This window comes from Myotis nattereri, assembly GCF_964212035.1.
Source record: "Myotis nattereri genome assembly, chromosome: 6".
Lineage (NCBI taxonomy): Eukaryota > Metazoa > Chordata > Mammalia > Chiroptera > Vespertilionidae > Myotis > Myotis nattereri.
The window spans coordinates 23,381,833-23,492,837 of NC_138081.1; the positions used below are offsets into that span (position 1 = coordinate 23,381,833).

Here is a 111,005-nt window from a genome sequence, read left to right on the forward strand (position 1 = left end):
TTATAACTGCCAGTAAAATATAGAGCTATCAACCTGCATAACCAACTGAGGACTAGCTGAAGACAAGCCTTATAGTCAAGGAGTTACAGAAGCCACATTGAGACTGGCAGGAAGGACAGAGATGCAAAAAGGGCTAGCCCTGTGGTGGGCAAACCATGGCTCATGAGCCACATGCGGCTCTTTGGCCCCTTGAGTGTGGCTCTTCCACAAAATACCACATGCAGGTGCACACGTACAGTGCGATTGAAACTTCGTGGCCCGTGCGCAGAAGTCGGTATTTTGTGGAAGAGCCACACTCAAGGGGCCAAAGAGCCGCATGTGGCTCGTGAGCCGCAGTTTGCCAAGCTACAGTTTGCTGACCACTGGGATAGCCCCTGCCCTGGCTGGTGTGTTCAATGGTTAGACTGTCAGCCCATGCACCAAAGGGCATGTACCTGGGTTGCAGGTTTGATCTCCACTCTCAGTTGGGGTGCGTGCAGGAGGCAACCAATTGATGTGTCTCTCTCACATTGATGTTTCTGTCTCTCCCCCCTCCCTCCTTCACTCTCTTCCACCCTTTCTCTAAAAATTCAATGGAAAAAATATCCTCAGGTGAGGATTAACAAGACAATTTTAAAAGGCTGGCCTCACTCCCACAGATGGAAGCTGATGTTCTGAAGTGATATGTCAGTTGCTAAGGTTCCCCCTGAGGAGCATGGGGTCTAAACCCCACACCAGGCTCTCAGCCCAGAGAGCCAGAGCCTGGAAGAGGCACCCACACAACACCTGGCTGTGAAAGTCAGCGGGGATTCTATCCTCAAGGGAGAGACAGCAGTCTCCTAAAAACACAGGTGCCCTTTTAAAGGGGCAACCCACAAAATCTCCTCTGCAGGCACTCACCCTGGGCTCCAGTGGAGGGAGGGTAGGGTGGACTAGAGTCCTATAAGGAGAGACTGGGGTTTGTGGCTCTGGGGAGAGAGCTGAGGGGACAGCTGCCAGGGTCCCTGTGCTGAGTCCCCCTCCCATACCACAGATGTCGATGTCATCTTTCTTGGGTGGAGCACTCTCCTTCATACAGCATCAGCCTGGGGGAATGCAATAACCCCACCCTCGGGACTCCCTGTTGCCCCACGCTTCAGAGCTCAACCCTGCTGAGGAGTCAGCTGCCTGGAAGGGCTGTAGAGGTCTGAGCAGACTCATGGGGTATCAGTGACTGAGTTTTGTGGCTTTGGGGCAGGGGCCACTCCCCCCGCTTACCCTTGAACCTGACTGGTGCCTCCTTCATGGGAAATCCGCTAGCCTCACTCTTTGGGCTCCCAGCAGCCCCACCTTCCCTATTCCTGATGGCTTCACCCTGCCAAGGTCTGGCAGAATGTGGGACAGACTGAGTTGTGTGGCTCTGGGGAAGGAGTTACCCCTCACTCACACTTTCTCCTAAGCCTGGCTGGCATCTCCCCCTCTCCTGACTCCTTGTGGCCCTGCTCTGCTGAGATTAGGCTCCTGGCAGATTCTGGAACAGATTGAGTTGTGTGGCTCTAGGAGGGGAAAATTTTCCCTTGTAGTCCCAAAAGGTGCAGAGCCCTCCCTTCACAGGGAAAATCTTGGTCTGTTTGGGCCTGATAAACTCTGCTAGTCTCACCCTGGTGACTCCCTGACACCCCTGCCCCACCACAAAGGTATGTAAGCACCCTGCAAGTGGCAGATCAACTGGTATACCCTGGGATATTTACTGAGTGGCCTCAGACCCAGCACTGGCACCAAGTCTGAACCTGTGTTGACCTGGTGAACACCGCTAGCCCCTACCTAGTGACTCACTGAGAACGTACCTCATGCAACTGGAATATTGCCAGAAGCTCTTTCAGTGACTGAGCCTAACAGGCAGCTTGAAGATAGAGGCAGGCAGAGGCAGATCTCAGAGTTTCTTGGGATTTTTGCTAACCTACTCCCATGCTTAGTGCTAATAAAAGCCAGCCTTGGTGCACAGCTTGATCCTTCCTGCACACACCCACACCCAAGGCTGGTCACAGACACAGTGTCTGACAATAGCCTGCACCAGAGTCCCTCCCAAGAGGTCCCAGGACCAACACACTCAATAACAACAGGAGGACCCATGAAACCCACACAAGGGAGCTGGTTCTTTGAAAACTGAAACAAGATTGACAAACCTTTAACCAGACTCATCAAGAAAAGAGAGAGGATGCAAATAAATAAAATCAGAAATGAAAGAGAAGTAACAACTGACACCAAATACACAGGATCTTAATAAAATATTATGAACAACTATAAGCCAACAAATTGTACAATCTGGAAGAAATGGGTAAATTCCTAGAAACATACAATCTTCCAAAGATGAATTAGGAAGAATCAGAGAATTTCAATAGACAGATTACAACCAATGAAACTAAAGCAGTGATTTTTTTAAAAAACCAACTCACAACACACGAAAGTCCTGGACCAGATGGTTTCACAAGAGAATTTTATCAAACCATCAAAGAACTAGAGGCCCGATGCATGAAGATTCGTGCAAGAATAGGCCTTCTTTCCCCTGGCTGCCGGCACCAGCTTCCCTTCGGCACCTGGGACCTGGGCCTTCACTCTGGCTGCTGCCTTTCGCCTTCGCTCTGGCTGGAGCCACCTTCGGCCTTCGCTCCAGCCCTGCTGCCCTCCTGTAGCTCCCTCCACCCCCCTGTAGCCCCCCTCATAGCAGGCATCCTGCCCAGCCCCAGCCGCTCCACGCCTGTGCACACGCGCTGCCCAGAGGCCCAGAGTGGCCGGGGCAGGGCAGAATGCCTGGGTCGTCACCATGGCCATGATGCAAGCATCCCAGCCGCCACCATCTTTGTAACATCAATTTGCATATTCCCTCCTTATTGATTGTGGGCAGCACCATCTTTGTCATGGAGTGACAGTTAATTTGCATATTCTGTCTTTATTAGATAGGATAACGAACACCTATTTTTCTCAAACTATTCCAAAAATTTCAAGAGGAGGAAGGACTCCCAAGTTTATTTTATGAGGCCAGCATTATCCTAATTCCAAAACCAAGTAAAGACACTACAAAGAAAGAACATTATAAGCCAATATCCCCGATGAACATAGATGCTAAAATTCCTCAAAAAAATATTTGCAAACTGGATCCAGCAATACATTAAAAAGATCATACACCATGGTCAAGTGGGATTTATTCTGGGGATGCCAAGTTAGTGCAATATCTCCAAATCAATAAATGTGATACACCCCATTAAGAAAATAAAGAATAAAAATCATTTGATAATGTAAATAGATACAGAAAAAAAAAACATTTGATAAAATCCAGCACCCATTTATTATCAAAGCTCTCAGCAAAGTGGGAGTAGAGGGAACATACCTCAACATAATAAAGGCCATATATGACAAACTCACAGCCAACATCATCTGTATTTAATGGGCAAAAACTATAAGCATCCCTCTTAAGATAGGGAACAAGATAGGGATGTCCACTTTCACAGCTTTTATTCAACATAATACAGGAAGTTCTAGCCACAGCAATCAAATAAGAATAAGAAATAAAAGGCATTCAAACTGGAAAAGAAGAAAAACTTCTTTGGCAGAGACAGATCTCAGAGTTATTTGCATATGACATTATACTGTATACAGAGAACCCTAAAGATTTTACAAAAAAATGTACAAGAACTGATAAATGAATTCATTAAAGTGGTAGGATACAAAATAAATATACAGAAATTAGTTGCATTTCTATACACCAACAATGAACTATCAGAAATGGAAGCTAAGAAAACAACTGCCTCACAAAAATAAAATACCTAGGAATAAATTTAACCATTGATGTAAAAAACTGTACTCAAAAAAATATAATATACTGAAGATACAAATAAATGGAAACATATACCATATTCATGGATATAAAGAATTAACACATTAAAATGTCCAAACTACCCAAAGAAATCTATAGATTCAATGCATTTCCTATCAAAATACCAATAGCATATTTCACATAACTAAAACAAATATTGCAAAAATGTATATGGAACCATAATATACCCCTAATAGCGATAGCAATCTTGAGACAGAAGAAGAAATTTGGGGGAATCATGCTACCTGGTATCTATAGCAATAAAAAAGCATGACACTGGCATAAAAAACAGACATATAAGTCAATGGAACAGAATAGAGGGCCCAGAAATAAACTCACACCTTTAGGGTTAATTAATAATTGACAAAGGGGACAAGAACATGCAATGGATAAAGATAGTCTATTCAATAATGTTGTTGGGGAAGTTAGACAGATATGTGCAAAAAATATGAAACTAGACCAACTTCTTACACCATACACAAGAATAAACTCAAGATAGATTAAAGACTTCAATGATGGACTTGAAAACATAGAAATCCTAGAAGAAGACATAGGGAGTAAAAGCTCAAACATTTCTTATAGCAATATTTTTTCTGATATATCTCCTTGGGCAAGGGAAACAAAGGAAAGAATAAACAAATGAGATTACATCAAATGGAAAAGGTTTTGCACAGCAAAGGAAACCATCAACAAAATAAAAAGACAAACCACTGAATGAGAGAACATGTTCATCAATGATACATCTGATAAGGGGTTAATATCCAAAATTTATTTTAAAACTCAAAAAATTTAAACAATCCAATTAAAATAATAAGCAAAGGACCTGACTAGACACTTCTCCAAAGAGAATATACAGATGGGCAAGAGGCATATGAAAGGATGCTAACCATTACTAGTCATCAAAGGAATGCATATTAAAACCATAATGAGATATCATCTCACACCTGCCTGCCAGAATGGCTACCATCAACAAATCAACAAACAACAAAAGTTAGCGAGGATATGGAGAAAAGGGAACCCTCGTGCACTGTTGGTGGGAATGCAGATTGATGCAGCCACTGTGGAAAGCAGTAAGGAGTTTACTCAAAAATTAAAAATGGAACTGCCATATGACCCAGTGATTTCATTTCTGGGAATATATCCAAAGAAACCTAAAACACCAATTAAAAAGAATATATGCCCCCCTATGTTTATTTGCAGCATTATTTACATTAGCCAAGATTTGGAAGCAGCCCAAGTGCCCATCAGTAGATGAGTGGATAAAAAGTAATGGTACATTTACACAGTGGAATACTACTTGGCCATACAAAGAAGGAAATCTTACCTTTTGTGACAGCATGGATGGACCTGGAAAGTATTATGCTAAGTGAAATATGCCAGTCAGAGAAAAGACAAATACCATACTATTTCACTTATATGTGGAATCTAATGAACAAAATAAACTAACAAACAAAATAGAAACAGGCTCATAGATACAGAGAACAGACTGACAGCTGTCAGAGGGGAGGTGGTTGGGGGGCTGGGTGGAAAGGTGAAGGAATTAAGCAAAAAAACCCTCATAGATATACAACAGAATGGTCATTACTACAGGGAAAGGGGAGGGAGGTAGGAGAGGGTAAAGGAGGGATAAATGGTGATGGGAGGAGACTTGACTTGGAGTGGTGAACACACAATACAATACACAATTGTACACCTGAAACTTACATAATTTTATTAATCAATTCACCCCAAATAAATTCAATTTTTTTAAAAAAGTATACTAAGATTTTAATGTAATATCATGTCTTAAGAAATTAAATTAATTAAAATTAGGAGAACAGATATGAAGCAAAAGGGAGCCTCCTATATAAAGCAGAAGGAGGGAAGGAGAGATGAAAGGAAGAAAGACAGCAGGATTCATTTAAGTTGACAGCACTACGTTATATGGCACAGTATTGCATTGGATCACACTGGACAATATAATGAGGGCTTAGCAGAACCTGCGTTGGCATGGCCCAGCCTGGCATAAGCTTTAAGTTTGTTTAGTAACTCCTTGCATCACATCAATTACAGTAGTTTGCATGAAGAATGTGGGCTTTCGAAACCCAGCTCAACCACTTACCAACTATGCAAGCTTGGGAAGTTTCGTAACATCTTAAAGCCTAATTCTTCATCTGTAGAATAGAGATAGTAATACTTACCTGAATAGATTATTGTGAGGTTGAAATATGTGTAAAATAGTGACATATAATTACTCAAAATAGTCCTTTTCATCATCATCATTATCATCATCATCATCATCATCATCATCATCATCATCATGTGTGTGCAGTTTCGTATGGACAGAGAGAGCTATATGTGCAAGCAGGGCCCCAACTGCAGGAATCTCATCCTTTGGTGGTGGGAAGCTGGTGATAGATGGGGAGTGTTTGAAATATTAGGAGAGACTTTCCAGGTGGAATTTCACAAAAGGAGGGTCTGGGCCAAGACAAAGAGTCAGTTATCAGAAGTGCAATCTAAAGCAAGTTCTGAGCCAAAGGAAACATAAATAAGCACAAAACTAGGGATCATTTAGGCTGATAAACAATGATTCCATTATGGGGAGATCAGTCAATATTGCTAGAGTCAAAAATGCAGCTTCTGGGGCCCGGGCCTTAAAGGGACTGACAGCTGTCAGACACTGGAGGCACTGGTTCAGTAAATACATAGGTTCCAGGTTTTCATAAGAATGTAGTTCTAGAATCTATATTCTAAAGCACATAAATCAGAGCATATTTTCCTCTGGGAGCTGTGTTACATGTGTACGTTTTATTACTCGCCAAGGACTCAGTATGCCAACAAAATGTCATAAAAACAGAGATAAAGCAACTATGAACCTACAAAACAATCTAGTGAGCTTTCAGTTTGTGCAAAATGGAAATCTGCCAGCATTCCTGACTCCTCCTATGACAACTGATATTTTGCTGGAAGAATTTAAGAAGTCAGTGGCTGACTGGCAGTCTTGGGCTTCCCCTATCTTCCTCACTCCCACCCAATTATCCACCAAGTTTGCTGGTTTTCTTCAATGTCTTTGAATCCATCTCCTCTTCTCTGTCTTCACATCTTTCTGCCGTAGTATTGGCCCCATCATCACTCATCTGGGTCCTTACAGAAGCTCCTAACCAGATTCCTTGCCCCCTCTTTCTGTCTACATATTAAAGATGCTTTAAGCTTCAAGCCAGAGAAAATTCAATCAAAAGCATCTTAGTAATAAGTAATACAGCATCTCAGTAAGAAATCTGGAAGCACCTCTAGGGATGATGTGATTAACTTTGCAACACAACAATGTCATCAAGGACTCTGCAGGTAAACTGGCTACTTCATCAGGGCCATGACTTTGGCCGCACAATGACTGCCACAACCTTCGTCTCCTCAGCTCCTCGGCTGACTCCTGTTTTGGGTCCTTAGTCAAGGTTGCATGCCATGCCGATGCATAAACACTTGACCATGATTGTCTTAATCAAAACTCATTGATGGAACTGAGAAGGGGCCAGTTTCCCTAACCCCATGAGAGGGTGATGCCCCAGCAATCACCCTGTTGGAATGCTGTCGAATGGGCAACCAACTGTGCCTGCTATCCCTCACCTTCCTAACCAAGCCCCTTCTGCACAAAATTCATCCCTATAATGCAAATCTGACCTATTTACACTCCGCATTAGAGCCCTTCAGGAGCTCTGCATGACTTAAGCCTCCTACTGCATGAATACAAAACTTCAAAATACTTTGACACATTATCAATCAATCAGCCCAGGACAGCATTCTCACTCCTTTATTCTCATGCTAATACTGACAAGACTCACCTGGAAGAGATACTCTACCCTTCCACCCAAGATTGGGCTAAAAATCCCTCATTAAAGTCCTATTCCAGGCTATATCTATCCAGTACAAAAACCACCTCAGTGGTTGTGTAGGGCTGAGTTCCATTCTGATTATTTGGGTGTTCATTCTAGTTGGTCTCTACCCTTCCTAAAACCCACTGTTAAATGTATTTTCCATCACCTTACTCTTATAACACTATTGCAGACTATCTTAGTAGTTGCCTCTTAATGTAATGAGTCTTCCCTCTACTAAATATAAGCTCATTGAGACCATGTGTATTATCTTATTAATCGATGTAGCTCCCAATGCCTTCCACGATGCTGGCTGGCATAAAGTGAGCTTTCAATAACTTAAAACATTTTGATTGATGAACCAGTTGCATACAAGAGAATAAAAGAGAGGAAGGAGTTCAAGATGATGCTGATAAGTGGAATAATTTTGATAGGAGGAAAGTTGGGCAGAAGAACCAGTTGGGTGGGAATGAAGTTTTATGGGGTTAAGATTTGGTCAAATGGAGTTTTAGACCATGGCAGTACCGCCCTGATAAGATTGTTACCAACCCCAAACGGGGTCTGGCCACTTGGTAGGTGTCAGGCAAAAGAACACTCTAAGTTTATTTTGTTAGTAGGAAATTTATTCCAAGCCAGTGATTAAGCAGTGCACTGGGGATCCTTCCCTGAGCAGTGCCTACCTGAGTACAAAAGACCACATGGTATTATAGGGCTAGTTGCTTACATCATAGCATGTTGAGGTACGTTGGGGATGAGCATGCCCAGTAAACGGACATGGCGATACTTACATCACATGAAAAGGAAATGGCAGATAAACCCCACTTTGGGCAAGATTTTAGAATTATAATGAGAAAAGTTAACACAGAGGCTATCTAAGTGTCTGGTCAGCCTCAACTGGTCCAGCTAGTTTTCTTACCATTCTGGCCCTAAGGGAAAACATCTTAGGCAAGTTTTGTTAGTAATCAGTCAATTTCCCAAGCTTAGCAAATATTTAGGTAATTGGCTAGGCTTTCTCTTAGTTCTTAACCCTTCTATACAGCTAGGTAGGCTACAAGAGGAGATGTTAGCATCTATTTCTGGGGCCAGGAGAAGTTATAATGATGGTACAGTTGTAGGTGTAGAGGGAATAATAAAAAACATTAGAAAAAAAACCTGTTAATCTCTGGTTGAAAACCTGAATATATAAAGCCAAACAGGGCTTAGATCAAGCATGTCAAACTCGCGGCCCGCGGGCCATATGCATCCCACAATGAATATGTTTGCGGCCCAGCCAATATAACGGTATGTAAGAAACCTTTTAATAAAAATTTTAAACTTACTTTTTACAATATCCTGTTATGCATAATTATTAATAATGAACTACAACATTTATTTGGCCCGTGTTAGCCTTTGAGTTTGACATGCTTGGCTTAAATGCTATGACTTCCCGATGCCCTTTGTCTGGGTTGCCAGCTCCAGTTATGAATCCCCACAGAAACCTGTTCTGCCCCCATCATCATCATCATCAATCATTTGACTATCTTCCCTGTTAGACTATAAGCACCATGAGGTCAAGGACCGTGTCTGCGTTGGTCCCCATTGTATCACCAGCCCAGCATTCACCACAATAGCAGCATTTAAAAACTATTTCTTCAATGAATGAATAAATGTTAAAAATATTTATACTAATTAAGACTTATTAAGTAACTAATTTTGTGGCAGGGATGGTGCTAATTGCTTTTTTATGGATCATCCCATTTAATACTTAAAACCCTCCTTTGATGTTGATACCAACCATCCTCCTCCTCACTCTACAGGTGAGAAATCTGGGCTTAGGAAGTTTAGAATTTGAGTCCACACATTAATCTACCTTCCAGTTTTAGTAAAAGGAGATAACAGATAGACTCTTAAGTGGTAATCCATGGGCACACAACTTTCCCAGTCTATTTAACTTGCCCATTATTTTCTGAACATTGAAGCCAACAATGAAAATGGGGTGATTTCACATAAACATCTAGATACCCAGTTTCTTTTGTAAAACTTCAGAGAAACTAGAGCAATTGGGCATGTTCAGACATGTAAACTGTGGGCTGGAGCTGAGCAGTGACCACCATCTGGTAAAGGCCCTGAGCCCTGTCCACTGCCCGTCGTCACTCACACAAACTTCTTGAGCAAAGGCACTTCTGCCCACTGGACCATGTCACTCCTTGGCTCACAGGCACCCCGAAGCTTTGTGACTTTGCAATCCTGGATCTACCAGGAAGTCCCCAGAGTTCTTTTATTATCACTTAATGCACCCCCTCCCCTCTTTACTTATTAGCAGAGTAATCAATCTTTTTGTTTCAGTCTCTTCTTAGTTTTTATTTTTAAGACTCCACTTATTAATCCACACGTTTATTTTAAAATGAATCAGTATTAAGATTGATTTCAAAATCCCCTCAAGAAGACAGCCTCCTCAATTTTCAAATGTACATACAACTTATATAATAAGCCTAATGAAAATAAAGATTAAATGTATACATCAATTTCAGCTCCCACCTCCCACCTCCTTCCCCAATTTGGAAGATAAATACTGCAGAAAAATGCTATGTCCTAACATTTGCATAAAATGTGCCTTTTTGTCTCTGCTGACCTCTAGTGGTGTCTGCAGTAGTGATTAAAAGGAGCAAAGAGGAGGAATGTACATGACATTTACAGTACCCCCAGATATGTTTTAGTTAGCAATGCAATTTAGACTACCTAAATGAGAACTCATTGCTTGGTGATGGTGAAACACCGTTTCCTTTCAAACAAAATGCTGCTAATAGTTGCAAAAATAACCACCATATGTACCATTACCACACTCTGCTTTGAAGCAACTTGAATAAAGGCCCTCATTTTAAATTTGCAACTCAGGAACTGTCTAAATTGGAGGTGAGCTCACGATCAAAAAGTAACAGATGCTATGGCAGGACAGTACTGGCTCGTGTCATTAGTGCTGTTCGGCTCCAGACCTCTGGAGTTGATACTGGGCAAGGATATGAACCCAAGGACAACCAGGCCAGGCCTCCAGGGCTGCCTGAGGATCCAGTTATCAAGAGATAACAAGGGCAGCCAGGTGTGCTCTGTGCCAGGCACTATCTATATGGCTTTGAGAACAGCAGTACCCTTGTTTTACAGATAAGGAGACAGAAACTCAGAAAGACAAAACTTGCCCACTCACCCCACTGGCCAGTCCCCAGGCCAAAGTCTCTGCTGTTTTCACCACCTGCCTCTCACTCACAGCACAAGAGAGAAAGCAAAGTGTGATATGGGGCTTGAAGGAAGCATGAGCCCAAGCCACCACAATGGAAGCAAATAAGTAAGGGTCTTAGACATAAAGCAGGAAGAGATTGGGGGGTGTGGAAAGGGCAGCCCGGGACTTTGGCTCCTGAGTAGCGTGGCCAGATAAAATTCAGGATACATGCAACATTTGGGACCTACTTGTACTAAAAACTATTCATTGCTTATCTGAAATGCAAATTTAACGATGGGGGGTTTTTTTTGTTGTTGTTGTTTTGCTAAATCTAGCAACCCTATTCTTGAGTGCCTTTTGTGTCTGATTGGTTTGAGCTGGAGGCAGGGCCTTGAAGTTGCCCTTAAAGTAAATGTTTGATAGTGTCCTTTGTACAGATAGCAAGTAGGAGATGGAAGGAACTAGAACATTTTCACACATGGGAGGATGGCTTTCTACGCAAAGAGCCACGACTGAGTTTGTTTGAAAAGCTGAAAAACACAAAGCCATGCTGAAAACTTCAACAGGCGCACACGTCGCAGGGGATCTTGTGAAAACGCAGATTCTGACTCAGTAGTTCTGGGGCAGGGCCTGTGGCCTTGCATTTCCAACACACTCCCAGGTGCCGGGCATGAGGCTGGTCTGGGGCCACAGTGAGAGGGACCCAGACGGTCTCTTCCTGTGGGGAGATGTGCCTCTGGGCATGTCATGCGATTCAATTAACTCCAGCATCTCTTCCAGTCTTCTTGTTTGACACTTGACAAGACTTTTTATCACTAACCCCGTGAGAGGGCGATGCCCCAGCATAAAGCTATTCTCTATGTTGCCTTCTGGGAATAACAAATGCAACTCAACTATCATTTTAAATTTGACCACAAAGTCCTAAAAGGAAAAACAATCGAATTAACTAGATTATTAGAGGGTCAAGTCAGGGCATTTAGAATAATGGGAAGTAGCAGCTACTTCTTGGGATACATTATAACCCTGCGAATAGGTAATCCACTGAAAGTAGAACTTGAGAGTTCTCCATCCCTCCAATCTCCACTGTATCAGCTTCTCCTTGTTATGTACCAGCCAATAACAATGCAGGTTCATCCCACCCCTTGACCCTCCTCTGCTATTGAGATGAATAGCAGGGCCAGGCTTAAAAATTATTAAAATCATGCAAGGTTTGGGGGAGGATCCAATAGATACTGGATGGAAATGAGTTTGGGGGGAAAATAAAATATGCTAACTTAGCAATATAATGGCTGCTGAGGGTTATGAAGGGAAACAACCATGTCAAAATCAGCCATCTCTCTCTTTTTTAAAATATATCTTTATTGATTTCAGAGAGGAAGGGAGAGGGAAAGAGAGATCAAAACATCAATGATGAGAGAGAATCATTGATTGGCTGCCTCCTGCACGTCCCCTAGTGGGGATCAAGCCCGCAACCTAGGCATGTGCCCTTGACCAGAATTGAACCTGGGACCCTTCAGTCCGCAGGCTGACGCTCTATCCACTGAGCCAAACCAGCTAGGGCGAACCACCTCTTAACACCAGTGGTTCTCAACCTTCCTAATGCTGTGACCCTTTAATACAGTTCCTCATGTTGTGGTGACCCCCAACCATAAAATTATTTTTGTTGATACTTCATAACTGTAATTTTGCTACTATTATGAATCGTAATGTAAATATCTGATATGCAGGATGTATTTTCATTGTTACAAATTGAACATAATTAAAGCATAGTGATTAATCACAAAAACAATATGTAATTATATATGTGTTTTCCGATGGTCTTAGGCGACCCCTGTGAAAGGATCGTTCGACCCCCAAAAGGGTCGCAACCCATAGGTTGGCGACCCACAGGTTAAGAACTGCTGTCTTAAACAAATAGGATTAGATATCTTTAATCTGCCAAACAGAACATCAGGCTCCTGCCAAATATATTTAAAAGACTGTGGGTCCCAACATCTAGATTGGGCTCGGGTTCAGCCACTCATTAGCTTGTGATCTTAGACAAATTTGCCGCCTCCCCCTGGGCCTAGTTTTCCCCTATCCCTACAACCAGGGATTGTTGCATCCCTGCAATTCCTGTTGGCAGCACAACAGATGCAGGGGTCAGAGGCTGGCTGCACCTCACTTTCCCTATCTGTAAACTGCACAGTGAATACCGGCCCCACTGCTTTGAGGAACCACTCCTGCCTCTTCCACATGGTTCCTCTGTGGCTTCAGCAACCCCTCAGGGCCAACCCCAGAGCCACCAGCAGGGCAAGCCAGTCACCCACTCCCAAGTCAAAAGCCAAAACCAAAACCAAATCCCTCGCTCCTAACTTCACTCAGGGCTGGTGATCAGTGAGAACAAACATCTCTGACCCCTGTCTTCACCTTTCTCCCTTTAGCCTATGCCCAGAAACTCATGCAATCACGTGTTTGGAGTCTAAAGGGAGGATTCATGACGCCCATCAAGTTAGTAGGGGTCATTATGAGGCCACTGCCCAGGTTTTAATTCTTTGTACACACACACACACACACACACACACACACACACACACACACGTGCGTGCGCACACTTTAACTGCCAGGGCCCCACCCTCCATCTCTGTGGATATGTTCAGCTCACTGACTTCATTCACCCTTCTTTTTCTGTCCACATTCAAGGCTCCCTGGTGTTGAGGGAGTGGAAGTGAGGTCTTGAATGTTGCTGGGTGCTGTTGGGTCTCTGAGCCCACTTCCTGGGTACCCACAGTTACACAGTCAGCCCAAAGAGAACCCCATAGAGAACAACAAATGGGTAAGACACCAAGTCGTACTTATGGGATTGTGGGACAATGAACGTGGCCAGATTTGCCTAAGTCACGTGCCTTGGGTGTGCTTGGGGCCAGGCCTAGAGCTTGTGTAGGCCCCCAGGCAAGGAGTGAGAACCTAGAAAATTGTTGTTTTTAGCAACCGTCTGGGGAGTCAGGGGGATGATTTTATTATTCACTATATAAGCCTTCTAAAGTGTTTGAATTATTTACCAAGACCACATGATTATAATAAAAAGAAATTGCCTTAAAATTTGAGTCATTAAAAATAATTTAGCCAGGTTAGTGTGGCTCAGTGGTTGAGCATCATACTATGAACCAGGAAGTCATATTTCAATTCCATTTAGGGCACATGCCTGAGTTGTGAGCTTGATCCCCAGTAGGGGGCATGCAGGAGGCAGCTGATCAGTGATTCTCATCATTGATGTTTCTATCTTTTGCTCCCTCTCCCTTCCTCTCTAAAATCAATTTTAAAAATATATTTAAAAAATAAATAAAATATAATAATAATTTCTTTTTCCACTTAATTTTTCTAAGCTCAGACTCTCTGCTCTGGGGGAAGTCAGAGGAAAAAGTCATCCCTACACCGATGAGGAGCCTTGCCAACCCCTTCTGTCTTATTCATCAGGTGTGAGTTGGCCATGGCTTTGTCCGGGTGGGAATGAGATGGGGTCACTAGCTAAATGGAATCCCAGGCTGGGATCTGGCCACACTGGGAGCAGGAACTAAGGTCACCCATGGGCTGGGGTTGGGATGCTGAAGGGCCCAGCTTGTCATAACTCTGTTGAGCAGCCCATTGTCTGAAAAGGGGCGAGGACTGAATGTCGCAGTGGGCGGTGTAGGAGGCCATGTGCTGTGGCGCCCTGAGGAAATGGCCTGAAGGCTGGTGAGACATTAAGTCATTTCATAAGTAAGGATGTGTATGTGGATACACATTCAGAAACTGATCAAGCCTGGGCAGAAAGTCCAGTGTAGAGCTGGTGGGATTGTGTACCCCAAGCCCTTGGCAGGAGCCCTACTCCCTACCTGCTCCACCCACCGGAAACCACAGCTGTGCCTGTAACATCACCCTGAATAGTCACCCCATCGCCAATTAGCCTTCCACCCCCCACCAGAGCCCCCATGTGCGGCTGAGCTTACAAACTTCGGAACACAATAGTTATCCTTAAAGAAAGTATGTCAAGCCAAGGGAATCTTTGGGCCAATGTGCATATTCATTGGTTATATCTTAATCTCAGTGTTACTTGAAATTATTTCACCAAAACAAACCCAGTCTTGGCAGCAATGTTAGGTAGAATAGGGTTGTCTAATTGTCCAAGTTTGTTTGTTTGTTTTTATCAGGGTCTCAAAATGGTGTTCCCAGGACATTCTCTGTCCCCCACACATCCCCTTAGGACTTACTGCATCATCCAAGCTCTTCCTGACAATTTGTCACTTGCCACTTTTTTTCTATCCCAAGTACTCAGCATCGGATGGGTGTTGGAAAAATATGTCCCCCCTCCCCACCCCCACCCCCCCGCCACACCTCCCCCCTCAAAGCTCTGCTCATCTTTTCCCCAGTGGTTCTGACCTGGATACAGACAAGGACAGGGCCCCATGTAGGCCGCCACCCTAAATATATCAGCCTCCTACTTATATATACGTTGATCTCAAAAAAGTTCTAAGCATCATCCACAATGGACAAGTTTAAAAATGCTCACATAACCAAATGGTCTCATGTTTCATTTAATTGGCATTTGCTGTTGATGGCAGTACTGCTTTGCTCTTTCCAGACATTTTACACCTAGAATCTACAGTGAGCTCCAGCACGTGCGAGGCTGTGGCTGATGGCAGCCGTGCACCATAGCGAGGCCTGCCGCCATTAGAACTGCAGAACGTGCCTGACCACGTCAACGTAGCGGCTATCCGCAGGTGGCTTCCTCTGACTCCCAGGCTGCAGGAACTTCTTAATTGTAGGGATGTTGCTGATTCTTGCTTTAAATGCCTGGAATGAGAAACAGCAAAATCAGGGCCCCAATAGTGGTCACAACCTTTAAGAAAAATCAAAACTTTGTCATGAGTGGAGGTTACTTAGACCAGCGACATATGGAGCCCAGTGTGTTGAATCTGAGTTAATCCCTCAATGCACGTTTGCTGATATTCCTGAGAAGGATAATACAATGGCTGGTGTGTATAGTCTGAGTTACATTATCTTAATTTTAAAAAATCACTGTCATAATTAGGCAGTGCATGTTTTAAAAACTCAAAAAATTATTTAACCTATTAACTCCTGTTCTAGGAATTTATAAGGGAATAAGTAAAGGTGCTAGCAAAGAAATAACTATAAGAATGTTAACACAGTCCAGCTGAGGTGGCTCAGTGGTTGAGTGTCAACCTATGAACCAAGAAATCACCAGTTCTATTCCCAGTCAGGGCACATGGCCAGGTTGTGGGCTCGATCCCTAGAAGGGGGTGTGTAGGAGGTAGCTGATTGATGTTTCTCTCTCATCAATGTCTCATTGAGGGACTTTGTGGAGGCCCTGGAGTCAGGGGGACTATCAGGAAGGAGAGTTGTTTGGTAGGAGATGGGAGGAAAACAACAAAGACAGACTTGTCATCCTTGCTTCATCAGGAAAAACTCAAAGTGCTAAACAAATAAACAAAAAATGGAAAGCACTACAAAAATGAAAAACACACTAAATGTTTATGCCAGAAACCAAAATAATCTATTCTTTTTCCCTTTGTAAAATTTTATTTCCTAATTAGAGGTGCATGAATTTGTGCACAGGTGGGGTCCGGCCAGCCCCTCCCCCGATTGGGGTAGCCGGGCTGATCAGTGGCCAGACCAGCTGTGGGGAGGGGCTGTGGGCAGTTGGCCGGCCAGCCCTGACCACAATCAGGGTGGGGGGTTGCTGATCGGGGGTGGGGGTGGGGCTGGCGGGGGGAGGGGCTATGGGCCAATCGGGTTGGGGGGCCAATTGGGAGCAGGACTGGCTGCAGTGGGCATCATAGTGACTGGTCATTCTAGTCATTCGGCATTCGGCATTCAGGTTGCTGGCTTTTTATATATATATAGAATGATCCTATAGTGTGAGCAGGAGAAAATTACAAAATGATAAAATAATGATTTTTTAAAATAGTCTTCTTGAGTTCCTTCTGAGATTGACCTGGAGGCACACTTTGTTTCATTCTTTGTTTTTATTCATTTCCCCCCTGGGTTTTCTGTAGATGTTAACGCACTACCTTTAGCAGAGGGAAGTCCGAGAGAACAGAAGCATTGAGTTCTTCCACCATTAAAATAGCTTCTAATAGTTGTACATCTGCCCAGCTGAATTTGTTGCCAACAAGGAAATCCTCTCCATGGTCTTTCAAAATCTGCAGAAAGAAAAATAACGAAGAATATCAAATAAAAGTAGAGACTATTTTGCCTGGCTAAACACTTACAAAACATGTACAGATCAAATTTGCTAAAGAATCTTGTTCTTGATAATCCTCAAGAATGCTGGCAAGGGCAGGATGAAACCAATACTCTTACACATCGCTGTAAATTAGCACCATCTTTTGGGAAATTTGTCAGTGATTATTAAGACATCATGGGTAGTGAAGTGCCAGAATGGAGCTCCCTGTTATGAGACTAGAGCTGGTTAAGTAAAAGTGTCCCCACCCACCAGAAGAGGGTGACACAAAGGTCATGATTTGTACCACAAATACAAATAAATCACAAATGGGATGCAAGAAGTCCAAATGTGGTGAATATAAAGAAAGTAGCATTTATCCTACTTTCCTACAAAAACCATGTCCCAGAGTAACCAAATATATTATGAGGGGAAAGAGTCATTTTATAGAAAAGATTCCAGTTAATAAATTAAGAGAAACTGGTAGGATTGGGATGTCAACATTGCATCCACTGATAAATCAGTGGGTCTAGGGCAGGCACTGATCATAAATTACATTGAGTCATGAGAACAGTGACAACCAGATAATATGTGCTTCCTAAGGAACTACACAACACCACCGATGAAGCGGTCTGGCCAAAACACATCAAACTTGAACCTGTCAAGCTTTTAATTCTAACTCCCAATTGACAGAAAATCTAGGGAATGAAAGAGTTATGTTGCAATAGTAAACTCCAGGCTGTAAGAAACCTGGCAAGACAAATCCAAGAGGAAAGAGGAGAGAAAACAAGAGGAAAGAACCTGAAATTAAAGGGAGCTATTTTAAAATATTATGTAATTGACTAATTGTTAGGTTGGAGAGAGCCCACGTTCGGATACATGCAGACATGTGATGAGACAATGGACTTCCCCTGGAATTTCTCACAGATCAACGTGCCCGACACAGATACTGGCTTCTCCATGACCCCCTGCAGCTGAAACTTCCTCAACTGAATACCTCAGCTCATGTCCCCGCCCCTCACCCAACCGCAGTATAAAAAAAGTGCCCCCCTCCCTGTTGGCGTGAATCCACGTGCCCTGTCCTGGGGGTACGTGGGTCTCCCGGGGATGCAGAAATAAACCTTTTCCTTTCCTTTCTTTTCTGATTCACTGGACTCTATTTCTTGCGCCGCCTCCTGAGCCACCTAACCTAACACTAATTACAGTAAATGAAATTGAGTTTCATCCTGATTTGAACAAATGAATTATTTTAAACAGTTTGGGATGTGCTGGGATTAGGCCACACATATTTCAAAATTCATAATATGATAAAGCCCTTTTAACTTTTTTAAAAAGGTTATTAAAAGTCTAATCATAGTAGATACATTACTATTATTTTCATGCTATGCTAGTTATCTCTGCAACCAGTTTGCAAACCCATTAAGGGTTGTGTGTCTTTGTACACCCACTATGTGCTAACCATAACTTAAATAATCATACTAGGTTTTCCCTTTTTCAATGAAAGGTATTTCAACATCACTGCACACTGTCCCCAAATAAACAGGAACTTGCTTGTCTAATACTCTGAGCTTCTGGCAAAACTTTTCATTATAGTTTGGTCAACAATAAATCATTCTTTTTCAAGGCAAAGACTGAATTATTCTGAATTATACCACAGAATTATGTTGTCCTGCAAACCTTTATATACGGAACCCTATATTAACAAGTCTTTATCATGCGGCATGCTGCCCTCCTGGAACTTTAACAGATATACTGAGAAGACATCTGTAATTAGCATTTGCCCCAAAATGATGTCAGAAAAGTTGTAACTTTAAGAGGCTTTGTCTTTTGAGTGAGGCATGATTAGCCAACAGTATTAAAGCCAAAAGAAATATCTGACACAATGAATTGAGATGATGATGCCTTGGGCTGATCGTTTTTTGTTTGTTTGTTTGTTTGTTTGTTTGTTTAAATCAGAACAGAAATACTGTACCCTTTCATTGTATTTGGTCTATTCTAAGTCTGTTTTGTTGCGGGTTCCATAATTAGACATGCCATTTGTTTTGAAATCCTTATTAAAGTTTTAGTCCAGATGCAGGAAGGCTCTAACATGGTTTCTGTCTTTTCGGATACTCACTCTTTTAGTCTTATCAGCAATCGGAAATGTGCAAGGCCTGGATCCCTGCAGCCTGGGAAGGGGAGGTGGGAACTTGCCTTGCCCCGCCCCCCTCCCGCCTTCCCTCCCAGCTTCTTCCTTCCCTTCTCCATTTCCGCTCCGGGACAAGAGGAGGATTGGAGGGTGGTCCCGAGAGGTCAGCTCCTCCCTTGTCTACCCCTTCTCCCCCTTCCCCGCCCCACAGGATCTGAGTACGCAGCTGTCGCTGCAGCATCAGGGCACCCGCCACACCGCTGGGCCCCACAAGGGTTGGATCCCTGCAGCCTACCTTTTCAAAGACCGGGAAGTAACGGGTTTTCGCTTTTGTCACAATTAGAGCGATGTTCTCCTCTTTTTCCTCTGGGGGTTTGAACGGAGCCACCATGATCATCGCCATGAGGTCCAGAGTGCCATCGGCATACATGTTGATCCTGACAAAACACAGTGTGATGCATTCCCAGAGGAAGCCTCCAGTACCAGGTTCCCAACCTGCAACTTCTGTGGTTTAAAAGGAATTGGGGCGAATGACTTGATTCTCCCTCCCTTCGTGTCCATGCTCAGGAATGATTTCTGAAGCCAGAACCAGCCTAGTGATCTCGGTATAGTAGGGTCTCTGGAAATGTTTAGTGAATAAAGGGACGCGAGAAAGAATTAATGAGTGCTTCTAAGTTGAAACCTTCCATAAGCAAGCAATTAGGTTATTATGGATTTAAAGACAGAAATGAATGAAGTTTACCGAAAATACAAAACAATTTAGTACCAGGACCTTTTCACTAGGAAGATATATCATTTATCAGGTCTTCTGTTGACCTGGCATCTGAGAAAGAAGTTTACTTTCCTAGTCAGGTCGGACAAACAACTCATGTTATACTCTTAAAATTTTTCCTTTGAAAAAAGTGGTTCTTTTGGCAAACACTTTTTTAAAAAGGTTATTAAAAGTCTAATCATAGTAGATACATTACTATTATTTTCATGCTATGCTAGTTATCTCTGCAACCAGTTTGCAAACCCATTAAGGGTTGTGTGTCTTTGTACACCCACTATGTGCTAAGCGTCCAACAAACTTAATGGTCTTCTTGGTTTTTGTCTTCTTTTTAACATATATGTAATAATAATGTACTGTCATTGTCCTAGCTGAGTTACAAATGCTTTTCTTCCAGGTTAGATTGCCATGTAGCCTGCTTGCTTTAGTCTATTACAGTTTATGCCCAACCTGGAGCAAAGAATATTAACAATGCTAACTATAGTTTCGGACACACATCTTAGAAAAAAAGCCACTGGTATTTAAAAAACAACAATTAAAAACATGCATTGAGACAATGAGAAGCAGACAGTTTTTGCACATTAGTATTTGTTTATGTTGTTATAAAAGGATTCTATTCATACACTGTTTTTGAAATTGCTTCTCTGGGTATGTACCCTTGGGATTGCCAGGTTAGAAGGACTAAATCAATTTTAAAGATAGAGCTATGAGAAAGTTGGGGTAAGCTGCCTCTGTTTATGGACTGCTCGTTTCTATGTTAGGATCTCTCCTTTTTCTGAACAATTGAGCGTGGGCCTTACTTCTACCAAGTCTTCTGTATTTACTAACCATCCCATCATATCCATGCTTATGGTGATAAGATATAAGAGAACACTGAAAATGCCCTTTGATCCCAAATCCAGATAAACTTCTATAGTTATATTTTTTTTGTCTTAAATCTACTTATCTCCTGTGAAATTAAACCAGTCATCCAAATAGCCACAATGTTCACCCTCCAGTATTTGTGATAAAATCTGCACTTTCTTCCATCAATAGATGGGGTCTGTTTCCTGGGTTGCCTTTGTAACTTGTTTTGACCAACAGAATGAGAAGGAATTAATAAGTAACTAGTTTTTAGCCTAGTACTTAAGAGGCCTTGTGTACTTTCACTATCTCAGAACCCTGCCTAGCCTCCATGAGACAAGTTCAAGATGAGAGGATGGGGCCCAGCTGGTGTGGCTCAGTGGTTGAGCACTGACCCAGGAACCAAGAGGACACCAGTTTGATTACTGGTCAGGGCACATGTCAGGGTTGTGGCCTCAATCCCCAGTGTGGGGCATGCAGAAGGCAGCCAATCTCTGATGTTTCTCTATCATTAATGTTTCTATTTCTCTATCCCTATCCCTTCCTTTCTCTCTAAAAATCAATAAACACATCTTTAAAAAAAAAAAAATGAGAAGATGGAAGGTATATGGCCCATTTGCCTCCCAATCAATATTCAGTCAACACCCACAACCAGAGCCTCCTGGCTGACTACTGGTTGACATATGAGTGAGTTTAGTCAAGATAAGTCAAGCCTGGCCCAGATACGCCCACCACTCGACCCATAGACTGGTGAGTAATAATAAACACTTGCTGATTTACATCAATGGGCTTCAAGATGTGTTGCACTGCATTATTTGCAGTAATAACTCATTGCTCAATATTTATTTATTAGTTCATTCATTTCCACCTTCATGTAGAATAGTTTGCCAGGTCATTTTATGAGAAGATATTTTGTTAGGAGTGGAGAGAGAGTATGAGAATGTTGAATGCAGATTGCTATGAGCAGTAAAAGGAGAAGCCTAGAGTATTTATTCAGAGTTAAGCATAAGTTGTGTTGGGTGTAACAAGAGTACATCTCCCCTTGTTGCCTTGCCTTCTCCCCTCGGTCCAGGCTGAAAGGCTACAGCTGACCCAGGTCTCAGTGGATGCCTACAGAGGCCTGGATAAGAATCAAGTACAGACATAAATCCTATGGTACCTGACTGTCTCCTTCAGGTCCTTTCCATACAAGTTGTACTTGGCAGCCAGGTAGCTGAGGATGGCTCTGGTCTGCGTCAGCATCATCCCATCAATTTCAACCAGAGGCACTTGGCCAAAGAGCAGGCGCCCATCTGTGGTTTGAGCAAAGAAAGATTAAGATACTCCCCTTCCATGGCTGTTGTAAGCCTGCAAAAGTGTCCACTTTTAATTTTGTTGAATGATTTTTAGTTTTTATCCAAAGTGGTAAGTTAAAGACCCCAGTTGTTGAGGAAATGACTACCATTTGCTTAACAGAAAATTTGAGATTTGCTTGATGGTTCATGCATTTTTGTGTGTTGGTTAGTCGTGATTATTTAGGATTTTCTTTTTTTTTTTTTTAAGATTTTTTTTATTGGTTTCAGAAAGGAAGGGAGGAGAGAGAGATAGAAATATCAATGATGAGCCCTAACTGGTTTGGCTCAGTGGATAGAGCGTCGGCCTGTGGACTGAAGGGTCCCGGGTTCGATTCCGGTCAAGGGCATGTACCTTGGTTGTGGGCACATCTCCAGTGGGGGGTGTGCAGGAGGCAGCTGATCGATGTGTCTCTCTCATCCATGTTTCTAACTCTCTATCCCTCTCCCTTCCTCTCTGTAAAAAATCAATAAAATATATTTTTAAAAAAGAAATATCAATGATGAGAATCATTCATCAGCTACCTCTTGCACACTGCACAAGGGGGATTGAGCCCACAACCCAGGCATGTGCTCTGACTGAGAATTGAACTGTGATCTCATAGGTTGATGCTCAACTACTGAACCATGTCAGCCGGGCTATTTAGGACCCTCTCCATTTACTATGACTGATTCTCAAAGTTGAGTGTACAAGAATCGCCTGGAGGAGGTGGGTTGTAAAAATATTCACCCACTTCCCAGATGTTCTCATTCAGGGGTGGAGTCTGGGAGTCTGAATTCTTTAAAAAGTACATCGGGTAGCACTCTAGGTCCATACAACATCAGATGATGTGATACTAAGAACCCTGACATACCCAGGTCCTAATGCCAGCTTCAGCCCTTTTCAGCCATGACTTACTTAGAGCTTCAGCTCCCTTTTCTCTAAAATAGTAATAATACCTATCTAGCAGGATTTTTGAAAAGATGAAATGAGATAACATTAGTAAAATACAAAATACTGTCAATAGTAGATGTTTAGTAAAATCAAATTTTCTTCTTTGTGAATGACTGCCTATATAATAATGTGTTTTAAAAAGATACTGCAGTCCTAGCCTGTTTGGCTCAGTGGATAAAGTGTCAGCCCTCGGACTGAAGGGTCCTAGGTTCAATTCTGGTCAAGGGCATGTACCTCGGTTGCAGGCTTAATCCCGGCCCTGGTTGGAGTGCATGTGGGAAGCAAACAATTGATGTGTCTCTCTCACATCAATGTTTCTCTCTCAGTCTCTCCCCTTCCTTTCCACCCTCTCTAAAAATCAGTGGAAAAATATCTTCGGGTGAGGATTAACCAAAAATAAATAAATAAATAAATAAATAAATACTACAAATAGTGCTCTTTTCATGGGGTCTGGAAGAATTGAATAGCCTTTATTTTTCATTTACACCTCTACATTGCTGAGATTAAGGAACTTGACTCAGAATAAAAGCCAGACTTCACTAGTGCATTGGCAAAGGCCACAGTTAATTTCCCCAATTTCACTACCTTTCCTACTGTACTTAGTGAGAGGCAGTAGAGGATGGTGGGGAGAACACCAGTGCAGAAACCAGGAACAGCTTTCAGGGAGCCAGTGACCCTATCTAGATGACGACATTAGGCAAGTCTCTAACTTCTCTGAGCTTATTCTCTGATCTGTAACACTATCTGTCCTGTCTTACTGAGTTTCTTTGCGTAGGAATAAGATCATACAAGTAACCATGCTTTGTAAATATGAATACTGCTATTGAAACATCAATTTCCTAAAAGTTCTACATTTGTTCAATATTGGAGGAGTATCTAAAACTGGGCTCTACTGCTTATGATGCAAATATCCGTTAGAATCAGGAGCTGATGATCGTCTTCTGACGGATTCAAAAAATCTAAGAATCAGGAGCGCAGAAAAGGATGTTTGAGATCATTTAGTTCAAAGCATTCATATTTTAGACAATGGCAGGGTGGAGGCCAACGGAGGCACAAGGGATTTGCCCAAACTGACAGAGTCAGGGGCCAGCTAAGCCAGCAGAAGTGGGTTTCCTGACTCCCAGTCCAGGGGCCCAGAGTCCTTTCTGCTGTCCCTCTCTGCCTTTTGTTCACAAACAGCAGACATGGCTAGGAGGGTGTCTCAAACATAAAGCAGCATCACAGACTCAAAGAGAGCTGGAGGATTTTAGAGGCTCTTAGGGAGCACTCCTGCCAGAATGATCATGGGCGAGATTATGGAGATACTTTCATTTGTTTATTCAATATGCATGTATTTAATCCCTACTATGCACCAGTAACTGTCCTTGTTTGCAGGAAAGTGGGGCAGAAATAAAGAGGAAGAGGAGCTTCAGGGGGATTCCTGGACAGGAATTGGGAAGCGGGTGATCGGGCCTTCCCCACTCAATAAGATCTGGCCCACTGCAATCTATGACCATAGAGATTATTTTTATGTTATGGTAAAGCGGAGACTTGTGTCAACTATATGTTAATAGAAAAAAAAGTTTTTTAAAAGTCAGGATGTAGAGAAGTTAAAGGTGTTGCCCAAAGTCACACAGCTTATAAGTGGAAGGTCTGCTAACTATTGGGTGAATGTTTTCCTTAAAACATTTCCCATATGGTTCAATTGGTTGGGCATCTTCCTGCACACCGAAGGGTTGCTGTTTAATTCCCAGTCAGGGCACATGCTGGAGTTGTGAGCTCAATCCCCTTTAGGGAGCATTCAGATCAATGCTTCCCTCTCACATCAATGTTTCTCTCTCTCCCCCTCTCCCTTTCTCTTTCTCAAATAAAAAAAAAATCAATAAAATAATAATAGTAATTTGTCAATGATTGTTTATCAGCAACAATGGGACAGTCAAGTTTCCTTAGATAAGAAAAATAATGTTATAGCTGTTAGAAATTTGAAAGTACTCTTTTTTTTCCTCTGAGAAGTTTTTCTGGGGAATCGTATGGATTAAAGATGTCTTCTTGGATCCACATTTAAACAAATTTGGATCTTTTCTATGGTCTTGATTCTAAAATTGTGACCTAATAGAATGATTTCTGTTAATCTGTTAAAACCACCAAGAACAAGTGGATATGAACAATGAGAACTAGAGAATATCTTAGGTCACATTTCCCTTCCTTTTTTCTCCTTCCCCTTCAGACCACTGGATCATTATTTAAGAATTCTTAAAGGATTCTTCAGTGAGATGGGGAGTTTTGAACCAATTGGCACTGGTCACCCATGTTCATGCATCTTCAATTGAGGTGTGGGGTTGTAACCTACTTGATAAGCTTTTATGAAGGCTAAAGAGACTGTGCAGATGACAAATTTAGCTTCGTGCCAGGGACACAGTGAATAGGCAATCCATGTTAGCAGTCATACTGTGCGCCTTTTTTGATGGTTGACATTCTAGAGTTCTGTGTTTTATAATGAAATGAGTATTTCCAGAAACACATTTCTATTTTTTTCCAATAAGATGAGATTGAACAAATCTAGGCTTACCCTTCTGCAACTTCTCATATTGCTCTCTTGTTTCAAGAAATTCTTCTTCAAACTGGATAAAGGACAGAGACATTGTTATAACTTTAATAAGGTGCTGATAGAGATGTGAGGGAGAGAGAGAGAGAGAGAGAGAGAGAGAGAGAGAGAGAGAGAGAGAGAGATGTGAGGGAGAGAGAGAGAGAGAGAGAGAGAGAGAGAGAGAGAAAGAGAGAGAGAGAAAGAGAGATGCTCTTGGTATAAAATGCCCAATGGCTTCAAGAAAGGAAAAATTTAAAAGGAACACAAAGCCATCAACTACCACACAGCTGAACAATTCTGACAGTGTGTGTGTGTAGATTAGCTTAGAGTCCCTTGGGATTGGAACCCCTTTTGGCTCCTGGCCTACTTAAAGCATACCCCACACCCCCATTCATATTTTTCCTTTTCTTTGCCTTAGCTCTTTCTTCTCTCCAAACGCTTGTCTTTTTCTCCAACTTCCCCAATGATCTCTCCTCTTCTGTTTTTTCTTTTCTTTCTCCTCTCCTTTCTGTGTTATTTTCCTTCTAATCAAATTTCTCTTTGATGCTCATATATTCAATGAAAGGGGTCGAAAGATCATTGCTCAGGTGAGGTTAACATCACTTATCGGTGGCGTTTCTAAAGCTTTGGTGACGAAGAGTGACTTTTGTCCCTCAAACCTCGAGATGGGGGTAGGATGAGGTGAGCAATGTTAGGAGAGAATTCTCTAAAGGGAAAAGAGAAAAACCAGGATCACCAGCCCTTGTTCCAGAGGAGATGACATTGAAGTAGAGAAAAGGAAGTCTATACCTGCATGAAACCAAACAATAACACTTGTGAAAATCTGTGAAAAGTCAACGGAGAGGGAACTGAGAGTTAAAAAAGATCCCAGTGGGGCAGGCTCTTCAGAGGATGATTCAAGGGGAGACCAGACTGCAGTGGGCCTGGGATTCCAGTCGGCAGCCCTGGGTAGCACGTGACTAAGATGCTATGGCAGAGCTAGAGGGAGCCCAGGAAATCAACTGGGCCAGATGGAAGAAATGCTCCCTATGTGGTTTCCTTACTCTCCTTTATCTTATGACCCACCAAGATCTTTCCAGCCCCTACAAAGCTCCCAGAACACCTTCTGTGGCTTCTGCCCTCTCACCCCTACTTAAACCAAGGACCATGATCCCTTCTGCATCTCTTACAAAGGAAGACAGCTGGAAAGAGAAAGAGCCAGTGTGGCTGGGAGGCACCATCCTGAATTTGGAAGAGGGAAGAAGCTCACTTCAGTCTCACCCCAACTGCCCTCCTTCCTTTTCCCAGTCAGGAACCAACCTCCACGCCAGCTGCAGCCAGCAGCCAGCGGATCGACTCCATCTTGCCCCGGCCAGGAAAGTACCAGAGCTTGGGTTTGGCTGCCATGACGCCCGGTGCAGGGTTTCCTAAAGGGCCAAATAAGATGTTTAACGAGCAAACGAACACACACCATATGGAGTGTATCTGTTTGTAACAGTTCCAAGACAGGCAAATGAAGCTGTTGTCCAGGGATGCATACTGGTACATAGCAGGTAAAACTATGAAGAAAAGCCAGAAAATAATGACCCCAGCAGCAGGATGGTGGTCACCTCTTGTGGGAGAATTGCAGGTTATGATTGGAGGAGCTTGAGGCAATCCTGGGATGCTAATAATGTTCTATTTCTTAAAACAATTAGTAATTAGCCTTTATAATTTATCTTTAAACTGCATATAGTCCTAACCGGTTTGGCTCAGTGGATAGAGCGTCGGCCTGTAGACCGAAGGGTGCTAGGTTCAATTCCAGTCAAGGGCGCATGCCTGGGTTGCGGGCTCAATCCCCAGTGGGAGGCGTGCAGGAGGCAGCTAATCAGTGATTCTCTCTCATCATTGATGTTTCTATCTCTCTCTCACTCTCCCTTCTCTCTAAAATCAATACAAATATTTTAAAAAATAAAAAAATGAACTGCACATAAATGTTTTTGCAATCTCCTATATGCAGGTATGCGCTATCTTACAATTTAAGGAAAAAGAACAGATTATACATATCAAGGTTTTCTGTAGATTTGAGAGACTGCCTCTGGTATTTTGAGAAAAGGAACCAGGAGTTAATATGACGGTTTCATTAATGATCTTACAAAATATAATCTTTCCTAACAGCGGCAAGGGGCTGGGCTTGTTTGGGTTAAAATGTTCGGTGGGACTTGGGGACTCTCATTTCTGCCAAAGACTTTCCTGAGCCTGGGACAAGCATAGACACAGAACTACACAGGGCCAGGATTCAAGTCCTTACCTGGCCAGCAAGGAGCTGGGTAGGCTCAGAACCAGTTCACTAAACCTTGGTCTGCCTTCGTGTCCTCGTCAGTAATTGAGAAAAATTATACTAGGAGAGTAGAATGATCATGCAAGCAGACCTGACAGTCCTTTCTGTCGTAGAACCACAGGAAGTATTAGGTTAGTGACCCCTGTGCATGTCACAGGATTATTGGGGTGACCAAATGAGATAAAGGTAAAGTGCTTTGGATAAACTCAAGCTCTTTACCAACTTAGAGGATTGTTGGGTCTCCTTTACCCCATTTGCCCCTCGAACCCCATATGCTTTAAGGAAACGGCAAGAATACTTCCCACTGGCACAGTGCCCAAGGCTCTGTGGCTGGGAGGGTGCTCAGATACTACACTTGATCTTAGCCAAAAGGCCGAGAAGCGATAGGGAGGGTGCTCAGGAAGCAGCAGGCGAGCACATGGATGGAGAGGCTGACCTCAGCTACCCAGGCGGCACCTATTGTGGTCCTCACCATTGTACAGCCTTAGTCCACCTCCCCAAGCCTCAGTCTCCTAATCCTTAAAATGGGGTCGTGGTTGTGAGGATTGAGTTAAAGTGATAGATGAAATACATACAATATCTGACCCATATCAAGTGAAGTCCTCGCTTCTTGAAGCAAATGGCCAGTGGGGTTAGCAATTCTTTGAGTTTTTTTATGCTAAGATAGGTTTGCCTATTAGTTTTATATGGGATTCATAAGTGTTTGTTGCAAATGCAATTGATATTTGCAAAAGGGAGCTAAAACTTTTTGTGAATCTGACTCCATATTGTAATACAAGATATTCAACAAGTAAAATCTGGGGTGGCTTCTGCCTTCATTTTGTGAACAGAGCATTTTCATGGTTCCCTCTTACGAGGAAGTGTATTTTGTATTTTATGTACAGACTTTGTGCTCCCAGCTTCCCCCACTTCACTTTGGCTGGCCCCTTGCACATTCTCCGGGCACATGGGAGATGGAAGGATGTAACTTGAAGACCCAGAGCTGAATTACAAGGGACAGAATCACTCCCCTCCCTGCCATCACCTCCAAGGCTCAAGTGGTGCTGAGGGAGCCCTGAAAGCCCCGGATTAGAATGAAGGAGACCCCATCTCAGATAAACAGGACTAAACCCAACAACCCTGCCTTCTAGTCCAGGAGAAGGAAACTTCTTTCTCTAGTTGTTAATAACCAGCTACTGCTTCTTGGAAAAGTCCCAGCAAATGTTGGTGTGCCCCACAAATAAATCACAGCTGAGTCTGGCCAAGCAGCCACCATTCCTCATCTCTCAGCCTCGGCTGGCTCGGTGGGCCTTCTAAATGGGATGTCTTTTTAAGGGGCTCAGCAGGACTTCAGTCCCCATGCCCAACCCCTCCCAGGAAGGGCTGTTCCTTCTAGAAGGGCTGAGCACCGAGAAGGGGCCCAATACCTCTTATGAGCTCCCACCCCAGGAACCAGCTGAACTCTTCACTGCAAAATTCTCACGAGGGAAACATCTGGAAGGCAGGGGTGACGGTGTAGTTCTTCCATCTCTTATAGAACCAGCCCAGACATGTGGCAGCTGTCACCTCAATGTGCCACTGTGAGATACATACCAGTTCCTGAACGTGTTAAATTTCTGTGTTCCATCTTTCATTCTCTCAGCATCAAACATTTAGTGAACTCCTACTATGGATATAGTACTAGGTTAGGCACTCCAGGCATACAAACTAAAATAACATGTAGTTCCTGCCATCAAAAACCTTACCTTTATCTAGTGATGGAAACATCCAGACTAACGACAGGTAAGTCAGAAGGAAATAGGTGTTTAACGAAAGCACGAGGAAATCTGTTTTACTTACTCACAACTGTAAACCTACCTTTGCCCCTCCCTGTTAATATGCTGTTTCTCAGCCCTACTGCTCCCTGCCCCATGGCACTATAGGTTAAGGACAAAACCAAGTCCTTTAGTCCTCTATCCTTGACCTCTAATGAATGTCAACAAAGATTAGGGTAAATTACAGCCTGGTAATACGGACTACCGGGTTTGTTTACCCTTCAAATAGAAAACCCAATTATTCTCATTGTTAAAAAAGAAAAAAAGTACATCATCAAAGCTTAAAAGAACAGGTGCAATGGAAGCTTTCATTCCGGCCAGCCGTGGGACCGGCCAGCCGTGGGAAATGAAGAGGTAGGGAACAAAGGAGCAGCGCTTTCTGGATTTTACCCAAGACGCAAGCACTCTGAGCAAAAGCTGCTGGAAGACCCGGAACCCAAGGCATTGAGCTGAGTATAAATCCATTCCCATCTCTTCAAAGCTCATGATTGTGCTACTGATGTTGACCAAAAGGTGTGCCCTGAACTCAGCAAACCTGGAAGGCTTCCCACAGAGGTCGGATGACATTGGGAACTGAGGCTCACCTGCGAGGCTCACAGACTTCACCTGTGTGCAGCTTCACCTGCGATGAGAGTGGGGTGCGTTTCCCCACCCAGAGTCCCAGGGACCCACGCCTCAGGAGGGTCCGCAGGAAGCAGCCACGATGGCATGACAACCTTTGGAGAGTCTGAGTGTGGTCCTTGGATAATAAATATGCCTCCAATTTTTTAGAAAATAGAACATGTATCTATTTTACTGTGAGTGTTGGGTACCCACAGTAAAAACATATTTCAGCTCTACCTCTCACTGGAGCAAGGTTTTTAACCTCTTTGAGCCTCAGTTTCCTCATTTGTACTGCAAAGCTAATAGCTCCTAATTCATTTGATTAGTTATGAGGTGAACATCAGATAATGTGTACAAACTGCTGAACATAATAAGGACTCAATAAATGGTACACACACACACACACACACACACACACACACGCACACACACACCTGTATCTCCACACCACAGCGGCATTCACATGTGCTTCCAAAAGGAGGGGCGGCATTCTCTGCTGGTGTGTTGGACCAGCAACACCAGCTTCGCCCGGAAGCGTGTTAGAAATGCAGAAGCACAGTCCCTGGGCCCAATCTGTGAATCAGAGTCTACATTTTTCAAAACATGCCCGGGCGATTCACTTGTATATTTAAATAAAGTTCGAGAAGCTGAGTCTAGACCAGGGGTGGGCAAACTTTTTGACTCGAGGGCCACAATGGGTTCTTAAACTGGACCGGAGGGCCGGAACAAAAGCATGGATGGAGTGTTTGTGTGAACTAATATAAATTCAAAGTAAACATCATTACATAAAAGGGTACGGCCTTTTTTTTTTTTTAGTTTTATTCATTTCAAATGGGCCGGATCTGGCCCGCGGGCCGTAGTTTGCCCATGGCTGGTCTAGAATGAAAACCCAACTAACCTGCACCTGGGGCTCAGTGTGAGGCTCTGGGTCATTCTTCCCAGAAACTGCTGGGCAGGCACAATTGCAGAGCATGGCGTTTAAAAGGTAGGCAGAGCAAAGGGTGATGTGCTGGAATTGTGGGTGGCTCAGAATAGAGAGAGAGAAGGGCAGAGGGAACTGGGGAGAATTGTAAGTAAATTTCCCATGTGAGATCATTTGTATTGATCCCTCTCAATGAGAGGAATTCCACCCGGCCAGTGTGGCTCAGTGGTTGAGCATGGGACTATGAACCAGGAGGTCACGGTCCCATTCCCAGCCAGGGCACATGCCTGGATTGTGGGCTCAAACCCCAGTAGGGGTCACGCAGAAGGCAGCTGATCAATGATTCTCTCTCATCATTGATGTTTCTATCTCTCTCTCCCCTTCCTTTCCTCTCTAGAATTAATACACATATACTAGAGGCCTGGTGCACGGGATTTGTGCACTGGTGGGGGGGCGTGGCCTGCTGGAATCAGCCCACTGTGAGAGCTCTGCTCATCCTGGTCAGTAGAGTGGTGCTCCCACTGTGGGAGTGCACTGACCACCAGGGGGAAGCTCCTGCACTGAGCGTCTATCCCTTGGTGGTCAGTGCACGAAATAGCAACTGGTCGACCTGTCGTTCTGCTGTTTGGTCGCTGGGCTTTTATTATATAGCATATTTTTAAGAGAGGAATTCCTAGGATATGAGCGAGGCCTTCTTCAATTCCCAATGTTAACAAAGTACCAGACATGTAGGTTCCAGCCCTGGGCATGTCTGGAAGAAATGTCAGTCCTCAGCGATACAATGAAGAGTTGGTCAGAATTAGATAATTTCCTCCGTTTCTTCCAGTTTTAACAGTCCTTCTGATATTGCTTCTCTTCCCTCATCTTCATTCTTTGCCCTATGCTCCTATCTGCTGAATGCATGTGTCGGGAAAGCAGCCAATTTTGGGGGGTGAAATTCTAGTGAACTGACAATGTTTAAGAGTCACTCTGGATGATTTAGGCAAAACAACACACATTTTTCTCACTTATTTGAACAGGTAGGCAAAAAGCAGGCTTTTATTGACTTTTCTGGATCATAAAAAATTTAAGGGGTTCATGGAAAAGGTTTCCAGTTTTAGCAAATGTTTTGGGTCAGAATACAAGATGTCAATTCTAAATCTATTATCCATAGAAATAGCCTTGACATTTACTCTGGCTTCTCCAATGGATCAGAACGGCCTATCTGCATTATGACCAGCAGATAAAAATTTGTCACGGAGACAGAAAACTCTCCCAGGTAACCCTGTATTCCCCACAGAACTGTACTTTGCTAGTTTGGAAAGAAGTAGCTCGTTTTAGCTTTAAGTATATACTGCTTCAGAGCACAACCAAGACTTTCAGTATAGCTTTAAAGTTTGTCTGTTTTTACTCGATTATGAATTATTTCTCTTCTATTTTGCTAATATATAACAATAGCAAAGCACGTCATTAGTTAGATATGACATATTCAGTATTTGGATTTTATCAAAGGGAAAGTCTCCTACATGAGACTTTGAAAAAGAGCTCAAGTATTTATACAGAATTTTTAATACACAAACCCAGCTGAACAATATTCCTAGGTGGAGAGGGGGTGGGTTGCTGATGGAATAGGACGATCAGAAGGGAGCTCTGGGCCAAACTCACATGTTAATAAGCATCTTCTCCAGAGAGCTTTGTATTTCAGTTTCAGAACCTTAAGTTTCCTTTCCATGAGGGTATCTAATGGGTTGATTCACATTCGCAAAACTCACAAGAGGTTGGCTTATACCCCCAAGACTTACAAACTTACTTATAGGAAAGATACAGCCAAGAAAGAGACTTTCATTTACCTAGGTCACCAAGGCTGCTTAGAGAATAAGCCAGGTGAGCTGCCACATGGCCCGAAGCTGTTTAAAGTCTTAGAAAAAAAAAATGTTATCAGGGCTTGACTCAGAGACTCCTGCTTTTCAACTTGCAGTTCCCCAGGCATGCAGGACCCCAGAGGAAGACCCCAGTGGCAGATTATTCAGAAGAAACCTTCCAAGCATAGTGGAGTAGACACCTAGGGGCAGGAGACTTAGTTTACCCATTAGCACCCTGGCACAGAGCAGGTGACATCTCTGTTTTTTCAACTATGTAAAAAATATGAGATTTGCCTAAGAGGGAAAAATGTAACGGCTCAAATAGTAATACATGTTTATGTTCTGCTAAGTCTGTTATGTCCACCAATCAACTGAAGCACCACCATCCTCTCACATGTAATGTGTGACATGGATGTGGGGGAATGTTCATGTCTGGTGCCATGTGATCAGGTATAGGCAGTGAAAGTCTTCAAAAGGCCCAGCTGTAACTTGCCATACTGTGTTCATTTACGTATCTACTCTGCAGGGAAAAAAATATCTGTTCCTTTCATTTGATATAGGCAAGTTTAGAAATATAGGCATTAAATTAACCACAAAATTAAAACAATTGCTGACTATAAGCTGCATATTTGGCCACAAAATGTAACTACCCAACCAAGCCCAAGAAGAGTATAAAAATTTAACCACTAACCTTATCACTTCCTGGCTCTTGTCTCTGGTGTGGTGGGGGAAGAAGTGAAGGTTTATAACCCTTATCTGTCCAGTCGCAAGCTCCGCCCACTCAAGGGATTAGCCAGTGAGTATTCCAGTTTGCACACGCCCCCGGGGCTTCACTTTACATCCATTGTCAGTGTATCTGATAGCACACCAAGTTACCCAAGGAAGAAGAAAGGAAGACTCCACTGGCTCACTCAACACTGAGACCCTGTTTTGGCCCTGACTCTAGAATGGTGGCCAAGACAGGCCCAATTCCTACACCTGTGGTGTTTCCATTCTAGTTGGGGAAGACGGACAGTATAAACATATAGACAAATAAATGCAGTGTGTTCAAATAATAACAGCAACAATATATCAGATGATTACAGCTTATGGGTAAGTGAAATCTATGACAGCAATGTTATAAGGGACAGGAGGGAGGAACTGGGAAAACTGTGTTATAAGGTACCTGCACTACCATTTGAAAGTGGCCTTAGTGTAGCTTAAATATATATGGCAAACTCTAGGGCAACAAATTAAACTTAAAAAAAAAAAAAGAGAGAGAGAGATAGCCCTAGCTGGTTTAGCTCAGTGGATAGAGTGTTGGCCCGGGTTTGATTCTGGTCAAGGGCACATGCCCAGGTTGCAGGCTCAATCCCCGGTAGGGCGTGTGCATTAATGTTTCTATCTCCCTTTCCCTCCCTCTCTGAAATCAAGAAAAATATATTTTTTTAAAAAATGAGGTATAATTGACATGCAGAGAAAAAATAGAACCATATAAATGCTCAATTAAAAACAAAGAATGCAGAAAAAAAGGGGAAGACAAAAGAAAAAAAACAACAAAGAACAAGGGAAACAAATAGAAAACAGTTACACACAGGGTACAGATTAATTCAGCCACAGCAATAAGGATTTTAAATGTGGCCTTAAATACATCAATTAAAGCACAGGGACTACGGGTGGACTGAAACAAGACCCAATTATAATTTCTACAGCAAACCCACTTTAAGTATAAAGACAGAGACTGATTAAACAGATAAAATGCCAGAGGATGTCAAGTGCTCTGAAGAAAACAAATTGAGGAGAAAGAGGCACCTGGGTGTTCAGTCCCTCCTGGTCTGAGGGACTCCCTTAGGGGGGGACATGTGTGCTACTAGGACAAGAACGAACCCGCCCTCACTCTCCTGGGCACATTCGATGAAGAGGGAACACCGGCAAATACAAGAGCCCACACTGGTTGTTGTTTGTAGCAGACCCTGCCCAGAGGAACTCACTTTCTGCTCTGTGGGGTTCCCCAGGAGGCTGGCTCCTACCGACAGCCCCAGTCAGGCAGCAGGAGGAGATCAGGAGTTCCTCGTGGCATCCAGTCTGCCAATGCCTCTCTGAGTGGCTAATGCTGGGTCCCAGGCTCCTTACCTGTTGTACCTCCTCCTCTGTCACAGACACCAGAGCCTCACACCATCAGCTTTCCCCTTTTGTCCCAGACGCAGGCCTCTGTACCTGCTCTCTACGTGGCTGTGCCCTTCAACCTCACTGGTTCACCTGACCTGAGGGTGGGGGAGGGGGGAACTTATTGCCAAAATGGCAACCGAATTGCACAATTTAAGGTCATGTAACCATGAGCAGGAAAGACATGGGAATCTGTCCTCATCGGAAACAGCCGGGCCTCCTGTGTTTACTTTCTCTAATCCTCTAATTCAGTGCAGAAGCCAAACTTCCTCCTGGCTGCTTCCTCGAGAGCCGGCATTGAGGGCCCCCTGGTGGCTACGAGAATTAAAATCCAAAGAGCAATGTTTACAAAATGGCCTAAGGTCTATACAGCAAACCCTTGATTTATATTGTCAGGCAGTGGCACTGGAGAGTAACATCACATCGAAATGGTATACAAGAGTCCAAATTTGCTGCCATCCTACACAATTCCATAATACAGACCTCTGGGTGCTATGATGTCCATGTCTGGCTCCAGGGTGTAAATTAGTCTTCAAATGAGTGTAAAAGTTTCTCTTCCCGGAAGAGGTTAGAAGGAGCAGGCCAAAAGCCCACCCTCACTCTGACACCAACTGCAAGTTCAAGGGGGTGCCCCAAAAAACACCCTGAGGTTCGTCAAGCCGCTCAAAGAACTCACAGAACTCACGGAAAGCTGTTATACTCACGGCTACGGTTTATTACAGAAAGAGGATACAGACGGAAACCAGCCAGGGGAAGAGACACACGGGACGGGGTCCAGGGGGGTCCAAACTTGAGCTTCCAGACGTCCTCTCTGTGGAGCTGTGGACGCATGAACTCCTCCTGGCAACCATGTGGGACATGGAGTATTGTCAACCAGTAAGCCCACCCAAGTTTTGAGTCCCGAATTTTTATTGGGGCTCCATCACATGGGCATAATTGACTGCCCATGTGGTTGATCCGACTCTAGCTCCTCCATAGTTTAGCTGACACCACAAGACCCCAAACCCCCACCCTCCATGGCATTATTGCTGTGGCTCAAATCACAGTTAGTTAGTTACTATCTGGCTGGCGTAAGGCAGCCAGGCAAACAAAGACACTATCAGGCATGACATTCCAAGGGCTTAGAGGTCACCTCCCAGAGGCAGAGGTCAGACCTGTGTTTGGTCAGGCCTTTGGGAAGGGTGAGTCTTTTCCCTACATACTCCCTCGCTTTCTTCTTTTCCTTGGCTCTTGCTCTCAGGATCCCAGCCGGAGCCTGGGTGTCTCTCTCAGGAGCAGTAGACTGGCCACCACTGCTCCTGGGGCCTGGTCCAATGCTACACGTGTCATCAAGCCCTTGCTCATCCAGAAATTCTAAATATTAGTGTGGCACCAGAGTGCTCACACTGTGAAAGCGCGAACACAAACAACTACCTGGTGTCTACATTTGATTTTCCTCCAATAAAACACCAAGGCCCTTGCTATGATTGTGATAGGCATTAATGATTACCTCATGGCTATATATATTTTTTTAATCCGAGCAAAAACCCCTCCTGCAGTAAGGGATGAATGTGTCCCCGCTATAAACCCTCATAAAAAATGTGCTTTTCCTTAGTTTTTAAATTTCTGAGTATTTGATAGTCCAGAACCAGAATTTCTGTCTTTCCCCAAATTACTTCTGCTGTTTACACATTGATCTCCCCAACTGTGTGGTACATCTTCCTAGAGCAGGGACTCTGTTCTAGGGTTCTGCCTCCTGGAACCCTGCTTGGCACATAATAGGTGCTCAATTAATATAAAAACAACACATGCGTAAAGCAGCACGAATAAACTATCCTGTTCGTCTGAAATGCAAAAAAGTTCAAGCCTACAAATGAACATTTGAGTAATAAGACAAATGTGACATCCATTTATATCTTCTAACACAGATATAAATGTAACTGGAAAGATATATAAATGATACCTATGTTTGCCTGTGGGGAGAACCAGGTAGCTGGGGGCAAGGCTGAAAAGAATACTTCCAACTGTATGGCCTTTTATACCCTTTTGAAGCATGTAATTGTAGATTCCAAATAATTTAATTTAAAAATTCTAGCAACAGGACAATGATTTGTAAATTCTTTATTTTGGCTAATATCAACTGCACTCATCACTACTATGGATTTATAATAGCTCAGAGAGAGATACTCACTAGATATTCTGTTGTTATTAAACACTAAAAATTGAGAAGAGACCAGACCGGTTTAGAATGGGGTAAGGAGAAGTGAAAAGAAGCTCCGGGAAGAACTTGAGCTCCTGCCCTACTCTGTTATCAGGAAATGAGTTCAGATCAAATCTAACATAAGTGTCAGCCTCTCCACAAAGGTTTTCAGAAAAAGGACCCCTAACAATTATCCAATGGACACAAACATGTCCGTGTTTCTACAAGAGATCTCCTTGACATGAAAGACCCAACTTAGGAACAATTATACAGAGCACCACGACAGAGCGGGGATCAGGCAGCCTGGCATCAACTAAGATACTAGTGTGGACACAGCCATCTCTAGGGGCGAGTTCTCACTCACAAACATCGGTGTTGATTTACGGCATAAAGACGTTGTAGACAGTTCTCACGTAGATCTCATCAGGAGGTGGCTTCTTCTTGCTGCCAGGTTCAAGGAATTTCCTAATTGTGGGGACATTACTTACTTTCACAGAGTACTCCTGAAAACGGAAAACACAGAAGTTCAAGGTTGACCACAAAGGTATGAGTCACTATGAAAATATGGTTGTTCAAAATGGCCATATATCAAAGTTTGTTCAGAAAGGATTTACTACAGGGATCCAACCAGAACTGTAACCCAGCATCTGTTTAGGGTCTGATCTCCTGGTATGATTATTTATACTCTCTGCCAACAGTGGCTGGTATCTGGACCAGGTTTATGCAAATCTCACGGTTCACACCAAAATGTGAATTTTTTTCAGAGGTAGCAATATTAAAAAGATACATAGAAGAGGATTATGATACTTGCTTAAACAGAAAAAGAAAAAGGGAAAAGAAAAAAGACTTGGGAAGTACCTTAAAAATATTGATCTGGCCCTAACTGGTTTGGCTTAGTGGATAGAGCATTGGCCTGTGGACTGAAAGGTCCCAGGTTCGATTCCGGTCAAGGGCATGTACCTTGGTTGCGGGCACATCCCCAGTAGGAGGTGTGCAGGAGGCAGCTGATAAATGTTTCTCTCTCAGTGATATTTCTAACTCTTTATCCCTCTCCCTTCCTCTCTGTAAAAAATATATATATATATATATAAATATATATATATATTTTGATCTGCCCAGAGAAAATGCATGAGTCATTTAAATAAAAGTGTTTTAAAAAGTCATCAGATGGTACAATTTAGATTTTAAGATTCAGCTTTCTTGGACTTTTTCACTTCTAATAGCTAATGAATCCTCTCTCAGGCTACGTGCGAGAGATGGCCAGTTGTATTTTTTGTAGCCTAGGGCTCAGATACCAGATATTTATGTAAACTGGAATGGAAGAAATAAAACATTTTTTTCATTCATAGAGTTAAATCTTACCAATTATCAGTAACTGAGAAAAAAGTCTATTTGAGCCTGGCCTGTGTGGCTCAGTGGTTGAGCTTTGACCTGTGAACTAGGAGGTCACTATTCGATTCCTGCTCAGGGTACATGCCAGGGTTGTGGGCTGGATCCCCAGCAGGGGAGAGCAGGAGGCAGCCTATTGATGATTCTCTCTCATCACTGATGTTTCTATCTCTCTCCCTCTCCCTTCCTCTCTCTGAAATTAATAAGAATATTTTTGTTTAAAAAGTCTATTTGATCCAGTAAAAATTTTTAACTATATGTAGAAGTGTATATCCATTATATATAATTATTCTAATAAAATCTTTCAAAGTAAAGAGGTCATTTACTTAAAAAGCTAGTATTTATTAAATGTTGATTGTAAACAAAGCACGGCCTTCATTAAGTATGCACACACACATAAGCATACATGTTACTAATATTAAAAAAGCTATTCCAATCATGTCAACGCTATGTGAATATGACAATCTTCTTTTTATTACTTATTTGAAATGTTTGTACTACCTAATTTTGAATATTATACCAATATTGAAAAGCTTGTTCCCTAGGATTTATCATTTAAAGATTTATGTGGGGTTTATACTTATTATGTATAATAAAATTGTAGTGACTCTTGACTTTTTTAAACTCTTTAATTAATGTAGAAATGACCCTTCAATTAAACTCAAATCTGGTGTTAGATTCTGAAGTCCTTTAATATGGATGCTTGATCTGATCAGAGATTAAAACTGTATTTACACACAAGTGCCTGGGGCTTAAACACATGTCACTAGCATTATGGATGGAAAACACCAGTAGGTCCCTAGGCTACTTCAAGGACCTATTGGTATTCAAGTCAAATTAAACAATGTTCATCTCTGTGCCTTCAAGAAGGAATGCACATACGGTTAAACTATAGAATGGCTATTTGCCTTGCTAAATATTTTTATTCTTATTTTCTGGATGTATGCATTAAACGGGTGGTTGTTGTCCTGATTAGTATATCAGAATGATACCTACTGGATTTGGAATTATTATTTTTTTAAATATGTTTTTATTGATTTCAGAGAGGAAGGGAGAGATAGAAACATCAATGATGAGAGAGAATCATTGATCAGCTGCCTCCTGCATGCCCCCTACTGTGCATCCTAGGCAAGTGCCCTGACTGGGAGTTGAACCATGACCTCCTGATTCATAGGTCGATGCTCAACCACTGAGCCACACCTGCTGGGTGGAAAAATGATTTTTTAAAAGTATGTGTGTTACTCTTTGGAGATGAAGTGTATGTCTTTCCTGGCCTTTGACAACTTGGTCAAAGATGTGTCAAAGTGGTCTATATCAGGGTTGACAATTTTTCCATAAAGGACCAATTAATAAATATTTTAGGCTTTACAGGCAGTACATTATCTCTCACAGAACTACTCTGCCATGGTCGCACGGAAGTAGCGTAGGTAATGCATAAATGAGTGGGTGTGGCTTTGTGCCAATAAAACTTATCTATGGACACTGAAATTTGAATTTCATGTAATTTCACGTGTCATGAAATATTATTACTCTTTTGGCACTTTTTCCAACAATGTAAAAATGCAAAAGTCATTGTTAGCTCAAAAGCTGTATGAAATCAGGTGGCCGGCCTGATTTGGCCTGGGGTGGGGGGCTGTAGTTTGCCAACCCCCAGGGTAGAGGAAAACCCATCGGACTTGCAGTTATAGGCTAAGGTTCCAGGCAAAACTCAGGGACCAACTAGCTGGGCCATCTCAGCTGCTGACTTCTTTACTCTGGGTCTCTATTTCTTCACATGTATAGTGAAGGCTTTGGAAAAGATTCATTCTTTAAAGCCCCTTTCTGCTTCAAAATTCTATCTTCAGTCCTGCCAGAATAACAGGGAGCAATAAGCTGAACCACACACAGGTCTTTCCTTGGAAAGTCTGGGGAGGGGAATGGTGGGAACTCTGAGATGATGTTCAGGGTGCCTCTTATTCACCCTCAGAACCCAGGCTTGGCCATTTCCAGTTTGACACATGACTTCCGAGACAGGGGGCCATGCCCTGGTGAGGAGACTGTTTTTGATGCTGATGCTCATGCCCTCCCTGTCAGTACGCTGAGCAGGAACAGCCGAGGAGCACCCTGTCCGTGCGATGACTTCTATGGCAAGTCCCTATTGGCTAACTCTAGGAATCGTCCCAAGAGTGTAGTTATGGAACAAAACTAAGATAAATGATCTTTCATCTCTACAGATCTGGGGAGGGGAAAAACAATTTCAAGCCTGTACCTTCATTTCATTTTACCAACTAGACTCTAAAAAAGTTACACACACACACACACAGCCAACCAATCAACAGACACCGAAGGCAGGCCTACCTAAATGTTCTGAGCCAATCTTCTAAGATGTGCTTTTGTTTACCTGGAGGTGAGGAAATGAAGCCAGGATATTGGGGATTTTCTCCTCTAGGGCTAAAATGGTCTGGAGTAGAACCACGTCTGCAAGGCTCAGCTGATTGCCCACGAGGAACCTTTGCCCATGCTCCCTCAGAACCTGCAGGAGTAAGTGTTCTGCATTGGTCACAGTACTCTACACAGAGAAGCCGACGAAGCTTTCGAACCAGTGCCACATCTGAGAAGGGGTGACACTTCGGCCTTATCCTTTCATCTCTTTATTAATAACATCAACTAACAGGGAGCTCCCTATATCAGAATGTGCGTGGACAGAAGGTATAGAAATGACAGCACCGTGAAATATCTACTTTTTATCAGAATGAAACACTGTAAAGGGGAAGGGCATATTAATTCTGGATTTATGCTTTCAAAGAATACAGCGATTCCATAAATATATCTACAGAAATGATATAGCCCTCGTGAATTCAGGAGGCTGGGGAAGGTGGGGAGCGCTGTAAGAAATAAGCTATAGATCCTCGCCAAGGAGTCTGATCTTGTTTGCCAGTGGTTTGTACAAACATCAGCACTCGTAGTGATCGACTGGATGTCACTATAAAAAAGCAGGCTTCCCTGTGAAGCTTCTAAGCCAGAAAAAATGAAAAGCGTGAGAGTTGATCTTGCTCCCATCGGAGAATACCATATAGGTGCAGAGTCATAGGAACCGCGGTAGAAGAGGGAAGATCCCATTGGCAGAGAACTCTCGGATGCTTGCGAGCGTGAGGATGTGTGTGTGGTGTGTATGACTGACAGGGACCCTGCACATGATTTTAAATCAAACAGCCAGTGCAGCCAGAGTGGGGGAGCACAACGAATGCGGCATTTGCAGTCTGAGGGCTGAGTTTCATTCCCAGCTCTCCTCCTCAGGCACCTCACTCCACATCAGTGATTCTGCTTCATTAGGTATCAAAGAGGGGTAACCATTTTTAGCTCATGTGTTGGGAGGAGCCCTGACACTATCTGGGCCACAGGGACATAAGAACCAGCAACAGCCTTTCCCCAAGGCACCTGCTCCTCCCATGTCACTCCACATTTCTGCCTTAGCATATTTTACATTCACGAAGTGCCTGTGGGCAAGAGAGCATGAAAGCAAGTGGCAGAAACACCCAGGAAATACCTCCCCTTCTCAGATCTAATTCCATGAAGATGGCCAGAGGACGTTTGGCGAGTCCGTATTTTTACATTGTCTTCTTCTGTGTGTTTTTTTACTTGAAACATTCAAACACAATTCCTCTCAGCTGAGAAAAAGGAGTTTGAAGTTCAGAAAAGCAGTAAGACCAGGTAAATTACAAAACAGAAAAAAGAGCAAATGGAAATAAAGCACAGTGGTTCTTCTCTTCACATCAAACTGTTAAGTGGGATGTCTGATACAACGCCGTTCGGCAAACGTCCATGGCATGAAAGAGGGAAGAGATTAGGGAGTTTCTGCTGTCTGTATCTTACCCGGGGAGGGGGCGGGGGGGGGGGGCCACCGGGTGAACATGAGGAATGGTGACACACCATATGGTGAGCCCAGGTTCCCCCAGACTTCTGAACAATGTGGTCCCAGGGGTCTGAGAGTCCACGCCACCCTGGCTTTGTGCTCAGGGCTACTGTCAGCTCTCAGGGGTCGAGCCGGCTTAGTCCAATGGGGCTCAGCCTCACACTGTCCTGAGCTGGAAGGGGCATTGGGGACAGCTCCCTGGTGGTCTGGTTATGCTCTTTTCATAGGCTTCTCCGCCACCTACCTTTTCAAACACAGGGAAGTACCGAAGAATAGCCTTCTGGGCCATGCTAACCACTTCCTTCTGTTGATCGTCTGGCTTCAGGAAAGGGTGCATGATAATCAGCTCCAGCAGATCCAGCGTCCCCTCCACATACATGTCAATCCTTAAGACGAAAAAGCAGGTTTCTTAGTTTCCCCTTCTTAGAACTCACCGGCTTCCACAACTAAGAATTCAGTGTTTTTCCCCCATAAGGCTCTGGCATCTGAAGTACCAAGAACATGTATCTACACCTGTCTCTTATGAGGAACGTTGCAACCAATTCTAGTTATAATTCAGAAAAGTCTTTCAGGAAGATCTGTACAAATCAGACGGCACAATAGCCATGACAGCCCTCTCTCCCCAGTCCCTACTCCTTCACTCTCACTCCACACACATGTGCAGTGTGGGTGGAACGCCACATTTATAAAAAAAGAGTGGATACCACTTCTGGAATGCTTGGTATGCATCAGGCATGGTGCTAAACACTCTGCAGCTGCGAGTTCACTGAATCCCGTGACATTATGAGGAATGTGCTGTCATTACCCCACTGCACAGGACACTCATCAGGATTCCAGCTTAACACACTGCCCGGGGCCATGCATCCGGGAGGTACAAGGACCAGGCTCTGAATTCAAATTATAATTCAAGGCACAGTGTCCCAGGCCTCAGATGTCACAGCAGCTGCCTATTCCTAACACTCAGTGGTAATAGGTTTGCAAGAAAAATAAAAAGTGCTATCCAAGTGTTTAAAGATGTTGAAACCTGCAACCATCACACTCCCGACACCGGCTCCACTATCTGAATTCAGCTCCTTTCTATCATTTTTCTCGGATGCTCTGTACTGATTTGCCAGCTGGTCTCCATGACCATTCCAGGGGTCCATTCCCTGTCCACACTAGTGACCCCAGACACAGTGTAAACAGGGTGCTGCACGGACCGCAGATCAGCTAAGGATCAGCAAGCTGACACGTGACGACACTCAAGAGGGGCCACATTACAGGGTTCTCTCCTTGAGGTCCCTGCCGAAGAGATTGTGCTTGTCCGCGATGTAGTGGAGAATGCTCCGGGTCTGCACCAACTTCATGCCGTCAATTTCAACCATTGGCACTTGCTGGAACAGCAGGTGGTTACCTGAGAAGGGAGCCCAGAGTTAGAGGTGATCTCTTCCCTGTCCCCTGACCCCTAAGAAAGTGCTTTGGGGAATGAGCCTTAGGAAATGGTATAAAACCCCCTGATGACAGACAGGTAACCTCAACTTCATTCGGGGGAGCAGATTTAGCCATAAGAGAAGCCTGGCCCAGCCGGCGTGGCTCAGTGGTTGAGCGTCGACCCATGAACCAGGAAGTCACGGTTCGATTCCCAGTCAGGGCATATGCCCGGGTGCGGCCTTGACCCCCAGTGTGGGCTGTGCAGGAGGCAGCCAATCGATGATTCTCTCTCATTATTGAAGTTTCAATCTCTCCTTCCCTCTCCCTTCCTCTCTGAAATCAATAAAAATATATATATTTTTTACAGAAGCCTGAAAACTCGCTTTGTTCGAAACTTGCCCCTTTCATTTTCAGCCCTGGAAAAACACCTCCCCCCAGTGACAAGGGGCTGGAAATGGAGTGAAGACATTTCTTCAGAGCTGTGCTGGCCGATAACAGTAGCTAGTAGCTGCACGTGTCTAGTTTAAATTAATGAAAATTTGGCTCCTTAGTTACACGAGACACATTTCAAGCGCTCAGTAGGCACAGAGGCCAGTGGCTCCTGCACTGGCCAGCGCAGAAGAGAACATCCCCCTCCCTGCAGGATGCTCTGACTGCACTGCCCGCGGCAGCCTGACCACGCCGCCTGAATCCCCAACCGCCACTCAGGGCCACCCGTGGGCTTGTCTCTTTCACAGCCACAGACCACGGACTACCAAGTTAGCTGTCACCCGTCAGAACGTAACCCAGCACTTTCTTCAACAAACCTGCATCAAACACTGTAAACCCCAGGGAGGGATGCAAGTACAGGGGCCCCACGGCTGGGGGCCTGTAGGGGTGGAGAGGCCATGAGCACTCAGCACGTGCCTCGGGGTGTCAGGCAGTGTCGCTCGACAGGTGGCATTGCAGCCTGTACAGCTGGTCCCACACAAGGGGGTCCTGAGGTTGGGAGGGAGGCTGGGTATTTCTTAGGGGGCCTGGGTGTGGAGAGGGTAGGGCTGACCAGGCGTTAATGAGGGCCTTTTATTGATTCCATTTGTTTGGTATTCACTTTGGAAATGCAGCCCAGCATAAATGGGGACTTTTACCTGCATACTTTACGCAGGCCCCATGCCTCAGAGAATTCAGGGGAGGAGAAGGAGGCGGGGCAAGGAAGATGAGGAGGGAAGGGATGACAAAGACAGAGGAAGGGGTAAAGGAGTTTGGAGGAGGGCGGGGGGGGGGGGGAGGAGAGAGGGATGGAGAAGGGCTTATGTGGGTGGAATGAAGAACTGCTCTCTCCCTTCAGCTCTTACAGAAGCGACTTCCTCGACGTTTCAGCCGTTATTCCCTCTTGCTGGTCTGGTTAGGACACTGTCCTGAATGTTCAGTGTCCAGGGTCTTCGCCCTTCCACATGAATGTCAGCTCTTTTTAAACAACAACAAACCAGCATTACCGAGTCATCTCCTCTCCACACTCACCGTCCTGCAGTTTCTGCAGCTGTTCTTTCGTTTCCAAAAATTCCTCCTCGAACTAAATTGTAAAAAAGAAAAGGTACATGTCACTACAGGTTCAGGACTGCAAACTCCAAGTTAAACTGCTGCCAAGTCCCAGCGAAAGAGCACACGCTGTACCCACACCTTGGTTTCTAAAGATCACTGCGCACTAACGAGACCAGGGCTCCTGGGAGAAATGGTGGATTCTGTCACGTCAGGGAATAGGGACGCTCACAGACTAAGAGCTGCGGCAAAGGCAAAGGCAAAGGCACTCAGGACCCTACCTGCGGGTCATTCCCTGGCCAAGTCTGGGACAACTCAAGCATCAAACACAGTGATGTCACTTATGGATTATAATACACACCAACTGAAAAAACACCCTGTCCAGAATGATGATACTAAAAAGGGGGTGGGGGAGAAGTAAGTTTATATATATATATAAATCAGATGTATATATATATATATATATATATAATCAGAATTAGTGCTAGTTATGCTAGTTAACGTATAATTATGGCTAATTAATAAAATTAGGAAAAAGCTAATTTGTGACTGGCAATGAAATTACTGGGCCATGGGCACAGACTATTCACACAATCTCAAAGTATTCCCCACGCGTTACTTCATTATGACAAAGGAAGAGCGTTTCTTTGCAATGGAGAGATCCGGAGGTCTCACCATCTCGCCAACCAAGTGGTCAGACTTAGCTGCCCACTGGGGGACACTCTGAGCTGTCCTGTCCTTGCTGCTATGAGACGGTTACAATGGCGCTGTGAAAACACTGCCCAAAACACTGAACCTGGAGGTGAAAACCAAGCACATTCAGAATGTGGGAATTCTGCAACATCAATGGCCTGGATTCCTTCAAAGAGTCAAGAACATGGGGGTGGGAACGGGGAGAGCAGGTACTGTTCTAGATGAAAAGAGACTTAACAACCCAAAGCCTGAATCTTGATTCGATCCTGGATGGGGCGGTACAGGGGACAGCTATAACTGCTACACAAATATATAGGAGACACACAGACATTTGGGGGACAGCAGGTATTGTATATTAGATATTGTAAAGTGAGCGTTACTTTTCTTAGTTGTGACAATGATATTATGGTTTTTAGAACAGTTTATTCTCAGGAAGAAGATATGTGCTGATGTCTGCAACTTACTTTCAGAGGACTGAAGGAAGCAGAAGCAGAGAGGGAGGAAGGGAGAAAGCAAATGTGGTAAACTGCTAACAAGTTTAGTTGAAAGGTGTCCATTGTACTATTATAGTTTTTCTGTAGGTGTGAACGCTTTCAAATTAAAAAGTTTGGGGCAGCGCGGAGAGAAATAGAGTGAAAACAAGTTCTTCTTCTCTTGACATTCTAAAATGTTCTAACAGGACTTCATGTCAGGAAGAGGCCTCCTCCCACTGTGTCACTGTGCTGCTCCCGATCAGCCAAGGGCCGGCGGAGCTGACCCGCCCAGAATCAGCAGTGCCCCCTCCTCTGTCTCAACCAGCTGACCTTGGGGGAGAACTGGGACATGGGGTGTAGAGGAGCTTCTGCTATTCTCCAGGGTTCCCGTGGTGTGAGGAGAGGGGCCTCAGTGCCCCTGCAGACAGACACTCTATCTGGTGCTCAGGCCAGCAATGTTCTGGGCATTTGTCCAAACGCCCGGCTGGTCAGATATGGGTCTAGGGGTGCTCCCTCCACACGACTGCTCTCAGAACTTATGACCATGACCATTTAGAACACATGGGAAATATGGGAGGGGGCGTCCGACCCCAGGCCCATCTTCAGTAGCTTAGAGACCCCAGAATCGTACATTTTAGTTTTATTCCACGCCCGCCGCCCCCCACCCCCTGCCACAGTATTTCATTGCTTATTTATCAAGAGAAACTCTTCCTTAGCTCAAATATTCATGTTTCATAGTTCAGGAACACAGGTCAGCGACAAACTTCCATGGAATTCAACCCAAAGAAATTCCTTACATTACAAGATCACTTTGCTCTGAAAGAAACCAGCCTTCCTCGTCTCCTCCAAATCTTTCATGAATCAGTTTCTGTAGAAATCTGCAGATGCCTTCTTTCTTGGTTCAGCCATCCAAACTAAAAGAAGCTGCAAGCCCTAGGGATACAATGATGGCTCCAACAATATGAAATCGCAGATGCTTGGCTAGAAGGCCATGCATCTGAGGTTTTGGCCAAGCAATGGAAGACACGGTAGTTATATTCTCCCCAACACCAACGTCCTTCCTGCAGGAGAACTGGCTCCAGAATCGTGCATTTTAAAGACAAGGCCTTCCCAGTGGTTCTGGTCCTGGTTTGGGATTTCTGGGACATGCACGGTGTGCGCTCTCACTAGAGCAGTGGTCAGCAAACCGCGGCTCAAGAGCTACATGCGGCTCTTGGGCCCCTTGATTGTGGCTCTTCCACAAAATACCATGTGCGGGCGCGCACATACAGTGCGATTGAAACTTCGTGGCGATTGAAATGTACCTCAATCAGATTGAGGACGTTTTTAGCAAAGGCCAGCTTAGGAGTACCCTAATTAAGTTAATAACAATGTACATACCTATATAGTTTAAGTTTAAAAAATTTGGCTCTCAGGAAAGTAGGGGAGGGCGGGGGTAAGGGGAAGAGATCAACCGAAGGACTTGTATACATGTATATAAGCCAAACCAATGGACATGGACAACAGGGGGATGGTAGCATGAGTGTGCGGGGCGGCAGGGGGAGGGGGGGAGGTTGGGGTTAATGGGGGGGATGAGGACACATTTGTAATACCTTAACTAATAATAAAAATAAATAAATAAATAAAATAAAAAAATAAAAAATTTGGCTCTCAAAAGAAATTTCAATCGTTGTACTGTTGATATTTGGCTCTGTTGACTAATGAGTTTGCCGACCACTGCACTAGAGGAACTGGCTCACGTCAAGCTCTGTAAAACTACCGGCCAGTAAGAAGGAAATGGCACTGGAGGGGAGATGAGAGGGTGGGACAGAGAGGGAAGGAAAAAATCAGGTCGAGCTTGGAAGGACCTGGGCAACTCTAGTCCAATTACTGCCGGGGGCTGGGTTTCCATCTACAGTCAGTTGTCTCTGCTCCCTAACTTCAGAGAACTGCCCTTCCCACACCACAGCACTCAATTGTTCAACACTCGCTCAGTTCTTTAAGTGAATTACCACAAGTCCTGCATTAGGAGCTCGTAGCCCTTAAGTCTTCTCTTTTATGTGTGTTGATTCCCCTCTGAACAAGGGGATCTGGCTGGAATCTGGGCTGGGGGTTGGGGTCTTCAGGCAAGTGGAGCCCTGGCAGTGGAGAAGCAACATCCAGCACAGAGCAATGCCTAAGGACTTGGACCAGTGACTGAGATGGAGGATGCTGACTCCTGAGTGAGGACCTGCTGCCTTTCAGCAGGTTGCTACCTGTTTACACAGATGTGTGTGCCGTACGCAGCGGACTCAGCCGGATACTGTGACACTGGGACTCACAAACTCATCCACTGGCTGCCAGCCCATCCCTCCCGATTGTTTCGATCTGTATGAGCACAAACTTAGCTAAAAATGTCCTTTGGCAAAGACATGGAGGGAGCTCTTCCAAATATCATCACCCTTTGGGAATTGCTCCTGTAAGCCATGTGGTCAGCCCCAGTGAGGGAGGCCAATCAAGCTCCTTCCACCCTGGGCAGAGGGGCGAGCCTAAGAGCCACTCTGGGCTAATTATTCTGTCCCATCTACCTGCCCACTGCCATTGGTCTAGGATAGGTTGGTCACGTGACCTGTGTTCTTGTTTTGTTGAATTCATTTCGGGTTGGGTCTCCATCAATGAAACCAAGAATCCTGACTCATAGGAGAATAGGAGGGGCAAGGTACAATGAAGATTAGGAAGAGAGAGGATGTGATGAAGCATTATACTACATACACAAATACTAGTAAGACATCCATTTCAAAACTCATTACATAAACCAGAATTGTAAATTCAGAAGCATATAGGGTTAGACAGATGACATAAACAGACCAGCTTCAGGTGATGGGACCAAGAATTTGTTCACTCTCCCTCTTAACACAATTAGAAAATTCATCCTGAGACAACAGGGACTGAGGGGGACTGTGTTTCAAGGGCCCAGCTGCAGTGGCAGTCCTTGCTCAGGCTCAGCAATGCTGCCTGTGCAAATGAGGGCCCAGTGTCATTAAATCTTCCAGTTTCTCAAAAGAAGTCAGAAACCAGCATCTACTTATATAAAAACCATGGGTGGTGTTCATCACGACCTGAATCGCCTCGACCAAGCGGAAGTCAGTCCTGCAGGGGTTGTCTTGGGAATGGCTGTGCCCTCTCCTGAGCTGTTTCCTGGAGCTGTTTCCAGTGAGGGCGGGGTTTGAGGCAGGAACCTGACCTCGGAGCGTGGACCCACTGAATCCTGGGTCGTTTTGCCAAGGGCTGCGCCCTCCCCAGCTGTTTCCCGTGTGGCCTGAGGGAAGAACCTACCCTCAGAGCATCAGGAGCGCCCAGCAGCAGTCAGTCCTGGGTTGCTGAGGTGGAGGCCATGGCGTGGTAGAACTCTGGGTCTGGCCCAACAGGGGGCATGGCCACCCTTCAAACCAGACCCTGACAGTAGAAAGGAGGGAGCCCCATTTCTCACAGAATCTGCTGTTGGATAGCTTGCTGTCAGTGGCCTGCCAGCCAGGAACCCCGTTCTCCTGCACCCCGGACCTTGACAGGAGGGAGGACGGAGCCCCTTTCCTCACGGAATCAGCTCCTTTTGTTACTGTTTATTTATTAATAAATTTATATATTATTTTCATATACATTTTACTAATTTCCTTTCATCTCTCACACTTCTATTATAGAGAAAGCACAAATAGCAATATTAAAATATCTCTGCTAATTAATTCCCTTTTTAAAAAAATATATATTTTATTGATTTTTTACAGAGAGGAAGGGAGAGGGATAGTTAGAAACATCGATGAGAGAGAAACATCGATCAGCTGCCTCCTGCACACTCCCCACTGGGGATGTGCTCGCAACCACGGTACATGCCCTTGACCAGAATCAAACCTGGGACCCTGAGTCCGCAGGCTGATGCTCTATCCACTGAGCCAAAACAGTTAGGGCAATTAATTCCCTTTTAATGTGTAAGAATTTCGTGCACCGGGCTACTAGTTGTATATAAAACTGATTATCAACTAATTTAGAAAACTGTAAGACACAGTGTGAGAGTTATAATGGTGCACAAAGAAGCCAAAACCCCAAACTCAAGGACCTTTATTTGTCATCTTTGGAGGTTGCCAGGGTAACAGTTCATTATTCTGAAAATTGATGGAGACCGAATCAAGCATTTATCTTGCCTTTCCTATATGAGCTGCACGTGGAAGTAACTAAATCATTAACGAGTGAGAAAATTGTCTTTATAAGACAACCATGTTAATAAATTCAGGTGAAATGAGATAGAAAAATCGTCATTTTGTAATCCCCAGCAATGGTGAAGATCAACAGCTGCTAAAACCACTATCTGAATGGGTAAGGGGGGAACTTGTGGATTAGGCTGGCGCCACCGGAACACACTGATCAAGCTCTGCATGGTTGAAAGGAGACAGTCAGACATCATGCTCCCTGATGGCGTACAACAGAAATATGTCCACAGTGTCCTTCTGTTGGAGTCTGGCAGGGGAAAAAAAACACACATAAATATGGAAAGAAAAAAAGGAGTCTGGATTTGATCACAGCTCTGGATCCAACTAGCCATTTGCAGGAAATACAAAAAATAAGAGGAACATGTTAAAATGAGGGTAAGTCAGCTAAGTGCAGAATGGGGGTGATTTTACAGGGCAGCTCTTCCACAAATAAATGGCATGAAACAAATGAAGATACTTAACCAGATCTTGGCTGTTAATACCATCCTATATAATAAAAGCCTAATATGCAAAGTGTCCCCTTGACCGGGAGTTCAACCAGGGGGTCGACCAGGGGGCGGGGCCAGCTGGCCAACTGCCCTCGGCCCCTCCCCCTGGCCGGCCCCACCATAGACGGCAGTGGCAAGCAGCAGGGGGGGCGGGGGGAGGGAGGGAGGGAGACTCTGGCTGGCAGCCGGCAGCCACTAGGGACCCTACCGGTGCATGAATTTCATGCACTGGGCCTCTAGTTTTCAAATAAAAGGGACCAGAGCTCCTTGGAGAAAAACCTGGTTCTAGGGCCAGGGCTAGGAAAATATAAGAGCCTGGAGCATCCTGTTGTCAGAAAGTAAGACACTGATGAAGGGGGAGGAAAAAAGAAAAGGGAGTGGGGCTAAGTCCCAATGGCCAAAGCTGGGACAATTTGTGCAACAAAGTAAAATATTACTGGATTATAACCCAAAGTGAAAAAATAAATATGCTTAAGTTCATGCTGATATTAATAAATGACTGAATAAATAATTAAGTGGAGGGAAAAGACAAACTCCCTTACATAAGAATTCTAAATGTAGATACTCCCAGGAAGAGGAGCTTAATTCCCACCCTAAAAATGACGCGCTTCTCAAGAAAAGAGGGGAAACGGCCACTTCACAAGGGAGCTGGCAGAACCTCCTTCAGCAAGTGGCCACGGCTAACAGCACCAGTGAGAAATCATGTTAATATCATGTAATCCCTAACGTGATGCAACGGAAAGGGCACTTCGTCTCTGCTGTTCTTCCCCTGAACCCCAGTCTAATCATGAGAAAAATATCAGACATCCAGTTTGGGTATCAAACTGGAGGATTCTCCAAAAAACCTGACCAATTCTTTTCAAAACTGTCAAGGTCATGAAATAAAGGAAAGACGGAGAAACCGTCACAGGTGGAGGGAGATTAAGAAAACATATGACTCAATACAATGCTGGATCCTGGAACAGTAAAAAGGACATTAGTGGAAACACTAACTAAATTCGAGTAGTCTGTAGTTTAGCCATGCATCAGTGCTGGTTTCTTAGTCGTGTCGTGGTTATGTAAGATGTTATCAGTAAGGGAACCTGAGTGATGGTTATAGGGGAATGCTCAGCACTGTCTTTATAACTGCTATAAATCTAAAATTTCTCCCAAATAGTTCATTTTTTTAAATGCAGAGATAACTGCTAAAGATTTTTAAAATACTGAAGGAAATAGAACCAAATGCAATGTGTGGGCCTGATTAAGATCCAGACTGGAATAAACTAACTATAAAAAAAAAAGACCAGTTTGAGACAATGAGGCTGAGTGCTAGATAATAATAAAGAATTGTTAGTTTTGTAAGGTGTAAAAATGGTATTGTGGTCATGTTTTAAAATCCTCCTCTTTTAGAGGTAAAAACTGATGATGTGATACGATGCTTAGATTTTGCTTTAAAATACTCCCCAAAAACAAGGGAGGGGAGGAGGCAGATAAAACAAGTTAGCATAAAGTTGATGATTTTTAAAAATTTTTTATTGAATTTATTGGGATGACATTGGTTGATAAAATTATATAGGTTTCAGGTGTACAACTGTATAATACATCATCTGCATATTATATTGTGTGTTCACCACCCCAAGTCAAGTCTCCTTCCGTCACCATTTATTTCCCGCTTTACTTTATTGTACCACCCCTTAACCCCCTTTTCCCTTTGGTAATCACCAAGTTAACCGATTCTTGAGGCTGGGTGAACGGTACATAGAATTCATGGCAATGTCCTCTCTGCCTTTGTTCCTGCCTGAAAATTCCTGTAAGAAGCTAAAAGAACAGAACAAAAGCACTGTGCAGACAAGAAATTTCCCGGGACCTCGTATAATCAACAAAAATCTGGGAGTCGTTGGCAAATGTCAGGTTCATTCCTTTTCTCCTTACTAATAAATATTTATTAGTGGTAGATCAGAAGCCAATGATTAAGTAAAAGCAAAACAGAAACCCATCCACTACATACCATTTATACAGGGGGGAAAGATGGAAAGGAAGGAATCCTCTGAGGGAAAAGACTACCTCAGGGCTCCCCCGTGTATGTTCTCCTCTAAAGTCTCAAAGGTGTAAGACAAATCTGTGAAGAAACAGCATGGAAGGTACCTCGACTCCAGCGGCAGCCAAAACCCATCGCACGGTTTCCATCCGGCCTCTCCCGTTGGGGTAGTGGAGCTTGGGTTTCTTCTCAGCCATGGCGGTCTTTGAGGCTTTCTGAAAAACACACGCAGCATCTCATTCGTGTCCTCAACCCGGTGCTGGGGGCTCAATGAGTATTCACCACCGGGGCACAGGAAACTGGCTTATTTTTCCTGCGTTTCCCTTTCCCCTCACTCATTAAAACCTTCCACCATTTTAAAACCTTAAAACAAAACAAAATACCCCGGCTCTCATATTGTTTCTAGGATGTCTTGTTTGGATCTTGGGACGCTGGGGCCATTGGTGGCCAAGACATCTGTGCTAACACCGTATTTCACAGATTCAAATCATCTTATACTTTGAGCTTGAAAATCTTAAGATTTCCCAAATTCGGCCCGCAGAGGCCAGACGCGGAGGGTCGCCGAGAATTCTACACCCACTGGCACGTCTGCAAAGAAGTCGTACTTTCACACGCACCATCATATTTGATTATCACAGAAACTGGAAGGTGGACAGGCCGAGCATTGCAACATGTGCGTCCATCGTCACGCGTGCGGTAGCTGCCCCGGGTCCAGCACCTCCCCCGCCCCCGCTGGGCGGTGAGCCCGGGCCCCATCGAGTGCGCCCAGGCCACCCAGGCTGGACTCGGGTACCCCGCGAGCCCGCTCGGCCCAAGCTGGGCCACAGCGGCCACCCCGCCCCGCCCGGGGAGGATCCGAGCCCAGTTTCTTTCGGCAATGGATTCAGACTCCCCCGAGCTAGTTAATAAAAATACGCACACTGAGCCAAGGGCGACCCCAACTGCAGTCAGGGGGCCCACATCTACCGAGACGAAGGCGGGGCGGGAAGGACAAGAGGGGGGAGGGAGACAAGAGAAGGGTTGGGGGGTTGAGGGATGGATGGTGGAATAATCGAGTTCGGAGCCGAGAGAACAGAGAGAAGGATAAACAAAAAGAAGGGAAAAGACGGGTGGGGGCGACAGGAGGGACACAGACCTGGAGCCCGCTACCAGCACCCGGAGTAGCACAAAGCGCACTGCGCGCAGCCAGCAGCGGGGCGGGGCCAGCCGTCTGGGAGGAGGCGCTACCGGTGGGCGAGGCTCCGGGAAGATTTCACCAATCGAAAAGGCAATGTTTAGCATGCGCCCACCCATCTGCAAGGCATTCTGGATAATACAAAACAGCTCAAATTCAAGCCAGTTTTAACATTAATTTTGGCATTTCGAGAGATTAAATGTGCTTTACAGTGTTGTTTAGACTTGAACTTTAATGAATAATTCTTACTACAGCTCGGGTAGGGCAGAAATCTCGTCCTATGTGTAAAGCCAGAAATCTAGCCAGGTTTATATAGCCCGTGCGCAGCCATTGCTTTCGGATGTGAGGGCGATCTGGCTGCGACATCTGTCACCCCATTGATCGCCAGGGTTGATTCGGCTGATCTGGCTGGCTAGGCGGGTGTCCCCCTCCTCCCTCACCGATCCATGTGCGTCCCTCCCGAAGCTGCGCGCTCGGTCGAAGAGGACGACCTTCCCCCCCGAGGAGAGGACCGGTCTTCGGTCAAGGGTATACGAGTAGCTGCGCTCCCCTGCTAGAACCTCCAAACAAGCTCTCAAGGTCCATTTGTAGGAGAACGTAGGGTAGTCAAGCTTCCAAGACTCCAGACACATCCAAATGAGGCGCTGCACGTGGCAGTCTGCCTTCCTTTTCTCATTGCAACAAAATTTAATTTTTAATTTTCGTTCCACCATTACAGAATATGTACAGAATATGTGCAAAATTTAAAGTTATTACCTATTTTTTGTTTTTGTTTGACTAGATATTTTTGATTATTATTTTCACCCAGAAATGTGTGAATTCAAGTAGAATTTGAGTTTGAAGAAGATAGGTAAGGAAAGGTGAGATATTAAGAAGGTGTAAAATATGAAGGATGAGTTGGGGAAGGGAGAAAGAAAAAAATTTAAAATGACACCCCCTCAACATACAAAAACACATTTCCTTTTCCACTTCCCTTGCCTATTTTTCATTAGATGACATTTATTGTCATCTAATATTGTTGCCTCTAGATTTGATAGAACTCCATGAGGTTAGGAATTTTCACATTTTTAACCACATACTTTTGTACTAGTATATCTTGCTCCTAGAATAATGCTGAACACAGAGTAGGAATATTTACTGAATGAAGGATGCCTTGGTTCCTAGCTCCATAAGCCTGGTGAGGGAAACAATGAGCAGATTTGACTTCATTTCTATGAGCCATCCAATTGGTAATGTCCACTAGACAATTGTATAGGCCAGTGATGACTGAGAAGGGAGGACTGGCATGGATCAAACTGGCAGCAACAGGGTGAACTTATCTAGAGAAAGCATGTAAAACAAGAAATAAAGCAAATCAAAAATAGCTGGCAGCCTAAGAGTCAGAAAAGTCACTTTCAGATATAAGTATGTTCAATTTCATCTTTCTAATTCTGACCTAACACAGATTATCACGCAAACATAGGTAGGCAGCCCCATTTTCCAGCCCTGCTGAAAGTGATCATTCATTTTTTTAAAAATATACATTTTTATTCTTGATAGTATTACAGTATTATATCTTCCATCCCCCACCTTTACCCCCTCCAAGGGATCATTCTTGACTCATTTTTTTCTCACACACCTTTCTACAAGGATTCACTTTACTTGAACTAGATAGCACAAGCATTATTTTAACTTTTTTAAAATCTCATTTATCTTCATTCCCTTATATCTAATTGGTTGAACCATATCACATTGCTGATACTTTACTATTTTTTTTTCTAACCTACAAAAATGACAAGTTCATATTCCAACCTAATAAAATAGGGTCACATCATCCTAGCAATCTTGTTTACCTGAAAGAGAAACTAAGGCAGTATCATTGGGCTCTATTAATTGCACAGCCTTGTGGAGAAATAAAAGTCCTGTTGGGGCGGCAAGGGGGGTGGCGGGAGGGCAGGAATAAAAAAAGTCCTGTTAAAGTAATTCTGCCATTCTACGACAGGTACCCTTAGGGCGTTTTCTTCTTTGGAAGCTCCTGAAATCATTTTCTTCTTGGAGGTTGAGTCACCCTGTCTTATTCGTGGTGTCCACCTACCAACCTGATACATTTTCAGAGGCTCTGGGAAATCGTCTTTAAACCTTCAACCACCTACTCAGTAGCATGTAAAATTGCCTTAATAAAAATCAGGAGCTTTAAATCATAGTTTAGGAGAAGCTTGATATGTAAACTCTCCATGAAAAGGGAAACAATTGGCTTAAATTCAGCCATATTTATAGATGGCTAGGGTCAGACCAAATCCTACAGCAGGTTTTTGCAGAGGAAGGATGGCTGAGAGCTAGAATCTGCAGGGCTTCTGGAGGGGCACCCTTTGCCAAGAGGCCGTGGGCAAACTATGGCCCGCGGGCCGGATCCGGCCCGTTTGAAATGAATAAAACTAAAAAAAAAAAAAAAAGCCTGTACCCTTTTATGTAATGATGTTTACTTTGAATTTATATTAGTTCACACAAACACTCCATCCATGCTTTTGTTCCGGCCCTCCGGTCTAGTTTAAGAACCCATTGCGGCCCTCGTGTCAAAAAGTTTGCCCACCCCTGGGTTAGACAAATGCTGACGATTACACAGTCAGTTGGTGGTATTCTGATCATGAGGGGCATGTATAGGGGTTCACCAATACAAGTCTGATCGGTAGGTAAATCACATTCCTACAAAATTTCGTTGCGGATTCAAAGAATGTTTGGGAAATGAATTTCCTGTGGATTTTCTTTTGAAGGTTTATATTGTACACATGAGTGCACTGTGAAAGCTAAACACATACAAGGTAAGTACTAACCACGATCAAATCAGAAACAAGAAGTTTTGGCCTGTGCTTGTTTTTAATATCTCTAGTCATCTAACTTACTAAAAGCTAAATTAAAAACAAACATAAAACCTTCCACATTGCAGGATAACTCTTCATACTGCTGCTCTAAGTATATACTTCCAACGTACAAGTATTAAGAAAAAGTTATAAAATATACTAATGTTATCTTTTGATGAAAGAACATGAAAGCAAAAACAGAACACTCAAATCAATTTTTCTTAAACCATAACTTTATTTGGAGCAGAATTTTATAAATGTAAAATTAACATTTTAAAACACCTTAGGATGAACTATTCAAAAAGCAACATTTTATTTCAGAGGGGCTTACATAAGTGGTTTTCTGTCCTCTATCTTCTCATCATTATGAATATTTGCTTTATAAATAAATATATTCTTAGTTACTCCCTTGTCATCAAATCAGGTGATTAAAATTTCTACCACTGCCCAGATATTTGAGATCAGAAGACTATTTACTTATTCAGGTCATTTTAAATTCACATTAGCACAGTGTCTATAAGAAACCAATAATACAGATGAATGTGATATTTGCCTCCAGTCTGTCTTCTTAATGGTTTCTGTGAGAAGGTCCTCACAATAAATTATACAAAATACAGTACTTTGGTTGAAAAGTGTAAAAATAATTCTAAAAATTAACCACATATATTAAACAAACAAGTTGCTACAGTATGCTTTAAATGATGTATAATTAGTATGTCACATATATTGCTTTTGGTCATACACTGAGCTGAAACATACAGTCTACTTTCTTTTTCTCTCCTAAATGGCACAAACCAATGGCTTGATGGAAGGGAAATGCTACTTCATGAGGAAATACGGTGCCCATGAACTCCAGCAGTACTGGGATTTGTACTGGAAAACAAAAGTTCTTGACAAAATCTTGACAATTCTCGACAAACAAGCATTGTTGGTTTTTACATGTGTTGCCTTGCTTGTACTCAGTCTTTGAGAATCCCAGAAGATGATATAGATGTTAGTTAGTCCTTTGGGTGAAATGTGTCTTAAAACTTGTTTGAAAATCTATTTTCTTCCTATTTAAACCCTATCATACATGAGCTGGGTGAGGGCTTAGCAATGAATGAGATTTTATTGTGAAATGAACAATCACACCAGGTAATTTTTGTGCCTGTGCAGTTCACATGTGGACACCTGGGCACACCTGTCACTGAACCTTTGGGCCCAAAACAAGAGCCATCCCTGTACCGTTGCCCGACGTCCTGGGAAGCTTTCTGACTGGAAACGAGGTATAGTAATGGAGGGAACAGTTACACTCGTCGTTCCTCTTGGTGTCTTGCAGTACGCTTTATAATTCAATAGTAAGTGAAAAATACATGCACAGGTAGCATATTTTTTTTCACTAAAAAAAAAAAAAAAAAAAAGGTCACTATTTCCTTCTATAGTAAACAGCTTGTATACACAATTTGTCCTTTACCCATTTCAGGGCAAGGGGGAGTACTTTATAGGATTTTGCTAGTTCTTTAGAATTTACAGGTTTTTTTTCCAGTTTTCTAGTTTTCTCAGCTGAACTTCTGTTTCTTGACTTTCATATGAATACATGTTTAGCTTCCCAAAGGAAGTTGTTTTCAGATAAATAAAGGAAAGAGGAAGAGGAAGAAAAGTGAAATATTTTTCTGAATTTGGACCCTACAAAAATATTATTTTTTAAAATTTTTGTTAATCCTCCCCTGAGGATATTTTTCTATTGATTTTTTTGCGAGAGTGGAAGGGGAGAGACAGAGAGACACACAACGATTGGTTGCCTCCACATGGGGGATTGAGCCTGTAACCGAGGTACATGCCCTTGATAGAAATTGAACCCAGGACCCTTCACTCCAAGGCTCTATCCACTGAGCCAAAACAGCTAGGGCCCTACAAAAATATTAGAAAAACCACTTTATAATGTGTATTATAAGGTCAATTAAAAAAGGTCAATTAAAAAAAAAGTAATGACCTTAGCATAAGCTAGAGTTTCAAGAATATGGTATTCACAATCCATTTGTTTTCTACAGGGTATTTACAATTTAAACCCAGCTTTCCAGCAAGCTGAGGAAGGTTACAGATTAACTTACTCTGTATACATAATACAGAAAGGGAAATAAATATTAACCTCAGTAAAGGACTTGTCTCTGAAAACACATTTTCTGTTGCTTTCGAGAATGAGTTGAGAATATAATACAGAAATGAATTCAGGTTCAAGTTGTGCTTACACATACATATTTATTTTCTGAAGCTCTGCCGCCAGTTTGTTAACAGGAAAATATTACCTATTAAGTCCACATCCATTATGTGCTTTTCTCCCGGCCCTAGGATCATAGCGCTTGGTCAAGTATGTTTTTGAGCCAGATTCTCCAAAGCAGAAATGACTCCCGACTTTAGGTTAGCGCTTTTTGGGAGCCACGGTGTAATTGGTTCAGGTCAGGCTGCAACGTATTATTAACAGACTGAAGTGGTAATTTCCCAACTTATTAGGCTGAACCATATCATTTCATTTTAACCTACAAAAATGACACTTTCCTGTGGTTCAGCTTGCTATATCCTGGAACCTGGAACCACGTGAGAGCACTTGAGCCCTGGGAGAATGAGTCTATACACTATTGAGATTATAATACATTCTCTGGAGGTGCCCTTCCCTCTTGCCTGTCAGGCAACCATGAGTGGAGGCAAATGTGTCCTACAGAGATGGATAAGAGTGGACCTCTTGTCTTTTTCTGTCTCCAAACCAGCTTTGTCATTTTCAAAATTGCTGTAAACATTCCTCTCAGTGGAACAGCCACTGCCAACCAATAGAGTTCTCACTGTTGGAAGAAACTACACAAGGGTTAAGAGGTCAAAGTTCAAATGTGGCACACTCTGACACTAGTGTCATGGTAACTGTGGCTTCCTCTGCCACCAATCTTTTCTGCTTCCCAAGGGGCCCTGAGATTTCGGCTAGGAGAGGAGATTATTTGTAGTGTGTTCCCAGCCAGGCCGGGAGAACTGAGCTGAATGCAAAATCCTATCAGTTATTATCATAAAAAATCTGCTGTGTCAAAACTTAGCTTTTTGGTCGTGCATCTTGGCAGGGATATCAGTTTAATTGACTGTATTCACCTTTATGTTGAGAATCTTGTGGCTAGAAAAGCTTCCCTTTTGTGGTGCTGATACAATTTGATTTTTAAAATGGAAGAAATAGAATGGAATGGCATAGCATGATAAAGCCTGGGTTCATTTGGCTATCTCCAACCACAATAAAGGGTGTTACAAAAATTTCAAAAAATATTTACTTAAGAGTTCTTTCAGCTGGGGAACAAACACCAAACCAAATGAGTTACTTACATAACAGTACTTTCAGAACGGCACAGCGGTCTCAAAAGATCAAACCAATAATGTGACATTGAAAAGACCATTTTCTAGTGCTGAAGTCAGTCCAAGGAAGCCTGAGGTACCCCATGTGCCACATTTAAAATTTAACCACTTCACAAATATCTGCAGGCGTTGAGTAAATAACCCTCTGTCATGTAGCTTTAAATTGCACCCCTGTTGCAATACTGCATCAATATTATTACATTTTTAAAAATCTGTATAAAATATTATCTGGAACCCCAAAAGAAAATCAATTAATCTTTAAAAAGTTTGTTACAAAGTTGACTGTATAAAACACTAAAACATAATCCATATGTACAAAATGCTGCTGTTTAAGAAAATAATGGGACCCAGTAGTAGAATAAAATAATTTTGTACAAATCAATATTTAAGAAAAAAACTTTAAAAAAGAATATTGAAATGTCTTAGTTCAGAAGAACAACTGTAAAGCGTGTGTTTGCTTTTACACCATCCGAAAGTTTCTTGCAGGGAGAACGCGTTGGCGGAGGGACAGCGTCCTGCTTTCCCCCACGGAAGGGATCCCGACTGTCATCGCCGAGGGGCGTACTTGGAAGCCCAGTCGGTCCGGCCGTGCACTGGCTGGGCAGCCGGAGGCCGTGGGATCAGCCCAGGAGTGCTCCTAGGCTGGGTGTGGAAGAAAGGCCGTCCAGGATGAGGTCTCACAGCCTTCAAGGAAGAATAACCTGCAGTGAAAGAGACAGGTGAGCCTGATTGGTAGGGGATCCATGCAAACAGGTGCAGATACATGCATTTCAGTAAAAAAAAAATATGAGAAAAGGAGAATTCAAGAGGAGCACTTCGCCTCCTGCTCATAGTCTTCCCTTTCTCCGTTAAAGACCACCTAATTCTATAGTGTCAGGCCAAAAATACAGATGTCAATCCTGACTCCTCTCTTGTTCTCAAATTCCACTTGTAATTTGTCAGCAAATCCTACTGGCTCTACCTTCCAAATATACCCAGAATCTGGCCCAACCCAACCACTAGCACCCCAGCTCAGGCCAGCGCCATCCCCCTGCCTGGATAATTAGCCTGCCCATCAGTGTTGCTGCCTCCAATCTTGCTCTCTCCTTTCAGTCTAGTGACAGCCAGCTCTTGAGTGTGCGTGGAAGATGCATATCAAATCACCTCACTCCCCTGCTCAGAACCTTCCAGCGGCTCCCATGTCGCTCAGAGTCAATGACCAAGTGCACATGGTAGCTGCAGGGCCTCATAGCATGCGGTGTCTTCTCATCTCTCTGACCCCCTCTCTTCCTACTCCCCTCCTCTCACTCATGCCACCCCTGTACTGTCTCCTTGCTATTCGCTGAATATGCCAGGCCTGTCCTGTCTCAAAGCCCACACACCTGTGCCAAACCAGCGTGGCTCAGTGTTTGAGCGTCAGCCTATGAACAAGAAGGTCACAGTTCAATTCCCGGTCAGGGCACATGCCCAGGTTGCAGGCTAGATCTTCAGTGCGGAATTTGCAGGAGGCAGCCAATCAGTGACTCTCTCTCATCACTGATGTTTCTCTCTCCCTCTCCTTTCCTCTCTGAAATCAATAAAAACATATATATATATTTTAAAAATCCCACACACCTCAGAATCCCAAGTCTGAAACAGTCTCAACTATATTGCCCACTTGCTCACTCACCTCCTTCGCAATGAGGTCTTCTTTGGTTACCCTATCTAAAATTGCAATCTGCACCCCACCCTCCAACTCCCTCATTCTCAATCTCTACTTCCTGCCTGCTCTATTTTCTCCTCAACACTCATAAGCATCTTATCTGGCCCTCTTATTGTCTATAGAGTATAAGTCCACAAGGACAGGGAGTCTGTCTGTCCCCTTCGCTTGGGGATCCTAGACCTACAACATGCCTATCCATGCCTGCAACGACAAAGCCGTTGTTCAATAACTATTTGTTGAATCAATTCATGAATAATCCACAATGGAACTTACCAGGGGAAGGGTCTGGAATAGGTGCCAAGTGTACCCTCTGCACAGCAGAACCAACTTCTTTTTTCAGAAAGGAAGGAATGTAGTTTCCAGTCAGTCCACTAGAACTTGTAGAGCCGGAACCAACTGATTTGCAAAAACAAAAGTTCATTACTACAAAGTCACATGTACATAACAGGGTTAAAGGACAGTAGTACAGAAAAATAAAGAATTAGGTTTTTATTTTTGGAGGGGGAAGAATTATGATAAAAACATATTCTGATCAGAGCATTCCAGCACACCACACTGTCAGAAAGATGGGGGTGCAGGGGGAAGGGGGGGGGGGACTGCTGCTCCTGTAGCCCACACCCAAATGGAGGGTGGTTGGTTTGTATGAGAAAAGGGAAATTTGGAATTTTTTTTCTTTTGGTATAATCAGTTTAGCCTGTTCTGAAACATGCTTTTTCCACTTCATAATAATATAGAACAATGATCATTGCATGTCAGTATATGCAAATTCTACAATATGGCTAAACCATAATACATTTAACCACTCTCTTATTCATCAACACAAGGGTTATGTTAATTATTTAGCTACTAGAGGCCCAATGCATGAAATTCGTGCAAGAGTAGGCCTTCTTTCCCCAGCTGCCAGCACCAGCTTCTCTCTGGCACCTGGGACACGGCTTCCCTCCAGCCACAGGCAGGTACCCAGGGCCCAGGCTTCCCTTACAGCCCCGGCTTTGTTCGGAAGGACATCCGGTCAAATTAGCATATTACACTTTTATTATTATAGATTATAAGTAATTCTATATAAGTATTCTTCTCTGTAATCAGAACAATTAACCATTATTAAAATACGGAGTATATTAAATACATTCACTTATAATGCCATTTCCATCTTGAGAGTGCTTTAAGGACCAGAACTATAGCTACTCATCTTAGTATTCTAGGATGTTAGTGGAATGAATGCCTTACATATAGCAAGGCATTCCACTTGCCTTGGATGGGGGAATGAATATCTATAAGCCTTACTATGAAGGCGTAAAGCTACACATGGAACAATGAAGAATGTTATTATGGCCATTATACAATGGAAGTTCTAGCCATTAAGAAAAGAGTTACTGAGTAGTAGAACTGCTCTATGTCTCCCCAACACAGAGCATCCTTGGCCATCGCTCAGAGCAGAGCAAGAACCATGGTTGGAATGCCTGTCTGAGGAGCTGTGGTGGGCAGCCGGAGCAGATTTTGCATTTTTGGTGAATAGACCGATATGAAGAAAAAGGAGAGGAGAACTTGAACAGATAAAGTCACAAAAGGGAAAAAATGTAGTCAATAAACACAAGATGCTCAACCTCATTAGTGAACAGGACATGCAAGTTTAAGCCACAAAAAATGCTATTTCACACCCATCACATTAGCTCAAATTTTAGTCTCGACAGTACCAAGAGGCATCAAGGATGCAGCACAACTCCCACACCCTGCCGGAGAGCCATCTGGCAATATCTGTGAAGTCGAAGATGAGCACACCCTTCAACCTAGCATGTTTATATCACATCCAGAGAAACCCCACACAGGTGCACAGCAAGGCCCATTTCAGCACGCTTTCTAATAGCAAAAACCATCAACAACTTACATGTTCATCAAGAAGAGAAGGGATAAGTAAATATGGTCTAGTAGAAGTAATAAATGATGGTATTGTATGGTTATATATATTGTATATGTAATATGATATATGATATGACATACATTCTATATATGTGTAATTGCTACATACATAATATAATTATTAAAATGAATGAAGTGGAGATCCAGGATTATAGGCATATACATTTTAAAACATGCAAAACTATACTATGTGCTTCATGTATTTATATTTTAAAAAGCATAGAAATAATAAATACCTGAATCAGGGGGGAGTTGGGTGAGGGAGAGACAGAGGGAGAAGGAGGGAAAGGCCTAGACATGGCCTTGGGGTCTATTGGCCAAGTTTCACTTTGTAAGCTCGCAGCGGGTATGTGGGTGTTGCTATATTATTTTCTTCTTCTTTTTTGTATTCCTTGAAATACATGCACATGGAATGGATAAGGGCAGGAGAAGTGCAGCCAGATGTTTACTTGGAATGAGGAGGGGAGCAGCACAGAGAGCAGGGCTGCCATGTGAGGGATGGCCATGTGGGGAACTGGCCGGCTGGGAACAGGGTTAGTCAGCCTGCACAGCTCAGGAAATGTCTTTTACTTATTTACAAAGAATGGGAGGGCCACCCAAACTATCTTCATCTGGAAGTCTTGTTGGCCTGGCAGGGGCTGGGTAATCAAGCAGAGGGGACAAGCTGGAACTGACTTCCGAGGTCGTGCACCATAGAGGGTCAGACTCTGTCAAGTGTTTTTTTGTTTTTTCCAGGAGCCAAGAACGACTATGCTTTTCCCACCAGATACTCCTGGAGGTAGACCCGTGAGCGGGCTGGGTCCCCAGGGCCTGCTGCTCTGAGACAGGAGCACAGGCCAGGAAGAGAGGCCCGGGGTTTGCGTAGCAGAAAGGCCCCCGTGGTCCCACAATTGGAACCCTTGTCTCCATTCCCACTCTGCCACATCCAGAGAAATTTGCTTCTTGCCATTTGGGAGTTAATAATTAGTACTCACCTGAATTTATCTTGCTGATTACTGACACCGTCCCTGAAGACTTTCCTGACAAACCAGAACTAGACCACGGGTTAGATGGAATAAAGTCCTTGCCCGGAGTCGGGAGGATGCCATTCCTTATGTTTATTCCTAACAGGGAAGAAATGTTTTCAAAATATGCACCAGACTTCAGAGATAAAATTAATGCAGAACCCAATTTGTCTAAAAGTTTCTATGGCTCAAGAATCTAAGCAAACATGGACTGTGAAAAGGAAAGATGCTGTCTTTGGGTTTAGTATGTTGCCTCTCTGGTATGTGGCCTGACAGGGGTGTCTGAAACTTCTGTTACCAACAGCTCTGTCCCATGTCCTATGTTTTGACGCCCTCTGGTGCTGTCCTGGGCTTTAGTGCTCCTGGACATTCCTACGTGTCCCCTTCGCAGGCCATCGCCTTTCTGTCATCTAAGTTCCTCTCCACCCCGACTCCAAAGTCCCAACCTCTGCATCCCTTCCCTCCTCTTTCTGCCTCTGTCCCCCAAGATCCCACCTTCTCACCTGACCTACACCACTTCGTCATCCCACGCTGATGGCTCCGGTCTGTACCAACAACCCTCACCGACTCCCTAATGTCCAAGGCTGCCTTGACCTTAACCTCAAGCCAAACCACTTTCCCTCTAGATGCCTGCATCCCCACTTGTGTCAGGCACTGCAGATTTCGGGGGGGGGGGGGGGGGGAGGACGGGGGGGTGTGGAAAGAGACCTCAGGCATGCTGCCTGGCTCTTACCAGTTCCTCCCTCCCTGGGGGCTGGACCCAGTATCTGCTACTAAATTTCTTATCTTAGGCAACTATAAAAACTAAAAATATGAGGCCTGGGCTCCAGCAACTATTTTTATGATGTTCCCACCAGTTCTGAAGAGAAGCCCCAAGTGCCTTCCAAAACAGAACCTCTGTGAACATGGGATTCCAGGGAAATGGTTTCTTTTCAACGGTCAGAGAAAATGGAGTTGTTTCTATTACCTGGCAAGTATCGGGAGTGCTTCAAGTAGTGCTGCTTGGCCGAGGATCTCAGGGTCGGCGTGTCTCGCCTCTGATACGAAGTCTGGGTCGGGGCGCTGTTTCCTGTCCCCATGGGCTCAGAGGGCTTCAGGTCCAAAACACTCTCAAATCTGAAACGAGAGAACATGGCTCAGGTCACACTTGAGAGAAAGCATCATCAGATGGGTAAGGGTCCCTCGCAAACCCCAGATCCAGTCCTTTACAGACAGAAGCGCACACTTGCCTGCAGAGAGTCTCGTCGCTCTGTCTCTTCTTGTTTTTCAGGTCAATCCTGGTGAGGGAGGGACTGAAATCCAAGTCATCCAAGTCAGCCCAGTCATCTGAATCCTTTGTCGACCTGGAAACAAGACCCCACCTTCTCCTACTCTTTGGCTTGATCTCACCGTTTTTGTGCTCCAGCCCAGCGAGGATTTTCTGTGTTCACAAGGAGAGGGGGGGAAAAGCAATACTTGGCATTAATGGAGCTCACCCATGGGTACTCCCCATTCCGAACTTTCTTGGTCATAAAAAGGAGGATCATGGGGCATAGCATCTATCTATAATAATAAAAGCGTAGTATGCTAATTAGACTGGACGTTGTTCTGGATGTCCTTCGAATTTCATGCATCGGCCTCTAGTTCCCTAATATGCACTGCTCATCTGAAAGGGCAACTGGGGCAGCGCATACCCAGACCCTTGTCTCTCGCCTACCCTGCACAGAGTACATCGGTGTTCATCCTATGGAGACACTCGTTGTATATGAAAAGGATTTTAAAAAAGAAATTTAAGGGACTTCTCCCATACTAGGAAGATGGCTGGTTCTCATTCAGGCCTCATCTCAAACAGTTAACATGATTTACAGTGTTATAAATAACGATATAAAGAATATAGTGTCAGTCATCCCACCCTCTTACAGAAAACAATACAAATAATGCCTTCTTTGCCTTCTTGATAGACTTGGACATAATTTAACTACTGAATTAGTTATAACAGGAAATTTCCAACTACCGCTGCCTTCAAGTCCTGGACTGGGGTAAAACAAACAGTCTAGAGATGCCACCCTGTAACCTCACGCAGTATCGTACATTGTGCTGCCTGGGAGCCAGCGCTCAGTGAAGGAATACTAGTTGACAGAAAAAGTGTTACTTTTGCATAAAGGTGTTAGGAAATCAGACTCTCAGACAGCATTAAAAAGCTACTGGCAACTAGACTCCCTTGGCCAGGTTATCATTTGATTAAATCTAACACCCGTTGATTCCTTTTGAACCCCAGCCCAAGAGGAGAAGAAAGATCTGGGCTCAATTAACAGCCCAGCATATGAGCCATTGATGGGATTCATAGGAATAACAACCCACAAATATTCGTATGGCACTTGGTGACTTTCAAAACATCTGCACAACCCGGCCAGTGTGGCTCAGTGGCTTAGTGTTGACTTATGAACCAGGAGGTCATGGTTCAATTCCCGATCAGGGCACATACCCTGGTTTTGGGCTCAGTCCCCAGTGTGGGGCATGCAGGAGGCAGCTGATCAATGGTTCTCTCTCATCATTGATGTTTTTATCTCTCTCTCCTTCTCCCTTCTTCTCTGAAATCAATAAAAACATATTTTAAAAAAAAAACAAAACAAAACAAAAAACATCTGCACAAGCATCAGGAACTTTGATCCTCTTGAACAGCCCTGTCTGGTGGGCAAGACAGATGTAATGATTTTCTGTTACAGATGAGGAAACTGAGTCCACAGGGATCAGCATCAATGACTAATATTTATTAAGTTCCTCCCAGGTGCCAGGTATTCATTTAAATTCTTTCAAGTATTAACTCATTTAGTGCTCAAAAGAATTCTTTCAGGCAGGTGTTATTATCTCTATTTTACAGAGAGGAAGTGAGGAGCAGAGAGGCGGGATCATGTGCACAGGGCCATTGAACTTAGCCCTTTAACGCCAAGGCCAAAGCTCTTTTCACAAGTCCATGATGTTACAAAGGTACGTTTATCACAGTTACACTCTATATGCTGAAAAGGAAAACAGGTCACACAGTAAGTGAGGTACCAGTAGAAGAGGAACAGGCCAGACAGGAGGCGCACTAGTGAATTACGCCGCTTACCGCTGGAGGATTCTTGGCGTGGAGGGATGGGAAGAGTAAGGGGCTTGGCTTGTCCTCCGGCAGATGGCTCGGGTGATCTGTCCTGGACGCCTCTGCTTTGTAGGGGTACATGAGATGCTGAGGGGGCTGGCTGGTTTGATGCTGTCTCGAAGAAATCCGAGTGTGTGGCTTGGTCGGGGGCTGGGCAGGAGGGACTGGCTTAATGTGAGGTGGCAGGCCTGCCTTTTCCAGGATGTCCTTCTGTGGTTTTCCGGAATCCTGAAGGCTCTGTGTGGTGCTGCCCAGGGGATGCCCAATCTGGAAGTAGGGATATCGGAGCGCCTGGAACAAACATATGGCTGCTTTAGGAGAAAAGTCTAGTGGGCAGGTTAGCACCATCAACTCACTCATTGACCAGTTTACTGCAATTTCTTAGCCCAAACCAACTACAGGGTGGGGCAAAAGTAGGTTTATAGTTGTTTGCATGGAAAATAATACAATAATTAATAAATAATATAAAAGAATAAACTCTGTATTTCTCGTACTCACAAACCTATGTTTGCCAGCACCTTGAATCTGTAACACCCCTTGTGGCTTTTCTTATCTAAAGTATTATCGAATGTATGAACTTAAAATTATCTCACTAAAGCAGCCAGTTACACTGCTATTACCTTTGCTACTTCTGAAAAGTATTCTGGCTCAATACAGCTCCTAGCTTTGTAACTTATTATTTCCTATATGTCTTAAATAGAATACTTCACTTTTCTGAGCCCATTTCCTCATTCCAAAGCAACTATGTTGTTTAAACCTTGACTACTTTAACTTTACAAGTTTCAAACTATTTTAAGTTCTTATATATAACTAGAGGCCCGGTGCATGAAATTCGTGCACAGGGGGGGTGGGGGGTGGGGGGGGGGATCCCTCAGACCAGCCTGCACCCTCTCCAATCCGGGACTTCTCGAGGGATGTCTGACTGCCGGTTTAGGCCCGATCCCACAGGGACTGCTGGCTCCTAACCACTCGCCTGCCTGCCTGCCTGCCTGATGCCCCTAACCACCTCTGCCTGCCGGTCTGATGCCCCTAACTGCCCTCCCCTGCCGGCCTGATGCCCCTAACTGCTCTACTGCCTGCCTGATCACCCCTAACCGCCTCTGCCTTGGCCTCTGCCACCACGGCTTTGTCCGGGAGGACGTCCAGAAGGTTGTTTGGTCTAATTAGCATATTACGCTTTTATTAGTATAGATACACCAATAGTGGTATTCTATACTATTTTTTTACCCATAATACCAAATAAAGTACTTCCTATGAGATTACAGGACTCATTCAGAGTTAGATATGAACTTCATAAGAAATGCATCCCACAGAAGAAGACGGAAGAAAACCTGACTAGCTGTTGGCCGTTTCTTGGGATCCCACTGAAGCAGGTCTCTCAGGAGCTGAATGGCTTCGCTGCTAGCATTAGGAATCAGGGTCTTTAAGTTATTGGGCACACACTGGGGCCAGCGGAAGTTCATAGCACTTGAAAGTTGGTAGCCTTCTGGCCAGTCGGTCTGAAAGAAAGATAAAAAATCTTGCTCAGCCACTCTCTGTGATAGGAGTGCATATCCTGGCATGTGTGCCTACAATGGAAAGGCAATCATGTCATGACCACATCCATATCCATTCTGGTGGCACCATGAGGACTGACAGAGGATGCTAATGGGGAGAATAGAAAGTACATGAAGTCTGAGAAAGCGTAGAAAAAGACACTGGATTTGCCACCAACCTGTTGTATAACCTTAACACAAAATAGTGCCTCTCGCCCTGACCGGTTTGGCTCAGTGGATGGAGGAGTGTCAGCCTGCGGACTGAAGGGTCCCGGGTTCGATTCCAGTTAGGGGCATGTGCCTTGGTGGCGGGCGCATCCCCGGTGGGGGGTTGTGCAGGAGGCAGCTGGTCAATGTTTCTCTCTCATCGATGTTTCTGACTCTCTATCCCTCTCCCTTCCTCTTTGTGAGAGATCAATGGAATATATTAAAAAAAAAAAAAAAAGATAGCGCCTCTCTTGAGATTTGGGGGTTGAACCAAATTAGTATTTTCCCAACTGTGTTCCATGAGACAGAGGTTTTAGAAACTGCTAGTGAGATTTTTTTTTTTTTGGGGGGGGGGAGATAAAACAAAACATCTGTCCCCAGTTAAATAAATTTGTCAAAACCTACATATCCCCATCTTGATGAAGTCCAGCGGTAAAGCAAGCAGGCCCACACAATCTCAAGTTCCCCACTTTTTACCCATCATACCCATGACTAAATGCTGAAGTGCATGAGGGGAAAGGACGAAACAAATAATCTTCGGGTCCCTTCTAACTCCAACACTCCACTATTTTATAAGACACACTCTGGTGTAATTGTTTTTTTTTAAAAAAAAAGCAAAGTGGCATTATGTATTGCTCATATCATTCATTCACTTAGATAGTTACTGAGGGCCTGCTATAGGCGTAGCATTGGGTATCCAAAAATAATCTGATATAAATGCTGCCCTTACAGAAATTACTGTCCAAAGGAGAAAATAAGATATTTATTTAAAATCAGTAATTCAGAATAAAAAGTAACTAGGGCCACGAGAGGTAGATACAATTATCCCAAGGAGGGGAGACTCTGGCCGCAGACTGGAAATCTTGAAGTGGTGCCATCAGTAATTTATTCAAATGATTTAGTAATTTCTTTTGAGGGAGTGCTTTGTACCAGCAATCATGCTAGCTAGGACCCAGAAAAAGAAACACAAATAAACACAAGATAAATCCTTGCCCTGAATGAGCATAACATCCAGGTAACAGATATGGACACAAATGATTATATTAGTAACACAGATCACAGTGGAAGGCGAAGAGGAGAGGAGAAACCGTGAGGAGAAAGACTGTGGGGCCTTGGAAAAACGGCGGATGGGGTCACGGGAGGGACCTCAGTCAGGCCGACCTCATATGCAGAGCACTATAGTGCGGAGATTCCAAGGTGCATGGTGTGGGGGTACGGGTATGAAGTGGGGGACAGAGAATGACAGCTAAGGTGGCTGGTGATAGGAGCCAGAAAATATTTTTAGGAGGGGACGCCAGTACCAGAGCTGTTCTTTAAGGAGGTGAACTGGCTGCAGACGGAAAGATTAGCTGGAGGGGAAAAGACTTGAAGGCAGAAAGACTGATACCCCCATTCAGGGGGGGCGAGCACGCCCAGTCTGTGATGGGGCCAGTGGACTCCAAGGACGAGGGCCGCGTGAGGGACTGTGCAGCGAGGGTCAACAGGACGTAAGGACCCACTACTTAGGTGAGGGGAAGGGGAGTGAGGGAGAGAGGGAGAGTAAAATGGACACACAGCCTCAAGGCTGGGGCTCTGGGACTATGATGGGACCACAGACAAAAATGGAGAATGAAAGCAAGAAGCCAGTGGGGGTAAATGAAAAACCGTCTGGCACATCTTAAACCTGTGTCCATTATATCTCAGTAAAACGAAAAGAAAAAATTGCAGTATGTTTGTGTTCTTTGGAAGAAGTTTAAAAAAGCAAACTGTCAGATGTGTTGAGTTTGAGGGTTTGGTGAGGGTGCCGGGAGCGCCTCTCACAGAGAGATGTAACCATGTGAATGGAGTTACAAAGGAGGGAGGTGAGGGCTACAGATTGCCTTTAGGAGACTTCTGAATAGCTCCTAAGTGCTGTGGCCAGGAGAACAGAGAAAGGCTACAGGGAGGTGAGGTGCCATGGAGAGAAGAGTAGAGGGAGCCAGGACAAATGTCTTCTACTTAAGAGCAGAAGGAAGGCTCAGTGTACAGAGCGTAGGCCTGAAGGGTCTGATTTTGGTCAAGGGTATATGCCAGGGTTGTGGGCTCCAGCTCCAGTAGGGGGCATGCAGGAGGCAGCTGATCAATGATTCTCTCTCTTCATGGATGTTTTTCTCTCTCCCTCTCCCTTCCTCTCTGAAATCAATAAAAATGGAATCTCGGAGGGAAGGCAGGGGCAGGCGGGTGGGTGGGTGGGAAGTTATCAACCAAGGACCTTATCTGCATTTATGCATGGCCCATGGACACAGACAATGGGGTGGTGAGGTCCTGGGGTGGGGGGCAGGGGCAGTCTGGAGGGAGTCAAGGGGGGGAGGGGAAGGAGACATATGTAATACATTCAACAATAAAGAAGTATTTTAAAAAATAAAAAATTAAAATTAATAAAAAGTGAGAGAGAGCAGAAGGAGGGAGTGAGGGCCAGGTCTGAGAGGTGGGTGTGTCTTAGGTCATGGGCATGTCTGAGAGGTGGGTATGGAGGATTGCTGCGGCCAAAAGAAAGATTCCAGAAGGAGCAGGTGGTCATGGCGCAGTGGAGGCCAGGGAGCCTGGGGAGCCGGCTTACCTTTTTCGGGGTCCCCAGTACTTGGCAAATTTTGAAGATTGTGTCGATCTCACTGGCCCCAGGGAAGAGTGGCCTGAGGGTGTACACCTCGGCCATGATGCAGCCCACGGCCCAGATGTCAATGGGGGAGCTGTAGTTGGTGGACCTCAGGAGCACTTCGGGGGCCCTGTACCTGGAGGGACAAAGGGGCACTGCCTGTTACTGCCTCCACTGGTCAGAGCAAGTTAAATATATCATCAGCTCTCAGGGAGAGAGCTTACACATTTCCAATATCTGTGTAGCTCAGTGCGGTACATGCAGGCGTGGAGATTGGCAGCTGCTGTGGCTGCTGTCAAAAAGCAATGCTTCTCTATCTTAGGGTCGTTTCTATTGCGCATGTCTCTACAGGACTCCTCTCTGCAGCCTCTTTGAGAAATGCAGAGTGAGAATAAACGTGAGGAAGAGAGAGAGTGGGAGAGGGAGAGGGAGAGAGAGTGGGAGAGGGAGAGGGAGAGGAAGAGGGAGAGGGAGAGGGAGAGGGAGAGGGAGAGGGAGAGGGAGAGAGAGAGGGAGAGGGAAAATGTAAAACATTGTCTGTAGGCTACTTCTTGCTCATGGCCAACAACTTAAAGCAAATTCTTAGGGTCTGGAAGTTTTAATAATAGCAGTTATTCAGATAGGTCTTTGGAGAATCTTTTACACAACTCTTTTGTAAATGGTCTTTACGAAGGTCTATAAAATATGACTCATATTATGGAAAAGCATAATGGATTTCCTTTAAAAATTATTTACAACACAAGCTTTTAACCCTTGCACAATGCCAACTGCTTACACATATGTTGTAAACTGCACTGTTTCTCCTAGTGAAAGTTAACGTTGGTGACATGAATAGCACCCTCAGTATAATGACATATTTTTAAAGAAATGTAATCAAATACTTTTGAAGAAAATGGCATTCACCATCTGGTAGATACGTAATCTGTGTATGGAGGTCTGGATCGGATTTCCCGGGCCAATCCAAAGTCTGCGATTTTCACAAGATCTGGTCCCATGCAGAGCAGGTTCTCAGGCTTTAAGTCCCGATGGAAGAAGCCTGAGAAAAAGTGGAGAAGGAATCCAAATGCAAGCTGGCCTCTGCGTTATACTCTTCCCAGCTGTATCGCTCTTTTCATAACTGCCATAATTTGAATTATAATTCAGGTATGACACTGAAGGCTCTATACATCCATCCTACTAATAGAGTCCTTCAGACCTCTCAAAGGACTTCATTTAATGAATTCAAGACATAAAATTATTCCAAAGTTGATCATCATACTTTTTTTTCCAAGAGAGAAAACTTATTCTAAAACATCAAAAATTTTATGTCTGCAATTTATACTTCTATAAATCTGTCAAGAACGAGACATAAAAAAATCTTCAAAGAGTTCTTCCCTAGTTTCTGTATCCGATTCTCATTTCATTCCTTGTTTTCTTATTTTTTTAAAAAGCCTTAATAGCTGCATAATATCATCATTTGGATAAATTATCTCTGACATACCAATTCTTCTATTTGAGCATTTAAGCTGTCTTTTCATTTTTCACTATTATAAATAAAAGTTGAATGTAAAAAATTAAAAATAAATAAGTAAAATATCAAAACTCAATTATGGGCTGAGATAACTTTGCAAAAAAACACTGTCATTTAAGGAAAAAAATATCATTTCAAAAGATGAGTCTTATGGGTACTAAGAGTTTATACCACAGCAGAAACACAATTACAATTTCTGTTCAAGAAACAAGGGATTTATGAATAGGACTTACACATAGCTGAGATTCTGCTGTGTGTTGCCACAGATGTTTAAGTATTAAATACTACTTTGCCTAATGAAGAAATAGAGGTGCAGTTCATGTCTTGAAAGGCAAAGCTAACTCATCAAATGGGAAGCTGGCCTCAGCTTTAGCAAAGCTTTGGGGGCACATGCAGCAGACATTCAACAGACCAACCTTCCAGGCGCACTCAGACACCCACTGTCAGCGGTATATGCCACTGAAAACCCAGAACCCCCCACTTACAGAGGGCATTGCTGACATAGACATCTTAATCTCAATGGAACACCCAAACTGGAAATACAACTCCGTAATGCTTCTCACAGTGTTATTTGTTATGTGCTATCATTATCAAGGTTGTGAAAGTTAGGATCCAACTAGCACATTATGGGAGAAGTTAATAGCCATCACTGAAGATCTACACTATTCCTCAACCAACTCTCTGCTGGTAATGCACATCTCTAATGTCCTCCTCCACCCTTTTCTCGACCTATGTCTCTCATCATCGCAGCTGAATATCACTGTCATCTCCACATCTGCCTGTCCCAGACTCTCTCTCCTTCTTGAACCTTTGATAAGATACCCAGATGCCTCATGGTTAGGTTGGATCCTAACTGTCACATTTCTCATCAAAATCCCTCATATCTGTCCCCTGTGCCCTTGCTCATTGGCCCCTCCCAAGTCCTACCTCTTGCGGCCTATCCCTGCACTGCCCCTTTCTAGCAGGCCATCCTCACTCTAGCTTGCTGGATTCCCACTCTTCCTGATAATTCAAACACTGTTCTGTCACTGTCCCATCCACAAACACACACAACAAAATCCTTCCATGGCTCCTTATAAAATTATTTAACAAACCTGAAACTCCTTTCAGTCTGTCGAAAGAGACAAAATTATTTTCCAACTAGTAGCCCTGCGCACAAATCTGTGTGCGAGTAGCTCGCTGCTGCCTGCCTCAGCTGGCCACCCGCCCACGGCCGATGGTAGCTCTCTTCTGCTCATAGCTCGCTGCCCCGCCGTCCTGTAGCTCTCCACCACTTGTAGATTAGTTGTGACATTATGGTATAACAGATAATTAGCATATTCCTCTCTTATTATATAGGATATTTACCACCAATATGTGTAAAGTGTGTTCCAAACAAGTAAAATTCCTCATTTTCTTTTGGTTCATTGTATTTATTTCCTTTAACAATGTTGTCCCTTTGTACTTTTTGACTATACCAATCCCAATCTTTCTCATGCTTTAAGATTTTCTTTGAGTTTCCCTTCCTCCATGAAGCCATTCCAATATATTAGCATTCATTCATTCATTTATTCATTCATTCTACCAATAGATATTCAAGGAGGGCCCACTCCATGCCAGGCACTGGGTTAGGCTCCATGGATTCAGAAGCAAAACCCAAATGGACATGGTTTTTGCCTTGGTAGATGTAATAGGCCCTCCCCAGTAAACCTGGGCAGAGTGCTATCGTTTTCGGGCATGTTAACCATCTCTCAGAAATTAGATGTAGCACTTTAAGGGTAGGGGCCACAGTTATAGTTCTTCTGGATGTCTCATGCAGTGGCCGGAGCATGGTGTCCTCATAACATATTCTTACTGATTGACCCAGGACTTGAATAGATTTGTAGGGAATGTGAAGACAAAGGATGACAAATACACCTGGATCAAGTAGGGAGGGGCAATGAGAGCAGACCAGGGCTGTTGGGAAGGTGGGAGGAAGGAAACCTCACAAGACAGCAGCTAAGAACTGAGAGGAGAGCGATGACCCTGACGCAGTGTGGGAGACACTAAGGGCTCAGAGTGGGAGGTTCTCGTCACAGAGGGCGTTCCAGCAGGACGGAATCTACTAGTCAAGGTCATTTCCTAAAACCCCTCTCTGTTCGAAAGGAAGAGCTGGGTGCCTGTAACGTAGCTACATGTGAAAACTGCACTAGATGTCCTGCATCACAGAAGCAACAGTGTTTTCATAAACGTACACTCCTCTCTGTTCATCCTCTGGAGACACCAGAGCGCAGGACGAGGTCAAGCTCCACGTGGTTCGTGTCACAACACAATGATGGGTCTGTAAGGTGAATGGCTGGCTAAGATGGACCAGGTGAATATAATTACAGAGCCAAGAACCCAGTCCACGTAGAAGGGCTGAAGGTACAGAAGCGATCGCATACACTCAAGAGGGCCACAGGGGAGCAGAGGAAGTGCTTCCGTCCACCAATGAGCTGCTTTTCTTTTCCATCATCCAAGGCATTGAGAAGATCAAGCAGTTAGACCTGGATTAGACCAGAGACTGGCACAGCGAATTTTCTATTTGTATAGCATATGTATATGTAGTACATGTATGTATATAGCCTTGAGTGTTTATATGCATATATGGGTGTAGAAAGGTAGTATACTGTATATATACATATATAGATATGTAAATATAGATACATACTATACTACACATACTATATCTATATCTATATATATTCCATTGTTTCTTTATCCTAACATTGTACCAATATATAACTAATGGCCTTCCTCATACTAATTCCTTAAGTTTCCTAACCAAAGTAAGAGTAAATTAAACCTACATTATAGGAAGAACCAAACTTGAGGCTGGTTCAAATTCAAACAGTAATTCAGTATTAGTCAAAAATGGCCTTTAAAATGAAAGAAAGAATTTCAGATGTGGGCAAATTTGGATGGCTTCTGCTCAGCCTAATTAAATAAAGATGATCAGTGCCCACCAGAGTGGGCGAGGTCTCTTCCGAGACTGAGTCACTGTGTTTGGACCCTCTGTTCTTCAGAGCACCATCCAGCTCCCAGAAGGCCCAAAGGCATGCTCCCATCTTGGAATTGACTTAAGAATGTGAACATGCACACGCAGTTATTAGAGAGTGACCTTTCGTCAGTGCACCCAGGAAGACTCCTGTGGCCCCTGAAGATATATGAACATGAGACCATGGTCTCTCTTCCCAAAAACTCAGAGAATTAAAACCACCCCAATGAGCTCTGGCCAGCATTGTTCAGTGGTTAGAGCATAGGTCCATGCACTGAAGGGTCAAGGGTTCAATCCCCGCCCCTGTGGGGGCTTATGTGGGAGGTAGCCAATCAATGTATCTTGCTCACATTGATGTTTCTCTCTCTCCCCCTCTCTCTCTGTCTCTCTCTTCCTCTACCCCTTCCCTTCCACTCTCTCTAAAAGTCAACACAAAAAATATAATTGGGTGAGGATTAACAACAACAAAAACCAAACGCCTCAATGAGAAAAGAAATGGTAGACACTGTTTTCTGACTGAACAGATGGGAGAGGTGAGTCATGGTGGGTGGGTGAATCATTCACAATCCTACCAAGAAAGGTACCGCAGCTGTTACACTACGGAGCTCCACTCTGTCCCTCCCAACCCACAAAGCTAATCTAGGTGTGTGGTTCTGGTCTTCGCAAGTCCATATTAATGCTGCTTCTCCTCTTAACTCCCCCTCTCTCCTCTTGTAGGGCTAAATTATTATTTCTAAACTTTCGTGGCATTTATGAGTCATTTGTTCTCCAGCCCCCAAGCTCCACTGCCACCATCTACAACACCCACCTCAACACACTTGCATCTTCTCCTGTGCATCCCACCACATCGACCTGTGCTCAGATGCAAGTATTCTCGCACTCCTTGCTTCCATGCTGGTCATGCTCCTGTAAACACGCATGATCCCCTCCCACCAGTCCAGCTTTACCCTCTCCCTCTTTAATTCCACTTCCAGAGAGAACATGAGCACTAATGAAATGAGGAGAGGGAAGATTCTGGTTCACCTTATGTCCCTCTAGCACAGCCGTGGGCAAACTACGGCCCGCGGGCCGGATCCGGCCCGTTTGAAATGAATAAAACTAAAAAAAAAAAAAGACCGTACCCTTTTATGTAATGATGTTTACTTTGAATTTATATTAGTTCACACAAACACTCCATCCATGCTTTTGTTCCGGCCCTCCGGTCCAGTTTAAGAACCCATTGTGGCCCTCGAGTCAAAAAGTTTGCCCACCCCTGCTCTAGAAGCTTTCTTTTCTATGGATCACACCAGGCCCCAAATAAATAATCAGAGGGAAAATGGCTAGGGGGAAATAAATTAATTGCAAACAGAGCCTTAAAATTGGCTGGTGAAAATGGTATCTGTCAGTTGACATGTGCTGTCTGTTATACTGTATTTGAGAATAAGCCTTTATAACTAGGAACATTCATGAATATGTCTGCAGAATCTAGCCCTCTGTCCTTTTCATTACTGAAAAATGGCAAGAGCTATTATTAGCTTTATGCCCATGCGTTCTATTCCTTGGTAATTAAAAGTATAAGGCCCTCCTGCAGTGTACATTTACTTCCCATCTCTATTTTAACAAAACATTACCACATGAGAGGCAATACTGCATAGTGGTAAATTGTGCAGACCAATCAGATTGCCCGATTTCAAGTCCCAATTCTGTTCACTGGCTGGCAAATCATGTAACCTCTCTGTGCCTCACTCCCCGCACCTGTAAAATGGGGGAATAACAGCGTCTACCTGTGGGGTTGTTTTGCAGGATTCGATGTGCTAACGTTTGTACAGCTTTTACAGCAGCACTTAGCACGTCGGCACCTTGCCAGAGCTTGTTGGTATTAGTAGTATGAATCCTATCATTTTCTCTTCCAAGCAACCTGGTAAAGTGAACAGGCAGACACGGCTCCACTTTTGTAGATGCAAAGAATCAAGGCTGTGAGGCTAGTGATGTGCCCCGCCACCTGTGAGGAGGCGGTGCAAGCTCTGCTCTGATTCTTGGCCGGGTCCACGCTCTGCGGATGCGTGCTTTGGGACTTGTCACAAGAGTCCACTTCTCCCTCTCCACTTCCGATCCACAATGCAAACCCTTAGATCTGGGTCATTCAGGGGTCATGCAACAGCAAAGTGCTATTAAGATAAACCTTCCTGTTCAAACTGTTTGGCTTTCATAATTCAGGATCAGCCCTTCAATCTAATTTCAGGGTCCCCTACGCCAACCGAATAACAGAAGAATTTCCTCTTTCATTCTGGCAGAAAACGCGTTGTGCTTGCTTTTCATTAAGAGCCCGGGGGCAAGGAAACCACGAAGCCACAAAGAAGGCTTTCTCCCCTCTGCCACATCCTGCTAATGATGAACCTGATACGAACATGGGGAAATAACTAGAGAATACTTAACCACTATGAATTCACATAGCACACCTTCCTGGGACGGGAGGTGTAATTTCACAGATATTACCGAATTGAAACCTACAACGTTTTTATAAAGAAGGCCACGAGGCCAGCAACACACAGAAAGGCCAAGGGCTGACTCAAGGTCATGCACAGGAAGACAGTGATGAAACACAGAAGCAGAGAGCCACTTCTTGGGGCAAAACATTGTTCTCAAGCCAGCTATGCATTTCTGATTACTGGCATGGATGAGTGTGACCTGCATATGTGCAAGGGCAGGTTAAGGAAGAAACACAGTGTGCATTCATTTTTTAATTTCCGCAAAGTGCGTGCTCAATCGGCCCCCAAGCAGGATGGTGTCTTCGTTCCCTGGGCGGGGAAAGGGCTCAGTGACATGGACTACGGCCATAGCAACTGACTACCCGCAGGGCGGCTCTCCCCTCTCAGAGGACTCTGCTCCCCCGGGGACAGAACTCGCCTTCTCACAGTGAGGATGAGCAATAGGGAGGAGCCTGAGACTCACTCTGAAGTGCCTTAGGTGATTTTTCTTTCCATTACTGGAGAAAAGAAATAACATGGAGTTACCTGTGCACTTAACCAGAGTCAAGTCGATACTATATAAATACCATTAAGAAGTTTCCAGAAATCATTTATCAATGAAAATGAGGTTTGACCTGTAAAATTAATATCCACCTACAAATATTATCACTATTTTCTTAACCTCTTACTCTCTTGTTCGCTGGGAAGATAGGTTTGTCTAGTGAAGTGTGGCCAGTGGACACAAGTATCTGAGCTGATCTCTGCTCTTCCACTTCATTGCAATGGGGCCTGCGGCAGGTCTTTAAAGCTCTCTAGACCTCTTTGGAAGGAACAGATACCAGCTATCCTTTCTATTTGAGTAATTGGCATGGAAATAAATTGACAGATGAAAAGTTACTAAGTTATACCTAGAACTGGGCACGTAACAGCTGGGGAAAGTGTCATGAAACTCTGGTCATAGCAACGGTGCTGGGGTTATAAAGTAAAGGTGGTTTGACCTTCTCAATAAACCCAGCTTCTCATACACAATCCGATTTCAAATCCCAAATTATTTAACCCCTCTGTGCCTCACTTTCCTCATCTGTAAAATGGGGCAATAACAGCATCTACCTTGTAGGGTTATTTTGCAGAATTCAATGTGCTAATATTTGCAAAACTTTGTGCATTGGGACTTGTAACAAGTCTAAGGCGTGTAAGCGAACTGATAGTGTGGAGTTACAAAAAACTGTTTTGACATAATAGTATAAGGATGCTAAATTATTAGATATGTATTTATGTGTTGTGTGTGTATGTGTGTGTGCAGGGAGGGGTGTATATGTAGATACATGCATATGTGGGTATGTATGCATGTAGATGTGTATGCACATGTATGAGGGTATGTGCACATATTCACTCGATGAGTCAGAGGCCTGGATAAAAGGCTACATGCTCTTTCTGGAAACATATCTGAGTCTCATGAATGCAGCAAAAGAAGAGAAAGTCAAAGAAGTTAACTTTCTTTTAGGTCCCCACTCAGTTTCCGGCACTGAGCAAGGAGCCCGAGCAACTGTGATGCCATCGCTGGTCCTGATTTGAAGACATTCTGGGACCTTTGAAGACATTTGAAGACCTTTCTCCTTTGAGAATCTCTTTGATTCTTTTTTTTCTCTCCTTGATTTCTTATCATTTCTTTTTCCTGGGCTCTTAAATCTAGTAAGTGACTCCCCCATTTGTTCCTAATGTCTTACTATAAATTTTTCATGTTTTGCAAATTCATACTATGCCTTGTGAATTCTGGTGAATACAGGTTACAGTGCTAGCTCTATCAATGTCAGCAGAATCAGACATACCTTTAACTAAAATCTTTTCACTAGAACTGGTTCACAATTTGACTCAGTCTTGCAATTACTCACTGGTTATTCAGCATGTGCCTGAGGCTGACAAGGATTTGTACGATAGCCTGTCTGTTGTTTGTGTTTTATTTAGTCTCTAACTGTGAGAGGCTATTTAGGGGTTAAAGAACAGGCTGGGAACAATCCCAGATGGATGGAGGCACGAGGTCTTTTCTACTCACTACCAACCTCTGTCAAATCTGAACTGACTGTATTATCAAAGGGTTTCCACCCAGTTTCCTTACTAGGAAATTCATTTGTTGGTGCAATATTTGCAACAGCAATGATATCCTTACACTGGGAGTGAACAGATTTCTACCTGTGCAGGATCAGCTGCTTAGCCCATCTGTCTATATACAAAAGTGACCTCAAATGACCTCCGGAAGGATCTCCTGGCTCTACTGGTGCACATGTCCATCCCATGGCTCTGTGTTCACGAGGAGGTATTGATCCATCCCCAGGTGGGCCGCGTGCAGTTAGTAACAAAGACTAGTGATGCCCCAGATACTTGCTGGAAAACATAACCTTAAACTCACTGCTACTCATTATCTTTCAAAAGCTAATGAGTGATAGAGGCTTTCCTAAAGAGTATGCACCATCCATTATTCTAAACACTCTTTTTCCTTAGACTAACCAGACCATCCCCAGAGTGAATTATCCTGGGCCTCAGTAGAACTATTTTCTCAGTAGGACTGTTTTCTCAAATCAGGTGATATAATTGGCCTGTATTGAGGGAAGTGACATGAAACTTCCCCACGTCACTGTGTTCACCATGAAGTCACATTACATATTATTTCCCCGGCAAGGACACATAAGAGAACCTCCCTGATCTCAGTACCAAGAATAGTCTGCTTCTCTTGGGCAAATGGACTGTTTTTACCTCAGGGAAACTATGTAGATTGTAATCTGTCATGTTTCACATTTCTCATTGTCAGAAAGCAAGCTCAGAATAGAATCTGTAGCCTGCTTCTTCTACTTAAGTAAAAGAGGTCGAGATGCATTTTGTGGGTTAACCTCACCCCTGGCTATAGGTATCCTGTAGCTTGTTTGGCCTGTCCCTTTTTCTGTCTTTGCTAATTTTTAATTCATTTAATTTTCCTGTGTTGCATAAACCTTGTTAGACTATTTTTGAGCCCCTTTGAACAACTAAAATATAAATACATTAGGAAAACGAGAAGCCACTGTAAATCAGTGTTAGTGGGACAAACATAATATGTGAAATTTCCCTGAATTCTAATCTTAGGTTTCTCATTAATACACCATTTAATGGTCAGGAATGATTTTAGATCTATAACTAACAAGCTTAATGTTAAAGCCCAAAGAAGAAGAACATGCAGACATGAGGAGTAATGAGGGATATTCAGAAATCAAGTAATGGAAGGTAACATATTCCAAAATCCATCGTTAACCTCCCAACTCTTCCACCTTTTCCGGGAGTCAATTGCAAGATACACGGATGCTTCCTGCACCCACCTGATGACAACACTTCACTGCTATTCAGAGGAACAGTAATCCAAATCACCTACCGTGTTTGTGAATAAATGCAAGACCTTGCAGTATCTGAAACATGATGTTCCTTATAGCAGACTCAGGAAACAACTTATTTCTGTATGGAGCAGAGGGAAAAAGTTATAAGTCTAGATTTACAAATGAAAATGGGATTCATTTTGGTTATATAGTAAGAACTTGCGCAAACATTGGCTCACGTGCTAATTTGACCAGATCCTTTGATGATAATACAGAGCAAAGAAAAACAACCATTTGCCCATACACACCAAATATATTTAATTATGTTACAAAGAAGCAATGATGAAATATTTTATAGTAAACCCCCAACAAAATTCCCTCTAATGTAACATATAAACATCTCTTCTCTCTGTAATATAAACTAAAACTTTAAAAAATTTTAATGGGGAAAATTTGAGGCTTTATGACAAGTAGTAGAGAGTAACATTTTCCTCCTGGCTGGGCAAACTACGCATCTTCTTTGCTATGATTTTCAATAAAGACAATCCCTGTCGGAGAACCAAGATGGCGGCATAGGTTAACGCCGGAGTTTGCTGCTTTGAACAACTACTTCAAAAGTGAAACTAAAAGACGGAACGGACATCACCCAAAACCACTGGAACGCTGGCTGCGTGGAAGTCCTACAACTAGGAGGAAAGAGAAACGCATACGGACACTCAGAGGAGGCGCAGTGCTGAAGTGAAAGTCTGAGGTGCGGAGCACGCGGAGTGGGCTGGCGGCGGAGGGCGCGGTTGGTGTTTTCAATCGGGAGGGAGTCGCAGACTCTGAGCTCCAGATCCGGGCGAGTCTTTAGGGACCCAGACTCAAACGGGAGAAGCGGGACTGCCTGGCTTCCGTCAGAGCGAGTGCAGCTTTCTCTCCGAGCTTTGCAGTGGGTGCTGGGACTCAGAGAGGCAGAGCCCCTGGGGACAGGACTGAGAGCCGCCATAACTGCTCTCTCCGGCCCACCCTGTTGATCCTGTGCGACCCGCCCCGCCCAAGCCCTGCACACAGGCATTTGCCGGATAGCCTCAGGCAAAGGCTGGATTAGCACCTCCCTAGAGGACAGAAGTTCTCTCACTGCAGACACAGCTGATTCTCATAGCCACTTGGCCTGGAGGTCAAACCCTCCCTGGAATTAGCTACAACAATCAAGATTTAACTATAAAACCACGAACAAAGACGACTAGGGGGTGCACCAAAGAAGCATAACAAAATGCGGAGACAAAGAAACAGGACAAAATTGTCAATGGAAGATCTAGAGTTCAGAACCACACTTTTAAGGTCTCTCAAGAACTGTTTAGAAGCCGCCGATAAACTTAATGAGATCTATAAGAAAACTAATGAGACCCTCGATCTTATATTGGGGAACCAACTAGAAATTAAGCATACACTGACTGAAATAAAGAATATTATACAGACTCCCGACAGCAGAACAGAGGAGCGCAAGAATCAAGTCAATGATTTGAAATGCGAGGAAGCAAAAAACACCCAACCGGAAAAGCAAAATGAAAAAAGAATCCAAAAATGCGAGGATAGTGTAAGGAGCCTCTGGGACAGCTTCAGGCGTACCAACATCAGAATTATAGGGGTGCCAGAAGATGAGAGAGAGCAAGATATTGAAAACCTATTTGAAGAAATAATGACAGAAAACTTCCCTCACCTGGTGAAAGAAATGGACTTACAGGTCCAAGAAGCTCGGAGAACCCCAAACAAAAGGAATCCAAAGAGGACCACACCAAGACACATCATAATTAAAATGCCAAGAGCAAAAGACAAAGAGAGAATCTTAAAAACAGCAAGAGAAAGAAACTCAGTTACCTACAAGGGAATACCCATACGACTGTCAGCTGATTTCTCAACAGAAACTTTGCAGGCCAGAAGGGAGTGGCAAGAAATATTCAAAGTGATGAATACCAAGAACCTACAACCAAGATTACTTTATCCAGCAAAGCTATCATTCAGAATTGAAGGTCAGATAAAGAGCTTCACAGATAAGGAAAAGCTAAAGGAGTTCATCACCACCAAACCAGGATTATATGAAATGCTGAAAGGTATCCTTTAAGAAGAGGAAGAAGAAGAAAAAGGTAAAGATACAAATTATGAACAACAAATATGCATCTATCAACAAGTGAATCTAAGAATCAAGTGAATAAATAATCCGATGAACAGAATGAACTGGTGATTATAATAGAATCAGGGACATAGAAAGGGAATGGACTGACTATTCTTGGGGGGGATAGGGGTGTGGGAGATGCGGGAAGAGACTGGACAAAAATCGTGCACCTATGGATGAGGACAGTGGGTGGGGAGTGAGGGCGGAGGGTGGGGCGGGAACTGGGAGGAGGGGAGTTATGGGGGGAAAAAAGAGGAACAAATGTAATAATCTGAACAATAAAGATTTAATTAAAAAAAAAAAAAAAAAAGACAATCCCTGTCCGCTGAAATCACTCAGAGGGATTCTGCGAATGGCTTTCATCTGCCACCAAGAAAATGTGCCCTAGAGGTTCTGCATGGCTCACTTTTAAAGCTCCTAATTACCACAGCAGGTAAATTTTTTCTTAGACTCCTCTGCCCCGTGCACAAGCCCCTGAGCACTGTGGCGAGAAAGGAATGGAAACAAACCCAGAAGTTTTCGATGGAGGTCTCAGAGTGAATGAAGCTTTTACACCTGGACTTGCAGTTGCTCTGCCCACATGTCCCTGTGGGAATGGAGAACTACAGAATGCCTGTTACATGTCTGAGCTCTTTTGGGTGAATAAGCCATTAAAACATGAAAACAGCTTCATTGAAACTAGCTTCGATGATGCCAGCACAAGGCCTCTGAAGTAGGGATGGGGGTCTGGCCCCTTCTCTAACAGGCAGCTTTAAGCAGCACAGCCCGAGGAACAGGACTGATAAAATAAAAAACAAAAGCAGAAAGAAAACACGTCCACTTTGCAATAGTTATTTCTAAGATCATGAAAACCAAACGTACCTTTCTTTAATGAGCTGGTAGAGATTTTCCTGCATGTACTCAAAGATAAAATAAAGATGATCGTTCTCCCTGATCACTTCTTTTAGTTTTACTATATTGGCATGGTTGAGCTTCTTTAAAGACTGAAAGGCGAGGAAGAAAAACAAAAAGAGAGGTTCTATTGTTGAAAAAGAAAAGTAACCCCATGTAGACTTAGGAAGAAACACCTAATTCTACAACCACAGGAAGACCACAATTCATATTTTAACAACAATTTCATAAATGATATGTCTATGAAATCCATAGCAACTGTACATGGAAAAATTATCTTAACTGACCGAACGGTAAATGTGTAATCTTAACTGGTATATCTGGTGCCGCCAGGACCAGGCAGTGGGCCAGGGCTACCTGAGGTGTGTTCCCTCCAGATAACAGAACTCATTCCTGGGAGGTGGAGAGAGGAATCTATTGGAAGATGAGGCTTTGACTGTTCTAGCACAGGCAATCCTTGTTGTATTGCACTCCACTATATTGTGCTTCACAGATGTTGTGTTGTGTTTTGTTTTTTACAAATTGAAGGCAAGACCCTCCACCGGCAAACAAGATTACAGCTCGCTTTATTGCAGTGGTCTGGAACGGAACCCTCCGTATGTCTGGGGTGTGCCTGTATTGGAGAAGGCAGCCGCCTTGGGGCAAGATCACCAGTTGCCAGTCTGCAGACATCATGAACGAGAAATTGTTCACACAGGGGCCGATAGCCTGATTCTGTCAACTTCCATCTGGTTCATCCGTGTCCAGAGGACAGAGTGCTCCTCACACTGTGAGTTCTGAAGCAGAGGGAGAAGGAAGAGAAATCTCTTTGGAAATACTCTGAAGTGATGTGGGAGAAATAGCTCTGCTTCCAAGAACAGCAAAGGCAGTAAAAGCGAGGCACAAGGAACAAGAGGGTGACGTGGAGAATGCTGCCTGACCTTATTATCCAGCCTTGCGTGCATGCAGTTTTCCTCTTCTGGGAACGCACTCGTGAGTACAGCCGTGTCAACCATTTTTTGCTTGCCTCATTAGCTCTGTCAATGGTGAGCAGCGATCCCATTCATGTGTGACAGCCAGAGATACCCAACTACCGGTGTACTCACGAGACAATTAGAATTTGATAGACAGGCTCCTTCCAGGAAGCCTCCAAGGGTCACCCTGGCCAGTGGGATGAGCCCTGTCATTCAAAAAGCCACTTCCTCACAGAGAAGGCAGCCCAATAATAACACACTGCAAAGCCCTCTTTATCTTTGAATCTCCTTAAAAGAACATCCCTCTTATAAAACAAACGCAATGCCTGAAGATGAAGTGTTAACACAGAATATCCAAATCTGGAAGGACACTCGGTGATCAGGTACCCCAGGGACCAGAGCTTGGGAATGTGAAATGAGATCAAGTTATTTCAAGCAGCTGGGAGGAGAGGGGACTCTGGCCAGTGAATGAGAGCTAAGTAAAACTCTCTGGTGCCTCTTCCCTGCCGGGTGAGCCGCTGCCAACATGCCTCTCTGGCAGGAAATACTCAGCTGTTCGGGCCAAATGGACAGATCCTTCGAGAATGACTCCTCCGGGCTGATGACTTCTTTCAGTTGGGTTGGATTCCTGATGCTCCATGAGTAACAAAAACAAACATTGCTTAACTTGTAAGTAGCATTCACTGGGCTCTTGCAGGCTGCGGCCATCGCTTCTGCCTGTTTGCTTACAGTGCCTCCCACACAATGGCTGGGATGTCCAGGGGACGAGCAGCAAATTTGTTCAGAGGAAAATAAAGTAAGTTTTAAAATTTTTCAAGAAAAGAATTCTAGGCAAGGAATACGGTCCCTTCTGCTGTTAGCCTGAAGTGTGTTTTGAGCATGAATTACTGGCCCAAGGCTGAGTGGCTCACAGCTCTTATTTCTAAGCGAGGCTCATGAGCAAGTTAAAGCATGTATTAGTTTAACATCAAAAGAATGAAGTTTGCATGGAGGACTTCATGTGACTCATTTTACAGAGAAAAGAAGGCATCTTACTATGGCTCAGGGGAGGCCTACAAAGGAGAGGAAGGGGCAGGACAGCTGTATCAATGCAGAGAAGCAGATTGAACCTGGGTCAGCAGTCCGAATAGGGACCATTTGTCCCCAGGCATAAAGGTTCTCAACTTCTAACAAAACTACAGTGAGGCCCTAGCCGGTTTGGCTCAGTGGATAGAGCGTTGGCCTGCAGACTCAAGGGTCCCAGGTTTTATTCCGGTCAAGGGCATGTACCTTGGTTGCGGGCACATCCCTAGTAGGGAGTGTGCAGGAGGCAGCTGATCGATGTTTCTAACTCTCTATCCCTCTCCCTTCCTCTCTGTAAAAAATCAATAAAATATATTTAAAAAAAAAAAAAACTACAGTGAGTACTCACTTAACACCATCAGTAGGTTCTTGGAACTGCAATGTATAACCGTGTATAACAAAATCAATTGTATCCGAGGCTAATTGATATCAGCGTTCTAAAAAGACCTTAAAGGAAAGGGCATTACTTGAGGACCTGCTATACAATACCCTGGGCCCCAAGGATATCTTGGGGTGCCTGCCCTTCAGAGGCAAACAATCTAATTCAGAAGAGAGGACAAAATACATGTAGCAAAATTAAGAAGACTATTAATGACAGAGGCAAGGAACATCAGAGGTGTTTTAAGGAGTAATTATTAAATCCCGAGTAGTCAGTGAGTATCATTCGAATGTGACTTTCAGGAACAGTGACACCTAGACAGCTCAGTGGGAGGGAAAGGATGTGTCGGGAGGGGAGCCCTCACAGGTACGGGTGTGAGCATGGAGTGGCATTCTCCGTGTCTGAGGAATAGGAATGGCCCTAGTTAGGTTCTAAAGGAAGTGCCTCCGGAAGACTTTAACTGGAGAAGTGGGCAGGGAAGACACTGTTTAGATGCCAGGGGGATACCCACTGAACCCTTCACACAAACCTGGGTTTGAAACCAAGCCTTGTGGCTTAGAGGTGTGTTTACCTCAAGCAAGTTCCTGAGACTGGGTCTCAGCTGTTGTCTTGAGCAAAGTCAAGATCCTAACACTTTCCACATCAGGTAGTTGTGGGATGAAGTGAGACACCTAAGGGTCTTCCTGGCCCATAACAGCCTCTCAATAAACGGTAGATAGTGTATGAGCAGCTGACTGTCACGGAGATCATTCTGGCAGCAGCACACTGGATGGATGAACACGAGGACAGTGGGATCACACAGGCCACTTACAAGGAGCTGTGGTTTCTGGGTAAATGTTAATGAACAGAAGGGGGAGAAGATATGAGCACGCCAGGGGGGTTGCAGACTTTCTAGAAAATTCAGGCACTGATATCCACTGAGCATTTGGATATAGGGGTCTACAGCAGGGATGAGCAAACTCGCCTCCAAAGGGACAGAGAGTAAGTATTTTAGGCTCCCTAGGTGAGAGGTCTCTGCTGCAACTACTCAGTGTTGCCATTGTAGCATGAAGTCAGCCATAAACAATACGCAAACGGGCAGGGCTGTGTTCCGACAAAATTTTACTTACAAAAACAGAACGCGGGCCATTTGTCAATCCCTGGCCTAATGCATAAGAAAGGTAAAGGATCTGATGAGACTGTCGAAGCAGGGGGGTTGAATGACATTAATCAGGTGTAGTGTCAGAGCAAAGAAAAAATTGAAGAACAGAATAAGAAATAAGAACAGAATGCGGGAAATCACCAATATTTAAGGGGTGGACCCACAGAAGAAGTGATGAAAGGCAAGAAAGAGGTAGGACAGCTAAGCAAAAGCAGAGTCACAAAGGCCTGAGAGAGGAGAGCAAGTGGTAACAGCACCCAACCCTGCAGGCAAGAAAGTGCCTGAGAAAATGATCCTGGACTTGGCAACAAGCAGCTTCCGTAACAGAGAGAGAGACGCCAGACTCAATTCAGTGGAAAGTCAATGGTAGGTGACAAATGATGGCATAAGGTGTTGTTTGGAAGGACAGGGGAGGAAGCTCAAGGGAAGAGAGGGCTGAGACTCATTAGAGAGAATGGCAGGCACATGTACTAGTAGAGATTAGAGAGAAGGAGCCAGTGGAAAGGAAGAGTTTAAAGAAATGGGGAGGTTCACCATAGCCAAAAAGTGAGAGCAACCCAAGTGTCCATCAATGGATGAATGGACAAGCAAAATGTGGTACGTCCATACCATGAAATATGATTCAGCCTTTAAAAAGAAGGAAATTCTACAGATGCTACAGCTGGCTGAGCCTTGAAGACATTTACGCTAACCAAAATAAGCCAGTCACAAAAAGATAAATACAGGCATACCTCGGAGATACTGAGGGTTTGGGTCTAAACCACCTCCAGGTGCGAGTCCTGCCATGAAGTGAGTTACAGGGTCTTGCCTTCAATTTGTACACAATGCAACATGTGTGAAGCACAATCAGCGAAGCACAATAAAACGAGGTCTGCCTGTACTGTGTGATTTCACTTACCTGAGGTAGTAAGGGCAGTCAAATTCACAGAGACAGAAGGTAGAGGTCATGGGGAGTTACTTGCTGTTTAATAGGTACAAAGTTTAAGTTGTGCAAGATGAAGTGAGTTCTAGAGATAGATGGTGATGATGGTTGTAAAACAATATGAATGTACTTCATACTGTATACACTTACAAATTGGTAAGATAGTAAATTTTATGTTATTTGTTTTTATCACAATTTGAGATAAAGAACATTAGTGGGAAGCTATTGAAATCTGAATAAAGCTGTGATTAACTTAAAGAGTAATACACCAATAAATATACTCATTAATAGCAAAGTAATCTTCTATTTTGAGCTATTAACTGAATAATGTTAGCACCCCCACCCCTTTATTTTGGGCATCAGTGAAACAATTCAAAGAGAGTGAATATATCAACAACAACAAAATGTAAGCATATATAAGACTATTTTAATCAACTATACAGAAATCATCCCCTATTGTATTAATACATACCTTAACCTCACGAAGGTTCATGCATTCCTCCCAGGAATAAAACTTCCTTTTCATTCTTAAAGAGAAGAAACAAATAGTATGCTTACTCCGAGTCACAGGCTAAACTTTCTTTTTCATGTTTTCATTCTGAAACTAATGAATAGTGCTTAAGATTGGTTTTGATTCCTACCAAATATTATACTATCCAAAACAGCATTTATTTTAAAACATGGCAATCAATCCTACATCACCAATTTTCCCAGCAGAGGTGGTGCAGCATAGCACAGGAGGCCTGGACTGCGTCTTGCTTTATCACTAGTTAGTTAACCTTGCCATGGAGGGGATCCCTCGTTCTTATTTTACCTAGACCAGAGTTGTCCAATAGAACTTTGTTTCCCTGGAAATGTTCTGTTTGTCCAGTATGGTCACCACTAGACAGACACATGTGGCTAGTGAGCACTTGGAATGTAGCTAGTGCAACACAGGAACTGAATTCTTAATTAAGTTTTCATTTCAATGTCACATATGATTACTTGTTACCCTATTAGACAACACAGTTCTAGACATGCCAGTAAAAGGGTTGGCAAGTTATGTCTCACCCCCAACTCCACCCCACCATATGTTTTTGTAAAGCCCATGAGTTAAGATGGCATTTATATTTTTTAATAGTTGGAATCAAAACAATCAAAAGAAGATTTTGTGACATGTGAAAATTATCTGGAATTCAAATGTCAGTTTCCATAAATGAAGTTTTATTGGAATACAACCACACTCATTCATATAGATGGTCTATGACTGTGTTCACACTACAACAGCAGAGCTGAGTTGTGATGGGGGCCATATGGCCTGCAAAGCCTAAAATATTTACTGTCTGGCTCCTTACTGAATAAAGCTTGCCAATCCCTGCTATGGAGCCTGAGGCGAGGAAGAGAAGCCTATTAGCTAACCAGAAACCCAGGATGCAAGGGCATGTGTTCAACACCTCAGACGTGAGCATTCCAGAGTCGACAATCATCTCGCCCCCAGAAATCAGTGTCTAGGATCCTTCTCCATGCTTCCCGCGCACTCCCCGTTTGACAATGTGTAGCTGACGATGCATTCATGAGAGTGAAGGATAATAACACTTACTTTTTAATAGCAATCAGCTCCCCAGACTCAATGCTTCTTCCCAGCAGGACGGAACCGTAGGTTCCATCCCCGAGCTGCTTGATCGTTGTGTACCTATTCATGGTGTGCCCGCGCAGGCCGGACGCTCATCTCAGAGCCGAGGTGGTTCAGTCCTGCAGCGGCAGCAGGCCTCCCCGGAGTGTAACCAGATTTTTCTGTGGCAGCACCCGCACAATGTATTCAACAGAACGTGACTATCTCCCAAATACATATTTTCAAAGATCAGTCCTTTGCCTGTAGAGAAAAATCAGGGACAAGCATAAATGCTATTGTATATTTTGCGGTTGTGTATTTTTATAGCCTAAATCAGGAATCAGCAGACTATATAATTCTCCCCTGCCAGCCCGCCACCTGGTCTTGCTTTTTTTTTTTTTTTAATTTATCTTTATTGTCGAAAGTATTACAGATGTCCCCCCTTTTTTCCCATTGACCCCCACCACCCTGCACCTGCCACCTGTTCTTCTAAATAAAGTTTTACTGAAACACAGTCCTGCCCACTCACTTGCATAGTCTATGGTTGCTCTCATGCTACAACAGCAGAGCTGAGTAGTTGTGACAAAGACTGACTGGCCTGTTTAGCCAAAAGTATTTATTTTCTGACCCTTCACAGAAAAAAGTTTGCCAAGCTGTAATCTCACTAATAGTCTTTTATAAGTCTTTGTAAAGCTAAAGATAGCATTTTTGGAAAGTGAATTGGTCACTGCCTCAAAAATGAATCTGCAATTCGAAGCTTTTCTGTTGACTAACCACTGTGGGCAAACCCTGCACGATGGCTACGGTCCAGGAAAGCTGCCGAGCTCATGCTACATACACCGGGTTCTGTAACTGCTACAGCTAACAATGCAAACATACAAAACCAAGAAAGGCTAAAACTGAAGCTCTTCCGAGAGAGAGCATGCTTGTACTCCATGATGTGCTTGCGGCTAGGCAAAACAGTATTATTTTTACTACCAGACATTCAGAAGCTAAACAAGGAGCTAGTGATTTTTTATGGAGGCTGTGCCCCTTTTAACATCATTCAGATTTTTATTTACTTATTTATCTTTAAAAATATATTTTTTATTGATTTCAGAGAGGAAGGGAGAGGGAAAGAGAGATAGAATGGAAGATGTCAAAGTCCTTAATATTAAGAAGCTTTTCCTAGTATTTCACCTAAATTATTTTTGCTGCCATTTGAATTCTATATACCCTTTTGTAAAAAAGAAATGTATTTATTTGTGTATGTATGTATGTATTTTAAGGGCTTTTCTTTTTTAAAAATATATATTTTTTATTAATTTCAGAGAGGAAAGGAGAGGGAGAGAGGATTGAAACATCAATGATGATAGAGAATCACTGATCGGCTGCCTCCTGCACACCTCAGTAGCCTGCAACCTGGGCATGTGCCCTCACTGGGAATCAAACCGTGACCTCCTAGTTCAGTGATGGTGAACCTATGACACGTGTGTCAGAGGTGACACGCGAACTCATTTTTTTGGTTGATTTTTCTTTGTTAAATGGCATTTAAATATATAAAATAAATATCAAAAATATAAATCTTTGTTTTACTATGGTTGCAAATATCAAAAATTTCTATATGTAACAGGGCACCAGAGTTAAGTTAGGGTTTTTCAAAATGCTGACACGCCGAGCTCAAAAGGTTCGCCATCACTGTCCTAGTTCATAGGTCGATGTTCAACCACTGAGCTGGCTGGGCAGTCCTGGGCAGGTATTTTTTTTTTTTTTATTATTAAGAATGTTTTTTAGTTCTGTTTTCCTAATGCCATTGATTTTTTTCATTTATAAAATTGAAAGTCATTCAGTTTGCTTATAATAAAGAAAATACAGTACAGTAATAACATATGTGATTATAATGCCTTTACATAAACATTAATAAAATGTAAATACATGAATAAGAACATTAAATACATTTTATTAAATTAATTATCTGAAGAATCAACAGAGCAGAAGATATTGATTAGAAGTATGTGACATTCTGCATCTAAATCCAAATCCAGTCTGCAGCTCCTTCTTCCAGAAGAATTCTTTCCAATCACTAAGAAATTCACTTAGACAAACATAACAGTAAAATTTGTTACAAGGTTCTCTGATGGATGCATATATTAGTGGATAACAGTCTGAAGAGAAACAGGATTATCTGCATAGTTTCAAAGCATCTCTAAGATATTTATTAACGTCAAAGAAAAGGATGATAACCCTATAGGGAAAAATTTGGCAGAAACCTCCTTATCCAAGTGATCAAGTTCAACATCACCATTAATAAGACATATGTCTTCATGTACCCTGGACATGATGCTCAGAGCAGGCACAACGTCACAGTATCGCAGTGGTATTCTTGTAAATAATGCAGAATCTCAATCTATCCATGAGAAAACATCAGGCAAACCCAAAATGAGGGACATTCTACAAAAGACAGACCAATACTCTTCAAAAGTGTCAAGATCACAAAGGCAGAGACAGACTGAGGAACTGCCACAGATGGAAGACAATTAAGGAGACACGACAACTAAATGCAACATGAGATCGTGGATAGGACCCTGAAACAGAAAAAAAAAAAGACATTAGTGGAAAAGTTGGGGAAATTTGAATAAGGTCTGTAGTTAGTAGCCTCGTGCCAAATCCACCTTCCTGGTTTTGATCATCATTCTATGGCTATAGAAGATATTTATTATTAAGGGAAGCTAGGTGAAGGGTTTCTAGGAACTTTCTGTCCTATTTTTGTAATGTGTCTGGAAGTCTAAAATTAGTTAAAAATTAAAAAGTAAATCCAGTCCATGTTCTTGCGAAGGCTGTGCATGACCTTGAGAAAACTTAAGAAATGTAAAGGTTAGGTCTGATTTCGCCATACTCTACCATTTAATTGGAAGAGACCAATCTTCCCAGCCCAGACTCCTTCCCCTTCCCCCTAGAACAGTGGTCGGCAAACTGCGGCTCGCGAGCCACATGCGACTATTTGGCCCCTTGAGTGTGGCTCTTCCACAAAATACCGACTTCTGCGCATGGGCCACAAAGTTTCAATCGCACTGTACATGTGCGCCCCCACGTGGTATTTTGTGAAAGAGCCACACTCAAGGGGCCAAGAGCCGCATGTGGCTCGCGAGCCGCAGTTTGCCAACCACTGCGCGAACCATTAAGGCCCGTGGCTAGAGGGCATTTTCCTTTCTTTGGAAGCTATTTAGGATCAGACTCCTACAACTTCCTTCAGCAGCTCTTTACAGTGACATATTCCATCACTGATAAATAAATATTTATAAAGCACCTCGTGTGTGACAGACCCCATGGTAACATCTGGGGATACAAAGACCAATACAATATAGTTTACTTTCTTAAAGATCTTAGAGTCTCATAGAAGGGGATAAGGGTGATTGGGGGAAGGCGGGGCAGATAGGTATTCATGAATGTGCACTAAGATATGTCAAGTACACCTAGGGTCCCAGATGTGGGGAGGGAGAAAGGAGAAAGCCCCCTGACTTCCAGGAGGGTAGTAAGGAGAGTCGTCATAAATGTCTGATTATTGAAAGAAAAAGAAAAGTAGGTACTGTGTAAAGAACGGGGTTCTAACACTCCAAGGAGCAGAAACGAAGGCACAGGGGCGTGAACCTGAGGGGGGGCGGGGAGGGGAGGAGCTTGCACCTGAAAGAGGTAACCCCGCAGTTTTGTTTGTGGACGGCCTCAGATGCCATTTTGAAAAACACAGGCTTTGGCTGGATCCTGTACTACAGGAGAAGAAAACACCTGTAAAGGAGATTATAGGTCAATGGGAACAGTTGGAAGATGGATGGTAGATTAAAATACCGTAACTGTATTAAATTTACTGAAGTCCCCTGTGGTCCTGTAAGACCATATTCTTATTCTGAAAGAATATACCCTGAAAGATTTATAAGTAAAGGTCCATGATGTATGCAGTTTATTCTCAAGTGGGTAGAACAAAAATTGTGTGCGAGTATGTGTGTGTATGTGTGTGTGTGTTTGTATGTGTAGAGAGAGAGTGTGTGTGTGCACAAGCACACAAATGGGGTAAAATGTTAACAACAGGTAAATCTAGGTAAAGGCAAATGGATATTCTTTGTACTATTCTTATAACTGTATGTTTGAAATCATTCTAGATTAAACGTTGAAAAAATTATCCTCAAAGCGTACAGGAATAGGTATCTTTAAAAACACACACATACATATCGTAAACATTTTATTTAATCCTAAAACATACAAATGTGGATTTACTTACTCAACCACGTATTAAGCTGTTCATAAGACAGAACACTATCATACATTGTGGCTCATCCACTTCATGATGGAAGCTGAGTCTGTCTGGGATTCAAGCTGTGTCTCAACAAAACACAGGAAGGACATTTGGGCCACAACATAAGCAATTTTGGACTCTGTTTATTTCCCCCTCTTTTTCATCTTTTCCTATTTATCTCCATCTATTTTTGATATGACAACATTATTTCTGTATCATTCAGTATTTCATTTCCCAACAAGTTAAAATGCCCAAATCATTGTTACATGTTATCTTGCTTTAAAAAAAAAAATCACTTGAACCTTGATTTGTTAAAAATCAGCTAACTACTAAATTATATGCTTCAGCCCTAGCCAGTTTGGCTCAGTGGAAAAAGTGTTGGTCTACGGACTAAAGGGTCCCGGGTTCGATTCCATTCTGGTCAAGGGCAGGATCGATCCCCAGTGTGGGGCATGCCGGAGGCAGCCGATCAATGATTCTCTATCATCATTGATGTTTCTCTTTCTCCCTCTCCATTCCTCTTTGAAATCAATAAAAATATATTTAAAAATAAATAAATAAATGAATTATATGCTTCATTAAAAAAATAAGTAGACGCTGACCTAGAAACAATGGGAAGTCAATTAAGGGTTGTTGTTTGTTTTTTTAACTAGAGAATAGCCTGGTCAGATTTGCATTTTTTAATCCAATTAGTTAGAATATTTTTCTTCATAGCCAACCATAGCTTGCCTATTTAAGCTAATTTCTTCATGCTTATTTTTTGTGGATATAAAGAATACATAAAATTAGTAATCAAATGTGAGTCCCTTGGCCTTTTCTTCCTTTAATTACACAAGCATTCCTCACAGGACCTGTTTCCACTTCTTTAATTACCTTTGGCGTTCATCTCTGAATCCTCACACACTTCTCCATCTCCTTGAAGAACTGTGGTGACCAAAACTTAATGACTAGCTAACTTCCAGAAGCATGAGGGCTCTTCCCCACTTTTTTTTTTTTTTTTTGCAATGGCATTATACTAATGAATCACATCTATTAACTATTAATCATAGATGCCTTTCTTTGATAATTAATGTCCTACTACTTCCTCATTCATTTAAACCGTATAATTGGGACAATGCTTTCCCTAGAGCAGGGGTAGTGAATTTTTTCTGCCAAAGGCCATTTGGATATTTATAACATCATTCGTGGGCCATACAAAATTATCAACTTAAAAATAAGCCTGCTAGCCTGGCTGGTGTGGCTCAGCGGTTGACCAAGAGGTCACAGGTTCAATTCCTATGGGCTCAATCCCCAGTAGGGGGCATGCAGGAGGCAGCCGATTGATGATGTTTCTATCTCTCTATCCCTTTCCCCTTCCTCTCTATCATATTTTTTTAAATATATATCTTTATTGATTTCAGAGAGAGGAAGGGAGGGATAGAAACATCAATGATGAGAGAGAATCATTGATCAGCTGCCTCCTGCACACCCCCCACTAGGAATCAAGCCCCCAACCCAGGCATGTGCCTCTGACTGGAATCGAACCTGGGACCCTTCAGTCCGCAAGCCAACGCTCTCTCCACTGAGCCAAACCAGCTAGGGCTCCATCTTTTTTTTTTTTTTTTAAAGATAGAGCTGAGATTTTTTTTAAAAAAATTAGTCTGCTATATTTAGTCAAATATTTAATTAATTCACCCCTAACGCCTTGGCAGGGGCAGACCAAATGATTTCATGGGCCTCATACGACCCATGGGTTGGACATTCTCCACCCCTGCCCTAGATGATCACTGAGAAAGCTATTTGTGAAAGCATTAAGGACTTTACTGAAATCAAGATAAAGTGGGTCATTCATTCAACACACAGTCGCCCTAACAATTCTTTCTTGTTACAGTTTTTCATATTATCATAGAACAAAACTCCATTACTCTGGCAAGATGTAACTCTCACCAAGGCATGGTAGCTGCTTTTTCATCTTGTTAATTCTGGTAATTGAGTAATGACCTTATAATGGATCAGACTAGTGTCTTTCCAGGCTGAGATGCTAAGCATTATGCAAGGCTTCGGGGGCATATTATGGATAAGATAAGGGTCCTTCCTTTACATAACTCACAATTGACATGTACAAGAAAAATGTAGAAAGTGCTATGAGGACATGGTAGAGAGGACCACCAACTCTTGGTAGAAGGAGGTCTGGAAACCCTTCAGAGAAGTGGAAGGGCTGAGGTACTGAGGAATAATCAAGTTTCATTATATACAAGAGGGAAAGAAAGGAATTAAAAGTGAAGGAGACCTGGGAAGCTATGGTAATTGTTTCAAGTGTCCAAAGGGGTATCAGAGAGAAGGATGTAGGGCTCCAGAGAAGAGAACCATGACCACTGTCTAAACTTCCTGTTCTTTACTCCAGTGAATTATTTCCTATCCTAAAAAAAAAAATATGAAGTGGTATTATTCAAATTAGCATTAGACCAAGAAGTATAATCAATTCTGAGCATGTCCCAGCAGTAAGTAGTTAAATACATTTGAGATCAGTGGTGTTCAGTTATTCATCATTTTTATGGTAGCCTGAATGTGATGACTCATATCATGATCTGGAAGTGAAGAACAAAACTCACTGCTGCTCCGGGAAAACAAGAGTGATGGACAATGCACTGAAAAAAAGAAGGAGACAGGGGTGGGGCCATTGCTGACCTACCCAATAGCAACGCTCCTCTCCTTGCTCAGTTTATAGAACACTGATATTGTTCAGGATTCAATCTAATGAGGGCCGGTAACTACCTACTATATATATAGTCCTGGTGCATGAACTCTGATCAGTCTAAGCCAAACAAAGCAATTAGGAGTGAGGCTAAGGCTCAGACTTAAGAGATGGAAAGGAAAGTGAACTGATGATTGAAGAGAAAAGCCTCTGAGAAGGAATCTATCTACTCCCTGATAAAGACAGTTGACAAAAACAATGCCCTGTGTTTCTGCCTTAAACATGATTATATAAAACTGTGATATTTAGGGCGCAGACAAAATTCTATAGGGGAGGTGATAGAGATAGATCAATAGATCAATCATCTGTAGTTAGCATGCTTTGAAAACTGAAAGAGGTCCGCATAGTTGGAGACAAATTAGAAGAAATATTTCTCTATTAGCCCAAGGTTCAATTTTTCCATCCACCATTATCTGCTTCTGGTGACTATAAGAAATGAACTCTAGCCGAAACCGGTTTGGCTCAGTGGATAGAGCGTCGGCCTGCGGACTCAGGGGTCCCAGGTTCGATTCCGGTCAAGGGCATGTACTTGGGTTGCGGGCACATCCCCAGTGGGAGATGTGCAGGAGGCAGCTGATCGATGTTTCTCTCTCATCGATGTTTCTAACTCTCTATCTCTCTCCCTTCTTCTCTGTAAAAAATCAATAAAATATATATATTAAAAAATGAACTCTAAAGATCTTTTCTGCTAAGGATGGAAAAAAAGAGAAAGAGGGGTTGGGGGAAAGGCTGAATGGTTGATGATGTCACTGGCCTGCTGCATGATCCCTGAAAATGTCTGTCTTAGATTTCTTGTTATATGACCTAATTGAAGGCCTTTGTTGCTGAAGCTGCTGTTGGATATTCTACTGAGTACAGTTGAAAGCATTCCTGATCCTGCAGACTAAGGGTACACTGACTTAAGAGACAAAATTCTATAGGGGAGGTGATAGAGATAGATCATTAGATCAATCATCTGTAGTTAGCATGCTTTGAAAACTGAAAGAGGTTAGCATAATTGGAGACAAATTAGAAGAAGTAATTCTCTATTAGCCCAAGGTTCAATTTTTCCATCCACCATTATCTGCTTCTATTTTGGAAGAACATACAACTACAAATCTATTATGGTGCAACAAGAAGGAGTGTCCAAAAGTGGCCCTGGGTACCACTCAGGGTTGCCTGGACAACTAGCCAGCTGAGAAGGGGACTCTTTTATCCAGAGTTTATTAAAGGAGACAGGTCTTGAAGGTCCCTACATGCTACGTGGATGGCTTTACCAGACAACTACTCTCTAAAGCTGACGCCTAATCCCAGACTCTGAAAATCATCTGCTTATGCCAACACTGCCTATTCAACAGAGCACCATAGTCCAGCACGGCTCTTCACGAAGATGGTGATAAACTGGGACATCCATGCCGCTCTTCCTTGTTTTCTTGATTTGAAAGTTTCCTCCCAAAGAACCTATTCCTATTATCAATGACATACATTCGTGCTGTATGTCATTGATAATTATAACTTACCACAGATGACAACAGAGCTTAAGTTAAAGGAAATCAGAGAACCTCCCAAAGACTTTCATACAATCATCTGAATCAAGGCAGCAGTGGTTTTTATTTATTCAAAAGAATGTTTTAAGAATGAAATCAGGAGTATAAACTGTGCCCAAGAGATTAGTTTTCTCGTTCTTGTCCACTGAGACACCCTCCGTGGGAAAGTTAGTGGTTGCTCTCATCTTCTTGTGTCTGAACATGGTGCGGACTAGAACAGACAGTTTCCTGGGCACCTACAGAAAAGTGGTGGCTGCCCGAGCCCCCAGGAAAGTGCTTGGTTCCTCACCTCTGCCACTAACTTCACTTCACCTTCCTGGAGGAAAGCTGAAAATAAGTATGCAAGAGGGAATCCAGTTTTTGTGTGCGCCCAACTTCCAAAAGGCAAAAAGGAATTGGAGAGTTCTTCAGACTGTCCCCTAAAGATTCTGATAAAGAATCGGATTCCTGAAGAGGCAGGAAGCAGTGGTTTAGGAAAAGGAAAGAGAAAAGTACATTCTTTGCCATCTGATGACACAGATGATGAAAAAAAATAGAACTTTTTTATTCATCCTTGGCTAATGTCTCCTGTTTACTCTGGTATCCTAGGATGTAAATTTGCATAAATGTATTTGCTCCAGTTAGCTTTGTTGAATAGGCATTTAATTAAAAATGAGGGTTACATTTAGTTATGCAAAAGTAACTAGTTATGATATTGGAATATTTATGAGATAACTATGGTTACTTACCTTAGTATTCAATATAATGCAGTTGTTTGGTTTCTTTTACCTGCTATTAAGCTTCTTGTTCTCGTTAAAAAGAAATCATTGCATGTTGTATACAACAAATCTGCTGTATTTGAGATTTGCTTAGATTTTTGTACTCTGCCATTTTTATTGATATTAGATTTTTTGGGATGGTGTCATATTTTTGTTCCTTTTATTTGACTTAAAAAGCAGAGTTGGATTTCTGCGCATTAAAAAAAATTAGTATTTATTAAACCACACCTATATTCTTTTTAAGAATGGGGGCCAATGTTGAAAAATTTTGATGGCTGTCTTCTCCTTAGAAAAATGTAAGGGTAATTTGATCCTGAGGGTTTCAAGTAGGAAGATTTCATAGACTACATTAAAAGAGAAGAAATTTCTTACACTACGCATTTGATTTGGTATCATAAAATAGTACCCTCTGGAAATCAATAAAACATGAAAGGCAAATCATGCCATAAACCTAGAGCTATGTCTAAAGTTCTTAGAGCTACCTTTATATTTTTCAAGATAACAGGGGTATAAATGACGAGGTGGGTATAATATTACTTAGTAACAGTAATTCTTGCTTCCTCATCACATTTTTTATTTTTGCTCACTGACAGCTGTTGTCAAAATTAACCATGTTTTAACAGATATGTTTTTCTGAAGTTTGTTTTTAATAAATGAATACTTATTTTCACAATTAAAAAAAAAAGAATGGCCGAAACCGGTTTGGCTCAGTGGATAGAACGTTGGCCTGCGGACTGAAAGGTCCTGGATTCGATTCCGGTCAAGGGCATGTACCTTGGTTGTGGGCATATCCCCGGTGGGAGATGTGCAGGAGGCAGCTGATCGATGTTTCTCTCGTCAATGTTTCTGTCTCTCTATCTCTCTCCCTTCCTCTCTGTAAAAAATCAATAAAATATATATTTTTTTTAAAAAAAGAATGAAATCAGAAGTCTACACTTTCCCAATAAGTAGCGGAATTCCTTTTTGAAGTATAGAGACTATTTCTCTACAATTTTGCACAGTGAGCAAGACTTCACAACTGTGGCTGAAATCTCTGACTACAACATTGGCATATGGAGATTCACACTGTGTGAACCGGGAGCTTGCAAACTGGCCGTCTGAGGCCTGGATTCAAAGCTAGGTTCTGAATCTGTATTTGAAACAAGGAACTTCCATGTAAAAATCCAGATTGGGGGCTTCTTTAGAAAAACCGAAGGGCTGACAACATGGGGTCCTTAGCCTTGTATAGTAACAAAAAGCTAGAAAAGGGTAGTCACCACCTCCTTAGACTGAGCATGGACTCTTCAGCTCATCACAGTCCCCATCCTTCCTGCTGTCCCTAAAATGGTTTCTATATCAGTTCCTCAATTTTTTTTTGTTTTAGTAACCATGTATTTTTGTACCTTCACAACCACTTGTTTTATTGAAAGAAAAACATCTCTGTTCCTATGCTGCTATTAAAAGTGACAACTAAAAGGCAACCTGAAAAAAACCTCCTGTTTTAAAGAAAAATTGTCCTTTATTTAAAAGAGAAGAGCAATTTCTTACTGCCTAACAAGCACATAGCTAGCTTCCTGAGTCTTTTACATTTCCTCCTCTGCCCCCACAGCATTTGAATTCACAGCTCCTGGTATAGACAGTCAACACTGCCTGAGAAGTGAGTGGAACGTAGCAGCTCATCCATTGACTTGGGAATTAGCTGACATGCTAAGGCGCAGACCTTCTACATACCTCTCTGACTCCATAGAATAACATAGATAAATCTCTCACTATAACTAATCCACACTTACCTTCCTAATATCCTCTATAATAAAAGGCTAATATGCAAATCGACCAAACGGCAGAATGACCAGTCACTATGATGTGCACTGACGACCAGAGGGCAGATGTTCAACTCAGGAGCAGGGAGTGGGCCTCAGCTGGCAGGCGTACATCCCCCAAGGCGTCCTGGACTGTGAGAGGGTGCAGGCCAGGCTAAAGGACCCCCCCCCCCCCCCCCACTGCACAAATGTCATGCATCGGGCCTCTAGTATCAAATAAACCCAAAAGGTACTACTACTAATTTTAGTACTTACTATATGTACAGTACTATTGTAGTGCTTCTATATATTAATCTGTTTAATCCTTACAACTGTGCCAGGTAGGTACTATTATTGTTATTATCCGTATTTTACAGATAAGGAAACTGAGGCATAAGCAACTTGTCCCTAGTACTATTACCATCATCCCCGCATTTTATAGATAAGACACAAATTACTTATTCAAAGTTATACAACTAATAAATGGTAGGATTGATATAGGAACCCAGGCTGACTGCACCAAACTCAAGGGAAAGGTTGCAAAAGATCCAAAGGTCAAAAAATCTTTTGATGATCTGAGAATAAGAGGAACTAGAGGAAGTACTTTGTAGCTCAAAATCCAAATATGGAAACCAGTGATGTGGCCATGCTAGTTGGCCCCATTCTGCAAACAAACATCAGTGAACCCAGCGGGGACCCGGCCAGCAGCAGCAGCAGCAGCAGCAGCAGCAGCAGCGGAGACAAAGTGATTGCAGACAAAGAGGGGCTGGTCCCAGTTTCCAGTTGGCACAGACCTCCTCTGACTCGGAGTGTCTCCTGGTCCTCAGGTTTACTTTCTGTGAAATTAGGGCACTGGACTTGATGCAGTTAAATGGTTTGCTCAAATGCTCTGTGGTTCTGTGACTAGTTCACAATCAAGCCAGCATTTGTCTAAGGAAAAAAAAAAATGGATCACTGGCCCTGGCAGGGTAGTTGGTTGGAGTGTCATCTGGAAACACCAAGGCTGCAGGTTTGCTCCCCAACCAGGGCACATGAAAGGGTCAGCCAATTAATGCACAGATGAGTGGAACAACAGGTCAATGTTTCTCTCTTTCTCAAATCACTATGAGGGGGAGGGGGGGCGGGAGGGGAAGAATCAGTTTCCACTTTTCCCATCACATGCACAAAAGCTAGCAAAGAGAAGAGAGTGCCCCAGAGGGACCCTGTATGCTACATGACATTTCTCCTTCAGAGAGGGACAAGTACCCTTGCCTTCGCTGGGCCCCAAAGTTCAGAATCTGCAACAATCACCTCTTTGAAGCCTCCTGCCCCAACCTACACAGACACAGCTAATGGCTTTCTCAAGGCCCTGTCCCATCTCAAAGTCCCCACACCTTCCCAGTGGGCAGTGACAGGCAGGCCCGCCCTCTGCATCAGCCAGGTCACTCACCACGCTTCCTTGGCCTCTGCATTCTCACGCCTCACACTCCACTTGCACATAGCAGTTACTCAGAGATTGTCTGAACGGTCAAAATCTGGACGTTAGTCTTTGCTATCCATTTTCTGTACCATCCTCGATGAGTATCTCAGAACTCTCAGAACTTCTACTTCTTCACGTGCAAAGTCACAATGAAATTGTTGGACCCGACCACAAACGTTCAGAAGTTCTGAAATGGGAAAATAGTAAACACTACAGAAAAGCTAAGACAGGCAGGCGGCCTGGGCCTTCCCACCACAATGCCGGAGGCACTGGGTCTCAGGGACTCTCAGAAAGGCCCCCTCCACATGGTCAGATCAGGTCTTTGGCCTTTGGGTAAGGCTGTACCCAACTAACAAAGAAATACAAGTTGGTTTCACTTTCAAAGGGTTCTAGCCAAACTCTGAAATACAGTGATGGTTTTCCAGGCTGGGTGACATCGGGGGAAACCTTCCTGTGATGGAACAGCCCCAATTCCCTCCCCTGGGCTGCAGTCCTCAGTAGAGGCAAAGAGCATCTGCTCATGGCCAGCAGCTCGCATGGATGCCCTGGGCTCATTCACAGCCTGGACTCCAGACACTGGGCACAGGGAAGCGGAAGCCGTACTTTATTTTGGAATCCTGGTAGTCCCTGAACGAATGCCACAATTACTCATTTGTTAAGATCGAAGACAGAAACGTGCATGCCAACATGGGCATCTCGAGAGCTGTGGTGTACCAGCCCACTGACCCCACTCAGACCCTATGAGGGCCTTGATTGTTTTACGCAGAAAAGATTCCATTGATTTCATCTGCCCTCCTAGGAAAACTGGATTATGTGCAAAGTCATTTCAGTGGCCCTTCTCCTGGCACTGTAGCCAGCATGCAATTAATTACACTTTGGATTCTAGGTTCACATGTGTCATAACTTGACACGAGGAAGTTAGTACTGTTAATTTCTTTTTAAAAGGTACTAGAAATAGCACACGTGCTCATATGTTTCTCTCTGGAGCCCAATTCTTCTGCCTAGATACATTTAGCAGAAATGTTCTTTAAGTATTTTGCCTCTTGGATGAATGCCTCTTCCGTTTCCAGAAACTGCTCCATGCCTTACCTCTCTCTCCGCCATCAACCCAGCTTCTGAAAATGAACCCTCTATGTCCCAGGGCCCTTAATCCCCTGAGCAGGGTCCATAACTTCCCATCGCTCCCCCTGCAATACCAAAGGATGCTTGTGCCTGAACCTGAAAAAAAGTCTTCAATCACATGTGGATTATTTCTAAACGAAGACCCATAATTCTATGTGGCTTCTGTGGACTGTAAAGAACTGAAGGGAGAGCCAAATGTTGAGGAGCTGGAAGAAGGATACCTTTACCCTGACTTGTATGAAACTGTGGATGAGCTGGGGTGACAGTCCTCATGCTTAACGAAGTCTGCCCAGGGTGGCAACAGTCCCAGTCCCAGCTGCTGACCTGACTGGCACCCCATGTTGTAAGGGTGGGCAAGGCAGGTTGTGGTGAAGATGGGGGAGTGAATGAGAACATATATACAGCGTAGGGCGAAAGTAGGTTCATAGTTGTTTGTATAGAAAATAATACCATAATTAACAAATAACAAGAATAAAAATCTGTGTTTCCCGTACTCACAACTATAAGCCTACTTTCCCCCACCCTGTATTCAGTGCTGTGCAGACATTACAGCACCTTTAACTCAGGAGCCGATCTCATGTTAATGTAAGGTGACTCACCATCATGTCTAACAACAAACAAATCAACAAAATGTGTCAAGGAAGCAAAGACTTAATGTAAAAACTAATACAGCGCAGGGATATGTTCTGGGAAGGGCCAGTAAATATTTTAGGCTTTGAGGGCCATAAGTCTGTCACAACTACCCCACTCTGCAGTCCGAGACAAGACGGAAATAAATGGGCACGGCTGTATTCCAGGACAACTCTACGTACAAAATGGGCAGCAGACAGGGTATGCCTGCAGGGCACAGTGTGTGGGCGCCTGGAACAGACGAGACCCTGCAAGTCAGCAGAAACATTTTAGCCGTCTCCACAGAACCCTCATGTAACCCGAGGTTACAGTGTTACATGTGTGAACTGTGTTTATCCCCAGAATATAAGCAAGGTGAGGGCAGAAACTTTATATTCACAACTGTATCCCCAGCACCTAGATGAGTACCTGGCATACAGCTGGCACAAATCAGTACTCACAAGAAAGATTTGTTGAATGAATACATTAATGAATGAGCAACTGACAGGTTTGTAAATGGTCATCTTGCCTAGAGGTGATTTTCCTGTGTCACCAATCCCACTCCCACTGCCATCCCACCCGCCTCACACCCTTCTTTGCAAAACTGGACAACTATCTATGGGGACTAGGATACAAAAACTATGAATCCTTCTAAAAGCTTTTACCCTAATGTAGGAAAACATGCTTTTTAACAGCTAAGATAACATGTGAGCATGTATATCTTACTTTTTCTCACTCGGGTTTGTCTGAGTTAAATGAATCTTTAATAAAGTCGCTTTCAAAGCGAAGGCAGTGTCCAAGATCACAAAAGCATTAACTATTGTCTTTGGAGAACTACAAGTTCATGCAGACAGTAACTTTCATGCTAGTCAAATATGTAGCTGAGCACACTGGACCATAATACTTTATGTTTTTGGTTTCTGGGCCATTATCTTTTATAGTAACCACGAGGGCCATCACATGTTATCAGCACTTCATCACAGGCTGTACTACACCTACAGAAAGACAAAAAATGACATTGATCTTTCCACAAAAATATGTGGTTCTCAAGCTCTTGGCCATCACTGTATATTTATCAAGTAGCTACGAAGAGCCCCCAGTGTGGCAGAAAAGGCACCAAGTGAAACCTTTGGCTCTTCCATTTAAAAAAAACCCCACAAAAACTGAATTAGGATGGCAAAGTTAAAATCTAGGGAACATTTAAAGTAAGTGAGGGAAGCCGCCTATTGTCTTCTCTAGCAGAGAGGTGTGGACAAGGATCCCGGAATGCTGGTGACCCTTGAGCCCTAACAAAGGTCAAAGCTATGCACCAACTGTTTAGTCGAGACAATGGTAGCTGAAGCAACTTCCTGATCAGATAGTCATGTAAATCCTTACTGATAAGACAGTCTGTCTAAGGGCTATAGGCGTATCCCAAACTGAATAAAAGGATGGCAAGGCCTGAGCCCAAGAGGGTCCTCCCTCTTGCTTTGGGCTCCCGCCCGGACCCCCAATTTCCAAATTATTATTTCTTGTCTCGTCTCTGTCATTTGCGCGCAGCCCCTTCTCCAGAGCCCGAGCCCTGAACCACGCAGAATGTGGGTCCTTCATAGTAAGGTAATATATAGCAATGCTAATTAGAATAGATTGAAAGCTGAGTTCACAGAACCTAAGTTCAACATGGGCACAGAAAATGTTGAGGAAACTTCTGACTATAAAATTAGGTTTTCTTTTCCTGTAAGGGACCTTAATAATCACCCAACACCCTCACTTTATGGATGAGATCCAGAGACCCAATTAATAGGAATAGATTCCTTGTTCTCTTCAGATAGCATATTTTTTAATGTCTGAATAAAAGTGTTTATTGTTTTCTTAATCCTCACTAAGCATGTTTTTATCAATCTTCTGAGAGGAAGGATGGGAGAAAAAGAAACATCAATGTGAGAGAAAAACATCGATCAGTTGCCTCCTGTATGTGCGCTAACTGTACCCTGACCAGGGGCTCAGACCCACAACCTATGTATGTGCCCTGACCAGGAAACGAACCCACAACCTTTTGGTATACAGGATGATGCTCCAAGCAATTGAGCCACCTGACCATGGCAAGAAATGTTTTAATAATCTATTAGAGATGTGTCAAATACTCCCCACTTGCCCTTTTGTAAAAAGTATATGAATGTACTAGAGGCCCAGTGCATGAAATTCGTGCGTGGGTATGGTCCCTAGGCCTGGCCTGCGATCAGGGCCATCTTCCCCAGCTGCCCATAGCTGGCCCCGCCCCCCGCCGCCACCCAACCCCAGTTCCCCGTTCGCAGTTGGGTGATGGGTGCCTGACAGCCAGGGGAAGGGACTGAGAAGTCGGCTGTTCCTGCCCGCTCGCCGGCCCCGCCCCCACCACAGGTGGCCATCAGGCGATCGGAGCCTGCCAGCTGGGTAAAGGGACCAAGAGGTAGTCAGTACGCCTCATAGTGACTGGTCCAGTGATGGTTCTGCCGTTAGGGTCAATTTGCATATTACCCTTTTATTATGTAGGCTTGCAAATTCTGAACCACATATTAAAAAGAGTTGCAGATCTGCTTTCTTCAGACTCTGAGACAATGTCACAAGTCAATGCACACCAGCTGCACCAGCAAGTCTGACCACACTCTTTCCATGAAGGTTTCGACTTTCAAAGCACACACATTTACTCAATGAGCAAGGATGCTTCGGTTTCCTTGGAAGGAAATCAGGAATGGACTGAGTACCTTTCTAGGATCTGTTGAGTAGTGACAATTTCCTACCTTCGGACAGCACCTCACTAGGTGCAGAGGTTGAGTACAAATGCCCATGCCGACTTCCTCACCTTCTCGGAAGGAACCTGAGCTGCTTCTTTAACTTCTATTTGGCTGCAAGTAAAGGCATCTGATTCCTTCCTGCCATAACACGTTCTTAGCATTTTAATGTAATGTGCCCCAGAAAATGATTTGCTTCACTAAATTATTTTTACGGGGTGGTTTTGTAGAGCACGTGTCTTTATAAGGAAGTTAAAACTGTGTTTCAAATGTCAGCACAGCCACCACCTAGGACAAGGTTACACTATCACCCCCAAACAATACGTGTGTAAGTTGTCCTGCACACACCTCTGTTTGCACATCAGCCACAAACACTCAGGCCCAGATAGGAGATTTCCGAGACTCTAGGGCAGGGGTGGGCAAAGTTTTTGACTCGAGGGCCACAATGGGTTCTTAAACTGGACCGGAGGGCCGGAACAAAAGCATGGATGGAGTGTTTGTGTGAACTAATATAAATTCAAAGTAAACATCATTACATAAAAGGGTACGGTCTTTTTTTTTTTTTTAGTTTTATTCATTTCAAACGGGCCGGATCCGGCCCGCGGGCCGTAGTTTGCCCACGGCTGCTCTAGTCAGAGGTCCTTCTCAGAACGCCGCAGAATGCCGCGTTTGTCAGACTGCTGATGAGAGAATTTATAATTAAGTGAGACACTATTCACAGGCTGATAGATCAACATATACACGAAGGTCACTGTATCCAGAAATCTGCCAAGAAAGTGCCACGCAAGTAGTTCTGCCATAAACACATACACTCATACATACCCCACAAGCAGAAAAATAGAAGGACGTGTGAGGTAAAACTCCAACTCAGCAAGATCCTGCCAAATGAAATGGAGGAGCTTGCCTCAAGAGAAGCAGTTTAAAAAAAATTTTTTTTAAGGCAGTAGTGTTCCTGGCAAGGTTCAGATGGAAAAACAGCAACAGATCCCAGAAGCAGAGAGCTAGCCAGGAATAACCTAAGCTCAAGCCATTTTAAGTAAGGGCAGGATAACACTCGCTAAGCTTCACAGCATGACTGCCCATGCTCTGGGCTTCCAGGCCGAGCCATGACTCGTGGTCTACTTACTACAAGTCAATCAACAAACATCGACCAAATATTTGTAACGTGTTCAGGTCTCTGTGAGTCAGTGTGTGGGAATGAGCAGGTTTTTGTCAGGTATATGACAGGCACTGTTTAGGCCCCAAGCCATCTTCAACAACACAGTCAGCCGGGGAAAGCATTTCCCCTAGTTTACATGTGAGAGGACTAATGCTGGATGAATCCCACAAGGCCACATGCGTAATAAGTAGAGTCAGGCCCTGACCTCAATTCTGCCTGACTCCAAAGCCCACAATGCCACATTACCATGCATAAAATATGGGTCCTGCCCCCAAAGAGGCTTACAATAGCCTAAGCCAATTAGAGGTCAATATGGCCAGTATAAGGAAGGGCTAGAAAAACAACACACACATAAGTGTCTTAAGACTTTAAAGAAAGAGGAGAAAATTGAGTAGAGAAGACATTATGAAAAAAGTAGGACTTGGGCTCCTTCATGGAGGATGGGTAAGATTTCAGACTTGCAAAGGAGAGTGGGGAG

At 43.5% G+C, this 111,005-nt stretch overlaps 4 protein-coding genes and 1 pseudogene across 9 annotated transcripts; 1 reads left to right on the forward strand and 4 right to left on the reverse strand.

Annotated features, from left to right (window-relative positions):
• Positions 1-15,403: 15,403 nt before the first annotated feature.
• On the reverse strand, positions 15,404-35,504 carry LOC308521751 (glutathione S-transferase A4-like). Of its 3 annotated transcripts, XM_081094843.1 has the most exons (8): positions 35,217-35,355; positions 33,796-33,819; positions 26,946-27,052; positions 25,629-25,680; positions 21,975-22,107; positions 19,499-19,640; positions 16,924-17,055; positions 15,404-15,685 (listed from the first exon to the last, which is right to left on the reverse strand). In XM_081094843.1, the coding sequence occupies exons 3-8, from the start codon at positions 27,030-27,032 to the stop codon at positions 15,563-15,565; spliced, it is 669 nt and encodes a 222-aa protein (XP_080950969.1). In that variant the 5' UTR covers positions 27,033-27,052; positions 33,796-33,819; positions 35,217-35,355; the 3' UTR covers positions 15,404-15,562. The 3 variants fall into 3 exon arrangements, with proteins under 3 accessions (XP_080950969.1, XP_080950970.1, XP_080950971.1); XM_081094844.1 differs by lacking the exon at positions 33,796-33,819 and having other exon boundaries at positions 15,409-15,685; positions 35,217-35,504; XM_081094845.1 differs by lacking the exons at positions 33,796-33,819; positions 35,217-35,355 and having other exon boundaries at positions 15,412-15,685; positions 26,946-28,403.
• Positions 35,505-35,941: 437 nt separating this feature from the next.
• Positions 35,942-54,716, reverse strand: LOC308521748 (glutathione S-transferase A4). Of its 2 annotated transcripts, none has more exons than XM_081094838.1 (8): positions 54,664-54,716; positions 53,636-53,743; positions 45,620-45,671; positions 43,970-44,102; positions 42,954-43,095; positions 41,198-41,329; positions 37,793-37,931; positions 35,942-36,089 (listed from the first exon to the last, which is right to left on the reverse strand). In XM_081094838.1, exons 2-7 carry the CDS (start codon positions 53,723-53,725, stop codon positions 37,809-37,811), a joined length of 672 nt encoding a protein of 223 aa, XP_080950964.1. In that variant the 5' UTR covers positions 53,726-53,743; positions 54,664-54,716; the 3' UTR covers positions 35,942-36,089; positions 37,793-37,808. The 2 variants fall into 2 exon arrangements, with proteins under 2 accessions (XP_080950964.1, XP_080950963.1); XM_081094837.1 differs by lacking the exon at positions 54,664-54,716 and adding an exon at positions 54,146-54,449.
• Positions 54,717-61,451: 6,735 nt separating this feature from the next.
• On the reverse strand, positions 61,452-92,468 carry CILK1 (ciliogenesis associated kinase 1; the record flags this gene model as incomplete). 2 transcript variants are annotated; one of them, XM_081094849.1, is made up of 13 exons in its annotated part: positions 92,354-92,468; positions 91,247-91,301; positions 86,288-86,409; positions 83,331-83,410; positions 73,885-74,017; positions 72,946-73,117; positions 69,957-70,124; positions 68,596-68,916; positions 66,731-66,927; positions 66,475-66,623; positions 65,478-65,606; positions 62,860-62,982; positions 61,452-61,606 (listed from the first exon to the last, which is right to left on the reverse strand). In XM_081094849.1, the coding sequence occupies exons 1-13, from the start codon at positions 92,452-92,454 to the stop codon at positions 61,452-61,454; spliced, it is 1,905 nt and encodes a 634-aa protein (XP_080950975.1). In that variant the 5' UTR covers positions 92,455-92,468. The 2 variants fall into 2 exon arrangements, with proteins under 2 accessions (XP_080950975.1, XP_080950974.1); XM_081094848.1 differs by having other exon boundaries at positions 68,587-68,916.
• A 15-nt stretch (positions 92,469-92,483) lies between these two features.
• On the reverse strand, positions 92,484-92,603 carry LOC308521596 (uncharacterized protein; the record flags this gene model as incomplete). Its single annotated transcript, XM_081094659.1, has 1 exon — positions 92,484-92,603. The coding sequence occupies one exon, from the start codon at positions 92,601-92,603 to the stop codon at positions 92,484-92,486; it is 120 nt and encodes a 39-aa protein (XP_080950785.1).
• Positions 92,604-101,093: 8,490 nt separating this feature from the next.
• LOC308521597 (PCNA-associated factor-like) lies at positions 101,094-101,428 on the forward strand (annotated as a pseudogene). The gene has a single exon. The product of its transcript is annotated as a PCNA-associated factor-like (transcript).
• The last annotated feature ends 9,577 nt before the right edge of the window (positions 101,429-111,005 follow it).

Excerpts from the sequence above, each read along its gene's own strand:
- LOC308521748 (XM_081094837.1), bottom strand. Across the intron at positions 44,103-45,619 it reads GCTGCAGAAACTGCAGGACG|GTAACCACCTGCTGTTCCAG; the intron begins GTGAGTGTGGAG and ends CTCCCTTCTCAG. Across the intron at positions 41,330-42,953 it reads ACTTCCCTGTGTTTGAAAAG|GTTCTGAGGGAGCATGGGCA; the intron begins GTAGGTGGCGGA and ends TTACTCCTGCAG.
- LOC308521751 (XM_081094845.1), bottom strand. The coding sequence starts at position 27,173 with ATGTACCAGTATGCATCCCTGGACAACAGCTTCATTTGCCTGTCTTGG. Across the intron at positions 22,108-25,628 it reads ATATGAGAAGTTGCAGAAGG|ATGGGCGCCTGCTCTTTGGC; the intron begins GTAAGCCTAGAT and ends CTCAAACCACAG. Across the intron at positions 17,056-19,498 it reads ACTTCCCGGTCTTTGAAAAG|ATTTTGAAAGACCATGGAGA; the intron begins GTAGGCTGCAGG and ends TTCTTTCTGCAG.